This window comes from Erinaceus europaeus, chromosome 15 (assembly GCF_950295315.1).
Source record: "Erinaceus europaeus chromosome 15, mEriEur2.1, whole genome shotgun sequence".
Taxonomy (NCBI): Eukaryota; Metazoa; Chordata; class Mammalia; order Eulipotyphla; family Erinaceidae; genus Erinaceus; species Erinaceus europaeus.
This window is the reverse complement of record NC_080176.1, coordinates 72,687,739-72,831,584: the sequence shown is the minus strand read 5'-3', so window position 1 is coordinate 72,831,584 and position 143,846 is coordinate 72,687,739. Positions and strand designations below refer to the sequence as shown.

Below are 143,846 nucleotides of genomic sequence, written 5' to 3'. Positions count from 1 at the left end.
CTTGAACCTAGGTCCTTGCGCACTGTAACATGTGCACTCAACCAGGTGCACCACCACCCAGCCCCCAGACATACATTTCTAACTAAACAAAATAGTCCAAAGAACTAGGGATATTAAATTAGCTGATCAAACTAAGAAATACTCATATAGTGGAGTTCTGGAACTCAAAAGTAGACTACACATCATAAATATGAATGAAGAACAATAAGTAAATTTCTGGGGGTCAGGTGGTAGCACAGCAGAGTAAGAGCACATGGTGAGAAGCGCAAGGACCAGCGGAAGGATCCCAGTTCCAGCCCCCGGCTCCCCACCTGCAGGGGGTGTCGCTTCACAGGCGGTGAAGCAGGTCTGCAGGTGTCTGTCCTTCTCCCCCTCTGTCTTTCCCTCTTCTCTCCATTTCTCTCTGTCCTATCCAACAGCAACAAAAGCAAGGGCAACAGTAAAAATATTAACAAAAAAGGCAACAAAATGGGGAAAATGGCCTCCAGGAACAGTGGATTCATAATGCAGACACCGAGCCCCAGAAATAACCCTGGCAATAAATAAATATATATAAGTAAACTTCTAGAAAACAAATAATTTATAACTGCATAGTATAGGTGACATTTATAGGAATAAATTTAGGTTGATGTAAAATATCGTAAATATGAATTGGAATTTTTTAACTTTTGAGTTGAATAACTTAAGATTCACAATGCGAAAACAGTATAAACTTAATTTATCTGTAAACAGTTTGGTTGTTTATGACCAGTTGTTGGGTTGTAAAAGACAATTGCTGTAGTAATTTTTTTCTCCATAGGGTTGAGCTCATTTTTCTCTTTATGATTGTGTTTTGCTTTACTGGCCATTTTGAAATGTTAGTATCCTGTTACAACATTCCCATGGGAAATGTTTTTAAAATTCATGCACACATAGCAGTGTAAAAGAAAGAAAGAGCATTAAGGGTAGGGGTAGATAGCATAATGGTTATGAAGATGAAGGCTCTCGTGCTTGAGGCTCCTAAGTCCCAGGTTTAATTCCCCACCCCACCATAAGCCAGAGCTGAGCAGAGCTTCTTACAAAAAGGGGGGGGGGAGCATTAAAACATAAATGACAGCATTTTATATATTTACAGTGTAAGTACAGAAATCTTTCTGATAAGTTTGGTTCTAGAAATTTGTGTTTGTTTTTTGCTTTCGCAGAGCCCAGCTCTAGTATGGTGGTGTGGGGGCTTGAGGCTGCGACCTGGAAGCCTTAGGCATGAAAATGTATCTCATAAATCACTAACTACGTGGATCCCTGACCCTTGTCTGTTTGGGGTTTTTCTTAATGAGTCAGAACCACGTGTGTGCACAGTTTCACCACTTTCGGGTCACTTGGTTCTGAGAGAGGAGACTCGTCATTGCACCAGAGCTGGGAGGGTATACACTTACATGGTTTATACGTGTGTGTGCTTCTGTATACACACAACTACATTATGATTACCTGATTGCATTATAGAACGGAAGCACTACCTCCTTTGGCATGAAGAAACCAAATTGCAGTGGCACAAGCATGGCTCTGGTCAATGGTTATGGCTTTTAATTCAGGAGTTACCATATCTAATCTTGTCTCCTTGAGGCAAGTGTTGTTACTTCTCCAGAATCATGACTCCTCTCTCAGAATGTCTGTACAAAAGCCCATCACACAAGTGGCAGTACTATATGTGGTTGTTAATGCTTGAGTTTCAGAATAGACGTATCAGGCTGTCGGAAAAATCACGACTTTTTTTTTTTAGTGTTTTTCTATGTAAAAATGCATTGGGGGACACTCATTATAGTGCTCAAGGATGCATGTTCAAGCCCCTGGCCCTCACCTGTAGGGCGTAAGCGTACGAGTGGTGGAGCAGGACTGCAGGTATCTCTCTTTCTCTCTCACTCACTATCTCCCCTGCCCCTTTCAATTTTCTCTGTATCCAACAAATAAATAAAAATTTAATAAAATGATCATAAGTTTTCCAACACTCCAACATAAATTGAAACATACTTTTTTCCAGACAGTGGCAAACCCAGTTGAGCACATATGTTACCATGTGCTAAGACCCAGATTCAAGCCCCTGGTCTCTACCTGTGAGATGGGGCGGGGTAGGGTGAAACTTCACAAGCAATGAATCAGTGATCCAAGTGTCTTCATTTCTCTCCTTTTCTCTGTCTCCCTCTTCCACCTCAGTTTCTGTCTCTATCCAGTAAATAAATAAACATTTTTAAAGTACTTTTTTCAAATTCTTGGGTAATTCAAAAGTATAGATTGCTTAACTACATTTTAATCAATGCAATGTCAGTAAAGATGTCTTTGTTCTTTTTGTTTATTTATACATCTTTGTATCTCATTACTTTATTTATTTTAAAGCCTATTGTGTTAGATATAAGAATAACTGTTCCTGCCCTTTTTTTGTGGTCCATTAGATTGTACAACAGTCTTCCATCCTTTCACTTTGAGTCTGTGTTTTTCCTGTTGAGTTAGCTTGGATTCCTGCAGATAACATTATGGTTGGGTTGTGTTCTCTGGTCCATCTTCCTATTCTGTACCTTTTAATGATTCATGCCATTGATATTTACTGATATTATAGATTTAAGATATTTTAATGCCATTATTCTAAACCTTTATGAGTATTCTGATATATGGCATGTTTTTCATGTCGTTATTGTTTGTAGGAGACCTTTTAGAACTTCTTGCAGGGCAAACTATATACATTTATTACATTCCAATGAATTTATCTTCCAAATCCTGCTTCATTTAGTGTGGTTTAAAGGTCTTATCATTTGATCAATGATGAAAGATACTGATCTTATAAAAATTTGCTATGGATAACTAGGTTTTGGATTCGGCATGTTAACTCTGCCCTTGGGATGAACTGACCACTGTGATTCACTCTCTGTTTCCACAGGCACAGCTTCCAATGCTCTCAGACAGCCGTACATCTGGTTGACCATTATTTTGACAGTTGCCGTGTGCTTACTGCCCGTCGTTGCCATACGATTCCTTTCCATGACCATTTGGCCATCAGAAAGTGATAAGGTAGAGGAAAAGCCAGCCCACTCCAAACTGAGTGTCCCTTACAGAAATCAAAGCATTTCCCCAAAACAAATTTCAAAGTTCATAAGACTTTTGATATGAACTGTTTTCTTTAATTCATTGCAGATAAGTCCTTTGGGACTGGTAGCTTTACTGACTTCCTTGTACGGCTTTGCAAAAGTTCATCAAACTGGTGCTGGGTGGTAGGACACCTGGTTGAGCGTATGTTACAAGGCACAAGGACAGGACCCAGGATCTAGCCCTGGTCCCCACCTGCAGGGGGAAAGCTCTTCAAGTGGTGAAGCAGTGTTGCACATGTCTCTCTGTCTCTCTCCCTGTCACCCCCTTCCCTCTAACTTCTGGTTGTCTCTATCCAATAAATTAAGATAATTTATTTTTAAAAATTTAATGTTTGGGAGTCAGGCGGTAGTGCAGCAGGTTAAGCACATGTGGCACAAAGCCCAAGGACCAGAGTAAGGATCCTGGTTCGAGCCCCCAGCTCCCTACCTGCAGGAGGTTCGATTTAAAAGTGGTGAAACAGGTCTGCAAGTGTCTATCTTTCTCTCTGTCTTCCTCTCCTCTCTCTGTCCTATCTAACAATGAGGACATTAATAACAACAATAATAACTACAACAATAAAAACCAAGGGCAACAAAAAGGAAAATAAATAAATATAAAAAATTAAAAATATATTTTTAAAAAGTTTAATGTTCAGAAAAAGTTCATCAAACATAAAAAGGGATAATAGCATAACAAGCCTCTGTATGTCTATCCCCCCTCAGTTTAACAATGACAATATTAATAATTTAAAAATAATAATAATTTGCCATGCAGATAGGATTTTTTTTACTTTTTGTTTTAATGAGAGAGCTAGAAAAAGACCAGAACAACGCTCATCTCTGACTTATGGTGGTACTGTGGATTGAACCTGGGACCTCAGAGCCTCAGACAGGAAATCTTTTGCATAACCATTATGCTGTCTCCCCAGACCAGAAAGGATTTTTTTTTTCTCTCCACATAAAGAAAAAAGTCAGGGAGTCGGGCAGTACCGCAGCCGGTTAAGCTCAGGTGGCGCATAGCGCAAGGACCAGCATTAAGAATCCCGGTTCGTGCCCCCGGCTCCCCCATCTGCAGGGAGTCGCTTCACAAGTGGTGAGCTGGTCTGCAGATGTCTATCTTTCACTCCCCCTCTCTGTCTTCCCCTCCTCTCTTCATTTCTCTCTGTCCTATCTGACAACAGTAACTACAACAATAAAATCAAGGGCAACAAAAGGAAATAAATATTTAAAAAAGAGAGAAAGAAAAACATCACCTCATAGTAGGCACCTTTGAGCTACAAGTAACAAAAAGCTGTAACTCAAAATGGTTCAATAAGCCATCAGCTCCATTCAAATAAAAATTAGCAGGCTTTAGTTGATTATGCAACATAGTATTGTCCAAAAAGCACTGGGAGCCTTTCTAGCTTGCCCCTAGACTATCTTCATTATTAAGTTTTACCTTGAGGCCAGAAGATGGATGTAGCAGTTCCAGGTCTGGAATTAAACACATCAATACCCCAGGGAAGATGATTGGCTAGTCACTCTGTAGCTGCAGGTCTCAGTCCATCTCTCTCTCTCTCTCTCTCTCTCTTTCATCTCTCTCTCAGTGATTTAATAATAACTAACAAGATGGTAAGATTATGATGAAAGAACCCACCCTGCCCCCTAGATCTTATAATCAATAAATTAGGTCACTCCTAAAAAAATCAAGCAGCCCCACCCCTGGGAATGGCGTATTAGTGTTGCTGGGGACATAGGAGAAAGGAGGAGATGCTAGACAGACAACTTTCAGTGTCCCTTAGGCCTCCCTTTTTCATTGACAAAAATATGTTATGAAAGAGAGAGAAATGGAAGAAAGTTCTTTCTTAAAACCATGTCAGTCTAGCAGATGAATCGGAAATGCACTAGTTCAGAGAGTGGGCAAATCTGGCCTACAGTTGTGTAGCCCCCAGACCATCTTCTCATCTGGAACATGAGGACAGTGATGTCCTCCTCACAGTGATGCAGGTGTAGGATTCCCTTGCTGTGCCACCACCTAACCCTTCCCCATCCACCTCCTTTGGGCCCAGCTTCCCCTGTCTTCCCAGGCTTCCTCTCCATCAGCCTGTTGTTTTCAACCCTGTCTCTTTCCTGCAGATCCAGAAGCATCGCAAGCGGTTAAAAGCAGAGGAGCAGTGGAAACGGCGGCCAAGCATGTTCCGCAGAGGTGCCTCCTCGAGGCGCTCAGCCTACGCTTTCTCCCACCAGCGGGGCTACGCGGACCTCATCTCCTCTGGGCGCAGCATCCGCCGGAAGCGCTCCCCGCTGGACGCCATCATCGCCGACGGTACGGCAGAGTACCGGCGCACGGTGGAGAGTTGATGCGCTGCCGCCTGGCGGCCTGCAGGGGGCGCGCCCACAGAAGGACATGTATATTTTTTTACGAAAGACTCTCAGGACTTTTTTTATTTTAATTGAATTTGTCACAAGAATGATGGCAACAAGAACCTTTATAACGAATGACTTGGGTTGGGCTATTAAGCAATAATAGCACAGCTGAGGCTGCCTTTTTTTTTGTAAATCCTATTATTCAACTGTTTATGTTCATGATGATTCAAAGGGAACATTTTTTCACCTGATCTCATTCTAAAACAAAATTAGGAAACACCTTGTGTTCTGATTCAGATGGTGTTGCCTTATATGTTTTTTTTAAAAAATCACTATTAGATTTTCCTGTTGGGAAATTTCCCAGAATCTCCTTTCCTCTGTGCCACCTCATTCAATCTGAGTGATGGCAAATGATTCTGGATTGTTCCTCTCCTGCTAGCTAAGTGGTCCAGTGACTCTTCCAGAGTTGTTAGTGGGCTATATGACTTCATGATCTCCTCAGATTAGTTTAATAATTCAGTTTAATGAAGGATGCTTACTTGAGATTTCCTAAATACAAGATTTCAGTCTTTTCCAATTTACTACCTTGTTAAAATAGCATATTCTTAAAAAAAAAAAAAAAAAGCATATTCCATAAGTTTACTCTTAATTTTTTCAATTGTCTTTAGCCACTTCTTGTACCAACATCTTATTCCTTACTTTCATTTGAAAATGATACATTTAAATATTCATGGGCTTTTTTTTAAAAAAGTTTTTTAAAAACTGAAGTTATCAGTGATTAACTGCAGACTATTCTTCAAAGCTTTCTTTTGAAAAGCAAACTTTGTGCCTGCAACTATGTGCTTTATAAGGGATTTGAATGAGACCTCACTTTTTCACTTTTTGTCTGGAGAGAAAAGTCTGTTATTAATAACATTTTTAAGACATAGGGATAGTGTGTCTTTAAAAAAAAAATTCTAGGGAGTCGGGCGGTAGTGCAGCGGGTTAAGCGCATGTGTCACAAAGCATAAGGACCGTCCTAAGGATCCCGGTTCGAGCCCCTGGCTCCCCACCTGCATGGGAGTCCCTTCACAGGAGGTGAAGCAGGTCTACAGGTGTCTTTCTCTCCTCCTCCCTGTCTTCCCCTCCTCTCTCCATTTTCTCTCTGTCCTTTCCAACAACAACTACAAAAATAAAACAAGGGCAACAAAAGGGAATAAATAAATAAATAAATATTCTGGATAATTATGGAAACTACAGATCTTCCCCAACTTCTAATAAAATTACATCCTAATACATCTATCATAATTTGAAAATATCATACATTCAAAATGTATCTTACACCTAATATCATAACTCAGACCAGCTTATATGTGCTTATTTATTTGGGCAAAAATATTTAGCAAAAAGATTGTTTTATAATAAAATGTTAGCAAGTTCATGTAACCTATTGAATGTTATGACAGTGAAAAGCAGAATTCCAGATATAATATTCAATGAATGAGTCCAAAATTAAGAATAGTTTCTCTGGAGTGAAATAGCTTTTGTACCATCCTAATATTGAAAAATCATACATCAAACCATCATAAGTCCGGAACCACCTATCTGTATACTCAAAGAAGCAGTAGAAGTAATTGTTTCATGGGCCTCATTTTATGTCATTCCCCCCAACCCATTCTGTTTTCTAGAAATATTCAGAAGTATTCTAAATAACCCTGTTCTTTACCCTTAGGCTGTGAATGTCCAAAATGTCTCTCCCTTTGAATTCCTCTGAGGAAATCATAGCATGTATATGGCACGTTTTCTAGGTGTGAGAAAGGAATGTATGGCTCTTTAGTCTATGGAAGCAAATTTCTGAAAGTTTACAACTTTTCTGCATCCTGTAAATAAGAATTGTGTGTTGTTGTTTTTTTAAGTTAGTTTGTGTAATTGTCAGTTTCAAATTTCTCTCCCGTTTTGCGAATTGTGGGAAAGGTCGACAATGCAAATGTGTCAAAGACTTTACACTGTTGGGTGCAATATTAACAATTCAAAAATGCAAATTGCTTTGAATAAATTATTTATATTCTGTAAATCTGAGATTTAATGTATATTTTTGTTTAAAAAATAAATGCTTTAGTAAAATCTTTGGAAAGTATAATCTTTTTTTAGTATTATTTTTTAATATTTATTTTATTTTATTTATTCCCTTTTGTTGCCCTTGTTGTTTTATTGTTGTAGTTATTATTGTTGTTGTCGTTGTTGGATAGGACAGAGAGAAATGGACAGAGGAGGGGAAGACAGAGAGGAGGAGAGAAAGATAGACACCTGCAGACCTGCTTCACCGCCTGTGAAGCGACTCCCCTGCAGGTGGGAAGCCGGGGCTCGAACTGGGATCCTTATGCGGGTCCTTGTGCTTTGCGCCACCTGCGCTTAACCCGCTGAGCTACAGCCCGACTCCCGGAAAGTATAATCTTTTAAATTACATTATGCCACCTCCATGGAGTATGAATGAAACTTGTGAACACTGTAATAGGGTGGGGGGAGCTGGACAGATTATTATCCTCCACAGCAGAAGTGCTATGAAAGTGTTAAACAGGCCTAGGAGATAGCTCCTTTATTTAAAAAAAAAAAAAAAAGTCACATTAAAAAGGAATAAAATTTAAAAGCCACATTTATTTATTTTTATGTATTTATTGGGTGCAGAGAAGATGAGAGGGATGGGGGATATAAGGGAGGGAGGGAGAGAAAGATCTACAACACTGCTTCACTTCTTGTGAAGCTTTCCCCCTACAGGTGGGAACATGACCTTGAAGCTGGATTCTAGCACACTGTAATGTGTGCACTCAACTGGGTTCACCACTGCCCAGCCCGTTTATTTATGTTTAATTATTTTACCAGAACACTGTTCAATTCTGACATGTGGTAGTGCCAGGAGCTGAACTTTGGACTTCTGAACTTCAGGCATGAAAGTCTGTTGAATAAATTGCTATGTTATCTCCCCAGTAAAACCCCCCCCCCAAAAAAAGCCACTCTTTTGGGGTTTTTTTGTTTGTTTTTTGCCTCCAGAGTTATTGCTGGGACTCGGTGCCTGCAGCAAGAATCACTGCTCTGGAAGGCTATTTTTTTGCTCCTTTTGTTGCCCTTGTTTTATCATTGTTGTGGTTATGATTGTTCTTATTGGTGTCGTTGTTGTTGCATAGGACAGAGAGAAATGGAGAGAGGACAGGAAGTTAGAGAAGGGAAGAGAAAGACACCTGCAAACCTGTTTCACTGCTTGTGAAGCGACTCCCCTGCAGGTGGAGAGTCAGGGACTGGAACCCGGACCCTTACTCCAGTCCTTGTGCTTTGCGCCACGTGCACTTTACCCACTGCTCTACCACCAGACTCCAGCCACTTCTTTTTTTTAACTGGGACATATCACTATATTTAAAGTGTTTCAGTGGGAAAGGAAAATACCATAATGGTTATGCAAGGACATTCATGCCTGAGGCTCCAAGATCCCAGGATTCAAACCCTGCCACTATTCTAAGCCAGCGCTGAGCAGTGCTCTGGAAAAATAAATAAATTGCTTAAAGATGAAATGTGTTTAACCAAAAAGCACTAGCTATGGTTCTTATTGACGTTAGTAGCAGACACTTTCAGTAAATATCTGACGGGATTAAAATATTTCTTCAAAGATTTCACTGTGATAATAGAATGTACCTTAATGGGTTCTCAATCTCTCTGGGTAGGTGCTGTCTTCATGTGTTATAAATGAAGCTTAAAACTGCAAGGCACTTTCTGAAAGTTCTGTCAGAATCTGCTACAAGGTCAAGGCTGCAGTAAGAAGTCTGGTGCTTCTGGGGGCCGGGCAGTAGTACTGTGGGTTAAGCGCACATGGCACAAAGCATAAGGACAAGTGGAAGGATCCCGGTTCGAACCCCCAGCTCCCCATCTGCAGGGTGGTCGCTTCACAAACGGTGAAGCAAGTCTGCAGGTGTCTATCTTTCTCTCTCTCTGTCTTCCCCTCCTCTTTCAATTTCTCTCTGTCCTATCTAACAACAACAAGGCAACAAAAGGGAAAAAATGGCCACCAAGAGCATGGATTCCTAGTGCAGGCACGCTTACCTCAGCGATAACCCTGGAGGCAAAAAAGAAAAAAGAAAAATTTAAAAAAAAAAGTCTGTTGCTTCTCTAGAGACAGGTTGTTGTCACAGCACTGTAGGAAAACAAAACATTGCGGAGGAAGAAATGGAGTTTGGAATCTTTAAATCTAAACACTGTGAAAATGATTTTCTGTCAGTGAGACAGCTCGCCTGGATAGTGTGTCTGCTTTGCCATGTGCATGAGCCCAGCCCCCAATGCACTGGGGGAGTTTTCCTATCGTGGTCTATCGTGGTGTGTCTTCTCCCCTGTCTCATCTGTTTCTATCTGAAAAAATTGGCCTGGAAAGCCCAGCAAAGACAAAAAAAAAAAAAAAAAAAAAAAGATCATCTTCCCTTAAGTAGGCATGTAGGCATTTCCCATAGAAGATATAAAAGTGGCCAATAAGTGTATGAAAATGTACTCAATATGGACATTAAGGAAATGCACACACATCAAGAGCTCAGTAAGATACTACTTCACACCCACAAAGGTGACTGTTAATAACATTTTCAAAAGCAAAATAACAAGCATTGGCAAATATGTAGAGCAAATGGAACCCTCATACATTGCTAGCAGAAATGTTAAAATGTTTCAGTCACTGTGGAAAATAGCTCAAGAAGACAAGAGTAACAAAACTGTCTATGGGAGCCAGGCGGTACCGCACTTGGTTAAGTGCGCACATTACAGTGTGCAAGGATCCAGGTTCAAGCCCCTGGTCCCCACCTGCAGGGGGAAAGCTTCACAAGTGGTGAAGCAGGGATGCAGGTGTCTCTCTGTCTCTATACAATAATAAATAAATAAATAAATAAAACATTTTTAAAAGCTTAATTTTTTTAAAAACTGTCTATGAATATATATACTCAGAACTGAAAACATTTCAGACAAATACTTGTAAATGGATGTTTGAGAAGCACTAGTCACAATAGCCAAGCAGTAGAAACAACGAATGTGATGAAACATCATATAGTCATAACAAAGATAGGCTAGGTTAACTATGGCAGTATAGGAAAGTCTCCAACACCTCCTTCCATAGATACACAGAAAACACGCCTTCATGTGGAACCATTTCCATGGGTGGCGGAACTCTCTGAGTAACTCCTGTGCAGTGTGTAAGAAGATAAAACTCACATCCAAATATCCAAGTGGGGGTGTGAGGAGACTAAAGCATAAAACTGGGAAAAAACTCAAATCTCAAAAAGAGTTTTTCCCTGAGGAGAAGGTGCTTAACTTAATATATATATATATATATATGGAGTCGGGTGGTAGTGCAGCGGGTTAAGTGCATGTGGCGCGAAGCTCAAGGACCAACATAAGGATCCTGGTTCAAGCCCCCGGCTCCCCACCTGCAGAGGAGTCGCTTCACAGGCGGTGAAGCAGGTCTGCAGGTGTCTTTCTCTCCTCCTCTCTGTCTTCCATTCTTCTTTCCATTTCTCTCTGTCCTATCCAACAATAATGACATCAATAACAACAACAATAATGACAACAAGGGCAACAAAAGGGAATAAACAAATAAATAAAATAAAAAATATATATATAGAGAGAGAGACTATAATAGCAAAGTGAGAAAAAGGTCTTAGAGGGTCCCCCTCCCCAGTGCAGAAGCAGCCAACTAAGAGGCAGTCAGACTTGGAGATAGAAGTACTTCCTAGGACAGAGGCCAGCAGCAATCATCTTTGTGCTCTCTCTTTGCCAAGCTCCTGAAGGTCAGTACCTCCCGAGGGACTTGTGCACATGCATGGTGGCTTGGATTGATCACCTGGCTCAGGTTGCCAGCAGGACTTGCTTTCCTGGGTCTCATGATAGCAAAGACAGCCAACTCAAACACACCCTTAGTCTCTCTGTTAAAGAGCCCAGTTTGTGTATGTATGTGTTCTAAGTTCACACATATTTTTTTAATTTTATTTATCAATGAGAGGCATAGGAGGAGAGAAAAAAAGAACCAGACATCACTCTGGTACATGCGCTGCCGGGGATGGAACTCAGGACCTCATGCTTGAGGCTTAATTCATGCAGGTCATGTAACAACATAGCGATGACAAACTGCAAAAAAAAATTATATACCAAATGAGAAGTGTCACTGTATGCTAAAGTGCACACTAGGTATTTCTGAATACTTTATCTCAATCTCACAACCACCTTTCCAGGGAAGGGCTATTTTCATTTTACAGTTGACAAAGCTGTAGCTCAGCGAGGCTGAGGATCACTGAAGCAGAAACTAAGAAATTTGTGGCCTCCGACAAAGCAGCTTGTTCCAGGTCTCCCAACTGCCGTTACCTTTAATTACTTGCGTTAACGGGTCAGCACCCAACAGGACTTTAAAAGAACTTCTCTTATTTTTCTTAGTTTTAGGGAGAAACTACAAATAAGATGTTTACAAGCACGCATGAAGCATCCTGGAAATCTCTGCCATCAATTAACGAGCAAATACCTGCATGTAATTCGTCCATAAAAGAAGGAAATTAAGTCTTTGGTTTCTTAGCTGGTTTCACTGTAATGGCAATTCCTAATTCTCGTTTGCGGTTTCAAACCAGTTTTCAAAACTGGGAAGATGTGTTGATGGCTTCATTGATTTGCTAAGTAAACCAATACAGGGCCTCCCCAGTGCCCGGTCCAGGTCGTGGGAGTGTCCTAAAGACGCTCAACAGTAACCTTTGCATCTCTTTCTGAAGACTATTCTGAAGTGCAGTAACAGCGGTTGCTAAGTTCTTTAAAGATACCCGTGACTTCGCTCGGAGTGTACTGAAGGCAGCGTTTGATCTTTGAGTGGACCCCAGGTTCCCTCCACACTGGCAGATGTATGGAAGGCAGGCTCGAAGAAAGAAACCTGGAAGTGCCCGGAGACAACATGGCAGCTCCGGCTTCAAATGCCCTTAGTTCAGACTTCCTGCTGACTACGGCAACGCATGGAGGCCATTATAGTGTCGGGATAGAAGGACGCGCTTCTAGTTGTGGAGCTAAGGAGGCGCCAATCTAGAAATAGAGATAACCCCGAGTAGGAGTGAAGGCGGAACAAGTGGAGGATGGAGAGAGACCGGCTCCTCCTGCTGGCCAGCGGTGGGTAAGGAAACAAGAAAATAATTCTTGTCCATCCGTCCGTCCTTCTGTGGGTTGGTCCGTCCATCTCACTTATTTTCCGGTTCTTGGAATCTGTGCATTCAAGAAGGGGTGGCAGCCACCAAGTTCGACAAAGGGAAAGAAAGAATGATGCCTTGTGGTTTTACAGGGAACGTTTATTAGAAACAGAAAACCTGGGAGTCGGGCTGTAGCGCAGCGGGTTAAGCGCAGGTGGCGCAAAGCACAAGGACCGGCATAAGGCTGCCGGTTCGAACCCGGCTCCCCACCTGCAGGGGAGTCGCTTCACAGGCGGTGAAGCAGGTCTGCAGGTGTCTATCTTTCTCTCCTCCTCTCTGTCTTCCCCTCCTCTCTCCATTTCTCTCTGTCCTATCCAACAATGACAACAACAGTAATATCTACAACAATAAAACAACAAGGGCAACAAAAGGGAATAAATAAATTAAATAAAATAAAAACAAAATTAAAAAAAAAAAACAGAAAACCTGCGCAAAGCACAAGGACCGGCATAAGGATCCCGGTTCGAACACCGGCTCCCCACCTGCAGGGGTGTCACTTCACAGGCGGTGAAGCAGGTCTGCAGGTGTCTTTCTCTCCTCCTCTCTGTCTTCCCCTCCTCTCTCCATTTCTTTCTGTCCTATCCAACAACGACAACAACAATAATAACTACAACAATAAAACAACAAGGGCAACAAAAGGGAATAAATAAATAAATAAATATTTTAAAAATACACTTAAAAAAAAAGAAACAGAAAACCTCTCGAGAGGGAAGGGACAGGAGTGAAGCTGGAGCAATGCTCCCTCAAAGAAACAGGAGGGGGTCCTCGAGTAAGGAGCTCCATATTGGGCAAGGACCAGGGTCTTTATGGAAAGCTCCGTCATCTCCTCCGTCCAGATGGAAGCTTCACAGGCTGCACCCACATTCACTCAGTCAGCTGATCTGGTCCCTCTGGTGGCTGCGTGGAAATCTTGTCCTCTGCACAACTGGGTGTGTGGCAACTTCTGCAGCCTCGGGACAGAATGTCCCAGAAGACAGGAGGTGTAACTAAGACACTGTGTTTATTAGGGAGACAAAGACTGGGGAACTAGAGACTGAGGGCTGGGGTGGGGTGGGGGTAATCAGTACAGTAGCCTTGGTAAACTGTGCCCCTTTCTCCCATTGCCTATTCCTGTCGTCTTTACTGGAATTAGAAGTTCCACTGGCCCCAGTTTGGGGTCGCAAAGATTTCATGTATCTCATGGATGTCAAAGTACCCTGGGAATTCTTTGAATCAAGTAAAATATCCAAATCATCATCATATCCAATTCACCACTAGATGAATTAAGAGCTCTTTTTTTAGATTTGAATGAGAATTAATCCTTGCTCAAATCCAGGAACTGATATGTGTTTACCTAGAAATTTCTCTTTTATTTGATTTAAGAATTTAAAGTATAGGACCATATCAGGAGATCTAAGGGTATAGATAGGATTATCGTGTGGATTTATTCTTTCAGATATGAGTTCAGATTAGCATGTGAATTTAACTTTGATCAGACTGAGAAACTTGGATTAGATTAACATAGATATTTTTTATCTAAAACTAGATTAGAATAGGAATTTACATGGGCCAGTTCATGCCAGGTTAAGCGCACATGTTACCATGCACAAAGACCTAAGGTTCAAGTCCCCACTCCCCACCTGCAGGAGGGGGTGGAAGCTTCACAATTAGTGGAGCAGGTCTGCAGGTGTCTCTTTTTGTCCTTCCCTCTCTATCTTCTCCTCCCCTCTCAATTTCTATCTGTCCTCTCAAAAAAAAAAAAAAAAAAAAAAGGTAAGGGATGGGAAGAAAGAAAGAAAAAAAAAAAGGAAGGAAGGAAGGCAGGGAGGGAGGAAGTCTGACTGCCTCGAGCAATAGAGTCATAGTACCAGCACTGAGCACTGAGCACTGAGCCCTAGGGGATGACAACCCTGGTGGCAGATGAGGAGGAGGAGGAGAAGGAAGAGGAGAAAGAGAAGGATTTACCTTTGTTGTTACTTCACTCTAGGCTGATTTTTCTTTTTCTTTTTCTTCTTCTTCATATATATATGAAGAGAGAGAGAGAGATACAGAGAGAAAGAGCGAGAGAAAAGGAAAGATACCGCAGCAGCAGTTTCCTCTGATGTGATTGGGGTTGGGATCGAACCTGTTTTACTTGCATGGCAAAGTAGACCCTTTATCCAGGTGGTCAATTTTACTGTCTCAGGAATTTAACTTTCATTAGATCTCAATGAACTCAGATTAGATTACTATGGAATTATTTGATGAGATCAAGATTTTATTATATCAGCATGTGGATGTGTATTTGATAAAATAAAGAGATTGTGACCAGATTAGAAACAAATTTATTTTGGATTATACTAAAGTGTTCTCTTAGGTTAACATAAGAATTTGGATTTATGGGAGTCGGGCGCTAGCACGACACACATATGGTGCGAAGCGCAAGGACTGGCATAAGGATCCTGGTTCAAGCCTCTGGCTCCCCACCTGCAGGGGAGTCAATTCTCAGGTGGTGAAGCAGGTCTGCAGGTGTCTATCTTTCTCTCTTTCTCTCTGTATTCCCCTCCTCTCTCCATTTCTCTCTGTCCTATCTAACAATGACGGCATCAATAACAACAATAAAAAAACAAGGGCAACAAAAGGGAAAAATAAATAAATATTTAAAAAGAATTTGGATTTATTAATGATGCTAAAACAAATTTAGGAATATATCTTTGATAGATTATTAAAATCAAACTGAGGAACCAAGATTATATAAACATAATGGTTTATCTTTGATTACATTAGGAATTCAATTATATCAGTATATTACTTGCTTTTTATTGTGTGCAGGATCTTGAATTAGATTAGCCTTGAAATGTATACTTGATTGAATTTAGGACATTTATTAGGTTAGCATAAGAATTCAATTTATAAAAACATTCACACATACATATACTGGGTTAACTAAATCACAATCTAATTACCTACTGGGCCAAAAATTGCTAGGAAAAGCTATGTCCCAAATCTAATGAAATGTAAGACAGATGATCTTAGCAAAAGTCTCAAACCAATGAGAGATAAATTGATGGAATGCACAAACAAAGGCATCAAATATAATCAAATATAAATTGATAAGGATGGGCCAGGAAGATAGCATAGTGGTTATGCAACAGGCCTTCATGTCTGAGGATACAAAGTCTCAGGTTCAATCCCTGGTATCACCATAAACCAGAACTGAACAGTGCTCTGGTTAAAAAATAAACTAAGTACTATATGTACAGCCCAGGTTCAAGCCCAGGGCCCTACCACATTGAAGAAAGCTTCAGTATTGTCCTTGCTTTTTCTTCTTGCCTGCCTTCTTTTTTCTTTTTTTAATATTTATTTTATTTATTTATTCCCTTTTGTTGCCCTTGTTGTTCTATTGTTGTAGTTATTATTATTGTTGTTGTTGTTGTTGGATAGGACAGAGAGAAATGGAGAGAGGAGGGGAAGACAGAGAGGAGGAGAGAAAGATAGACACCTGCAGACCTGCTTCACCGCCTGTGAAGCGACTCCCCTGCAGGTGGGGAGCCGGGGTTCGAACCGGGATCCTTATGCCGGTCCTTGTGCTTTGACTCCCCTGCAGGTGGGGAGCCGGGGTTCGAACTGGGATCCTTATGCCGGCCCTTGTGCTTTGCGCCACCTGCACTTAATCTGCTGCACTACAGCCCGACTCCCTCTTTTTTTTTTAATTTGTATATACTTATTTATTTTCCCTTTTGTTGCCCTTGTTGTTTTTTATTGTTGTTGTTATTAATGTCGCTATTGTTAGATAGGACAGAGAGTAATAGAGAGAGGAGGGGAAGACTGAGGAGAGAGAAAGACAGACACCTGCAGACCTGCTTCATCACCTGTGAAGTGACTCCTCTGCAGGTGGGGAGCTGGGGGCTTGAACCGGGATGCTTACACAGGTCCTTGTGCTTTGCACCATGGTGCGCTTAACCCTCTGGGCTACCACCAGACTCTCCCTTCCTTCCTTTCTACTTATCTACTTTTCTTTTTAAATTTTATTAGTGACTATATTGATTTACAAAATTGTAAGATAACAGGGGTATAATGCCACACTGTTCCAAACACTGGAGTTTTCAGTGTCCCCTTTCCCTCCACTGGAAGCTCCAGCAGTTCTCCCAAGGTAGCAGATGTGGGCTGACTATTATTGCCATAACTGACTGTCTATATTTATATATATTTGCCTCTTTTTTCCCTATGGTCTTGCTTTCTTTTCCTTTCTTAGTCACACCTACAGTAGATTTGTAATGCGAGCACTGAGTACCAATGATAACATTGGTGATAATAAAAAAAATTAAAAATTAAATTTAAAAAAATGTATTATATATAATGAGAGGGAAAGATGGAGAAAATCAATAAAAAGCCCCAAATCCAACCAAGAATAAATTGATACTAAACTTAAGCTAGATATGCAAGTCTAATAAAAAAAAGAGGCTGGGGAAGTAGAATAATGGTTCTGCCAAAACCTGAGACTCTGAGGTTCCAGGTTCAATCCCCAGAACCATGATAAGCCAGAACTGAACAGTGTTCTGGTATCTCCCTCTCTTTCTCTCTGAATCATTTTTTCATTAAAAATTAATAAAATATTAAAAAATATTTTAAAAAATAGACTATTAGATAAATCCTGAAACTAATCATAGACAGTTAGCTGTGCTAATCCAGACTTCACAGATCTAACCCATGGTTTCCTAGGCTAATCCGAAGAAATATATCAAATGTAATGAAGGGGAAATTGAGATACTGGCCATCACATTACCAAATATGATCTAAGATAACTTTGATAGGCTGATATATAATGGAAGATAAATTGATGAATTACTCCAATCCAATGCCCCAAATATCATTAAGATAAATTGATATGCCCATTCAACAGTAGGTCCCCAAAATAATAAAAGAAATGCCAATAGATTATTACAAATAAATACCGATGTTAATAAAAGATTGGTTGGTATGCTAGAGAACAAAATCTGATTTCTAGTGTCTAACAAAAAATCCAAATTTTATTTTTAAAATTTGTCACACTAATCCAATTTAAATAATGAATTTTTTTAATATTTATTTATTTTCCCTTTTGTTGCCCTTGGGTTTTTTTGTTGTTATTGTAGTTATTATTGTTGTTGTTACTGATGTCATTATTAGATAGGACAGAGAGAAATGGAGAGGAGGGGAAGACAGAGAAGGGAAGAGAAAGACAGACACCTGCGGACCTGCTTCACCACCTGTGAAGCGACTCCCCTGCAGGTGGGGGACTAGGGGCTTGATCCTGGATTCTTACACGGGTCCTTGTGCAAGTAATGAAATTTAGTCAAAGATAATTCTATAAGAAAATTGATTTTAATAAAATCAAAGATGTACTGATGTGTTAATTCTATCATGAGTCCCAAATTCAATCAAAGATAAATTAGGATGTTGATCAAATCAGAGGCTCAAATATAATAAACTAGAAGTGGAAAAGCTTTTATCATTAAAGGGGACCAAATCTAAAAAAGGATAATATTGATAGCACAGAAGAAGAGACAGAGACCTGCAGCACTGCTTCACCACTAGCAAGGCTTTTTCCCCCTGCAGGTAGGAACTGGAGGCTCAAACCTGGTGCACCACCACCCAGCCTGGAACATTGTTCTGTTAGGGTGAGCAAAAGGAATTGTTGGAACATAAACATAATTAGCATATGGCTGACATCAAGAGCATAGGACAGACTTATGCAAATTCACAAGGGATTATGGGTATAAGAGACTAAGCAATCACCTGACAGAGTTCAGTCATATGGCTTTTCTCCTCTTCATTCCTTCCTACTCTTCCCTCACTGTTGCTGTTCCTGTCAGCCTTCTTCGGATTTGCCATCTGGTTTTCCCTGGGGACCTGCAAGTGAGGTAGCTGAAGGCTGGTAATTAAACTTAAGAACTCATGGCTCCACGTCACATGCCTAGCTAATCTTTTCCTCTTGGCCTATTTTGCTGCCACAGTTTTATGTGCCTAAATACACCTGTGTTGTAATGAACCTCCCATTTGTCAGACCCCCAACAAAACCCAACAAGTTTTTAGCTTTTACTATACAACTCTAATTAAGGATAACTCTAATTAAGGATAAGTAGGACCCAAAACTAATACAATAGAAACACTTCACATATTGCCAAGAAATGAAGGTGCCAGATTATAGTTACATATGCAAAAACAAAGACACTAAATTTAGTAAGTGGATGATCTAAGCAATCCACAGTCAAACATCTGATAAAACATTACAGGAGCGCAAAGAGCAAGGACAGGCCTAAGGATCCCGGTTTGAGCCCCCTGCTCCCCATCTACAGAGGAGTCACTTCACAGGCGGTGAAGCAGGTCTGCAGGTGTCTATCTTCTTCCCCTCCTCTCTCCATTTCTCTCTGATCTATTCAACAATGACATCAATAACAACAACAACAATAAAAAACAACAAGGGTAACAAAAGGGAAAATAAATAAGTAAATATAAAATAAAATAAAGTAAAATAAAAAGACATTCAAGCTTGAGGCTCTGAGGTTCCAGGTTTGGTCACTGGGAACACCATAAGCCCAAACTGAATAGTGCTCTTGGAAAGAAGGAAGTGAAAGGAAGAGAGAACAGAAAAGGGAAGGGAAGGGAAGGGATGGGAAGGGAAGGGGAGGGGAGGGGAGGGGAGGGGAGGGGAGGGAAAGGGAGGGGAGAGAAGGGAAAGGGAGGGGAGGGGAGGGGAGGGGAGAGGAAAGAAAAAGGAGGAGGAGGAGGAGGAGGAGGAAGTAAAAGAACTAATCCAATACATGTAACACTATCTCAGCAAAGGTAAATGGATGGGTCCTCCTGTCAGAGGCAGGCTAAGAGCGACAGGTGCAGGAGAAATGGATACCTTCTCCTTTCCTAAGGTTGACCTTGCAGATGTATCTGTAAGCAGGACTGGAGAAAGTGGGAGTGTGGAAGCTGAGAGGATCCTAAGAACAAGAGTACCAGTTCATCCTATGAATCTTCCCCAGAGACAAAACAATTCAGAATCAACACATACTTCCAGGCCTCCCACCCCAACAGAGTAATAGATAAACAATGTAAGACTACACCTCCTATGTAATAATTATAACCATTGTGTGCCTGCCCTATAGCCCCCAAAAAGGAGTATAAAAAGAGTAATGTTTAATGTCATAGGACCCCTTTCTGCCTTTTGTCCCTTCTGACTTTTCTCCCTCATAGCCTCTCAGTCCTTCTGCCTTTCCACTTTGTTGTCTTCCCAGTGGGCCTGCTCATATGTGAGTATGTGTATCTTTATCTAATATACTTTCTCTTATTTTCTCTTATTTGACTCTGAGGTCTCAGGTCTTATTGCTTCTATGGGCAGCTAGCAAGAAGTTCCTGGGAAACAGGGAGCCACACCCTGTGTTGATATCTCATCTGCCCATTATAATCCAATCAAAAGTGTCCATTTAAGAATCCACTGAAAGATCCCAAATCAAATCAAAGATCCGTGGATGGCACACCAGATCAAAGCTGACTAAACTAAGTCAAGGAGCAGAGACAAATTAATGATAATTTGATTTGCTATCACTACCAAAAAACTCAAAAACTAGAGAAATTTGGACAAACTAAAAAAATCTCAGGCATCAGTTCCAACAAATGTTGAACCTATACTCTTATCCCAAACCCAAATCCCAAAAATAATGAAGGGTATGCTGAAATGCTCAGCTAGTCATATACCCATGTCAAAGATACTTTACCTTAAAATGCACAAGGACCCAGGTTCGAGCCCCCAGCTCCCACCTACAGAAGGAAAACTTTATGCATGGTGAAGCAATGCTGCAGGTATCTCTCTGTTTCTCTTCTCTCTCTCCCCCTTCCTTCTAGATTTCTGGCTATCTCTATCAAATAGATAATTTAAAAATAATAACTTGGCTGGGGGTAGATAGCATAATGGCTTTGCAAAGAGATCCTTATGCCCGAGGATCCAAGATCTACTGTTCAATTTCCCACACCACCATAAGCCATAGCTGAACAGTGCTCTGGTAAAATAATAATAATCTATCACTTAATCTGATCATATATTTCAAATGAAATCAAAGGCAAATTAATGGCCTGACACATCAAAGAATCCAGATCTCCTTTGAGACATGCTGACAAACTAGTTCAATAAAATCATCAAAATCTAGTGCAATTAATTGATATGCTGATCCAAAGTTATAAATGATTTTAGGAAAAGTCAAATATTTGGACAGATCAACACAAGTACCCCAAATTGAGTCAAGGATATGTTGATGGGTCAGTTCAATCAATGACCCACTTCTGTTCAAGAAAAAAAAAAAAACATGGTATATTAATTTAAACCAAGACCTCAGACTAATCAAAGACAGTTGCTGATCTGTATGTTGCTGAGAAAGCCAAAGTCCCAGTTGCTGACTAAGTTCCACTTAGAACCTCCCTAAGGCTTTGTTGTGGCTGCCGTTACCATGGTGGCAGCTTGACTTCAATGGTGGATCAGTGTCACAAAGGGGCTCTCATCCTCTGTGGCTCCTCTTGGGTGGATCCTTGGGAAGCTAGGTGAGGTGGTGGTGGACCTGCTGCCCAATTGCCTGAGTCAAAATGCACTTTTTACAGCCTCCAGCAAGAGACAGCAGCGTGTTATCTCTCACTAACCAGTCACCTATTTTTTTTTTAAAAAACTATTAATGATTTAATATTGATTTATAAAATTATGAGATAACAGGGAAACAATTCCACACCATTCCCACCACCAGAGTTCTCTGTCCTCATTTCCTCCATTGGAAACTGCAACAGTTCTTCCAGTCACAAATATGGGTTAACGATTATTTCCGTAACTATATATAATGATAAATACGATTGTAAATGAAAGGGGAGAAATTACAACAGATACCAAAAAAAAAAAAAATTCAAAGGATCATGAGTAATTTCTAGAAACTATATGCCACAAAGTTGAAGAACCTAGAATAAGGATAAATTCTTAGTTATATGTCTTCCTAAAACTGAGTCAGAAAAAAAATAGGAAGATGAAAAGACCATTTACAATCAAGGAAACTAAAAAAAGTAATAACCTCCCAGCCTCCCAAAAATAAGTCCAAGATCAAATATGCGACCAATGAATTTTAACAAACCTTCAAGGAGCATCTACTTCTTATGATTTTCAAGTTCTTCCAAAAAAAAAAAAATCAAAGACACAAATATTCCCTAACACCTTCTATGAAATTAACACCACCCTGATACCAAAGTCAGCAAAGACATTACAATAAAAGAAAATTATAGGTCAATATCCTACATAAGCATATATACCTAGATATTGAGCAAAATCTTAGCAAGCAAATCTTAAAGGGATTGTAGGGGGCCAGGTGGTGGCACACCTGGTTAAGCACACGTTTAAGCGCACATATTACCAAGCTCAAGGAACCAGGTTCGAGCCCCTGCTTTCCACCTGTAGGGGGTCCACTTCATGAGCAGTGAAGCAGATTTGCAGCTGTCTTTCTCTTTCCCTCTCTATCTCCTCCTCCTCTCTTAATTTCTTTCTCTCCTATTCAATGAAATGGGGGGAAAAATATCCACCAAGACCAGTTGATTCACAATGCTGGCACTGAGCCCTAGTGATAATCCTGGAGGGGGAAAAAAAGTTACAGGATACATATTCCATGGAGTACTACTCTGCAATCAAAAAGATGATATTGTGTTCTCAGGACAAAAGGGATGGAACTGGAGGTGATTATGTTTAACAAAATAAGTAAAGAAATGAAAGACAATTACAGCATGGTTTCACTCATACGTGGAATGTAGAGATCTGATTCACAATAACTTGCCAAAAGAAGGAAGAGGAGGAGGAGGAGAAGGAAAAAAGAAAGAACAAACTACAACTTGTGAGAAATATGGTTGTTATCTTTGGGAGAGCGGGGATACAGAACTTTGGTGGTGGGTATGATGTGGAACTATGCATTTTAACCTTCCAATCCTGTAACATACTATTAATAACAAATAAAAAAAACTTAAAAAAGACACTATATGATATCTTCTTTGATCTTCCAAGACTGAGGTCCAACACCAAGGAAAACAAGGAGCATCTACTTCTTATGATTTTCATATTCATATTCACCATTTTCATATTAGATTATATGAAATTGGAAAACTTTTTTTAAAATGTCTTTATTGGGGAATTAAAGTTTTACATTCAACAGTAAATACAATAGTTTGTACATGCATAACATTTCCCAGTTTTCCACATAATAATACAACCCCCACTCTGTCATCCTTTCTGGACCTGTACTCTCCTTCCCCCACCCACCCCAGAGTCTTTTACTTCGGTGCAACATGCCAATTCCAGTTCAGTTCTACTTGTGTTTTCTCTTCTGATCTTGATTTTCAACTTCTGCCTGAGACTGAGATCATCCCATATTCATCCTTCTGTTTCTGATTTATTTCACTTAACATGATTTTTTCAAGCTCCATCCAAGATCAGCTGAAAACAGTGATGCCACCATTTTAAATAGCTGATTAGTATATATATCACAACTTGCTCAGCCACTCATCTGTTGTTGGACACCTGGGTTGCTTCCAGGTTTGGGCTATTACAAATTTTGTTGCTAAGAACATATGTGTACACAGATCTTTTTGGATGGGTGTGTTGGGTTCCTTAGGATATATCCCCAGGATTTGCAGGGTCAAAGGGTAGGTCCATTTCTAGCCTTCTGAGAGTTCTCCAGACTGTTCTCCACAGAGGTTGGACCAATTGATATTCCCACCAGCAGTGTAGGAGGGTTCCTTTGACCCCACACCCTCTCCAGCATTTGCTGCTGTTACCTTTTCTGATGTATGACATTCTCACAGGAGTGAAGTGGTATCTCATTGTTGTCATTATTTGCATTTCTCTGACAATCAGAGACTTGGAGCATTTTTTCATGTGTTTCTCGGCCTTTTGGATCTCTTCTGTGGTGAATATTCTGTCCATGTCCTCTCCCCATTTTTGGATGGGGTTATTTGTTGTCTTGTTGTTGAGATTTGCAGGTTCTTTATATATTCTGGTTATTAGCCTCTTGTCTGATGTATGGCATGTAAAGATCTTCTCCCATTCTGTGAGGGGTCTCTTGGTTTGGGTAGTAGTTTCTTTAGCTGTGCAGAAGCTTTTTTAATTGTATGTAGTCCCATAGGTTTATGCTTGTCTTAGTCTTCTTTGTAATTGGATTCATTTCATTGAAGATGTCTTTAAAATTTATGCAGAAAGGAGCTGTGCCAATATTTCCCTCTAAGTATCTGGTAGTTTCTGGTCTAACATTCCAAGTCCTTGATCCACTTGGAATTTACTTTTGTATTTGATGAAATATAGTGGTTCAGTTTAATTCTTCTGCATGTTTCAACCCATTTTTTCCAACACCATTTGTTGAAGAGACTCTGGTTTCCCCATTTAATAGTCTGGACACCTTTGTCAAAGATGAGATGTCCATAGGTGTGGGGGCTTACTTCTGGGCTCTCAATTCTATTCCACTGGTCAGTGTGTCTATTCATGTTCCAGTACCAAGCAGTTTTGATGACAATGGCCCTATAATACAATTTGAAATCGGGGAGTGTGATGCCTCTGATTCTGTTCTTTTTTCTCAAGATTGTTTTGGCAATTCTAGGTCTTTTCTGGTTCCAGGAAATTAAAAAACTTTTGCACAGTGAAAGAAGCCACCAGCAAAACAGAGACACAATCTACTGCAAAGGAGACAATATTTACATGCCATATATTAGACAAAGAATTAAAAATTAAATATCTAAAGAACTCAGAAAACTCAGCAACAACAGCAGAAATTGTTTTATTTTTTAAAAAATATTTTATTATTTATTTATTCCCTTTTGTTGCCCTTGTTGTTTTATTGTTGTAGTTATTGTTCTTATTGATGTCATCATTGTTGGATAGGACAGAGAGAAATGGAGAGAGGAGGGGAAGACAGAGAGGAAGAGAGAAAGATAGACACCTGCAGACCTGCTTCACCACCTGTGAAGCAACTCCCCTGCAGGTGGGGAGCCAGGGGCTGGAACCGGGATCCGTACACCGGTCCTTGTGTTTTGTGCTACCTGCGCTTAACCCGCTGCACTACCGCCCAACACCCACAGAAATTGTTTTAATGAGGGAAAGAACATCAAATATATTCACCAAAGAAGATATTAGAATGGCCAACAGGCATATGAAAAACTCAAAATTACTGATTAGAGAAATGAAAAAAAATAATCAAGACAATGAGATGCTACCTTACAATGATGAGAATAGTCTACCACAAAAAGGACAGAATCAGGCTGGGGAGATAACATAATGGTTATGCAAAAGACTTCTATACCTGAAGCGCTGAGATCTCAGGTTTAAACCGTAGCACCACAATAAACCAGAAAAGAGCAGTGCTCTGTCTGTCTTTTTGCATATATATATATATGCAAAAAGTATATATATGTATATATATATACTTTTTAAAAGACAGACCCAACAAATGCTGGTGAAGATGTGGGGAGAAAGGAATTATTTTACATTATTTGTGGAAATGTAAATTGCTCAATGGGAGAATCTTCAGAATATTAACAATGGACCCACTGTATAATCTGGTAATTACTCTCCTAGGCATCTACTTGAAGTATACAAAAACATGTATCTGAGGGCAGGCGTTGTTGCAGCTGGCTGAGCACACACATGACAGTGCACAGCGACCCAGATTCAAGCCCCTGGTCCCCACCTGTAAGGGGAAAGCTTCACAAGTGGTGAAGCACAGCTGCAGGTGTCTCTCTGTCTCTTTCCCTACCTCCCCCTCCCCTCTCAATTTCTTTCTGTCTTCTATCAAAAAAATATATTTAAAAAAAATCAAAAACATGTATGTGAAAATGTCTATATATGCCTATGTTTATAGCCTTGCTATTTCTGACAGCCAAAATTTGGGAACGACATCATATAAATGGTTAAGGAAGTTGTGCTATACACAATATACACAGCACAACTATAAGAAATAATAAACAATGGAATATTACTCGCCTATTAAGAATAATCAATTCCCCTTCTTCACCTCATCTTGGATGAACCTTGATGGGTTAATGTTAAGTGAGATAAGCCAAAAGAGAAGCGTGACTATGGGATGATCTCATTCATGGACAGAAGTTGATAAATAAGAACAGAAGGGGAACCACAAAGCAGAATTTGGACTGGGTGCAATGTATTGCACCAAAGTATAGGACTCGGGGGAGTAGGGGCGGTGACCTTTCAGTTCCTGTGGCGTGATGGTGAAGAAGGAACTAGGCTGGGGGCGAGAGTGTATTGCAGAGACTTGAGAAATCTTTACACATGTATCAGAATAGTATTTACTGTAAACCATTCATCTTCCCCCCTCAAGAAAAAAAAAGATAAAATCTTTCGCTTTGCTACATTGTGGATAAAACTGCAGGGAATCATATTAAACAAAATAAGCTGAAAGGAGACGAATGAATGCTGAATGATCTCACTCCTAGACGGGAATCTAAGAAATAAAGAAAAGGAAAGGAAAGGATGATCTCAGGGCCGGGTGGTGGTGCACCTGGTTGAGTGTACATGTTATAATGCACAAGGACCCTGGTTCAAGCCCCCTGGTCCCCACCTGCAGGGGAAAAGCTTCATAAGTGGTGAAGCAATGTTACAGGTGTTTCTCTGTCTCTCTCCCTCTCTGTCACCCCCTTCCCTCTCAGTTTCTGGCTGTTTCTATCCAAAAAATAAAACACTTTTTAAAAAAAATTTATTTATTCCCTTCTGTTGCCCTTGTTGTTTTATTGTTGTAGTTATTATTGTTGTTGTTGTTGGATAGGACAGAGAGAAATGGAGAGAGGAGGGGAAGACAGAGAGGAGGAGAGAAAGATAGACACCTGTAGATCTGCTTCACCGCCTGTGAAGCGACTCCCCTGCAGGTGGGGAGCCGGGGTTCGAACCGGGATCCTTATGCCGGTCCTTGTGCTTTGCGCCACCTGCACTTAACCCGCTGCGCTACAGCCCGACTCCCAAAACACTTTTTTTTTAAAAAAGATGAAACCTCAAAGGGCTATAGTCTATCGCAACAGATTCATGGATTCAGAAGGGGGAAGGGAAGAGCACTGAGGAGAGACTGAGGGCCTATAGCCCTACAGAGGAGCAGAATGTAGTATGGTGGAAGGCAACATGTACTGACTTCTGTCTTGGAGAAATGTGGAAATGTATGTACTCCCATGACAACATAGATCCTATAAGTCAATCTACCCCCTCCAAATGATTCTTTTCTATTCAAGGATTAGTTGATATTTTAATTCAAACAGAGACTCCAAAACTAATTTTAAAAGAGTTGATCATTACATATTAGAAAGTTGACATACCAACTGCTGGTTGGGTTCCAATTAGAATGTTCTCAGGGCTTTGCTATGCCTGGTGTAACCATGGTTACAGGTTGATACCTGTGGTGGAACATTGCCATAGGACTATTTGTCATCCTTTGTGACTCTGTCTATGGACCTGCTGAACAATTACTTAATTCTAGAATAAGTTCTTTAAAATTTCCAGAGACAGTGGTATGTTTTCTTCTCGTTGTCTTCCTGGTAGTTTACCTATTTGTATACAAACTCTGTCAGTCTCTTGGATGTGGCCTATATAGAAGATACAGGAAACAGCTGATAAATTCACTGAATTTGTGCACTGAGATGAAATACCAATTCACTGGCAAGGCTTGTGCTGCTCTAAATGAGTACACAGGAATTCAGACATGTGTAGGGAGACTCACTGAGTAGAGCCAGCATTACACAAAGTGGGTGAAGACTCAGTGGACTTCAATTGAGTAACCCAATGGCCTGGTTCAAAAACTGAAGGAAGAAAGATCCATACAGTAAAATAAGGAGAGAAGAAGATCAGATGATGAAATTGTTTAAATTCCAGTTAAGTTTATGAGTACCACCACATCACAAGCTCAAACCAACCTTTCAGGAGGCTAAGAATAAAGTCCAGATGGCCCCTTTATCAGATGGACTGAAGTCATAAAGCAGCTCTGTTCACCACCTCCCCTTACCCTACGTTAAGGCCTCCTCTTGACCATTAGGCTGCATCTACCCACCTCCCTCTTTACTTGATGGATGTGAGGCAGGTGGATACAGGGAAGCTCCTTCCGTGGGCAATGTTCCTCCAACTTCACTTGCTGGACACAGTGGTCAACTCTTTTCATCTTGAGTGTATTGAAATAAAGAGAACACACCAGGATATATGGGACTTTCTTTGGATCCAGACAATTTCTGGATTATCTCTTATTGGGAGTGGAAGATATATAATTAATATTTGATTCAGTTTGAATCTTCGTTAAACAGAGATAAGTTTGGTAAGTTGTCATTTCTGTGTTGATTTGATAAGCAAAGTAGGTAAAAAAAATTCTAGTGTCAATATGGCAGTATGCTTTTATAAATATGTTGTTCATTGATAAAGACTTTCTGATGAAGAGTTGATTGCCTATTCCAATCAAATAAACCTAATTCCAGTATAGATGAATTGATATGATAATACATTTAATTTAGCCAAATCTAACCAAAGAGAAGATCTGATTTTCCGGTCACGGGACAGAATTAATATAACTAGTTGGTCTAATCCAATTGAGGAACTCTAACACAGAGAATAGTGGATAAGGTAAGTCAAGCAGAGACCCTAAGGCTAGTAAAGTAATAGATATGCTGCTACCAATAAAAGATCCAAAACTAATTAAAGAAGATTTGATGGAATAATCCACTGAATGACCTCTAACCTGAACTGTGAAACTAAATTAAAGACACCAGAGATAAGTGGATGAACTAGTATGTTCCAAGTTACAAAGTCTAATTCAGGTAACTGAAAAGGGCTAATGGAACCAAAGATCAGAAATCATATTTAAGATAAATGGGTGAGCCAATCCAATCAAATATGTTCTCAAACAAAGATGAATTGGATGGTTAATCCTTTTAATAGCTTCAAATCTAGTGGGAAGCAGATTGATGGGTTAATGGTATTAGGTTATATTAATCCAAACTCATACACATATCTAAGCAAATATAAACAGCTATGATAGCTATGATAACCCAAAGTTCCCTAAAGATAATAGTGAATAAATAGGTTGGTTAATTTAATGAGATATCAGAATTCTAACCAATGAGAAATTGATGTCATTCCATCCAAACTTTAAACCTAATCAAAGGTGTTTTAGTGAATTAATCCCAGTGATGCCTTCAAATCACACCAGGCATGTTGATAAAGTTTGAGAACTAGTCAGAATATTTATCTGGTAATCCAAACTCCCTAAATCTAATAAAATGAATTCATTGGCTAATGAAATCATAGGCAAGAAAATAAAACCAAATATAAATTAATAGTGTGATCCCACTGGAGGCACCAAATCCAATCAAATATATATAAATATATATATATATACAATGAAAATCCCAAATTTAACCTATAATAAATTGGTGGGTTATTCCAAAAAGGGAAATATCAAAAAAGGAGAGGTAATATTCCAATCTAATCTAAGACTACTCTACTATCCAAGGATAAAATGCTTGGTTTATCCAAATTAAGAATCTGGATGATTGATGAGAATTCAATCAAAGCCCCCAAATCAATCAAACATAAGTTTATAGACACAGAGCTTTCTAATAAAATCAATAGCCCTTCTATTAATATAGGTGTGTAATCATTGTTTTCACATCTCCCTCCAAAATGTCTAGCATATCTAAGCAACCACCAAAGTGCCATCTCCCTCCACTGCAAGGCATTCTTTTTTTTTTTTTTTCCTCCAGGATTATTGCTGGGCCTTGGTTCCTGCACTACAAATCCACTGCTCCCGGAAGGCTATTTTTTCCTTCTTGTTGCCCTTGTTGTTTATCATTGTTGTTATTATTATTATTGCTATGCTTGTTACTGGATAGGACAGAAAAATCGACAGAGGAGGGGAAGACAGGTGGAGAGAAAGACACCTGCAGACCTTCTTCACCGCTTGTGAAGCAAACCCCCTGCAGGTGGGCAGCTGGGGGCTGGAACCAGTCCTTGCGCCCTGAGCCATGTGCGCTTAACCTGCTGAGCTCCGCCAGGCCCCCATGTAGGACATTCTTTGCCTTACAGATTTTCTAGCTCCATCCTCCTCTTCTCTTTAGCAACCTCAGATCTGTAAACACAAAGTAAAAGTTCATTTGGGGGGTTTCATCTTGCCTTCTCCCTTGCTTTATTTCTTAAATTCCATATATAAGTGAGATTATTTGGTGTTTGTCTTTCTTTCCCTGGATTATTTCACTCAGTTTGAAAATGATTTTTTTTTTTTGCTGTTTTGCTGTGCACAAGAACCTGGGTTCAAGCTTCAACAGTGGTGAAGCAGGGCTGCAAGTCTTTGTCTCCTTCCCTCTGTATCTCCTCCACCCCTTTAAATCCCTCTCTGTCTATCTAATAAGTAATAAATAAGATATTAAAATATGCAGGTGGCGCAAAGCCCAAGGACCGGCATAAGGATTCTGGTTCGAGCCCCCAGCTCCCCACCTGCAGGGGAGTTGCTTCACAGGCTGTGAGGCAAGTCTGCAGGTGTCTATCTTTCTCTCCCCCCTCTCTGTCTGCCCCTCCTCTTTTCATTTCTCTTTGTCCTATCAACAACAACTACAACATTAAAAACAAGGGCAACAAAAGGAATTAAATAAATATTTTTTAAAAAGATATTAAAATAAAGTAAAATTGGTTTCATAAAATGTATATGGCAGTATTTCTTTCATTTTTTTCTGCCTCCAGGGTTATAGCTGGGGCTAGGTGCTGGCACTATGAATCCACTGTCCCTGTGGCCATTTTTCCTTTGAAAATGAAATTTTATTTTTTGTTACAATATATACGGACGTGGAGTCTATTCTTATCTTTATGTTGTTCAGATAGATATTCCAGAGTGAAATTGTTGGATCATATAGGTAGGTATGGTAGACTTATTTTTAGTATTTTGAGGTATCTCCACAATGATTTTTGTAGATGCTGGACCAGTTTACACTTACATCCGGAGGAATTTTTTTTTAACTTTATTTTTTAAGTAGGTTACAAAATGGTAGGGATTACACACCACACCCAAAGTTCTGTGTCTGCGCCCTCCTACCTCCCAAAGATAACCACCATACTTCTTCCAAAGTCTCATAGTTTACTTGCTTCTCTTTTACTTTTTCTTTTTTTCTTCAGTTTATTTGTACCAATTCTCTAGATCCAACATATGGGTGAAACCACATTTATCCTTCATCTTATTGCTAAGCATATCCCCTTTCTGTTGAATCCATTCTGTCACAAAAGTCAGAGATTTTAAGGGTTCCTTTCCTCACATCCTCACCAGCATTGTTTTCAATCCTTGTTGATGTAGGCCATTCATTTCCCCCCCCCTTTTAAAAAAATATTTATATATTTATTCCCTTTTGTTGCCCTTGTCTTATTGTTGTAGTTATTATTGTTGTTGTTATTATGTCGTCATTGTTGGATTGGACAGAGAGAAATGGAGACAGGAGAGGAAGACAAAGAGGGGGAGAGAAAGATAGACAAGACACCTGCAGATCTGCTTCACCGCCTATGAAGCGACTTCCCTGAAGGTGGGGAGTCAGGGGCTAGAACCGGGACCATTATGCCGGTCCTTGCGCTTCGCGCCACGTGCGCTTAGCTTAGCCCGCTGCGCTACTGCCGGACTCCCGATGCAGACCATTCTTACAGGTGTGGGGAAATGACTCATTGTCTTAATTTGCATCTACACATTTTTCTCTAGAACACAAGGGATATCTCAAGGATTGCCCATATGTTTGGACACAAAACATTTATCAATAAATTATGGAAGACTGAAATCATATCAATTACCTTTCAAGATCACAATGGAATTAACCTAAAAATCATTTACCGGAAAGCTGGGAAAATTCAAACACATCAAAACCTTACCACATGTGACTGAATAATTATAGGATCAAAGATGAAATCAAAAAGCAATTTTTTTTAATTCCTTAAAAGAAACAAAAATAAGACATTTCAGACATATCTTTCCTACAAAGCAGTAGGAAGAGGCAAGCTCACTGCATTGCAAGTTCACATATGGGAAAAGAAAAAAAGTCTCAGTCTAAGTTTACACTAAAATCAATCATAAAGAGAAAACAAAAAGTTGCCTCCCATTGGGACGGCCTGCTCTGACCTCTTTGGAGAACTTTGCCGATCTGTACTTTCACTTTAATAAACATTTCTTACTCTAAAAAGAAACCTCAAGTTAGCACAAGTGGATAAATAATAATAAAGCAGAAGTCAATGAAATCGTTAACAAAAAATCATTACAAAAGATCAATGAAACCAGGGTATGGATTTTGGAAATGACACCAACAAACCCTTGGTCAGACTCCCTAAGACCTCACCGGAGGTCAGGAAGTGGAGCGGTGAATAAAGGGTTGGACAGTAAGCATTGCTGGCATCACGTGTACCATCACATGCTCTGGTTCTCTTTCTTCTTTCTTTCTCTAATAAATATTTTTAAAAATAAATAATCAAGAAAAGGTAGCTGTGGGGAGGGCTCACCATGGCCAAAGCACCAGACCTGTGAGCATGAGGCACTGTTTGAGCATTACTTGAGGCACAAATGCTAGAGTAACGCCTTTGTCCTCTCTTTCCTCCTCTCCCTCTCCACCCCACCCCACCCCCACCTCGCCTTAATGAAAAAAGAAAGAGATCAGGGCTGAGTGGTGGTGCACCTGGTTAAGCACACATATCTCCATGGGCAAGGATGGGGTTGCAGTCCCCCACCCCCACAGTTCCATCCGCAGGGGGTGTGTTTCACAAGTGGTAAAGCAGGTCTGCAGGTTCTGTCTGTCTTCCCTTCCTCTCAGTTTCTCTCTGTCCTGTCCAATAAAATAGAAGAGAAAGAGAGAAGGAAATGATAGAGAATAAAAGGAAAAGAAAAAGAATAGAAAAGAAGCCACCAGGAGCAGTGGATTTGTAGCACTGGCACCAGTGATAACCCTGGTAGTAATGAAAATAAAATAAGATAATCTAGTAAATAAGAACATGAATTAAAGCTGAAAGAAGTTAGAAAAAATTCATAGAAATACAAAAGATCACAAGAGAATTATGAACGTTATTCCACAAAATAATTGTAGAATCTAAAAGAAATGGACAAATCCTTGTTAGGATTGAATTTGAAAGAAATAGAAAACATGAGTGGCAGTGGTTGGGGAGGTGGCACAGTGGCTGCAGTGGCTAAGGCACTAGACTCTGGTAGTGTGGACCAAAACTTTTTTGAGGTGCAGGTGGAAGGTCTGGCTTCTGTAATTGCATCTCTGCTGGATATGGGCGTTGGCAGGTCAATCCTTACCCTCAGCTTATTTATATCTTTTCCTAGTGGGGCAGGGCTCTGGAGAAGTGAGATTCCAGGACACATTGGTGACCCTACTAATTTTATTGCTGGCGTTAGTAGATTTGATAGTGACCTTAGTTCCACAAGCATTTTGCCATCTAGGGTGAAGGGTGGGGATTTGGAAAGAAGCCCATGGTCTGCTTCCAAAGAGGATCTTGGAACAGAAATTACAAGAGCCAGCAGTCAAAGTCGGGGAAAAAAAAAAAAAAAAACGTTGGGCCAGCACTCTTACTCAAGTTAGAGGCCATAACTTCCAGCAGAGCTGAATGCAGGGAACACCACATTGGACCCGGAAATTTCCTTTGCCCATCTCAAATATGGTGACCTCAGCATCATTCGCCCACGCCTCTGTCAATTGCCTTAACCAATCACGACTCGACAATCGGATGACTCACTGGGGCGACCTAGACTGGACGTGATTATGATGCAACGTCCGTGTAGAGAAAGCCGCCAGTGCACATTGGAGAGACAAGGCGTGGTAGCCTGCGCACTATGTCCTTGGAAGTGACCAGGGCGACCGCGGAGATGGTGCTGGGTGAGTGAGGCTCGGTGATCGTGGGGCGAGAGGCGAGGGACTTGTTCGGCCTGGGGCAGGTCCTTTTTTTCCAGCCGAACCCCAGCATCAGGATTCGAGCACTCCCTCGGTGGGTAATGGGGGGGGGGGCGGCCCGGAGTCCGCTGGGCCGGGGCTGGACCCCCACCCCCCCCCCCCACCCCATGTCCCGCTTGGCGGGGACTCGCTCGGCCTGGCCAGCCGAGTGGCTGCTATGGCGGCGGCTCCCGGCCCTGCTCTTCTCCGGAAAAGCCCGGTGATTCAGCCAAGGCTACTCACCACGAGGCTTTGGCAGACATCGGGGTAGCCACCCCCCCGGATCTGTGACTCCCAGAACGATCTACGGGAGAGAACTTAACAATTCGAAGCCTTTTTTCACACACATTCATTCATAGTGAATTTTTCAGAGAGACCATATGGTGCAGAGAGAAAAAGGAGATTTAGGAGACCTGAATGGATGCCACCGTTCAGACTTAATAATTGGGAGACCTTCTGCAATTTATTTTGTCCCAGAACTTGTGGGTTATTTACCTAAGGCCAGAGGAGACTGGTGTATATAAATCTTGACGTCTGTACAATGGGGTGTCTTGATTTGTATGTATTTCCTCCTCCACATAATTGGGTTAAGTTAGCCAGTAGATAAGGTTCAGAAAGGGTAAGTAAATTCTTCAGGGTCACCCTGGCATGGCCAGTGCCTCATTCAAGCTTGCAGCCTGGCCTGGCCAACCTCAGAACCCTCACTTGAACTTAAGTAGATGAAATCAACATCGCAAATCAAAATGACTTCGGTTCATTTTGAAGAGCCAAATTTGTAAGCAGTGTGCATGTATGAAATGGAAGTCACGGGCAGAGGGCAGATAGCATAATGGCTATGCAAACAGACCCTCACACCTGAGGCTCCAAAGTCCCAGGTTCAATCCCCCCGCACCACCAGAAGCCAGAGCTGAGCAGTGCTCTGGTAAAAGAAAAAAAAAAAAAAAGTAATTGAAATAGGGCCGTGGGGGAATGAGTGGTTTCTTTTGAACTGTAGTCATGTTTATTAGCCAGATGCTTATTTACAAAAAGTGGAAAGAGGGCAAAGTATTTGCAGTACAAAAATGCAAAAATAACTGGTAATTACTGACCATACAAATAATCGATTCTCACTTTGTGAAACAGCAGAACTCTATGTATCGGATCGAGAGGGGGATGACGCCACTGGCGATGGAACCAAGGAGAAGCCTTTTAAAACAGGCCTAAAGGTAGTGTCTCTGCTCATTAGAAAAGTGCTTTGGCTTATAATGATGACTTATGTCAATTATCTGTGACTCATCAAGAATTTTATTTTAAGCACTAGGTTTTGAAGAGTTTTCAGGGAAAAGAAGTAAAGAATGTATATAACTGTATAGCTTTAATAGTATTAGGTTTAAACATTTTCTTAAAGGTGTCTTTTTGGTGCTTGCAAGATAGGTCACCTGGAAGGTGTCTGTTTTGTCATGTGTACAACTAGGCTCAGACTCACTCCATGTTAACCCCCCAGGATACTACAACATTGAAGGAAACTTTGGTGCTGTGGCGTCTCTCTCTCTCTCTCTCTTTCCCTATCTCTCCTCATATTGTCTGAAAAAACCAACCTTGTGATCTGGGAGTTGGCATAGTAGATAAAGCATTGGACTCTCAAGCATGAGGTCCTGAGTCCAATCCCCAGCAGCACACATACCAGAGTGATGTCTGATTCTTTCTGTCTCTCCTCCTATCTTTCTCATAAGTAAATATATAATATCCTTTTTTTATTGTTGTAGTTATTGTTGTTATTGTTATTGATGTCATCATTGTTGGATAGGGCAGAGAGAAATGGAGAGAGGAGGGAGAGAAAGACAGACATCTGCAGACCTGCTTCACCACCTGTGAAGTGACTCCCCTGCAGGTGTGGAGCCAGGGGCTCAAACTGGGATCCTTATGCCAGTCCTTGCGCTTTGTGCCATGTGCTCTTAACCCGCTGTGCTACCATCCGACTCCCAATAATATCCTTTTTTTTTTTTTTTTTTTAAATAAAAAGTCAGCCCACAAGTGTCTTCACCATGTGACACTGCTACTTAAAAATTGCTTTCCAGTGAAGTCAGGTGGCCAGTTTTTTGATTCTTAATAGAAATAAATCAGTTTTCCTCAACAGCACTTAACTTGATGCCCAAGAATTTTCTGGACTGACTACTCAGAAGTGAATTCCCCACAATCCAGATGTGACCCTGATTCCTGAGGTTTGAATTTCTGATTCATACTATCAGCACACTAAGAGTGTGCCCATATATCAGACGAGATCGGGTGTGTTCAGGGTGGTATGGCCGCAGGCTGAATGGGCCCATACATCAAAGCAAACTGTCCACAACTTTTTGAGTCTTGAGCTTGAAGCCAGAATGCTGATTTGCTACTGGACTATTACTCTTTAGGAGGTGGAGTCCTCAGATAAGTTGAGCATGTTTTCTCTAAGCAGAATTAGATAAAAAACCAAATACAGTTAGGAGGTTCTTTGAGAGCATGGAGTCCAGTAACTAATTGCATCCGGCTAAGGTGTGGACCATGACGTCACTCAAACATAGTCATTACTTGCTGAGCAAGAGTGCTCTCCGCAGCATAGGAATGAAGACTAGGACTGAGGAGGTGGCTCAGATTAGGGTATAGGATTTGCATGCCTGAGGCCCGTGGTTCTATCTCTGGCAAATAAAAGTTTTTATATAGGACCAGCAAGATAGCTCACCTAGGAAAATGTCTGTTATACATGGCCCAGGTTTGGCCCCCAGAACACTGGGGAAGTTTCAGTGCTATGATCTTGGTTGGTCTGTCTATGTATTTGTCTGTCCGTCTGTCTCTGTCGCCCCCTGCCCCCTTCTTAGAAGTCAGCTAGGGAACTGAGCAGTGGCACACCAGCTGAGTGCACGCATTATCATGAGCAAGGACCCAGGTTCGAGACTCCACTCCACACCTACAGAGGTGAAGCTTCACAAGTGGTGAAGCAAATCTGTAGATGCCTCTCTGTCTCTCCCTGTTCCCACCTCAGTTCTCAGTTTCTCTCTGTCCTATCTCATAAAGAGGAAATTTTTTAAGGAAAAATCACTGTCAGGAGCAGTGTATCTAGTACAGGCACTGAACCCCAGCCCTTGTGACAAAAAAACAAACAAAAAAAGTCAGTCCAATGTCACTGCCAATGAATAATAAAAATCAGTGTAATATCACACAAAAGGAAGACGGGGTTGGGGGGAGGTTAAAGCTTCATCTTTGGAAAGTACTAGAAAATGCTCTGCCTGGTCACTCCTCGTAAGTCTGTACCTGGCATACCCTCCTTTTTGTTAGCTGTGCTCCCATACTTAGGTCATTGTCCAGTGCCTCTGGCATGGACACGTTCTTTTATGCCATATGAGGGCCTCACATTTGAGTTCTTTGAGGAGAATCTTGCATTTCTGGGTTGTTGCAGGGACACTGGTAGCTCCCTGACGACAGTATTTAAGTGAATTTTTGAGGAATGGCTGAAGGGTGCTGTTCCAGTTTGGGAGATTACACTTTGGGTCTTTCAATTATAGTCAGCACACTGTCAGAGAATTCCTAGTGCTTTTAAAAACATCCTTATAGGGAGTCGGGTGGTTAAGTGCAGGTGGCGCAAAGCACAAGGACCGGCGTAAGGATCCCAGTTCAAGCCCCCGGCTCCCCACTTGCAGGGGAGTCGCTTAACAGGCGGTGAAATAGGTCTGCAAGTGTCTATCTTTTTCTCTCCCTGTCTGTCTCCCCCTCCTCTCTCCATTTCTCTCTGTCCTATCCAACAATGAAGGCATCAATAACAATAGCAATAATAACTACAACAATAAAACAAAGGGAAAATGAATGAATAAATATTTAAAAAAAAAAACAAAAACAAAAAACCGTCCTTATAATGCCCTTAAACATTTGTTTAAAAAGATAGAACACTGGGCTGGGGTGATTGCATAATACGCAAAAATACCTTAATGGCTGAGGCACCAAAAATTTCAGGTTGAATTCCCAGTGCCACCATAAGCCAGAGCTAAGTGGTGCTCTGGCAAAAAAAAAAAAGGGGGGGGGTAGGGTAAAGGAAGAAGCCCCCAGGTCTGCATATGTCAGAGGAGTCCTCTAGCTTTTCTCTGTTTTTTTCTCTCGTCTATCTCATATAAGTAAATCTTGGAGAGGAAAAAAAAAAACTTCAAAAAATTTAGATGTGATCTGTGATTTACTTTTGCTGTAAGGTGTCTCTTCTGTTGCTGCCAATGTACTGCTAGTCTCTGGCCACCTAAAATCTTCTAGTCTGCTTATACTGGGGAACTATAGTGTATAGCTACCTTAACAACTGCTTGTGAAAGAACCTCAGTGCTTCTGCTTTAAGCAAAAGATTCCAACCAGTATTTCAAAAAGTATTTCAACCAGTCATTTTGTTAACCCTCATTGGGCTGTTGAAGCCTTTATACTTTGATTCTTAATGTTGATGGTTGAAGTTGCCTCATTTTGAGTGTTATGCAATGTTAAAAACACTTCTTTTTTTTCCCTTTCCCCAAGGCTCTGATGACAGTAGGAAAAGAACCATTCCCCACCATTTATGTGGATTCGCAAAAAGAAAATGAGGTGGGCAAACCAAAGACATTACAGAATTATATCTTGTAAAAAGTCTTCATTAGAATGCAGAGCTGTTAGAGAAATTAAATATCTGTTTATCCCTATAGAGGTGGGATGTTATTTCCAAATCACAAATGAAGAACATTAAAAAACTATGGCACAAGGAACAGATGAAGAATGAATCCCGGGAGAAGAAAGAGGTGAGCAGTGACTTCACTGAACATTTTTAAGTTAAGACACTACAGAGACAATGTTAAAGACTTTATCTTTTAAACTAGGCAGAGGACAGTTTGCGGAGAGAAAAGAACCTGGAAGAAGCCAAGAAGATTACCATTAAAAATGATCCCAGTCTTCCAGAGCCAAAATGTGTAAGTGTGGCCTGTATAACTTGACTACTGACCTAGCCGCATTTCAACATAATTTCTGTACCTAAGTAGCATCAGCCGGTTAGTTGTCTGCTCCTTTGTATCTTCTGTTTCCGTTGGAAGGGAGAGGAATGCTTTAGAGTTAGGAGAGGCTTGCTCTTTGGTGGTTCATTTTGTTGTAAAGTTTAGTAATTGTTCAGTCCTGGGATCTAGCTCAGACTACTGTGTAATATTGGTCAAATGACATCACAGTACCTATATTGGGTTCATCATAAAATGAAGAGGTTGAGAGAGGTCAGTCACCCAGTAGAGTGCATGAGTTCCCATGCACAAGGAGCTGGGTTCAAACCCCTGTCCCCACCTGTGGGGGGATGCCTCACAAGTGGTGGAGTAGTGCTGTAGGTGACTCTTTATCTCTGGCTGTATAAGAAAAAGAAATAAAATAGGGGTGCTGGGAGCAATGGATTCTTCATATAGACACTGAGCCCCAGCAATAACCCTGGTGGCAAAAAAAAAAAAAAAAAAAAGAAGAAGAAGAAGCAGCTGAAATTCACAGTGGATTAAATTTTGTGATTTTACAAAATTGGAGTTTTAAACAGTTCTTTCTAGGTATAATTGTGGACTGTCTGTACATGGTTAGATTTCAAATTGTTGTCAATTTTTTGTTTTTTGGGCCTTTTAAAAAAAATTTTATAAGAGAAACCATTGTACCAATTAGGCCGATACGGTGTTGGGGATCAAACCTGGGTCCTCACAGAAGGAAAGTCCTGTGCTCTACTTGCTGAGTCAGATCCCAGCCCCCACCGCCACGCCAATAGCTCTTCTTGCTGAACAACTGTCATATTTTTCCTGCTTCCTCAATAATGCAGCTGTCTCCTTTACACTTGTTGTCCCCTTCCCTTCTCATCTCCCCTCTCCTTTATCCTCTCAACAAAACCTGCCTTGGTTAGTTCCCACCTCTGTCAGGAGGAGTAGGAAGTCGGGAAGGGTTCTCTGTTTCCTGCTGCTGTCAAAGCACTTATTCATTGGTTTCATGGAGGATCTGAATGTCTTAAGTGATTCACATTGCTGGCTTATTTATTTATTTTATTTTATCAGGGCACTGATCAGCTCTGGCTTACAAGTGGTGCAGGGGATTGAACCTAGGACTTTGGAGCCTCAGGCAGGAGAGTCTCTGTGTAACCATTATGCTATCTACCCCTGCCCACATTGCCAGTTTTGCAATGAGTGAATCCAAGAAGATTTGGTTTTCTTTTGCATTCACTCTGAATTTTATTTTTTCTGTTTTTCTTTTATTGGAGTTAATGGTTTGCAGTCAACAGTAAAATACAGTAGTTTGTACATGAGTAACATTTCTCAGTTTTCCACATAACACTCTAACCACCTCCCCAGAGTCCTTTACTTTGGTGCAATACACCTTTTTTCTTTAACCATCCCAGAATGATATATACATACATACATACATACATACATACATATATATGTGTGTGTGTGTGTGTGTGTGTGTGTGTTTGTGTGTGTGTTTTGGTTCTCAGCTTCAGTAGAGTAAACTTTTTACATTATTTGTAAACTTTTGGTACTTTATTGCCATTAAGCTTAAACTAGGGGGAAATCTGCCATGTGATAAACCACATAATTGCTCAGGCATTATTACCTATTTAACTTGCAGGTGAAGATTGATGCATTGGAAGGCTACAGAGGCCAAAGGGTGAAGGTATTTGGCTGGGTCCACAGGCTGCGCAGACAAGGTAAATGGTGTAGCTCTTTTCTTGTTTTCAATTATAAATATTCCTAGAGCTAATATGCCATGCAGTTGGAGTTATAAAGACTTAAATATATTGGGGCATTTGAACTAGTAACAGTCAACAGGATATTTGCGAGGGACACTTTTCCTCTGATAAAATCATCTGCCTAAGAATTTCACAAACACAAGAGTCAAAAAAAAAATCCTCAAAGAATTAGGAAGAAAAGCAAAGAGGAGGTCACAGCTGCAACAACAGATCCCTCAAGCAAGTTCTCAGAAGAAACTGGACTTCTGGTACTGGGAAAAGAAAATAACTATAGAAGCAAAAGAAAAAGCCCAGAGCAAAGTCTCTCTCTCAAAAAAAAAAATCTGGTTTTCATTCTTATAGGCAGAAAGTGACACTCTGTAGTCAGATGATTCTGCATCTAGCAGTTCTGAGGAAAGTGAGGAAACAGGAGTTAAGAAAAGAAAAAAAGGGGAAAAAGAAGTCCCTATCCTCGGAGTCAGCAGTGAAATACGAGAGAGAACAAATAAATGTGAAAGTTGGAAAGTGGCTCCAGATGGGAGGTCTGCCTGGAGTTCAGAGGATGCCGTAATAAAAAGGAAAACAATCTTCTGTTTCTGCTGGGCTCTGGAGACTTACAGCTTTTGCACCTCTAGTTTTTTGTTCTTTCATTTCTTTAATAAGTGAGAGAGAGAAAACCAGAGCATCACTCTGGCATGTGTGATTCTGGGGATCGAACTCAGGACCTCGCACTCACAGGTCAGAGGCTTTAACTACTTCGTCACTTCCTGGGTCACCCACCACGTTTAGGTTTTGCTTTGCTTAGCACAAAGAGCCTGAGGTCAGAGATGTCCTGTGCCATTTATATATTTTTTGGTAGGATTTTTTTTTTAAATCTTACTGATTACACATAAAAAAGTTTCACATGAGACAGAGAAAGCCAGAGCACATTCTGGTAGATGGAGTACTGGGGATTGAAGCAAGAACCTCAGCCACAAGAGCTTCAGTGTTCTGCCAGTTGAGCCACTGACAGAATTCTTCTTTGGTCTTTTATTATTTTTTATAACAAGTTTTTAAAATATTTATTCCCTTTTGTTGCCCTTGTTGTTTTATTATTGTAGTTATTATAGTTGTTAATGATGTCATCATTGTTGGGTAGGACAGAGGGGAAGACAGAGGGGGGAGAAACAGACACCTGTAGACCTGCTTCACCGCCTGTGAAGCGACTCCCCTGCAGGTGGGGAGCCGAGGGCTCGAACCGGGATCCTTACGCTGGTCCTTGCGCTTTGTACCATGTGTGCTTAACCCACTGCGCTACCGCTCGACTCCCTTCTTTGGTCTTTTAAAGTTGGTCTTCTACCGTTAAAAGAGAATCTAATATTTTTGTTATAAATGTTTATTGAAGAAAAAAATTTGGCAGTTTGTTACGGTTTATGGAGTGCACATGAAGTGAATGAGAAGGCTAAATTGAAAAGGGGGATTCCAGTAAATACTTAACTAATGGCTTTTAATGAAAAACGGAATGAGGAAGTGCAGAGTCAAATCTGAGAGCTTGTTGATGGCAGTGAAGTTGACTTGCAATTCATGTATTGTCATTCTTCCTCTTCAGTTTTGACATTTTGCTTTCTGTCTTTATTATGCTTTATTACAAGTAGTTTTCAGATCCTTCATAAAAAGAATGAGGCAGGGCAGAGGGTAGATACATAATGTTACGCCAAGAGACTTTCCTGCCTGAGGCTCAAAAGTCCCAGGTTCACTCCCCTGCACCACCATAAGCCACAGCTGAACAGTGCTCTGGTTTAAAAAAAAAAAAAAAAGACTGAGGGGAGTCAGGCAGAAGCGCAGCGGGTTAAGCACACGTGGCGCAAAGTACAAGCGATAAGACCTCAGCTCACCCTGCTCGCTGCCGTTCCTTCCCATCGCCTCCCGTCACCAGGGAGATGTTGTAGGATTGCTGAGAAGTAATATTGGTGGGAGGCTTGGATTGTTGAACATTTAACCTTGGAGTTTCCTCTGTAAGATTAAAAGCACTGCTAGAGATATCTGCCTTGAGAACAGTCTGGCTAAATCTCTCTTTTTCATTTTTTAGGCAAGAATTTAATGTTTCTGGTGTTACGGGATGGAACAGGCTATCTTCAGTGTGTCCTGTCAGATGATTTGGTAATTATTTTCTTTTATGACTGAAGATTTTCTCAGTAAGTTTATTGTCAATTTGGGGATATACATATATTTTTTTTACATAATTAAAAGCTTGATTCTCAGGAGTCGGGCTGTAGCTCAGCAGGTTAAGTGCAGGTGGCACAAAGCACAAGGACCGGCATAAGGATCCCAGTTCGAGCCCTGACTCCCCACCTGCAGGGGAGTCGCTTCACAGGCGGTGAAGCAGGTCTGCAGGTGTCTATCTTTCTCTCCCCCTCTCTGTCTTCCCCTCCTCTCTCCATTTCTCTCTGTCCTATCCAACAACGACGACATCAATAATTACAACAATAAAACAACAAGGGCAACAAAAGGGAATAAATAAATAAATAAATAAATATAAAATTAAATTAAAAATAAAAAAAATTTAAAAAACAACTTGATTCTGGTAATTCTCAGCACATAAAAGAACTGTATAAAGACTTCTCATTACAGACAAGGGGAGGTAGCCTAATGGTTATGCAAACAGACTCTCTTGCCTGAGGCTCCAAAGTACCAGGTTCAATCCCCCGCCCCACCATAAGCCAGAGCTGAGCAGTGGCGTTTCTTTCACTTTCTCTCTCAAAAAAATAAAATATTTTTTAAAAAGAAAAAGGAATTAGAATTCCTGTTTTAAAAAATCATTACCAGGCTTCATGAACTGTTCAGATGCTATTGTGTGGCTGAAGTCCTGTAGACTGGGTGACTTAGAAACAGAAACTTAGTTTCTCACTGTTGGGGGGATTGCGATGGATCAGAGTGTCAGCTGGTCTTAGAGTTGCTTTGGGGGCTGAACTCCAAGGGCTGGATTTTGGGAGATGCATTGTAGTCCCTAGCAAATAAATATTAACATATGGCCAATGGTGCTTTCAAGCTCCTGTTTTTTTGTTTTTTTTTTACCCTTCAGACATGGTGTCGTATATTTTTATATGCATCTCCAGGAAAGATGTTTTTCATAGTGTCGCAGCGATTATCACCCACCCCAAATATCATCACCAAAAAAATGGCAAAAATGTCTACACACACATTATTGGCCTGAAGAGACTCCAAATTAAGACAGCTCCCAGAAATCTGTGACAGGTCTCTTTGGCTGATTCATGCTGGTTTGAATGCAGACAGGTGACTTGCCGGGGTTGGAGGGAAGCTCTTCATGGCCAAGACCTTTTCTAGTCTTATGATATCAAGTAGCACGTGATGTACAGTGTTTTTTTTTTTTTTTTAAGTCATTAATGGTTGTAGATGTTAAGAACCTGATCCCTTTATGAAATTTCCTATTTTCTCCCTTTTAAAAAATTTTATGTGGTCCAGGAGGTGGCTCAGTGGGTAAAGCACTGGACTCTCAAGCAAGAGGTCCTGAGTTCAGTCCCCGCCAGCACATGTACCAGAGTGATGTCTGGTTCTTTCTCTCCTCTTTATTTTTCTCATTAATAAATAAAATCTTGGAAAAAATAAGAATATTTGTTTTGTTTTCATGAGAGAGAAACATAGAAAAAGATACACAGAGGGAGTGGGGTTCCACACCTTGTCCAAGTGGAATTTGTATTATGTTAACTATCTAGATGTTTATTAAGCACAGTGCACGGGTTTCATTTATACATGTGCAGTTATGTAAAGTTTCTGTTTATAGACAGTGCTGCAGGTTTCTCTCTGTCTCCCTCTCTCCTCTTCCTCTCAATTGCTGGCTGTCTCTATCCAATAAATAAATAAAGATAATAAAATGATAATAATAAAAAAAGGATATTGTGGTTAATATGAGTTGCCAAGCCTGAACTTTGGTCTCTTTATTTATAGTGCCAGTGTTACAATGGAGTGCTCTTGTCCACGGAGAGTAGTGTGGCAGTATATGGAATGCTGAATCTTACCCCAGAGGGCAAGCAGGTGAGTAGATTGGGTTCCTCACTTGACAGATAAGTGCTTGTTTTCCAGTGTCCTTACACAGATGCATAAATGTGATGAACTTGCTAAATGTAGTATGCCTTTCCTTTCCCAAATGAAACATACTCTCTGGAGAGCTCATATAATGAACTCAGAAGTTGCCAGCATTAGTGAGTAATCGTCATGGGCACACTACAACTGTATTGTTGGGATAATAATGCTGTGTGAGTAATATTTCAGCTAGATGGAAATAAAAACGTAGCAATTTATACAAGGAGACACTGGAACAAACTATAACCTGATTGATTGAATTGAATCATTGTTTGTTTGTTTTTTACCAGAACACTGCACAGCTCTGATTTATAGTGGTATTGGGGACTAAACCTGGAACCCAGGAGCCTCAGGCACAAAAATCTGAAACTTTTTTGGAGCCTCAGACACTAGAGTCTCCTTGCATAACCATTATTCTATCTACCCCCCACCTAGGAAATCTGAAACTTTTTTTATTAAAATTTGAAAACTTTTTTTTTTTTTTAATTATTTTAAGTTAAATATAGCTCTGATTTTTAGAATTGTTCTCTAGCCATCTGGCATGTAAACTATAAACCTCAGTTGCAGTTGCTTACTGGTAATTATTGTTTAAATAGCTAGGGTCATAATTGTTGGCAAGGGAACGAACAAATGTGTATTACAACCGCCAGAGGGAGACCTTGAGTCTGCATAGACTAGAGAGTGTCTCCCAGAGTTCATACAAAAGAACCTACATCAGAATGATTTTCTGTCTCATTCCACTGCATTTTCCTAGCAAATGATGCAGTTGCAAATTGGAGTGCAGGTCATGATGATACTTGCTGAGCTGCAGATGGCAGCAAGGTAATTATTATACAGCCCATGATGTGTGGCTTCCGAGTTGAGTTGCTTTCAGTAGAGAATTTGAATTTTCACTATAAATACATTACAGAGACACAGAGGTTTTTTGTTTGTTTGTTTGTTTTTTCCCCATAAACACCATTTCCACCACCAAAAGACTGTGGAATTCTCAATGTGGCTACTTTAATTTTTTTTTAATTTATTTACTAATGAGAACCAAAGCATCCTCTGCTTTGCCAGAGATCATGCTTGAGGGTCTAACAGTTTACCCACTGTGCCACTTCCCACACTTAGAGCCTTTATGATGTTTTTGTTGTAACTTGTTGCACGAAGAAAAATAGACCAAAAGGTTAATAGTGCACTGCAGCGGCTACTCCAGGTTGGAGTATTACAGGGTTTTGTTTTTTTTTCCTATTTCGTGCTTTTCTAGTTTTTTTGTTCTGTTTGTTTGTTTTTAAACCAAAGCCTCTGGCATATGCTGGTACAGGGCGATTGAACTGGGGATATTGGAGCCTTAGGCATGAGAGTCTTTTTGCATAACCATTGTGTTATCTACCCCTGCATTTATTTTTTTTAAATAATTATGTGTGTGACGGGGGTGGGTATCAAAGTACTGCTCAGCTCTGACAAGGTGACACCAAGGATTGAAGCTGGGCCTGTGGGGCCTCAGGGATGCAGGTCCTGTACTTGAATGCTGAGCTCCCTTCTTAGCCTGTTTTTCTTTTTCTTTTTTAAAATTAATTAATTTTTGGTATTATTGGATAGAGACAGCCAGAAGTCTAGAGGAAGGGGGTGAGAGGGAGAGACACCTGCAACATTGCTTCATCACTCACGAAGCTTTCCCTCTGAAGGTGGAGACAGGAGGCTGCAAGCAGCCTGTTTTTTGTTTCTTTTTTGAAACATGTTTGTGGAGGCCTGGGTGGTTGAGTGCACTTGTTTCAATGCTCAAAGACCCGGTCCCCACCTGTAGGGGGGAAGCAGGTGCTGCTGGTGTCTCTCTCCTGGTTTCCTCTCAATTTCTCTTTGTCTATCATATAAATAAATAGAATATATTTTTAAAACTTGTGTATTTACTGTAAGCATAACTTTATATATGAAAACATATAGTTGAATTATCAGGTCTTTGTTTTTAGAAGAGTAGATTCATTGTGCTTAGGTTTATAGGTGTATCTGCTTAAACACATTTTTTTGGCATAAGTGAAAGTCCTCGATAATGTTGGTTTCCTGTCTCTTCTCTTTCTCACTGTCCCAACCCCCTTCATAATGTAGGCTCCTGGAGGCCACGAGCTCAGCTGTGACTTCTGGGAACTGCTTGGGCTGGCTCCTGCTGGAGGAGCTGATAACCTCATCAACGAGGAGTCAGACGTTGACGTCCAGCTCAACAACAGACACATGATGATCCGAGGGGAAAACATGTCCAAAATCCTGAAAGCACGCTCCATGGTCACCAGGTGTTTTCGAGACCACTTCTTTGACAGGGGTTACTGTGAAGTGAGTGTGCTCTTGTCATCTCTGGCAAACCACACCTTTGCTGTTCTCACCAGGAACAGAGGTGCTGACGATAGGCCTTTCTGTTTGGATAGGTGACTCCTCCAACACTAGTGCAAACCCAAGTGGAAGGTGGGTCCACACTCTTCAAGCTCGACTATTTCGGGGAGGAAGCCTTTTTGACTCAGTCTTCTCAGTTATACCTGGAGACCTGCATTCCAGCTCTGGGAGATGTCTTCTGTATTGCTCAGTCATACAGGGCTGAACAATCCCGAACACGCAGACACCTGGCTGAGTATGACACTGTTCATTTATTCTCATTTAAAGAATTGTTGGGTTTTTTGGGGGGTGGGTGGGAGGGGTGTGGATAGGATGGTGGATGGCTCACCCGTAGAGTGCTGGCCTTAACGTGGTTCAAACCCCAGCATCAGGAATGGGAAGGTAGTGCAGCGGGTTAAGCACAGGTAGCACAAAGTGCAAGGACTGGTGTAAGGATCCCAGTTCGAGCCCCCAGCTCCCCACCTGCAGGGGTGTCGCTTCACAGGCGGTGAAGCAGGTCTGCAGGGGTATCTTTCTCTCCCCCCTCTGTCTTCCCCTCCTCTCTTTATTTCTCTCTGTCCTATCCAACAATAGCGACATCAATAACAACAATAATAACTACAATCATAAAACAAGGGCAACAAAAGGAAATAAATACTTTTTTAAAAATCCCAGCATCATGTATGAGCTCTGGGTGCTGAAGCAGTGCTGTGGTGCCTCTCCTCTCTGTCAGTCAGTCTGCCTGTCAGAACTGTCTATGAGTGAAAATAATGAAAAAATTGGAGCCTGCAGGCCCTTCACATACATGCTATGACCTGAGTTCATTCCCAGCTACATATTTAAAGGAAAAAGAAAAACTTGTTTTTAAACTAAGTAGACCTTGAGAAACTACAGCATCACCATCAGAGAGGCAGAGAGAATCAGAGCCCACAGCACTGCGCTTGCTCCACTGCAGTGAGGTCTCAAACCTAGCTCACACACTGTGCAAGGGAGCTGTTTGGCTTCTTTATTATTATTATTATTATTATTATGGTCCTAAGATTTCCGCAGTGAGAGGGTATTGTAATTGAGAAATAAAAGACTTCACAGGGGGTGCGCTGCTTGGCGCAGGTTTAAGATGATCACGGTTTATTATATGGCGGTACAGAAGTATGCAGTGCTAGATTTTAGATACAGCAAAATAGGTGATTATTGGCAAGGGTAAGAATAGGCCAGGCCTGAGGCCTGGTGGTAGCTTGGCACATGGTGCCAAGCGCAAGGACCGGTGAAAGGATCCCAGTTCGAGCCCCTGGCTCCCCACCTGCAGGGGAGTCGCTTTATAAACAGTGAAGCAGGTCTGCAAGATATATATATATATATGTTTTTTTTTTAAATACCAGAGTACTGATCAGCTCAGGTTCAGGGTGGTACAGGGGACTGAACCTAAGACTTAAAGCCTCAAGCATGACAGTCTGTTTGCATAATCATTATGCTATCTACCCCTGCCCAGGTGTCTATCTTTCTCTCCCCCTCTCTGTCTTCCCCATCTCTCTCCATTTCGTTCTGTCCTATCCAGCAATAATAACCACAACAACGATAAAACAAAGGCAACAAGAGGGAAAAAAATAGCCTCCAGGAGCAGTGGATTTGTGGCACAGGCAACGAGCCCCAGCCATAACCCTAGAGGCCAAAAAAAAAAAAGCCAGACCCATGAGTCCATAAGTTAGTTCCCTAAGTTCAGCTCCACCTGTTAAGTCTCTCCATTGAGAGGCAGCATGGCAGGTCCTGGGAAGCAGAGCCAGCATGGTACACACAGGAAAAGAGGGAACTAGGAAAGAGAGTGCCAGATTCTGGTAAGCTAGCCTCAGCCTCAGCCTCAGCCTCGGGCTGTGTCACAACAAGACGGAAAGCAGAAGAGACCGCATAACGCAGCCACATGCTAGGGAGTGAACCTGAGGCCTCAGGTTTGCAGGCTGCTCTCTGCCTGCTGTGCCACCTCCCAAGCAGTTTCTTCAGGCCAGTAACGTGTGTGTAGACATTTTTGCCATTTTCTTTTGGTGATGATATTTGGGGGGGGGGGTTTGAATAAATTAATGGAAACAGCATGAGAATCATTGCCTACCAGGATTTGATTGAGGTCCTGTTTTTTTAAACATTTCTTTATTGGGGGATTAATATCTTACAGTTGACAGAAAATACAGTGGTTTGTACATGCATAACATTCCTTAAGTTTTCCACACAGCAATACAACCCCCACTAGGTTGTATTGCTCCATCCTGTTCCAGGGAGGTCCTGTTCTTTCACTCTGCCTTGGCACTCTGTGTGTTTAGGCATAAACAGGAGATCACTGCTCAGGAGGGAGTGGTAGGGGAGGATAGTCTAAAACTATGATGACTTGGGGGCTTGGGCCTTTCCCTTTCTGGACCATTTTCCAGTCTTTAAAATCCTTGCTTGAGAGCAACTTCACGTTAGAGAAGAGCTGGTGTGAGCTCGGGTCTTGTCCTTCAGGTACACTCACGTGGAAGCAGAGTGCCCCTTCATGACCTTCGAGGATCTCCTGAACCGACTGGAGGATCTGGTTTGTGACGTGGTAGATAGAGTCTTGAAGTCACCTGTGGCAAGCATCGTGTATGACCTCAACCCGGTAGGTGTGGTATTTTCTGGAGGTATCACATTAAAAAAAAAAAAATTCATTCACATGGAAGGCAGTGAAAATGTTGACTTCATGAGAGAGAAAGTGAGAGAGCACTGCTCAGCTCTGACATACATATATATGGTGGTAGCCGGGACTGAACCTGTGACCTCTGAGCTTCGGGCATGAAAGTCTGTTTTGTTAACCATTCTGCTTCTCCCAACCCCTGATATACTACTTGATAGTGATGAAAGCCAGAGTGTTAATGGTTTCTTTAGATAGGCTGTGTTTCTCCTTTCCACTGTAGAACTTCAAGCCCCCCAAACGACCTTTCAGACGGATGAACTATTCAGATGCTATCGCGTGGCTAAAAGAGCACAACATTAAGAAGGAAGATGGAACTTTCTATGAATTTGGAGAGGTGTGTATTCCTTTCTTGTCGTGTTTCCTGGGGTGGAATTGTGCGTCACTGTGGTTTATTGTTTCTGGCTAGTTCCTTTTGTCACTGCCAGATAGTAGCATCGCCTTGTTGGGGTTCTCTAAGGACTCCCTGAGATAATGGATAGAGTAGCATTAGAGCAGTGCCTTTTTGGATAAATATCAGCATGTTTTTAACTTTCCTTTACACCCCTGCCTTTGCCTTTTTTCCTCTTCCATGATCCATCCATGGCCTTGACTTACAAATTCTATTTATAATTCTCTAGGTCATGAATGCTTCAGAAAGCTGTGAACTTAGATATTACATGCAGTTACCTATTTGTTCTGTTTTTTGAGCAAGTGGCTGTTTCAGAAAGAATCCCTCTTACTGAGGGACTACTTCAGATGGAGGAAATTCCTGGTTGAATGCACATGCTACAATGTGCAAGATCCTGGTTTCAAGCCCCATTCCCACCTGCAGGGGGGGGGAAGCTTCAGAAGCTTCAGCTGCAGGTGTTTCTTTTAAGAAAGTACACTTAAAAATAGTAGAAGAACCATTACTGCCTAAGACTTAGCAGGGTGAGTGGAGAGAAGACAGGTTTTGGCATCAGCAGGCCCCCTAGCGCATACTCCTGTCCTTCTTGCTAGTAACTGATGACCAATGATTCTTTCCAGTTCCTTACGCTACCTTGAAGGTGGCACCCACTCTGCAAGGTTCTGAAAGCTAAATGAGCTACATGGCCAGCAGGGCCCTAGCATAGGAAACCGTGATTCATGCCAGCATTTGCTCTGTGCCGGTGGCACCCCACACACCTGCCATGAAGACACAGAAGTAGATCAGTCCATGACTCGGACTGTTCAGAGAGTCCAGTAAGACCTCGTCTCCTTTAAACATACTTTGCGAAGATCTCCAGTGTGAAAGCAGGGAGAGCTGAGTGATAGCAGAGCTCTCCCTCTCACTCCCCTCTCCTCTCTGTGCCTCGGAGGACGCGTTGACTCCTGGAACCAGAGAACTGCTTGGCCACGTGACGGCTGAGCTCCATTTCACATCTTCCATTAAGCAGATCAATGAATCTTGTCCAGTTCTCTCCATCAGCTTTTCCAGGGGCAAGAGTTTTTGGTTTTAACTTGAATCTCTGTATGGTTTGCTGAGGGGTATTTGGAGAGAAAAATTGACTAACTTGGTTCATCTTCATCACTGTTTCTTGGCGAACTGTTTAGGTGTGGTTACACTTAGAGACTTGACATTGCCTGTTTCTTTCCTGACTGCCCTCCTACCTTTGAAGACATACTGATTTACTGTAAACAGGAAGAAGTGAAACAGCTAACAGGAGTTTAAAGATTAGTGTTATTAATAACATACTCCGTGTAGATCAATAATATTCAGGAGCATTCACTGATTATCTTATGTCTTATGAGACTAAGTGAACCATGCTCGCTTCCAAGCCAGATAAGAGTGGTCACTGAAAAGGTAGCTGCAGTTTTTAGTGGCGGTGATAATGGCTTGGAATTTTTTGTGGGTTTTGCTTTTGTTTTCTGTTTGTATGGTTTTGGTGTTTTTAAACTTAAAAAAAAAAAACCTATTTATTTTGATAGGATAGAAATTGAGAGAGAAGAGGGTTAGAGAGGGAAACAGACAGACACCTGCAACCCTGCTTCGCCACTTGGGAAGCTTTCTTCCTGCAGGTGGGAACCGGGTGTTTGTACCCAGGACCTTGCACATGGTAACGTGCATTTAACCAGGTGTGCCACTGCCTGGCCCCTGGTTTTGGTTTTTATTCCCCAAACAGCATAGTGCTCTATCATATCTTTTTATAGATGTGAGTTTCAAAATAAGGGGATTTTGTTGTTGTTGTTGTTGTTGTTGTTTTACTTTTGAGAACAATTGCTTCTTCCTTTGTTGGGTAGGTTGCGTTAGCAAGATAAAGGGCAAGTAGTGGGTCAAAGAATTGCTTCTATCTCATTGCGTTTGAAGCTGGAAATGTTAATGAAGTCCTGTTTAACCTCAGGATATTCCAGAAGCTCCTGAGAGACTGATGACAGACACCATTAATGAGCCCATCCTGCTGTGTCGATTTCCTGTGGAGATCAAGTCCTTCTACATGCAGCGATGTCCGGAGGATCCCCGCCTGACTGAATCTGTCAGTTTATGTGGTTTTGCTTTTCCACGGGTGGGGGATTGTCTCCTGAATCAGCTCCAACTCCTGCCAGATCATGTCGTCATAAATATAAAATGACAGCACTTCAGAGCAGTGGTTTTTCCTCTCGAGGTTGGGTTTGACATACGATGTCAAACAAGAATCTGAACACTTGGATTTTGTCTGATCACAGTGTCCCTTTGTTTATAGGAGCTTATTTTTATTTTCCTGTAATTGCTAGAGGAATACCGAATCCGATGGCCTGGTGATGACTGTGCCTTTTATTTGTACTTGCTCTTAAAGGTCGACGTATTGATGCCCAATGTCGGTGAGATTGTGGGAGGCTCCATGCGTATCTGGGACAGCGAGGAGATATTGGCAGGCTATAAGAGGGAAGGAATCGACCCTACTCCATACTACTGGTATACAGACCAGGTAAAAACAGCAATTTGCATGCGTTTTACAGTGTTTTCTTTGTAAGAGTTCTGTATAAAATTTGGATTTTTATTTCCGTGTGTGTGTGTGTGTGTGTGTGTGTGCACGTGCACATGTGTACACATTCGCTTGTGCTTGCACACCAAGATTTTGAACCCAGGCACCCTCGGACATGCCGTGTATAATCTTTGTAATCTCTACCACTGAGCTACACCCCTAGCCTAGAAACTAAAAGTCCCTTCAAAAGAGGATTCAGTTCTCACCTCCTGCACCCCATAAGGAATTTTGGTCCATATTCCCAGAGGGGAAGAAATGTTAGGGGAAAATGACTGAAGGGCTCTGAACTTTGATTCTGTCGGGACCCAGAGAGAGAATAGGGTTTTCAGCCACCAAGTTGCAGATGGCTATCGTGATTCCGTCATGACTTCCTGGGCAGATGACCTCACCAATGTGTCCTGGAACCTCACCTCTCTAGAGAGCCCTGTGCCCTTTAGGGAAAGACAGAAATAGGCTGCGGGGTATGGATTGACTGGCGAATGCCCATGTCTAGTGGAGAAGCAATTATAGAAGCCGGAACTCCTACCTTCTGCACCCCAAAAATAGTTTATGATCCGTACTCCCAGTGGGGGGGAAATGTTAGGGAGGAAATAACCAATGGGCTCTGAACTCCAACTCCATCAGGACCCTGAGAGAGAGGAGAAAAAAGAGAGGGACATTTGTCTGTAGTAATAGGTGTACATGTGACTTGGAAAGGAAGATGGGACCTTAAAAAACAGTTTATCCTTTGATAAACTATGGGTTCTGAAATCCTTCTTGGCAGGTGACACTTAACCCCTGGTTTATTTCTGATGCCAAATTCTTGAAAAGTTTACACCAGATCCTACAGATTCTTCACACATGATCCATGAAGTCGTTTAGATTAAGGATTGAAGTTTTATCCCAAGCTAGCTCACAGGACATTGCAACTGATTTAGATGCACTTCTAAACTAAGCGTTTACTCTTCTCTTGTTTTGAACAGAGAAAATATGGCACGTGTCCACATGGAGGCTATGGCTTGGGCTTGGAACGATTCTTAACCTGGATTCTGAATAGGTATCACATCCGAGATGTCTGCTTATACCCTCGGTTTGTCCAGCGCTGCAAGCCATAACCAGTTCCTCCTGAAGCATTAAGAAAAGAAGCTGCTTAAAGAGGGAATAGCAGGCCTCTGTAAAATAAAACCAAAAATCTTCCCATTTTTATTCCTCTGGGGTATTTCAGTTTCTGTTTTCTATCTTTCCACCACAATACGTAATCCAAAAGACTTGAATATCAAATGACATTGATGCTAATCATTTTTTTAAAAGTATCTACAACAAACTTTGGGGGACACTGCAACTATGAATACATTTCAGCATTTTATCCAGTTATTGGTTGTAATCTATCATGCATAACCACATATGATTATAGAATTGTTTATTATGATCTAAGACATTCCAGTTTTTATCTCTGCATAACTAGAATTCTTTTCAGTCTTTCTTGAACATCTTAGTGGAAAATTGACAAGATGATATGAAAATCTGCTTGTATTAGAACTGATTATGAATAGCTATTGGAATCAGATAAATAGTTCTTTGCATCAGTTACGTTCTCTAACTTCCTATAGCTACTTATCATTCTGAATAAGTAAGTTCCCAAAGAACTTGAACCTGGAATCTTAACGACAATTATAAGTGACTGAGTTACTTCCAGTGTCTCCTCAGATCTGTAATCTGTGCTACCCATTAACTCTCAGCTACCTGGTTTACTGAGTGATTTCATTTAAGATTTGGTTAGTTGCTGCCCCAAATGCATGTCATGTATTCCCTGCAGTCAATAAATGGATACATGTAAACCTCGTTGTTGGCTTAGTTTTCTTTTCTTTCTTTTTTTTTTTTTTTTAGCTTAACATCTCCGCCTCACACTAGCTCATGCCTTTTGCACTTTTGAACCTTTTTCAGGATGTATACATGTGAACGTCGATGTTCAATTTAGTAGGTGTTCCTGAAATGACATGGTAGTGAAAAGCAAACTAGATTCAGGTCCTAGTCACACATTTTTGTAACTTATTTATTTTTTTTACACATTAGGTTATGTCCTATTTTATAATTAAGAGAGTTGACAGATTATGGGTTTATTTATAGTGTTTTTGGCCAGTATTTTGAAATAAATGCTTGTAGGAGTGTTAAGAGTCATAATTGGACTTGAATAGAGACACTTCATCAGACTTTGGGTGAAGACTTTGGTTTCATTTAGCCTAAAGTTTGTGTTGATGTGTTGAGACTTTTGTGTACTGAGAAAGAGCCATTGCGATAAGGTGGGTTTAGGGAGCCAAGGTGACTCAGCCTGGTGCAGATCTTACGCACACAGACTTCATCCCCCATGGAAATGACTTACTGCCCATTGGGTGGACAGCCCTACCTGCTTCCCTTTCTAGCTAACAGACACTTTTGGTTGTGCATTCTGTTCTTGTGTGACTCTAATATGGCTCTTCACTCCATGGAACCAGTTCTCCCCCCCTGCCTTTTTTTTTTTTTCTTCTAAGATTCATTTAATTACTTATAGGAGAGGGCACACGTGCCAGAATGTCACCCTGGCATATGTGATGCCTAGGATCAAACTTGGAACCTCATGCTTGAGAGTTCACGCTTTCTCCACCGAGCCATTTTCCAGGCCACTGGACCAGTTTGCCATGTGACTTCAAAGTTAAATCACGCCAGGGGGCTGGATGTTAGTGTGATGGGTTAAGCACACACCAGGGGGCTGGATGTTAGTGCCGCGGGTTAACCAAGGACTGGCACAAGGATCCCAGTTCGAGTCCCCAACTCCCCACCTGCGGGGGGTCGCTTCATGGGTGGTGAAGCAGGTCTGCAGGCATCTACCTCTTCTCCTCTCTGTCTTCCCCTCCTCTCTGGATTTCTGTCCTATCCAACAACAGCAGCAAAACAACAAGCGCAACAAAATGGGGAAAAATGATCTCCAGGAGCAATGGCTTCGTAGTGTAGGCACTGAGTCATAACGATAATTCTGGAGGCAGAATAAGATAAAAAATAAATCTCACACCCATAGCCTCTACTACCTTTGACACCTGTGTAGCAGCAGAACTGATCCAAGTTTTGGAGACAAACAGTAGCACTCAAAACATCTGAAATAATGTTCCCTCATGGATTTCTTTATGTTCAGCCTTCCACCGTGTGCTCAGCTCTCCCATTCTTGCTTTTTCTGGCTTTTTTTTTTTACTATTTTCCCTTTTTGTTGCCCTTGTTTTATTGTTGTTGTAGTAGTTGTTGGATAGGACAGAGAGAAATGGAGAGAGGAGGGGGAAGAAAGGGGGGGAGAGAAAGACACCTGCTTCACCACTTATGAAGTGACCTCCCTACAGGTGGGGGGTTGGGGGTTCGAACTGGGATCCGTAAGCCGGTCCTTGTGCTTTGTGCCACGTGCGCTTAATCCGCTGCACTACCACCTGACTCCCTATGGTATTTCTTTTAAAACTCTCAGTATATTGAGAGCAATTCAACTCTTAGAAGCATCCTCCCTGCAGTTTGGGATCACTGGGAACCTGAGAACACTCTTGCCCAAGTCTTATTCCAGATCAGTTGAATCAGGATTTTTTGGATGGGCCCAGGATGGTTGTCCAAAGCTCCCAGGTCCCTCACTGTCCCTGTAGGTCCTCAAGTCAACCTCACTTATCTCTGTACTTCAAAGGGAAACAGGTAAGGCTGAGACAGCCCAATATTGACCAGTAAACTGCAAAAGCATTGCACGATCTTCCCATTATTTTCCCAGGCAAATTGAGAAATTCTCAAAATGAGGGCTGCTACTAATGGAGTGATGTTTTGTATCAGACCGAGTGGTGCACGTGCATGAGTCTTAGCTCAATCGCCCAGATCGATCAGGATCACGTGAGCTCCATTATATTTGAGACCCTGGCAGAGGTCGAAAGCTGCAGTAAGTAAGTAGCAGAGTGAAGCTTTAAATTCCAAGTCCTGAATTATTTTAAACTGCTTTAGAGCCAGTCCTTCTCATTTAGCCCTGAAGTGTCATGATACACAAATACTGTGATTCATAGTATTGAGTCATCAAACTATTGACCAGTAAATTAAATAATTCAGATTCTTAGAGGTTTCCTTCTATCATGAATTGTTACTAACATGACAATTAGGTGAAGAATAGTTTTGAAGAAACTAGTCTATTCTGAAAGATGCTGGCTTTGCTGTATTTAATACAGTCCAGTGCCCTGCCTCACAGAAATGGAGGTGTGCAGAAATCATGCCGTCTCCATGGTGCTAAATAACTTACTCACATTACTTTATTGACTCTTTCAATTTCAGACATTATCTCCAGCTCAGATAGGGAAGACGAGGGCTTTGCTCCTTCTCCACCTGCCCCTTCCATTCATAGGCACCTTGTCATCTCATCTTTCCAACTTGGTTAAATCTTAACTTTGGCTGATGTGGCCTGGGACGTGGTTCAGTGCATAAAATGTTGGACTCTGAAGCACGAGCTCTCAAGTACTATCCTTGGCATCATATGTACCAGGTGATACTCTCTCCTATTAATAAAGTATTTTTAAAAATAAAAAAGAACCTCAGCTGACCATGTAGCATATACTATGCTGTTCCTTCTCTGCCCAACACTTTATTTTCCTCATAAGTCTTTTTTTTTAATCAACTTAATCCCAAAGGGTGTTAGACATTTGATTTTACTTTTTGTTTATTTATTTTTAACCGGAGCACTGCTCAGCTCTGGCTTATGGTGGTGCTGGGATTGAAGTTGGGACCCCAGAGCCTCAGACATGAAAATCTTTTCACAGAACTATTCTGTTCTCTCTCCAGCCCTGTTCAGACACTCTGAATAGTCCTTAATGACATCTTTCCATTAAGGCTTCTCCCACCTTGAGAACACAGTTCTTATTTATTTATTTTTTACTTCTCCCTCTTCATATCTATACTTTGAGTACAATTATATTTACTGAGACCTATGAACATAACAGCAACAACAATACCATTATTGATTAATATTTTTTTCCTCTTTTTGTAACCAGAGCACTGCTCAGCTCTGGCACAGTTCTTATTTTTTTTCTGGGACTTGATTATTTTTGCCACTAGAATTATCTCTGGGGCTTGGTGCCTCTTGCATCTGTCCACTGCTCCTAGTGCCTTTTTTTTTTTTTTTCCTTAGAAAGTGAAAGCAGGGCAGAAGGTAGATAGCATAATGGTTATGCAAACAGACTCTCATGCCTGAAGCTCCAAAGTCCCAGGTTCAGTCCCCCGCACCACCATAATAAGCCAGAGCTGAACATTGCTCTGGTTAAAAAAAGGGGGGGGGGGAATGTGAAAGCAAGGGACAAAGAGATGAGAAACCGTGGCCTCACTCCACTCAGGTGACAGGTAAGCTACCTCCTGCCTGCTCCTACATTCTAACACACCCTCCTCACTCTGTCATCACTCACATTTGTCAGGGAAACACCTCAATTCTTCCCCCCTGATAAACAGGTAGATATGCTGGTAGCTCAACAGGTTAATAGCAAGGACTAGCTTAAGGATCCCGGTTCGAGCCCCCGGCTCCCCACCTGCAGGGGAGTCACTTCACAAGTGGTGAAGCAGGTCTGCAGGTGTCTCTCTTTATCTCCCCCTCTCTTTATGTCCCTCCTCTCTTGATTTCTCTCTGTCTTATGCAACAATGATGACATCAACAAAAACAATAATAACTACAACAATAAAACAAGGGCAACAATAAGGAAGGAAGAAGAAGTAGGATGAATCCAGATAAAGGCATTAAAGCCTTTCAAAATGTTTTGTTGGAAAGCTGGGCAGTGGCGCACCCACTTAGTGCACATTACTATGTGCAAGGACCCAGGTTCAAGCCCCCAGTTCTCACCTTCAGGAGCAGTGAAGCAAAAAGGTGAACTTTCTGAAATGTTAGCATGGCCACTCGATAGATGAAACTTGTTGGGAAACTGTGCACTTGATAAGACAGTTTTTTTTTTAAATGTTACTTGATAGGGCAGAGGGAAATTGAGGGGGGTTGGAAAGAGATACAGAGAGACACCTGCAGCACTGGTTCACTTTTTGTGAAGCTTTCCCCCAGCTGATGGGGACCAGAGGCTTGCACCTGGTTCCCTGTGCACTCAACGAAGCACACCACCACCCAGCCCCATGAGACAGTCTTATTTACCTAGTCCTTCATAGATCAGCCTCAGCTCTTCAACCCCCCTGCTCAAACATATGAGTTCCTTGTTGTTTTTCAAAGCACCGGTAGGGGGTTGAATTGTGTTCCTAACCTCTGGCAGTTGTTAATAATGAACTTATTTTAAGAATCAAGTTGGAGTCAGGCGGTAGCGCAGCAGATTAAGCGCACATGGTGCGCAGCATAAGGACCCATGTAAGGTTCTCGGTTCAAGTCCCTGGCTCCCCACCTGCAGGAGAGTCGCTTCACAGGCGGTGAAGCAGCTCTGCGGGTGTCTTATCTTTCTCTTCTCTTGTCTTTCCCTCCTCTTTCCATTTCTCTCTGTCCTATCCAACAACAGATGACAACAACAATAATAACTACAATAATAATTTAAAAAAAAACAAGGTCAACAGAAGTGAAAATAAATACAAAAAAATTTTTTTAAAAAAGAATCAAGTTGGGGGCAGGGCAGGGAGAGCTACAACAAACAAAAAAAGAATCAAGTCTTTGCAAATGGAGTCAGTTAAGATGGACCCTTAGCCCATTAAGACTGTTGTCTTCCTAAGTGGGGAGGATGGCCACGAAAAGACAGAGACAAGCAAAGAGGCCATAGGACAGAGACAGAGAATGTGGCAACAAGCCAAGGAATGCCAAGGACTGTTGTCCACTACGCAAAGCTAGTAAGTAAGAGGCTTCTTCCCTATAGATTCCAGAGGGAGTGTGGCCCTGCCGTTTGCTTGCTTTGGAACTACTAGCCTTCATAACTGAAAGATATTATATTTCTTTAAAAAAAAGATTTTAGGGGGCTGGGTGATGGCACATCAGGTCAAGTGCACATAGTACAAAACATAAGGACCTGTGCAAGGATCACAGTTTGAGTCCCCAGCTTGCTTCCCAAGTGGTGAAGCAGGTCTGCAGGTGTCTATCTCTCTCCCTCTCTATCTCCCCCTCCCCTCTCAATTTCTCTCTGCCCTATCCAAAAAATTGGAAAAAAAAAAAATGCCACAGGAGCAGTGGATTCATGGTGCAGACACCAAGCCCCAGTGATAACCCTGGAGGCAAAAAAAATTTTCAGTAGGTTAAGCGCACGTGGTGCAAAGCACAAAGACCAGCATAAGGATCCTGGTTTGAAGCCCTGGCTCCCCACCTGCAGGGAAGTTGCTTCACAGGTGGTGAAGCAGGTCTGCAGGTGACTATCTTTCTCTCCCCCTCTCTGTCTTTCCCTTCTCTCTCCATTTCTCTCTGTCCTATCCAACAGTGACGACATCATCAACAACAATAATAACTACAACAACAATAAAAAACAAGGGCAACAAAAGGGGAAATAAATATTTTTTTAGAAAAGATATATATGAGAAAGATAGGAGGAGAGAGAGAAAGGACCAGCTATCGCTCTGGTATATGTGCTGTGGGTATTGAACTCGGGACCTCATGGTTGAGAGTCCAGTGCTTTATCCACTGCACCACCTCCTGGACCACACAAGACAGTACATTTCTGATGTTTCACATGTTTGTGCTCTTTTGTTTCAGCAGCCCTAGAAGATTAGTAGATGCCTCCAGAAGGTTCCAGCACTCTGCTTCCCCTACTGCTCTCTGCTTCCCCTACTTGCCACAGCTCCCTGCTTAAGTGCTACCTGGATAGGGGCTGATACTGATAACTCCAAGAAATTAGCATTTTCCACCTGGCTCCATATTCCCAAGTGGTATCCTTATCATTTTGGTTACTTTCTGCCTTGCTTTCTAGAATGTTAGCTCCATAAAAGTAGAAGCAGTTCAAGCCACTGCTCAGGACCTACCACATGCCTGACACAGACCATGCCTCCAAATATATTTATGCCACAATTGAATGAGCTACTTGATAAAAAAAAAGTTTGCTTTTTTACTTTTTAATCCCTCACCTCACCTGGTAACAATGCCCTGATCAGTCAACATGTGCAAACGGATTGACAAGTTCATCACCATTTGGGTAAAACGAAGGAGTCAAAATGCATGTCCTGATGGCTGGGGTTTGGTGGCCTCTTTGCTGTAAAACAACTGTGGGGGACGATTGATCAGGTTTCTCCAGTAATCATCCTGATGCACCGTTTGTCTGCCTCTGTTTCTCTTGTGCGAAACACTACTCCCCGGCTTGCCCTGTTGTTTTTCTGATTAAGGAGACAGAATTGAGTAATCGAAATTTAGTTTGTGTAGAGGTGCCAATCGTGGCAAATAATGAACTAGGGGATCACCTCCCTTCCCGAAGCATTGAGCTGAAACCAACAAATTCATTTTATTTAGGACCACAGGCTGAACTCAGAGTGCTGTCGGTGACAGTGGAGTGTTTTCTTCACTAATGAAGTCAACCAGGCTCAGACAATCCTCCTCCCGTGTGGTGGGGTGTTGCTTATCTGAGCTGGCCCAGAGCTGTGCCTTTGGGCATCTGCTTGCTACAGGGAGTGGTATGTAATTCTATTGCAAACGTATAAGCTGTGGAAAAAATGTGCTTGTATACATACATATGGGCATATGGATGTATAGTTATCTATACAGACTAGATATATATATATATGTATATGTTGTTATATATACAGCTTTTCTATATGTATATATACACATCATATATATAATTTTGCAAATTTCTTTAGTCTTAAGGTTGTTTCTAGTTTGCTTAGTAAATCCATATTTAGGTTTCACAATTTGGGAATTAAAGACTTTTCATATATATATATATATATATATATATATATATATATATGAATATATATATATATACATACACACATATATTTTTTTCAAAAGGAAACTTAACCTCTTTCCTATCTGAAACAAAGAAAACATAGATGCTTTAGGAGTCCAGCATCAGCCTTTGTTAAATGAAATGTTAATGTTTTGCTAGTTTCTTACTCTAGTCTAGTTATATACAAATTTAACCCATCCTTACGGTTGACTGTGAGATTTGACACATTTCTGCCTGGTCCCCTAATCATCAGAGCTGCCCTGGGAGGGGTCAGAAGCCTCCTGTCATCTCTACCTTACATGTAGGGTACAACACCCAGAGTGGAGGGGTGTGTCTTATCCAGAGCCAGACATCTAATACCTATGTCCTTTTCTATTCTCTGACTTGGTCTGTCCTTTTTCCAGAACAGCATTTCACAATGTGGAAACTTTTTATGTCATTTATTTAAAAGAAATAGGTTTAGACTTTAAAACAATAAAGATTGTTTTCATATGGCATCTTAAAACCAATATAATTTTAGTTATGGAAGTAAAGAGTTAGCAAAATGTATAGGAAAACAATTTGATACTCAGATCAAGTTTAATGGTCCACTTCTCAGGGAACATCTGTTGGGAGTGAAAATCATGTAGATTACAGGAAAGGCAGTGCATTTAATCTGACATTTTACAATGGGTTTACAATGAGTCATCATGAAGAGATTTACATCAACAAAAATTAATTCAATCTGGAACACACATTTTAGCTACAGAAAACTGGGTTCCATTCAATCTACTATCTATTTTCCTAAAATATTACAGAGAAACCAGCACTACTTGGGGGCTGGGTGGTGGTGCATGTTGTACAAAGTGCAAGGACCCGAGCAAGGATCCAGGTTTGAGCCGCCCCCCCCAACTTCCCCACCTACAGGGGAGTTACTTCACAAGCAGTGAAGCAGGTTTGCAGGTGTCTTTCTTTCTCCCTCTGTATCTTCCCTTCTCCTCTCAATTTCTCTCAGTCCTAGCCATAAAAAAAAAGGGGGTTGGGGTGGGGAATTGCTGCTAGGAGCAGTGGATTCATAGTGCAGGCACCGAACTCCAGCCATAACCCTGGAGGCAAAAACAAAACACACACACACCACCACCACCACCACCACCACCACCACCACCACCGGCACCACCACCACTACTTTCTTCGTGTCTTTACCCAAATGTCAGGGAAAACTTCTCTAATTCATGTACTTCAAATTATCCTAGCCTCCCCAGCCCATCTCCCTTATGCCGCTTCATTCTTTTTACCAATACTCATTGTCACCCAAACATTGCATATTGTGATTATTTTTGTCTCTCCTCCTATCTGTTTTCCCAGAGTATACAGTAAGTGTTCAATATTTGTTCAGCGAATGAAAGTTGTCTGAGAACTTTTTGTTCCAAGGTTTAGTCTTGCAGACCTTTGTCAGTGCACTGGGCAGAGGCTCTTCAGGACTGGCTGGAGGGTGTGGGAAAATAAGCAATGACAAGTATGAGATCCACAAACCCCACTCCTCCAGAAAACGTAGTTGCGGAACTGGACTACATTTTTCTCATGCTAGCCGTATCATGTCAGCTTTTTGGTTCCACCTGCCAAATTGTGCTACATTGTGCTACATAGAGCTACAGCGAAAGTGAATGAGTTAATCATGCGTGTCTAATAAAAAATAAAAAACTTTTACCTATTCTGGAAAAAAAAGAAAAGAAAAACAGGGCTGGCACAGCTGTGAATAACTAGGCAAACAAAGTAGAGCTTGGAGGCCAAAGCAGCTTCCCAGCTAAACATTAGTAAGGGCCAAGTCTAGAAAGTTCTTTGCTGAGTTGTGGCTGAGGTTCCTGCTCTGCCCAGTTGACCTGTAATCAGGGCAGCTCTCCCGGGAGACCCGGGTGGACCCTGCCTCTGGTGCCTGTTTGCCTGGGTGGGTAAAGACAGTGAAGGTGGGGGGGAGCTGCTCCACAGTCCAGCGACCCCGAAAGATCCCCTTGCGGGGCGTGGCTTCTTATGACCCCGCCCCCTGGGTCCTCAGGCAGCGAATGAGCGGGCGCCGCGGGCGCACAGGGCGGGCCCATGAGGTGGGGGGTCCGCGCGGGCTTGCGAGGGGCGCAGGTGACACCGCTTCTGAGCTGCACCGAGGCAGGAACCCGTTTTCCGCGTCCCAGGCTGCCCTGGGAATGTTTTCAGTCGGCACAAACATGGCTGCGGCCCTGCGAGCGGCCGGCGTCCTCCTCCTCCGCGATCGGCGTAAGTGAGGCCCTGTGAGGGTGGCCGGCGGGGACAGCAGGCTAGGGGCTTCCGAGAAGCGGCGGCGGGCTGTGGGCGCCGGGGACGAGCGGCCGGCCGGAAGGGCCCTTCCCGGGGAGGGGCGCGAGGGGTCCGCGGTCACCCGGGCAGCGCTGCGAGTTCACGGGGAGGGGCCTGGAATCCGCTCGGCGGGCAGTGACAGGATGTCCCGAGCCTCGGCCGTGGTGGTGTGTGACATGAGAAGAGCAATCGTCACCGGCTAGACGTGTTCAGGGCCTGCCGGGGAGAGGACGGCGAGCGAGGCCGTCATCACTGTGGGCATGTGGTCCCTGCCTGGTGACGGGGGGGGGGGTGTCCCTGCCTGGTGACGGGGGGTGTCCCTGCCTGCTGACGGGGGGTGTCCCTGCCTGGTGACGGGGGGTGTCCCTGCCTGGTGACGAGTGGGGGTGTCCCTGCCTGGTGACGGGGGGGTGTCCCTGCCTGGTGACGAGTGGGGGTGTCCCTGCCTGGTGACGAGTGGGGGTGTCCCTGCAGGTGACGGGGGGGTGTCCCTGCCTGGTGACGGGGGGTGTCCCTGCCTGGTGACGGGGGGGGGGTGTCCCTGCAGGTGACGGGGGGGGTGTCCCTGCAGGTGACGGGGGGGGTGTCCCTGCCTGGTGACGGGGGGGGGTGTCCCTGCAGGTGACGGGGGGTGTCCCTGCCTGGTGACGGGGAGTGGGGGGGGTGTCCTGAAGGTGAGGGGGGTGTGTGTCCCTGCCTGGTGACGGGGGGGGGGGTGTCCCTGCCTGGTGACGGGGGGTGTTCCTGCAGGTGACGGGGGGGGGTGTTCCTGCAGGTGACGGGGGGGTGTCCCTGCCTGGTGACGGGGAGTGGGGGGGTGTCCCTGCCTGGTCCCAGAACAAGTCTAAGTGAGACCTTCATGAGCCGTCTTGAGCAGCCTTTTTCCAGAGCAGCTCTGCAGTCTGAGGGTTTCTTGGTATCTGTGTGCGGCACTGAGCTCGAGGCTGTCCCTGTGCCCTGCTGAGCCCCACCGCAAGCCTTTGAGGGGCTGCAGAGCCCCTGTCCTGTCAGCTCACCCTGTGAGCACCACCCACACCCGCGGGCTGTCAGTGGGCCTTGTCCCAACGAAAACACCGACTCTGGGCAGCGCGGTGGGTCACCAGGCAGGGGACCCTGTTACCAGGCAGGGGACCCCAGTCATCTATCAGGCAGGGAACCCTCATCACCTCTGGACCCCTCGTATCTTAGTCTAGATGCCTTTGTTAAGAAAACAATATGGAGAAGCCAGGTGGTGGCGCACCTGGTTAAGTCCCCACACTACAGTGTGCGAGGACCGGGGTTCAAGCCCCTGGTCCCAACCTGCAGGGGGGAAGCTTCAGGAGTGGTGAAGCAGGGCTGCAGGTGTCTGTCTCTCTGTCTCTCTCCCTCCTCCTTCCCTCTCAATTTCTCTGTCTCTAGCCATAATAATAATTTTAAAAAGACCAATATGGGCTCAGTGTACAATGATCAGGCCAGAAAAGACCCTTGAAGTTGTTCTCTTTCTGGAAGAGGCAGTGTTAGCCATGGGGCTGAAAGGGGTGGTGGGGGCTGGGTGGTGGTGCGCCTGATTGAGCTCACAGATTACAGTGCACGAGGATGGAGGTTCAAGCTCCCTCCCCACTTGCAGGAGGAACGCTTTACAAGCCATGAAGCAGCTCTACAGGTTTCTCTCTCTCTCTCTACCTCCCCTTCCCTCTTGATTTATCTGTCTCAAATAATACATTTATTTATTTTAATAGCTTTTTAAATTTATTTGTTGTTGGATAGAAACACAGAGAAGGGGGTGATAGTGAGAGGGAGAGAAAAACAGACACCTGCAGACCTGCTTCACCGCCTGTGAAGCGACTTCCCTGCAGGTGGGGAGCCCGGGGCTCGAACCGGGATCCTAACTGGTCCTTGCGCTTTGCATCACGTGCATTTAACCCGCTGCACTACTGCCCGACTCCCTCAAATAATACAGTTTTTAAATTTTTATTTATTTTCCCTTTTTATTGCCCTTGTTTTTCTATGGTTGTTGTAGTTATTGTTGTTGCTGTTATTGATGTCGTTGTTGTTGGATAGGACAGAGAGAAATGGAGAGAGGAGGGGAGACAGAAAGAGGGAGAGAAAGACAGACACCTGCAGACCTGCTTCACCGCCTGTGAAGCGACTCCCCTGCAGGTGGGGAGCCCGGGGCTGGAACTGGGATCCTTACGCGGGTCCTTGCGCTTCGCACCATGTGTGTTTAACCTGCTGCGCTACCGCTCGACTCCCTTTTTTTTTTCTTTTTAAAAATATGTTATTTGGGGAGTCGGGTGGTAACGCAATGGGTTAAGCACACATGGCGTGAAGCGCAAGGACTGCTGTAAGGATCCTGGTTCAAGCCCCTGGCTCCCCACCTGCAGGGGAGTAGCTTCACAGGCGGTGAAGCAGATCTGCAGGAGTCTTTCTCTCCCCCTCTCTGTCTTCTCCTCTCTGCATTTCTCTGTCCTATCCAACAATGACGACATCAGTAACAACAATAATAACTCTAACAACAACAACAACAAAAAAACCAACAAGGGCAACAAAAAGGAAAATAAATAAATATTAAAAAGTTATAAAAAAAAGAAAAAAAGAAGTGGCAAATTCTAAGAGGTCTGAAAGAAGTGTGGAATTTTTTTTTTTGGCTATTATTTTATTATTTATTTTACCAAAGCACTGTTCAGCTCTGGCTTATGGTGGTGCTGGAGATTAACTGAACCTGGGACTGTTGGTGCCTCTAGAATGAAAGTCTTTTTGCATAAACATTATGCTATCTCCTCAGGTCAGAAGTGTCAAATTAATCTTTTCTTTTATCCATTCTCCCTGTGGCAAGTAAAGTCTGCCAGGCTCTAGACTGACATCCTGGAACAGCATGAGAAACTTTGAATTATTTATTGTTCACATATATGTAGCCAAGTTGAGTTCAGAAATCATAGCTGTAGTAGATTTGGACTCCAGTTTGACTCTCATTTTAATAAATAATTAAAATTCTTTAATCAATCATCTTGTTTGACATGAAAGGATTAACATTTGGGTTAGAACAAATTGAGTATTACTGCTGAAAGTGAATTCTGAAAGAAAAAGTGGAATGCATAGTTTGCACTCTGCCTTTTTCTCATGTTACAGAATTAATGAGAAGCTTCCTGCATTGGGCCACATAACCCGTATGGGCAAGTCCATGATAGTGAGTGTTCATTCCTTCTTTCCTTTCCTTTTTTTTTAAAAAAATATTTTATTTATTAATGAGAAAGATAGGAGTAGAGAAAGAACCAGACATCACTCTGGTATGCTGCCAGGGATTGAACTCAGGACCTCATGCTTGAGAGTCTAATGCTTTATCTGCTGCATCACCTCCTGGACCACTGTTTGTTTATTCTTTCTTTCTTGTAATTTTTTTAAAAACTGTCAAATTTTTAAAAAAATATTTATTTATTCCCTTTTGTTGGCCTTGCTGTTTTATTGTTGTAGTTATTATTGTTGTTGTTATTGATGTTGTCCTTGTTGGATAGGACAGAGAGAAATGGAGAGAGAAGGGGAAGACAGAGGGGAAGAGAAAGGTAGACACCTGCAGATCTGCTTCACCACCTGTGAAGTGACACCCCTGCAGGTGGGGAGCCGGGAACTCAAACCAAGATCCTTAAGCTGGTTCTTGTGCTTTGCACCACCTGTGCTTAGCCCGCTGTGCTACCGCCTGACTCCATTGTAATTTTATTTTATTTTATTGTTTAAAAAGTATTTATTTATTTACTGGATAGTGACAGAGAGAAATTGAGAGAGAAGGGGGAGACAGAGGGAGAGAGAGACACCTGCAGCACTGCTTTGCCACTCGTGAAGGTTCCCTTCTGCAGGTGGTGGTCGGGGGGTGGAACCCAGGTGCTTGTGCATTGTAACGTGCCTATTTCACCAGAGCACTGCTCTGCTCTGCCATATGGGGCTGAGGATTGAACCTGGGACCTCAGAGCTTTAGGCATGCAAGACTTTTGCATAGCCACAATGCTATCTCCCCAGCCCTGGTGTGTGTCCTTATCTCTCTCTTATCCGCAGGTAGAGTCAGACACTATTCTGGGATTGGACATAGATTTAAAAAAAATATTTTCCTTTCTTGGGGCCAGGTGGTGGCGTACCCAGTTAAGTGCACACATTATAGTGTGCAAGGACCTGGGTTCAAGTCCCTGGTCCCCACCTACAGGGAGAAAGCTTCACGAGTGGTGAAGCAGGGCTACAGGTGTCTCTTTTCCTCTCTCTATCTCCTCCTTCCCTCTCAATTTCTGGCTTTCTCTTTCCAATAATAAGTAAATAAACATGTTTTAAAAATATTTTCCTGTCTTCACAGTAGCTTTGTGAGAATGACCTTATCTCCATTTCACACATGAGGAGAGTGAGGCTTGCCGTAACCTCATGAGCTGCTCAGCTGCAGCTCGTCGGCTTATCTGAGGTTTTTGCTCAGATATCTCTGACTCCAGAACTTACTCTGCTTATACCACATAGTGCTACATGTGCCTTTGGACTTCTTGCTCTTTTTAATATTCTACTTATTTATCTTGGATAGAGACAGAAAGAAATTGAGAGGGGGAGGGGAGGGCAGAGGGAGAGAAAACCGTAGCACTATTTCAGTGCTTGTGGAGCTTCCCCTGCTGCAGGCAGGGACCAGGGGCTTGAACCTGAGTCCTTGTGCACTGTAATGTTGGGGTGCGATCAGGTGCTCTAACCCCAACATTTGAATTTCTCAGCTGTCTGTGAGGGGAGTATGATTTAGGAGTTTCAGATGATTCCTTATTTGAATGACTTTTATTATTATTATTTTGTGTTGAATTTTTATTTAAGTTAATTTAAATTTGTATGAATACCCACAGTTGGTGTGTGTGTATTTCTCCAGAGTGCTTCTCAGCTCTGGCTTATGGTGGTGCGTAAAATTGAAGCTGGGACTTAGAAGCCTTAGGCATGAAAGTCTTTTGCATAATCATTATGCTTTTAAAAAATATATTTATTTACTTATTATAGGATAGAGACAAAAAATTGAGAGGGAGGAGGAAGTAGAGAGGGACAGAGAGACATCTGAAACCTACTTCATCACTTGTGAAGCTTTCCGCCAGCTGGTGGGGACCAGGGGCTTGAACCTGGGCCCTTGTACACTATAATGTGAGTATTTAACCAGGTGCACCACTGCCTGGCCCTTCCATTACACTGTCTTTACTGCCCTGGAATGATTATTTTAAGTACCTTCAGATGATGGATAATAGTCCTTTGGTAGGAGACAACTCTGAAAAACCTTCTGGAGGGGTTGGGCGGTAGCTCAGCGGCTTAAGCACACGTGGTATGAAATGCAAGGACTGGCATAAGGATCCCAGTCGAGCCACCAGCTCCCCACCTGCAGGGGAGTCACTTCACAGGTAGTGAAGCAAGTCTGCAGGTGTCTATCTTTCTTTTTCCCCTCTCTGTCCTCCCCTCCTCTCTCCATTTCTCTCTGTCCTATCCAACAACAATGACAACAATAACAATCACATCGATAAACAACCAGGGCAACAGAAGGGGGAGGATCTTCTGGTCATTAGAGGGGAGGGGTGTTTTAGAGAAGTCCACGAGGGGTATGTTAGGGAGAATCCATTCTTATCAGCATAAACCTCCTCGGAGACTTGGTTTAACTACAAAGAAAACTGTAGTAGAAGGAAGGCAGAAGGCTCCCAAACCACCAAGCCTCCAGTTGTACAAGCACATGCTAATGTGCTCAGTGGAGGCTCTAGTTATCATTCTGTCTTGCCCACTTTTGTTTCTTCTTTTTTCCCCACCAGTTTATTGCTAGAGCTCGGTACACGACTCCACTGTTGGTGGTGGTCTCATTTTTTTCTTCCTATTTTTGTTGTTATTATTACTTGAAAAATTTTTATTATCTTTATTTATTGATTGATAGAGACAGCCAGAAATCAAGAGGGAATGGGGTGATAGAGAGAGACAGAAGCACAGAAAGAGAGAGACAGAGAGGCACCTGCAACACTGCTTCACCACTCGCAAAGCTTTGCCCCTGCAGGCGGGGACCAGGGGCTCGAACCCGAGCCCTTGTGCACTGTAGTGTGTGCGCTCAATCAGGTGCGCCACCCCGTGGCTCCCTTTCTTTACATTTTTAATGACAGAGACAGAGGAATAGGGAAAGAGGAGGTAAGAGTGAAAGAGACAAAAAGAGAGACACCTGTAGCGCTGCTTCTTCCTGCTGCAGGTAGGCCCAGGGGCTTGAACCTGGGTCCTCACATATTTCTAGGAGGAAATTTTGTTGCCAGCACTCAAGTCATGGAATTCCAGTGTTCTGTTTTCTTTCCCACAGAACCTGATATAATCTCACCCCTACAAGGAATTGAAGACATCATTGTGTGATGGATGCCCTAGTTAATGCTTATACAGTTCAGAATTGAGCTTGTCTAGAGTAAGGAGATGTGAGTTGGTTTGAGACTTCATTTGAGCTTCATTGAACTTCCTGTCAATCTTTGCCCTTCCACTTTGAGTTAAAATAAGGATTATTCAGCACTAGCTCACATAATTGGCTCTGGTGGGAGTCTAAGCGGCCCAGAGACAGTGTTGTTCTGCATCTTACAGACATGCTAGGTGGTGAAAACAAAGGGAAGCAGGATAAAACAAACAGAGCAGGCATGGCCCCTGTGTATTAGACACTTTCAAATGGAATTCAGAGCCAGCACTAATACGTGACAGACAGACAGACAGACGGACAGACACCAGGCAGGGTGCTTTACCTCAGCTCCTCTGCAGTCCTCACACAGGTCCTGATTGCAAGGGCTGATCTTATTACAGTGGAGAAAACTGAGGCTCAGAAAGATTCTCGCCAGCCCAGCTCCACTACTAAGTGTCACTACTAAGTGGCAGAGCTGGCTCCGGAGTCAGATCTGCTGGCCACAGCTGAGTTGTGCTCCAGGACACCTCTGATTCTCTTTCTTTCTTCCTATCTTGCTTTTTCTTTTTTCTCTTTCTCCCCCACTCCCCACACCTCTGATTCTTTTTTCGCAGCCGAAGCATCAAAGGAGAGTAGTTTTGAACTTGCTGGGTGGAGAGTGGGGGAAAGGAGGGCATATGGACACCAACATCATCAAGACTGAGATGGCTTCAGTTTCATTTTCCTGTGTGTTGTTTAAGAGTGAAGACATTCTGGGAGTCGGGTGGTAGCACAGTGGGTTAAGCACAGGTGGTGCGAAGTGCAAGGACCGGTATAAGGATCTGGGTTCGAGCCCCAGCTCCCCACCTGCAGGAGAGTCGCTTCACAGGTGGTGAAGCAGGTCTGCAGGTGTCTACCTTTCTCTCCTCCTCTCTGTCTTCCTCTCCTCTCTCCATTTCTCTCTGTCCTATCCAACAACGACGACACAGTTATAACTACAGTAATAAAACAACAAGGGCAACAAATGGGAATAAATAAATAAATTAAATTTAAAAAAAAGAGTGAGGACATTTTAAACTGCCACCAAGGTTATCACTGGAGCTTGATGGCGGCACTACAGATTCACTGCTCTGGGTGGCCACTTTTCCCTTTTTTTTTTTATTTGACAGGTCAGAGAGAAATTGAGAGGGGAGGGGAGACAGAGAAGGAAAGAGAAAAGTAGACACCTGCAGCGCTGCTTCAGTGCTCGTGAAGTGTGCCCCTGCAGCTGGGAAGCTGGGGCTAGAACCCTCGTCCTTGTGCATGGGGATATGTGCACCTAACCAGGTGTGCCACCGCTTGGCCCCTGAGTGAAGACTTGAAAAAGAATATCTTATGGGGCCAGGTGGTGGCGCACCTGGTTAAGTGCACACATTACAACACATAAGTATCTGGGTTCAAGCCCCTGGTCCTCACCTGCAGGGGGAAACCTTCATGAGTGGTGAAGTAGGGTTGCAGGTCTCTCTCTCTCTCTCTCTCTCTCTCTCTTTCTCTTTTCCTTTCTCTCAATTTCTGGCTATCTCTATCTGGTAAATAAATAAAGATAATAAAAAGAAATGTTTAAAAATATTTTATTTGCTTGACAGAGACAGTGAAATCAAGAGGGGAGTGGGTGATAAAGAGGGAGAGAGACAGAGAGACACTAGCAGCCCTGCTTTACCACTTGTGAAGCTTCCCCTCACAGGTGGGGACCAAGGCCTTGAATTCAGGTGGGCTCACCCTGGTCCCCAAGAGTGAAGGTTTACACTGCACCTGCGGGTGGCCCAGGGACCCCTCCATTCACTTGGTTCTCCAGGCCCATCCCTCACTCATTAATTCGGTTTGCGATATATAACAACATGAATTTTGTACTAAGAACTCTTACTGGGGGCTGGGTGGTGGTGCACCTGGTTGAGCACACACGTCGCCATGCAAAAGGACCTGGCTTCAAGACCCACTCTCCACCTGCAGGGGGAAAGCTTCACAAGTGGGGAAGCAGAGCTGTCAGTGTCTCTAATTCTCTCTATCTCCTCTGACCCTTGCAATTTTTCTGTCTCTAGCCAAAATAAATAAAACACATAAGTAAATAAATAAAATGAAAAAAGGAGATCTGGGCATGAAAACAGTGACTCCTCACTTTTCCTGCAGGCCCCTCAGCTCTCATGTGAGCGACCTGCCGCGCACCACCTGTAACTCACATGATGCAGCGATTCTCATGAGGGAACCAACCATCTGAGAATCTGCTGCGCGGAGGTGTGACCTGGCTTCCTGCAGGTCTTGATACGCACCTTAGGGGGCGCACTGCTTCCTCTGGGAGAGGCTGGAAATGCTTTCACCAGAGGGCTGAGAAGTGCCCCGGGTATCAGCTCTTGACAACAGTTCTTTAAGTTTGAAATCAAGAAATCATGCTCGCTCTTTCATAAGCAACAACTTACCGTGAGATTTCATGCCAGCGCTTTATTTTTGTCACAGTGGCGCAGGACAGCTCGAGGGCCGCGCAGGCATGGAGGTGCCAGTCAGGTGTGAGCATGGCAGCCGCAGCTGCAGAAACTGCCCAGCGAGTCAGAAGCCCGAAACCTCAAGAACAGCCGGAAAAGAGGTATGAGTCGGACTCCGGGCCCTGGGAGGGGTGTCTCTGTCCTGATGCAAACTCTGGTGGGTCTAAGCTGCCTCAGAGAGAAGGCGCTGGGAAATCCACTGTTTCAGGATGGGATTTTCCTGACTTCCTTTGGGCCATTAAGCTACAGATTTCACTTGCTAGAACTTCAAAGATTTTTTTTTTTTTTTTGCATTTGTACAGATTGAAAATATACATTTGAATTACCAGGACCTTGTGTGTGCATGATTTCACCATTCTAGGCTGACCCTTTCAGTTAAATAGAAAGAGACAGAAGCAGAGAAAGAGGGAGGAGAGCCACTGTATATCCCATATGGTGCTGGGTGCCTGTGGATGGCAAGGCAGATGCCCTACCCAGTGAGCTATCACCCCCAACAATTGCTTTTGTGTGTGTGTCTTAATTTTTTCCCCCTGACTTTGCAGGGGATACAGGACAGTGGTTATGCAAAAGAATTTCTTTCTGGGGGAGTCGGGCGGTAGCGCAGCGGGTTAAGTGCACGTGGTGCAAAGCGCAAGGACTGGTGTGTGGATCTTGGTTTGAGCCCCCGGCTCCCCACCTGCAGGGGAGTCACTTCACAAGCGGTGAAGCAGGTCTGCAGGTGTCTATCTTTCTCTCCTTCTCTCTGTCTTCCCCTCCTCTTTCCATTTCTCTCTGTCCTATCCAACAACAACTACAGCAACAATAAAAAAAAATAATTTCTTTCTTTCTTTTTTAAATGAAGGCATTTCTTTCCCTTCCATTTTAAATTTGTGATCAATAGTTCAATAGTGGGTTACAGTATTTTAAGATTATAACATAGAGTTCCACTCCCACCACCAAAGTTCTGTGTCGCCATCCTCCTGTCTCTCAAAGATAACCACCATAGTTTTCACAAGTCTTTTTTTAAAAAATATTTATTTATTTTCTCTTTTGTTGCCCTTGTTTTTTGTTGTTGTTGTAGTTGTTGGATAGGACAGAGAGAAATGGAGAAAGGAGGGGAAGACTGAGAAGGGGAGAGAAATATAGATACCTTCAGACCTGCTTCATCACCTGTGAAGCGACTCTGCTGCAGGTGGGGAGCTGGGGGCTCGAACCAGGATTCTTACGTCAGTCCTTGCACTTTGCGTAACGTGTGCTTAACCCGCTGAGCTACCACCTGACTCCCAGTTTTCACAAGTCTTAGACACAGTTTGCTTGCTTCTGTTTTTTTTTAAATACAAAAGAATTGTCATCCCAAGTCCCAGGTTCAAGCTCTGACACTACCATAAGCCAGAGTTGAGCAGTACACTGTGTTTTTTTTTTTAATTAAAAACTAATAAATGTTTTGTAATTTTTTCCAGCTTTATTGAGTTGATTGACACAAATCTCACAGGGCTTTATGGATAGATGGTTGAGTCAAAACAGTTGGCAAATCACAGAGGAACTTAGTTCTGGAACATGTCACATCACAAAAATTATGTGAACACTGGAAATGTATTTCCAGACCTAACACAATTATGCCTTTGAAACATATGTCCTACACAGGATAAAGAGGAACTGACCTACCAAGAATTTAGACAGTCAGCTCTTCCATTGGTTTTCATCTGTTTATAGTGAATGTGATTATAAGTGACACACTGACTTATGAGAGAAATAAAGTATGTGTTTTGTACCTCACTTCTTTTTAAAAAATATTTATTTACTTCCTTTTTGCTGCCCTTTTTTATTGTTGTTATATTTATTACTGTTGATGTCATCATTGTTGGATAGGACAGAGAGAAATGGAGAGAGGAGGGGAAGACAGAGGGGGAGAGAAAGACAGATACCTGCAGACCTGCTTCACTGCCTGTGAAGTGACACCCCTGCAGGTGGGGAGTGGGTGCTCAAACCGGGATCCTTATGCCAGTCCTTGTGCTTTGCGCCACGTGTGCTTAACCTGATGTGCTACCGCTTGACTCCCACCTCACTTTTTCTGTTTGAAGGAGGGTGTCAGTAGGCCTGGTGTTGTTGCTGGGTGTCCTCTTTAGTAACTGAAGCTACATCTGTTGTCAGATCTTTTCTGGTACAAAAGCAACGGAAGATATTATGAAGGGCAGTTATTTAGATGAGTACATGAGTGACTTAGAAATAACAGACTTGGGCTGGGGTAGATACCATAATGGTTAGGCAAAGAGATTGTCAAGCTTGACGCTCCAAAGTTCCAGCTTCAATCCCTCACACCACCATAAGCCAGAGCTGAGTTTAAAAAAAAAAGAAAGAAAGACAAAGAAATAACAGACTTTAGGGGTTGGGGAGACAGGTCAGTGTGTTAGGTCATAGGATTGCATATTTGAGGCACCAGAAGTCCCAGGTTTAGTTCCTGGAACCACCAAAATCCAGAGATGATAGGTGCTTTGGTCTCTCTTAAAAATGAATGGGGGCCAGGTAGTGATGCACGCAGTTGAGCAGACATGTTACCCTGCACAAAGACCCAGGTTCAAGCCCCTGGTCCCCTGCAGGGGGGAGTCTTCATGAGCAGTGAAGCAGGGCTGCAGGTGTCTCTCTCCCTCCCCTTCTCTTGCTTCCTCTCTATACAATAATAAATAAAAATATTTTTAAAATTAATCAGTGGGGTGGGTGGGTGGGGGGAGAATACAGGTCTAAGAAGGATGACAGAGGACCTAGTGGGGGTTGTATTGTTATATGGAAAACTGGGAAATGTTATGCATGTACAAACTATTGTATTTACTGTCAAATGTAAAACATTAATTCCCCAATACAGAATTAAAAAAATTAATCAGTGAATCTTTAAATATAGCACATTTTATTTTATTTTATTTTATTTTATTTTATTTTTTTGTCTTCAGGGTTATTACTGGGGCTTGGTGCTGGCACTGTGAATCCACTGCTCCTGTGGCCATTTTTCAATTTATTTGGATAGGACAGGGAGAAATTGAGAGGGGAGAGGAAGGTAGAGAGGGAGAGAAAGATAGACATCTGCAGACCTGCGTCACCGATTGTGAAGCAACCCCCCTGTAGGTGGGGAGCCAGGGGTTGGACGAGGATGTCGCATGGGTCCTTGCGCTTCATACTATGAGTGCTAAACCCAGCCTGCCACCACCCTGCCCCCGCCCACACCTTAGGATTTTTTAGGCAGAGCGAAAGGAAGTGGCTGTGAACTACTTAACTCCTTGCCCTTTCTGCCTGACCAGATGTTCGATGAAAGCTGGATGGCTATGGGAACAGGCGGTGGCATACCTGGTAGACCATGCATGTTACAATGTTCAAGGACCCAGGTTCAAGCCCCTGGTGCCCACCTGTAGTGGGGAAGCTTCATGAGTGATGAAACAGTGTTGCAAGTATCTCTTTTTTTTCTCCCCCATCTCCTTCTTCCCTCTCCATTTCTCTCTGCCTCTGTCCTATAAAATAAATAAAATAAAACAAAATTAAAAAGAAAGATGGCTATGGAAATAATATTTTTATGGGCAGAAACCAGAGCACTGTTCTGCTCTTTATCATGTTGGATTTGTTTCTGGCTTTCTTGTTTCTGTGTGGTGCTGGGGATTGACACCCAGGGCCACAAGCATGTAAGGCATGCAATCCGCCACTGAGACATTTATCTTTGGGTTTCGTATCTTGTGTGGTCATAGGCACACTGACTGAGTTCTACATACTGAGTCTTGTGGAAAGAGGTCCCCACATCATCTCCTTTCAGCTCTGCCCTCAAGGCTGGATCTAGGGAGGAAGATGGAGGCACAGATATTGTGTCTCAACTGGTGGCTTGGGGCACCCTGGGTCCCTTCCACCCCCTCAGCCACAGTGGGAGGTGCTCCAGATCCGGAGGGTTTAGAGTAAATATTTAGTGTGAACTGCAGAACTAATTTTGATGTGAAGTCTTGGAAGAAAAATGATTTCATTACTCTATTATCCTACTGGCAAGTGTCAGTAATATAAATAAACCTTACTATTACATTACTAAAACTTAATAAAAATCTAGAAGAGTACATTAAATATCTTTATTGTAGGTATATGAAATGGGTTTATTCCTGAAAGTATAGACAAGCAAATAAAAAATCCGTGATAATCTTGTCATACAATGCTTCATCTCTATATTTATACAGTAACTCAGACAGCTCTAATATAATACTGTGTGTGTGTGTGTGTGTGTGTGTGTGTGTGTGCATGTGTGTGTGCATGTGTGTGTATATATAAACTACTTTTCTCCAGAGCACTGCTTCACCCTGGCTTATTCTTGGTGCGAGGGATTGAACTTGGGAAACATCAGAGCTTCAGGCACAGAATGTTTTTTTTTTAATTTTATTTTTTTATTTTTTATATATTCATTTATTTTCCCTTTTGTTGCCCTTGTTGTTTTTTTATTGTTGTAGTTATTATTATTTTCTTTTAATATTTATTTGTTTATTCCATTTTGTTGCCCTTGTTGTTTTTATTGTTGTAGTTATTGTTATTGGCTAGGACAGAGAGAAATGGAGAGAGGAGGAGAAGACAGAGAGGGGGAGAGAAAGACAGACACCTGCAGACCTGCTTCACCACCTATGAAGTGATTCCCCTGCAGGTGGGGAGCCAGGGGCTCAAACTGGGATCTTTATGCTGGTCCTTGTGCTTTGCACCACGTGCGCTTAACCCACTGCACTACCACCCGACTGTAGTTATTGTTATTATTGATGTCGTTGTTGGATAGGACAGAGAGAAATGGAGAGAGGAGGGGAAGACAGAGAGGGAGAGAAAAATAGACACCTGAAGACCTGCTTCATTGCCTGTGAAGCAACCCCCCTGCATGTGGGGAGCCAGGGGCTCAAACCGGTATCTTTATGCCGGTCCTTGTGCTTTGCGCCACGTGGCACAGAATGTTTTGTATAACCATTAAGCTGTCTTCTCAGCCCACTGCATGTTATTTTTACAAGGTTTCTTTTTAAAAAAATATTTTTATTTATTTATTATTGGGTGGAGACAGAATTTGAGAGGGGATGGGGTGATAGAGAGGGAGAGAGACAGAGAGACACCTGCAGCCTTGCTTCACCACTCGTGAGGCTTTTCTTTCTGCAGGTGGGGACCAGGGGCTTAAACCTGGGTCTCTGCACACTGTAATGCAAGCGCTTAACCAAGTGTGCCACTACCTGGCCCCTCAGGTTTTCTTTTATTTAATAATAGGTTACTATTTATTTATTTATTTATTTATTTTTTAACCAGAGCACTGCTCAGCTCTGGTTTATGGTGGTACAGGGATTGAACCTGGGACTTTGGAGCCTCAGGCATGAGAGTCTTTTTGTATAACAGTTATGCTATCTATCCCCACCCTAAATATTCTATATTACTATCTTAAATATTTTATTAGGTTATAATTTTCCAGTCTTAGATTAAGATGCACATAAGTTTTACTTATTTTTTAACATTTACTTATTTATTCCCTTTTGTTGCCTTGTTTTATTGTAGTTTATTGTTGTTATTGATGTCATTGTTTTTGGATAGGACAGAGAGAAATGGAGAGAAGAGGGGAAGACAGAGTGGGGGAGAGAGAGAAAGACATCTGCAGACCTGCTTCACTTGGGAAGCGACTCCCCTGCAGGTGGGAAGCTGGGGGCTTGAACTGGTATCCGCCCCTTGTACTTTGCACCACCTGCGCTTAATCTGCTGTGCTACCGCCTGATTCCCCAATTTTACTTTTTTTAACCATGATTGGTTCTGTGATTTATTTACTCTATTGTAGTTATTTATTTTTTTAAATGTTTCAGCTGATTTTTCATTTTCTTTCTTCTTTTTTTTTTTTTTTCAAGAGCACTGCTCAGCTGTGACTTATAGTGGTGCATGGGAGAACCACTTTGTTATGTCACCTCCCTATGCTTTGTTTACTTTGATTCATTTTATGAGCATAGGAGAGAGAGAGACTAAGCACTGCTCCTTTATATCCTTTATATGCTGTGCTAGGAGCTGAACTCGGAACTTTATACATACAAGTCCTGCATCCTGCCACTGGGCCTGTTTCTGGATTTTAGATGTTAGGACCGATGAAGTGATACATGTCTACATGAGTCGAGAATGCTAGACTAACAGTCTTCTGGATACGGGGAGCATTGTCTTTAATTATTATTATTATTTCTACTTTGTTGGCCATTTGGTCTTTTTTTTGGATGCTGGCCAGCACTGCTTTTGTAATCTGAGTGTGCCTATAGGTAGTATATAAACCAGTGAGCTGAACTGTGTCCTAATAAAACTTTATTTATAAAAACAAATGGTGGAGTAGTGTACAAATCTGCCACCTCCGATTCAGACCAAGCACACCTAGTTTTTTTTTTTTTATTTATTTTATTTATTTATTCTGTTTTGTTGCCCTTGTTGTTTTATTGTTGTAGTTATTATTGTTGTTGTCGTCGTTGTTGGATAGGACAGAGAGAAATGGAGAGAGGAGGGGAAGATAGAGAGGAGGAGAGAAAGATAGACACCTGCACACCTGCTTCACTGCCTATGAAGCGACTCCCCTGCAGGTGGGGAGCCGGGGTTCGAACCGGGATCCTTATGCCGGTCCTTGTGCTTTGGCACATCTAGTTTTAATGAAGAGCTGGGGTCTCTTGTTAAACTTGCTAAGCAGTACATGTACCTATATGCAGTTGACTAGAATTCAACTTATTAATTGTCAAGCTTAGTTTTCTGTCGTGTACAATGAGTAATTCAGAGGAGAAAACCTCACATTTTGAGTGCCAGTATGTAAAATGATGAAACGTTAAAACTTTTCCAGTGAGCATCTTTCAGTATAGTTTGCTGTCTACACCTTAAGCTTCAAACAAAGGGCACTGAACTTTCAGCCCCTGGTCTCAGATGTGCTGTGTCTGGAGGGGAGGGAGGACCCTTGACTAAAGCCTTGCTCTCTGCATTCTGGAGTAGAGGGCATCTGACTGGGGCTTACTAATGCACCATTCATCATGCACAACACAGTTTGGAATCGAGTGCATGCATTTTTAGGCGTTTCTGAGTTGTGTGCATCTCTTTCATGTCGTAAGATCCACGTGGTTTGCAGAATATGGGTCTTGCAGAGCAGAGCTTCATCCCATTAAAAGCCACTCGTGTTCCGAGCTCAGGTGTCATCAGTGAGAAACAGTTCTAAATCCCGCTTGCACATTCAGACCCTCTGTGACTTGGGTAAGTCTCTCAGCCTGGGCTTTCTTAACCCGTAATCTGGTAACTGGCAGCAGTCCATGGATAAATGCTCTTAATTTATTTTGAGTCACAGTTTTGAGAGTGAAAGACAGACTGCCAGAATGCTGTTGGGTGAAGGAGAAACATCAAGGGAATATTGTGATTTCACAAGGTAATGATTCTGGAATTTTAAGGTGTCAAGAAAAGAAAAGCAGCCATCAGTTTGCTAAGTCATGGATATGGCTTCGGGTCAGAGGAGGCAGAAAAGTTACATAGCAAAGACATCATCAAAGTAGGCGCTTGGTTTAGTAAGACTAAACCCTCTCCCTTTGACGTCCTGCTTCTCAGCAGGGGTAGGAGGCATTTGTGCTCCCAGGACATACTTGACAATGTCTCAAGTCATTTTTAAAAAATACTTATTTAATTTATTTATTCCCTTTTGTTGCCCTTGTTGTTTTATTGCTGTAGTTATTATTGTTGTTGTTGGATAGGACAGAGAGAAATGGAGAGAGGAGGGGAAGACAGAGGGGGAGAGAAAGATAGACACCTGCAGACCTGCTTCACCGCCTGTGAAGCGACTCACCTGCAGCTGGGGAGCCGGGGGCTCAAACCGGGATCCTTACGCCAGTCCTTGCGCTTTGTGCCATGTGCACTTAACCTGCTGCGCTACCACCCGACTCCCTCAAGTCATTTTTTTAAAAAGAATTTATTCTATTACATATGCGAGAAAGAGTTTCACTTCAGGTGGAGTGAAGGAGAGAGAGAAAAAAACAGAGCATCACTGCAGCACATGTGGCGCTGGGGATTAAACCGGGAACCTCAGGTATGAAAGTCTGATGTTTCGCCAGTCAAATGATTTTCCCAGCCACTAGAGATATTTAAAAAAAGGGGGGTAGGGGGCCGGGTGCCTGTGCACTTGGTTGAGCACGCATGTTGTACCTGGTTGAGCACGCATGTTGCACCTGGTTGAGCGCACATGTTACAGTGTGCAAGGACCCGGGTTTGAAACCCCAACCCCCACCTGCAGACAGAAACTTTTGCAAATGGTGAAGCAGGGCTGCAGGTGTCTTTTTGTCTCTTCCCCTCTCTATCTCTCTCTTCCCTCTTGATTTTTGGCTGTCTTTATCCAATAAATAATAAATAAAATTAAAACATTTAAAACAAAGATTTTGTCTATAAATTTAAGATGGGGTGGGGAGAGAGAGAGAAAGAGAGAGTGAGAGAAGGGGAAGAGCACACCAGCACCCCAGAGCATCACTTGGGTGTGTGGGATGCCAGTTATGCAGTGCCGGACCTCAAGCTTCCTAGTTTAGCATCCTACTCGCTGTGTCACCTCCTGGACCCTGGAGACATTTTTTTTAAAGTCTTATTTTGCTTGTTTCATGTAAAAGAGAGAATTTCACAAGGTAGAAACCAAGCAGCACTTCAGTACATGTGGTGCCTAGGATTGAACCAGAAGCCTCAGTGATGCAAGTCTTACTCTCTATCAGTTGAGCTATTTCTCTAGCATTGAAAACAAAAATTGTCAGTAAGAGAGGGAAAGAGAACTTAAATATTCCTCTGGCACTTGTGATGTTGGGTATTGACCTCAGGACTGTATGCTTCTAGTTCAGTGCTTTATCCACTACACCACCTTCTGGGCCTCAGGCATATATTATTATTACTTTTTTAAAATTTTCTTTATTGGGGAATTAATGTTTTACATTTAACAGTAAATACAATAGTTTGTACATGCATAACATTTCTCAGTTTTCCATCATATAACAATACAACCCCTACTAGGTCCTCTGTCATCCTTTCTGGGCCTGTACTTTACCCCACCCATCCCAGAGTCTTTTACTTTGGTTCAATACGCCAATTCCAGTTCAGGTTCTACTTGTGTTTTCTCTTCTGATCTTGTTTTTCAACTTCTGCCTGAGAGTGAGATCATCCCATATTCATCCTTCTGTCTCTGACTTATCTTACTTAACATGAATTTTTCAAGGTCCATCCAAGATCGGCTGAAAATGGTGAAGTCACCATAGCTGAGTAGTATTCCATTGTGTATATATACCACAACTTGCTCAGCCACTCATCTGTTGTTGGACACCTGTGTTACTTCCAGGTTTTGGATATTACAAATTGTGCTGCTAAGAACATATGTGTACACAGATCTTTTTGGATGGGTGTGTTGGTTTCCTTAGGATATATCCCCAGGAGGGGAATTGCAGGATCATAGGGTAGGTCCATTTCTAGCCTTCTGAGAGTTCTCCAGACTGCTCTCCACAGAGGTTGGACCAGTTTACATTCCTACCAGCAGTGCAGGAGGGTTCCTTTGACCCCACAACCTCTCCAGCATTTGCTGCTGTTACCTTTTCTGATGTGTGACATTCTCACCGGAGTGAAGTGGTATCTCGTTGTCTTTATTTGCATTTCTCTAACAAAGACTTGGAGCATTTTTTCATGTGTTTCTCGGCCTTTTGGATCTCTTCTGTGGTGAATATTCTGCCCATGTTCTCTCCCCATTTTTGGATGGGGTTATTTGTTCTTTTGTTGTTGAATTTGGTAAGCTCTTTATATATTTTGGCTATTAGCCTCTTGTCTGATGTATGGCATGTAAAGATCTTCTCCCATTCTGTGAGGAGCTCTTGGTTTGGGTCGTGGTTTCTTTTGCTGTGCAGAAGCTTTTTTTTTTTTAAATGTTTATTTATTTATTCCCTTTTGTTGCCCTAGTTGTCTTCTTGTTGTAGTTATTATTGTTGTCGTTGTTGTTGGATAGGACAGAGAGAAATGGAGAGAGGAGGGGAAGATAGGGAGGGGGAGAGAAAGATCGACACCTGCAGACCTGCTTCACCTCCTGTGAAGCAACTTCTCTGTAGGTGGGGAGCCGGGGGCTCGAACTGGGATCCTTATGCTGGTCCTTGTGCCACGTGCGCTTAACCCACTGTGCTACTGGCCGACTCCCTGTGCAGAAGCTTTTTGATTTGATGTAGTCCCATAGGTTTATGCTTGCCTTAGTCTTCTTTGTAATTGGAGTCATTTCATTGAAGATGTCTTTAAAATTTATGCGGAAAAGAGTCCTGCCAATATTTTCTTCTAAGTATCTGATAGTTTCTGGTCTAACATTCAAGTCCTTGATCCACTTGGAATTTACCTTTGTATTTGGTAAAATATAGTGGTTCAGTTTAATTCTTCTGCATGTTTCAACCCATTGTTTCCAACACCATTTGTTGAAGAGACTCTGCTTTCCCCATTTATTACTTTTTAATGCAGTATGGGGGAATATGAGTGGCCTTCTTGGTCCATTCCCACACCCCCAAATTTCAGTGCCAATTAATTGAGGGAATGCCAGTACACAGGGTTGTTGTTGCTACAAGAGCCCCACATTTCCCCAAGATAAAGTGCACCTCACCCTCCACCAAACCTCTCATCTTCCTCCACCACAGCTGCCTAATGTTTTTTTATTTTTATTAGTGAGTTTTTACATATTTATTATTATTATTTATTTAAAAAATATTTATTCCCTTTTGTTGCCCTTGTTGTTTTATTGTAGTTTATTGTTGTTGTTGATGATGTCATTGTTGTTGGATAGGACAGAGAGAAATGGAGAGAGGAGGGGAAGACAGAGAGGGGGAAAGAAAGACACCTGCAGACATGATTCACCACCTGTGAAACGACTCCCCTGCAGGTGGGAAGCCGGGGGCTCGAACCGGGATCCTTAAGCCGGTCCCTGCACTTAACCTGCTGCGCTACTGCCCGAGTCCCACATATTTATTATTTTTTATTAGTGACTTTATAAGGGTATAATTCCACACCACTTCTCCCACCAAAGTTCTGTGCCCCCACCCTCCTCCGACAGTAACTGCCATAATATTCACGAGGTCATATAATATGCCTGCTTTTATTCACTTTTATAGCCCTTTCCTTCACTTCCTTCATAAGCTAGAGCTACACCAACTACAGCTTCCAGGTGTCCTTCCTTCTTCCTCTTCCCTCTCGGATAAGAGAAAACATGTCTGACTTCTTCAGGTGTTTTCCATAATCTCCTCTCTCAGTGGTGATATAAAAACAAAAGTTCCCAGTGACAAATGTTCCTGGTCCCAGTGGAGTTGGGGCTTAGAGGCCTTGGGTTATCTTTCCCTCACATTTGCCCCCTCTGGGAATATGGACCAAAATTCTTTTTGGGGTATAAAAGGAAGGAGTTCTGACTTCTGTCATTGCTCTTGTGCTGGACTGGGCGATGGCTGGTTGATCCATACCCCAAGCTTATCTCTGTCTCTCCCTAATAGGGGAGGGCTCTGAGAGGTGAGCTTCCAGGACACGTTGGTGGCCACTGTTTTTGTTCCTTTTTCTTTTTTTTTTTTTTTAATGTTGTTAATTAGCAAGAGAGAAATAGGCCAGAGCATTACTCTAACATAAGTGATGCCAAAGACTGACCCCAGACCTCATACTTGAGAGTCCATTGTTTCCTCCACTATACCACCTCCCAGGCCACTATTTTCTTATTCTTTTCATTAAATAGAGAGAGGGAGAGAGGGAGAGACCATGTGTGGAATTCCCGTGGTGCCGGCCCTGATGCTTCCATGTAGTGCTGGGACCTCACACAGGGCCTCACTCATGGTAAGGCTTGTGCTTTATTCCCCAGGCTAGCTCCTGGATCTGGAGACACTGGTTTCCACAACTGTGGTGGAGCGTGTGCTATTACTGCCCTGTAGTAAGTGGAGGACTATCCAGCTCCAAGTGTCAGCACTGCCAAAGTTAGGAAGCCCTAACCTGTGGCAGCAGCCATCTTCCAGTCACTAGAGGTAGTCTCCACGTAGGAAATGCAGAAAGTGGACCCCGTAGTCTCCAACCGGGCTGGTTATTTCTCAGTTGTGTTACCAAGAGTGAATGTTCAAGGATAGGTGGTGGCACACCTGGCTGAGTGCACACATTATCATGCGGGAGGATCTGGGTTTAAGCCCCAGCTCCCATCTGCAGGAGAAGGCTTCAGGAGCGGTGAGGTAGATCTATAGATGTTTCTCTTTCTCTCCATCTCTGTCCCTTGCCTCTCAATTTCTATCTGTCCTGTCAAAAAAAAAAAATGGACACAGTCTGAAGTGAAGCATGTTGAGGTGGCAATCGTTGCGTTGGTTAGGTTGTGATCGGCAGATGCAATATTATTTGATATGGATTGGGAGAGGCATACGGGAAAGTGGGCCCTATACAATGGTTCTAGGACTGGGGGAAGTAGAGGCTCTATAGTGGAGATGTGAGGTTCCTGCTGTCTTAGGGTTCAAAAAGACAACCAATAGTTAATGTTATCATCACATTATTTGGTAATTGGGTTAACTTTGAAAAGTCCTTTTGTTAGGGTTGGCTGTACAGTACCCAGTATCTTGTATATAGCTGTGCTATTGGATGCTTCTGATCTACTTGGTCTAGGCTTTTGAGAGAGTCTGCATATCAATTACACAGCCTATATATTGAAAAGATTCAGTTTGTGTTTTGAAAAACTTCTAGACATACAATTAATTTTCCCCCTCTCGTATTAATTAACTACTGATTTATATGACTACATTTTACTAGGAGTGTACATAAACACCATTCCCACCACCAAAAGTCTGTGACCCATCCCTCCCACCCACTCCCACCCCCCACTGGCCCAGGAAGCTGCATGTCCACCCCTCACCACAGGGTTTTTACTTTGGTGCCCTACTTACATTTTGGTCAGGTCCTGCTTTTAGTTTCCCTTTCAGATATTCTTACTCAACTTCTGTTGATGAGTGGGATCATCCCATACTCATCTTTATCTTTCTGACTTAGCTCACTTAACATAATTCCTTCTAGCTCTGTCCAAGATGGGTCAGAGAAGGTGGGTTCATTGTTCTTGATAGCTGCATAGTATTCCATTGTGTTTTCACGTGTGGAATGACAACCCTTCAGCTTCATTACTCGGGTGAGACCTTTCCTTTCATAGTATACTCTAATTCCATCTCAGGTGGTTCACTTTCTAACAAAGTCCCAAAACCTAGATATACACCAGTTTCTGTGAGAGAGAGCATATGTTCACACGTATCCGTAAACTACTGCAAAATATATACCTGAAAGCAGAAGTACACTAGAGTTTGCAGTGAGTACCTCCCTAACACTTCCTTTCCACTATTCCAAGCTTTGGGTACATGATTGCTCAACAATTTGTTTTGCTTCGTATGTTAACTTTCTTTTCAGTCACCAGGTTCCAGATGTCATCAGGATGCCAGCCAGGCTTCCCTGGACTGAAGACCCCACCAATGTGTCCTGGAGCTCTGCTTCCCCAGAGGCCCACCCTGCTAGGGAAAGAGAGAGGCAGACTGGGAGTATGGACTGACCAGTCAACGTCCATGTTCAGCCAGCGGGGAAGCAATTAGAGAAGCCAGACCTTCTACCTTCTGCAACCCACAATGACCCTGGGTCCATGCTCCCAGAGGGATGGAGAATGGGAAAGCTATCAGGGGAGGGGGTGGGATATGGAGATTGGGTGGTGGGAATTGTGTGGAATTGTACCCCTCCTACCCTATGGTTTTGTTAATTAATCCTTTCTTAAATAAAAAAGAAAAAAAAATGGCCACTAAGAGCCATTTGTCGTGCAGGCACCAACCCTAGTGATAACCCTGGTGGCAAGAGAAGAAAAGAGAAAAGAAAACAGAGAGAGAGAGAGAGAGAGAGAGAGAGAGAGAGAGGAGAGATAAATGTTCTGGAATTAGAGTTGTGATGGTCATGTAACCTTGTGACTGTGCTGAAAACCCTTTAGACATATAATTTATTATTTTTGTACAGTTTATTTGCTTTTATTAAATTTGATAGGGAGGGAGAGTTAGAAAGGGAAGGAGAGAAGGAGAGACGCTGTTTTACCACGAATGAAGTGTCCCCTACAGGTGGGGACCAGGAACTTTAAGGTGTGTGCTCCACTGAGTGTGCCTCCTCCTGGCCCCAAGATGTACAATTAAAAAATGCAAATTTGTGGTCTGGGAGGTGGCATAGTGGATAAAGCATCAGACTCTGAGGCATGAGGTCCTGAGTTCCATCCCCAGCAGTACATGTACCAGAGTGATATCTGGTTCTTTCTTTCTCCTCCTATCTTTCTTATTAATAAGTAAATAAATTCTTTAAATAAGTGGCAAGTTTTAGCTTAGGGTATGACTCAGACTTAAGAGCACATGCTTTGCACCTTTGATGCCTTGGGTTTGGCCATTGTGTCCCCCTCCCCTAATAATAAAATCACAGCTTCTCTGGTATGTGAACAGCATCTTTTTTTTTTTTTTTTTTTTTTTTTTAATTTACGGGAATTCCTCACCCTCAGACTCACTCCGTCATCACACTGTTAGCTGCCCATGGCTCATGAGGACACACAACCTCTAGTTCTCCATGGCCATCCCAAGCTCTGCCCTCAGTTCCAAGTCTGGTCCTGACCCCACCTGGCTGCTAGAAGCCTGAGTAGCCACTCTGTCCCTCTCTGGCTCCACCTGTCCCTCCAGGGGCAGAGAACTGGTCTGGAGCTGCTCTGGGTTTTGGTTATAGTTTTGCATCCCTGTCCTCTTTCTTGGCTTGACTTTTAAAGTTGTTAGGTGATTTTGGTTTCTTCTGGCTTCTGCTTGCTCATTCAGCGCTTGTTTCCTTAGCCTGAGCCTAATTTGAATAATTCAGAGCAGTTTCTTGCTGGAATCACTTGAACAGCTGATTTAGATGAGGGGTGAGTGTGGAGTGAGGACTGGAGTTTATCATAGCAGGAGACACTGAAAAAGGAGTAAAGGAGGAAGCTGAGTAGCAAGGAATAACTTAATAATTGACTGACGAGAAGGGAGCAGGGCAGTGTGAGGGAAGGGCTGATAGCATATCTTGTAGGTTTGAAATTATAGGCACAAGCCTGTCAGCGGTTAACTAACAATTTCAGAGAAGGTACTCTGGCACAGTATGTGAAGACATACTTCCCAACATGTTCTGTTCTTACATTATCCTGTCTTGTATCCACGATACTCTGTATTTTCCAGTACATCCTGCTTTCATGGGGTATGTGTATCTAAGCAGAACACCACGGACAAACATCATCATCTTTCTTTTTTAATATTGATTTATTTTCCCTTTTGTTGCCCTTGTTGTTTAACATTGTTGTGGTTATTGATGTTGTTGTTGGATAGGACAGAGAGAAATGGAGAGAGGAGGGGAAGACAGAGAGGGGGAGAGAGACAGACACCTGCGGACCTACTTCACCGCCTGTGAAGCGACTCCCCTGCAGGTGGGGAGCCGGGGGCTGGAACCGGGATTCTTCCGCTGGTCCTTGCGCTTTGCACCACGTGCGCTTACCCTGCTGCACCACTGCCCGACCCCCAAATATCATCATCTTTAACCCCAGTTATGAGACAGACGATCTACAAAATAAATCAGAAGCAAACACAGGGGAAATAACGCGAAAAATCCCATTGCTGACCAGCAAGAAGATTTTCTGTATAACCAACCCCCTAGCTTCTCCATCTCTTTGTAGTTGGCTTCTCTCTACCTCTGTCTACTGTTATTTCCCTGGTTAGTGTATTTGTTTTTCTCCTCCCTCCCTCCCTCCCTCCCTTTCTTCCTCCCTTCCTTTCTTTCTTTTTTTTAAATTTTTTTTTATTAATTTTTTTTATTTTTGAGAGAGATGCAGAGAGAGAGACACACAGATAAACACCAGAGCACTGCTCAGCTCTGGCTTATGGTGGTGTGAGGGATTGAACCTGTGATTTAGGAGCCTCAGGCATGAGAGTCTGTTTGCATAACCATTATGCTGTCACCCCCACCCATCCTTCCTTCCTTTCTTAACTTTGTTTGGGGTGGCTATGGATTAGTGTACAGTTTTTAACAAGTGGGTACAGTTTCTCATCCCCCATGATAGGTGTCTGCAGCACACTCTTACTCGAATGTACTTAACGTCAGGCTTTTTCCGCCATCATGCGCCAGGCTCCCCACACCTCACATCCTTGGCTTTGGTGCAATACAGCACACACAACCCAAGGTTTACTTCGTATTTTCTCTTTCTGTTGTGTTCCTTAAGTTCCACCACTTGGTGTACATCTAGTAAATTTTTAAAATATTTATTTATTCCCTTTTGTTGCCTTTGTTTTTTATTGTTGTAGTTATTGTTGTTGTTGTTATTGATGTTGTCATTGTTGGATAGGACAGAGAGAATTGGAGAGAAGAGGGGAAGACAGAGAGGGGGAGAGAAAGATAGACACCTGTAGACCTGCTTCACCACTTGTGAAGTGACTCCCCTGCAGGTGGGGAGCCGGGCTCGAACCAGGATCCTTATGCTGGTGCTTGTGCTTTGCACCACCTGTGCTCAACCTGCTGCACTACCGCCCGACTACCACGTCTAGTAAATTAACCACCTTTGTCCTTTTCCACGGTTTGCTTGCTGTGAATTCTTTCAGAGGCCTGTGCCACTGAACATATCGTCACTTCCTGGCGACATGCCTTAAATTTCAAGTGTTCTCTGTGTAGATGGAACTCACTGGGTGCCGGATTATGTTAATTACAAAACAACTTTTTTTTTTTTTGAGGCAGGTGGTGGATTTCCTCTTGTGCAGAGGAAGAAATGTGAGAGATGAAGGGCCCTGTCGATTTGTAAGGCATTCCCATGAGCAGATGTTGCAAACTTAGGGTAGTTTCATATTTCCACCTTTGACTCTCAGTCCTCAGAGGATGGGATCTTTGTGCAGGGTCAACAGTTTATCATCATTTTATTTATATTTAATTGACTTTTATTGAGCGAGTACTGTTTTATAAGCCTGCTTTTGTCTCAAGAGTACAGTTTTGCATCTCCTCAAAATATGTTCTAGCCCACCTGGCTTAGTGACCCAGGGTCTGCAGTCTTGAGCCCAGGGCTTACACAGGTCTCACCCTGCCCATCCCCTTGCTTTTAATTTCATAGATCCCACATCATGTGCATGAAATTATTTGATAATTGTTTTCCCCTTCTGACTTGTTTCATGTAACATCACCCCTTCCCGTAGGGCCAACTGTGTGTTGGGGGAAATCTTGAGGGGTGTCGAGGATGTAGGAGATGAAAGGCAGAGTCAGAGATGGGCACGCGACAACCAGCAACCTTGTGCACTCCCAACAGGGACGGGAAACTAGACTCCTTTCCAAGCAGGAAGCCACCGGAAGGACCTGGAGGTTCCCTCCTTTGCAAGGAACAGTTGCTAGCTGAGCCAAGATTCTACCCAGTGCAAAATAAAAAGTGTTCCAAATTCATTATTGTGTTTTCTGTTTAGTAGAAACCCCAGAACTGGAATATTAATGCTAAACATGGGCGGCCCTGAAACCCTTGAAGACGTTCACGACTTCCTTCTGAGGCTCTTCCTGGACCGGGACCTCATGACGCTTCCTTTTCAGAAGTAAGATGCCTAGAGACACTGTCCTTTTCGATAAGCTCGACGTTGCATATTTTGCCTTATGTATGTCTAAATTCTGTAAGGATTTTAGTGTCTGCTAAAGAGCAGTGTTATTCCTTTCTTTCTTAAAGGTGATTTTTTAAAAAAGAATTTATTTATTTATTTTTAATCTTTTTATTTTATTTATTGTTGGATAGAGACAGAGAGAAATTAAGAGAGAAGGAGGAGATAGGGAGAAAGAGAGAGAGATACCTGTAGCCCTGCTTCACTACTCAGGGAGCTTCCCCCCTGTAGGTTGGGAGCACGGGCTTGAACCTGGGTCCTTGAACATTGTAATGTGTGCAGCATTATCCATTTCTGCTAGCTATCAGAAGGATTTGATCTTGCAAGAATTGCAGGTTGGAGAAAGCAAGTTAGTGAGGATTCTCTTTGAGCCCTTTTCTCCCCCAGAACCTGGAAATTGAACTGGTTTTTGATGCCACTGAAGTCCCTTTGAAGACTTTCATTTTATTATTCATTTTAAAAATATTTTGTTTATGGGAGTCGGGCAATAGCGCAGCAGGTAAAGCACATGTGGCCCAAAGCACAAGGACTGATGTGAGGATCCCGGTTTGAGCCCCTGACTCCCCACCTGCAGGGGAGTTGCTTCACAGGCAGTGAAGCAGGTCTGCAGGTGTCTATCTTTCTCTCCCCCTCTGTCTTTCCCTCCTCTCTCCGTTTCTCTCTGTCCTATCCAACAACATCAATAACAACAATAAAAAACAAGGGCAACAAAAGGGAAAATAAATAAATATAAAAAAATTAAAAAAATATTTTATTCATTAATTATTGGATAGAGACAGAGAGAAATTGAAAGGAGGAGATAGAGAGGGACAGAGACAGAGAGACGCCTGATCCCCTCTTTTCCATTTTTGAAATATGTGATTAATAGTAGGTTACAAGATTATAAGATTAGAATATATAGTTTCACACCACACCCATCACCAAAGTCCCATATCCCCACCCTCTACCTCCCCAAAATAACCATCACAGTTCTCACAAGTCTTACGGTTTCTTTCTTTCTTTCTTTTCTTTCTTTCTTTCTTTCTTTCTTTCTTTCTTTCTTTCTTTCTTTCTGTCTGTCTGTCTGTCTTTCTTTCTTTCTTTCTTTCTTTCTTTTTTAATTTTCTCAAGTTCTTGTGTATCATGTCTCTAGATTCCACATATAAGTGAAACCATCTGGTCTTACGTCTCTTACTTCTCTAAGCATCGTCACCTCCAGTTCTATCCATTTTGTCCCATAGGACACAGTGCCATCTTTTTGCTTGCAGTGTAGCATTCCATGCAATGTATATCCCATAACTTCTTTAGCTAGTCATTTGTTGATGGGTATTTAGGTTGCTTCCATTCTTTTTTAAAAAAATTATCTTTATTTATTTCTTTAAAAAAATTTTTTATATTTGCTTTCCCTTTGTTGCCCTTGTTTTTCATTGTTATTGTAGCTATTATTATTGTTGTTATTGATGTCATCGTTATTAGATAGGACAGAGAGAAATGGAGAGAGGAGGGGAAGACAGAGAGGGGGAGGGAAAAATAGACACCAGCAGACCTGCTGCACTATCTGTGAAGGGACTCCCCTGCAGGTGGGGAGCTGGGGGCTTGAACCGGGATCCTTATGCTGGTTCTTACACTTTGTGCCATGTGCTTAACCCGCTGCACTACCTCCCAACTCCCTATCTTTATTATTGGATAGAGATAGCCAGAAATTGAGACAGAAGGAGGAGATAGAGAGGGAGAGAGACAGAGAGACACCTGCAGCACTGCTTCACCACTTGTGAAGCTTTCCTCCTACATGTGGGGGCCGGGGGCTTGAACTCACGTCCTTATGCACTGTAATGTGTGCGCTCAAGCAGGTGTACCAGCACACTGCCCACTGCTTCTGTTCTTAGGCTAGTGTGAGTAATGCAGCTATGAACATATGGTGTATATGTTCCTTCAAATTAGGCTTTGAGTGTCCTTTGGATAAATGGTATTGCTGGATCATAAGGGAATTCCATTTTATTATTTATTTATTTATAAAGAATTTATTTATTTATTCATGAGAAAGATAGGAGGAGAGAAAGAACCAGACATCACTCTGGTACATGTGCTGCCAGGGATCGAACTTGGGACCTCATGGTTGAGAATCCAATGCTTTATCCACTGTGCCACCTCCCTGGCCACCATTTTCATTTGTTTAGGACTGCCCAGGCAGTCTTCCAAAGTGGCTGCACCAGTTTATATTCCCACCATCAGTATAGCAGAGCCCCATTTTCTCCACCTTCCAATCACCTGTCATTTCCTGAAATGTTGATGGAAATCATTCTCTCAGATGTGAAAAGGCACTTTAGTGTAGTTTTACTTTGCATTTCTCTAATGATAACTGAACTGGAGCAATGCATTGTCTTTTAAAAATAGTTCTTAGAGGGAGTTGGGTGGTAGTGCAGCAGGTTAAGCGCACTTGGCACAAAGCGGAAGGACCAGCGTAAGGATCCCAGTTTGAGCCCCCCGGCTCCCCACCTGCAGGGGAGTCGATTCACAGGTGATGAAGCAGGTTTGCAGGTGTCTATCTTTTCTCCCCCTCTCTGTCTTCCCCTTCTCTCTCCATTTCTCTCTGTCCTATCTAACAATGACGACATCAATAACAACAACAACTACAACTACAACAATAATAAAAAAACCAACAAGGGCAACAAAAGGGAAAATAAATTTCAAAAATTTTAAAATTGTTTTTAGAGAATAGGACTTGCATGTCTGAAATCCCAGAGGCTTTAGGTTCAATACCTGGTACCCTCTTATACCAGAACTGGGCAGCACTCTGAACTTCTTCTCACCTCTCTCCTTCATAACAAATAAATCTTGAAATTATTATTATTATTTTTTTGCACAGGTAGGGAATAAACTTATGTGTGATACTGACCAATTTTTATTCTGTACTTTTAGAGAGCGAGGCAGAGCAAGAGAGAAACCACAGCACTCTGACACGACTCAGGGAATTCACCTGTTTTTTTTTTCCCCTTATTGTCTTAAATAAAGAGGGATGTGCATCTCTTTGATCTTAGCTCTCCTATCGATAGTCCTGCTGGGTACAGCCTGAGGAAGGGTGAAGATGGTGAATAACAGGCATCCAGTCTGCTTCCAGCCCTTTGGGCGTCTCCCCCTCATCTCAGATGAAAGGCTGGCTGCTGGTGGCTTCCAGCTTCTAGATTATTTGTATTTATTTCAAACATCCTCTGATCCATTAATTTTTTTCCTCCACAACTGAAGATTTGGTTTTATTGTGAAACTCACCATTTTACTGTAATTCACTAACATTTAGTAGGTGTGCCAGTTTGTGCTGTTGTCATTGTTTTCTGGTTTCACAATCACTGTCTCTAATTTCTTTCTTTTTTTTTTAATCTCTCTATTGGGGGATTAATGGTTTACAGTCACCAGTAAACTACAGTGGTTTGTACATGTGTAACATTTCTCGGTTTTCCACATTTCCATTCAGCCCTCACTAGCTCCTCCTGTGCCATCATGTTCCAGGACCTGACTTCTCCTCTTTGCTCTGGATTCTTTTACTTTTGTGCAATACACAAACTCCAGTACAATTTCTAATTTCTTTCTATTAATTTTTTTATTAACTTAAGAGACTTCAATGCTGGGGGTCAAACTCAGGCATCCAGGCTCTGTCCTTTGCCCACCGAGTCACTTTCCAGGCTATAAGCTTCTATTTTTAAAGAAATTTTATTTATTTATTTATATTCCCTTTTGTTGCCCTTATTGTTTTTCATTGTTGTTGTAGTTATTATTGTTGTTGCTATTGATGCCATTGTTGTTAGATAGGACAGAGAGAAATGGAAAGAGGAGGGGAAGACAGAAAGGGAGAAAGACAGACACCTGCAGACCTGCTTCCCCGCCAGTGAAGTGACGCCCCTGCAGGTGGGGATAAGCTTCTATTTTTAATATATTCTATTTTTTTAACTTTTAAAAAATCTCTTTTAATATTTATTCCCTTTTGTTGCCCTTGTTGTTTTATTGTTGTAGTTATTGATGCTGTCATTGTTGGATAGGACAGAGAGAAATGGAGAGAGGAGGGGAAGACAGAGAGGGGGAGAAAGAAAGATCGACACCTGCAGACCTGCTTCGCCGCCTGTGAAATGACCCCCCTGCAGGTGGGGAGCAGGGGGGCTCGAACCAGGATCTTTATGCTGGTCCTTGCACTTTGTGCTACGTGTACTTAACCCGCTGCGCTACCACCCGACTCCCAATAGATTGTATTTTATTGATCTTGTTAGGGTTTTCTGTATCTTCTTTCTCTTTGTTGAGTTAGAAAATATTTCTCAAGTTGCTAAGGTGGAATAAAATCCACTTATCTACATGTTAAATGCTTTAGTAAGCTGGCACCCATCATCGCCAAACGCCGGACCCCCAAAATTCAAGAGTTATACAACAAGATTGGAGGCGGCTCACCCATCAAGAAGTGGACCTCCATGCAAGGAGAAGGCATGGTGAAGCTGCTGGATGACTTGTCCCCTGACACAGGTATGGCATCTTCTGACTAGCACCTCGTGCAGTTGCTTCTCTGAAACCAGCGAGAAAATTCAAAGCACTGTTGGGTGCTAAGCGCAGCTTCTGATTTATGCCATTTCCTAGCTGATGAGCTTCCACTGAACCCCATTCTCCAGGCATTACCCCTTTTGCTGGGCCATATTGCCCTTCCTACTACTGTCTTATATTGCAGATGTAAAAAGGTAAACATTTGGAACATGAGTTTCAAAAGACAATTTAAAGCATGTGTCAGAGAAGGCGCTATATGCATCATGAATAAAAGTGCATTTATCACTGCCCTGGAAAGAGATCCCTGGGAAACGGGTGAAGACTGCTGCTCTGGCCTCCTCTTTCTGTGTGCGTAGCTAATTAGATCCACATTTGGAGCAGAATTCGATAGCTGTCAACCTCAGTCTTGAGGCCCTAAGGAACTTTCAGCAACTGCTTTCAGCTTGGGGTGAAACCACCACCTTAAGGCATTTAAGAGCCTCCTTGCATGTGGCTGCGGGAAGAGACTGTGCACATCTGGTAACTGTCCTCTGAGACCCTCAATCACAGATTGATAATGTGCAGAATGAAACACTAACTATGCAGATGGACCGGAAGTGCCATATTTAATGATATCCAAGACACACCAGTATTTTTTATTTTTTATTGCCACCAGGGTTATTGCTGTGACTGGGTGCTGGCACTATGATCCTACAGCTCAGCCACAGAGGCCACAGTGTGTCTTTGGAAGCACAGTAAAAGGTTTGGCATGACTCAGATCTGTAGTTTTTGTTTGGTCTTCCATTAGAAAAGATGCCTTTTTTTTTTTTAAGTTTCTTTATATTTATTTATTTTCCATTTTGTTGCCCTTGTTTTTCATTGTTGTTGTAGTTATTATTGTTGTTATTGTACAGGACAGAGAGAAATGTAGAGAGGAGGGGAAGACAGAGGGGGAGAGAAAGATAGACACCTGCAAACCTGCTTCACCGCCTATGAAGTGACTACCTTACAGGTGGGGAGCTGGGGGGGCTCGAACCAGGATCCTTATGCCAGTGCCTTTTTTTTTTTTTTGATGTTACTGAATCTAAACTTAACTAACTCTAACAAATATACATTACCATAAACAGGCCTGGTAGGGTGGTCAGATTTACAAAGGGAGTGTGGATGGAGGGTATGATTCCCACCCCCCAGCCCACGCCCCCTCTGGGGGTTGTCTAGACCACAACGTTTGGCCATGGTCTCCACCTCCCAGGTTACCTGAGAAGAGTCCCATGCAGTGACATGGATTCAACACAGTGCTGCACATGCTGCTAAATGTCTGGCTATTTTTAGATTTATTTTATATTATGAGAAACAGAGAAACCAGAGTCCTGCTCTGGTGTATGAGGTATTGGGGATCAAAGAATGCATTCTCCCACCTCCTAAGCTGCTCTTATGGTTATTTTAATCAATCTCTCTCTCTCTCTCTCTCTCTCTCTCTCATATGGCACCAGGTTCTTGTGCAGACCAGATTTCTTTTTTTCCATTTTATTTCCTAGAGGGAGAGAGAACTAGACACAGAGGGAGACATCACAACACTGCCCCACCATCTGCGCTGCTTCCTCTGTGTCACGGTACTCCCTGTGTTGTATGGACTCAAACCCAGGGCGTCCGTGGCAAGACTGACCCTCCCCTCCCCAGCACCCCTCCTGCCTCTCGCCTCTCTGCAGTATAGTTCACTGGGCAGCTGCTTTTAGGGGCAGACCACTCTGGCCAGGCCGGTGCAGGCTGTCATCTGGGGCCTCCTGCCAGGAAGCCAGCTGCCATGTGAAACTCAGCCCAGCCTGCAAGGAGCCTTTGTGCACATTTCTTTCTCAGAACAGGCACTGGTGCTGAGTCCTCTGTTACTTTTACTAAAAGTGTGTTTTTGCAGACCACCCTTTTAAAATTATTTCTTAGTGATTTAATAATGATTTACAAAATTACAAGATAACAGGGGGATGATTCCATGCCTTTCCCACCTTCAGAGTTCTGTGTCCCCATCCCCTCCCTTGGGAACTGTAGTTTTCCCAATGTCACAGATACGGTTGACTATTGTATCTGTAACTGTCTGCACTTACATATACTTGCCCATTTCTTCTATGTCCCCAGCTTCTCTTCCTTTCTAAGTCACACCTACACCTATTACTACTTTCAAATGTCCTTCTTTTTCTACCTCTTCTTTCTCTGGGTCCTGATGGAATTGGACCCTCTAATCATCTTCTCCTAACATTTCTCCTGCTCTGGGAGTATGGACCAAAATTCTTTTTAGAATGCAGAAGGTGGAAATTCTGGCTTCTGTAATTGCCTCTCCACTGGACATGGCGTTGGCAGGTTGATCCATGCCCCCAGCAGACTGCCTTAATCAGAGTTCAGCAAGCCTTACGTGTCCTTGCCAGAAGACTTGACTTCCTTGATGCAGATGCAGAGTGCCCCCGCCCCACCCTGCCCCATCCTCTCCACCTCTCTCTGTCCTGCAGTATCTTAGCAGCTCCCACAACCCAGGCACATAGGCTGCAGCTTAAAAGATGGGACAGGAGAAAAGGAGATACGAGGAGCTGGCTGGCCAACTTCAACTCTGGGGTGGGTGAGGGCCCTGTGACATCCGATTGTTCTCTTTCCTGCAAATAGATTAGAAAGTGAGTTCCACCTCCACCTTAGCTCTGACCACCAGAACAGACTGGATGAGCCACCAGTCTGGAGTTTGTTTAAAGAAAGGTGTGCTTGCCGGCAGCTTTTACCCCCATTCGCTGCAGCTTATGCAAGTGGTCATAAATGTGGCGGCCTAGAAGGGGCAGACAACTGAAAAGACTTCAGTCCTTAGCCCTCCCTTCCCCTTTTTTGCAGTCTAGCCAGAGAAAATACGATCAGTTTGTTCTTCTCAGGCATACATGCTGCTCCCTCCTTTTTAATTTAGTTTTCTTTTTCTCTTAAACTTTTTTATTTACTTTTGTTGGGTTTTTAGATGTATTATTTCAGAGAGAGAGAGAGACAGATAGACAAATACACTACTTATCTGTGGCTTATGGTGGTGCCAGGGATTGAACCTGGGACCTCAGAGCTTCAGGTTTGAAAGTCTGGTATGCAGTGGCTGTGCTGTCTTACCTGCTCTGCTATCTCCTTTTTCTATCCTGCTCTTACCATTAAGATTGTGCTCTGCTGATTCACAGTCCCCTGGCTTGAGCTCAAGAGGACTGTTATATATATCCGTAAATGAATCCACCCACACACCCAACCAATACCGTATTTTCCCTTCACTTTAGCCTAAATGTTGGCTGTTTCTCATTCTTTGTTGTAGCTCCTTTCTAGTTAGTCTGTGGACAGTGACATCTGGGTTTCACTATTGCTCAATATTTATGTTGTGTGTTGTCAATATCATCTCTAAACATGAACTAGTGTGATCCTTTGAAAAAGCAGGGAAACAAGGCGGGGTTTTCTGTTTTATGATTTTATAAATGCTTCAGAAATTGTGTGAGGCCGGGTGGTGGTGAACCTGGTTGAGAGCATGTATTACAATGCACAAGGACCTGGGTTCGAGCCCCTGGTCCCCACCTGCAGGGGGAAAGCTTTACGAGTGGTGAAGCAGGGCTGCAGGTGTATCTCTGTCTCTCTCCTTCTCTATCATCCCCCTTCCTCTTGATTTCTGGCTGTCTCTATCCAATAAATAAAGGTAATAATAATAAAGAAAATGTGTGGTAGGAGGCGCTTATATTTTATTTCTCTCTCTTGCGGTTTTACTGGCAGACTCTTTTTTTCTTTTAAAGATTTGTTGATGAGAATTAACAAGAGAGAAAGTTGGAGCATCACTTTAGCAAATGAAATGCCAGGAGTTGAACTCTGGACCCGATGCTTGACAGTCTGACACTTGATCCACTGTGCCACTTGCCAGACACCAAATTCCTTTTCTTTTTATCTATCTTCCTTCTTTCCTTCCTCCCTCTCTTACGTTCTACCTTTCCTGGTATCCTTTGAATTCCAGACAGAGATAGAGAGAAGCCAAGAGGGGAGACACCACGTCACTGCTCTACCGTCTGTGAAAGTGTTTCTGCGCATGGTACTTATGCATGGTCCTATTGACTCAAACCCAGGTCGGCACGTCTGGCTCTGTCGTTGGCTGAGATAAGAGAAACTCAAGACAAGAGAAGGACAGAAAGATAATTTATTCTTCAAGCATAAATGCCTTTTACATATCTCATACTATGGTAGATACTTTTGCTTTTTTTTTTTCTTTTAGAAACATGAACTTTAAAAAACCATTGTGCTGAACCAGGGAAATAGCATAATGGCTAAGCAAAAGATTTTTTTTTTTATATTTATTTATTCCCTTTTTGTTGCTCTTGTTGTTTTATTGTTGTAGTTATTATTATTGTTGTTATTGATGTACTTGTTGGATAGGACAGAGAGAAATGGAGAGAGGAGGGGAAGACAGGGGGAGAGAAAGATAGACACCTGCAGACCTGCTTCACCACCTGTGAAGTGACTCCCCTGCAGGTGGGGAGCTGGGGCTCGAACCGAAATCCTTATGCCAGTCCTTGCACTTTGCGCCACCTGCACTTAACCTGCTATGCTACCGTCCGACTCCCAAGCAAAAGATTTTTATGCCTGAGGCCTCAGAATCCCAGGTTCAGTCCTCAGCACTACCAGAAACCAGAGCTGAACAATAATCTGGCAACAAAAGAACAAAAGAACAAAAAAGAACATTGCAAACCATTGTGCTCAGTTAAAGTGTGTGTGAGAGAGTAAGTAGGGGTGGGGGAACAGGAGGGGAGGTTGAGCCCAGAAAGCAGTGATTAACAGTCCTCGTCTTTGCTGAAGCCTAGATAAGCTCCAAGGAATATTCTGCACTAGCCTACACTCTGGGCATCTGAAGAAATGAGGCCAACGCTCCTTTGTTCTGGCCATTGCCTTTATGTTTGTCGACTCCCAGGAATCTATATAAAGATTAATCCTTTCTCCTTTCCACACATGCTTCCTAATAGCCCCTCACAAATACTATATTGGATTCCGGTATGTCCATCCGCTCACAGAAGAAGCAATTGAAGAGATGGAGAGAGATGGGCTTGAAAGGGCGATCGCGTTCACTCAGTACCCCCAGTATAGCTGCTCCACCACAGGTAAGGGAGGCCTTTGACCACCAGAGGGGGGCCTGGGCAGGGAGGAAAGAGTAAATCATTTGCCATTTGAATGGCAAATCCAGCCTGTCTGCTTTAAACACAAGAGTTCAGGTCAGCCCATCGAAATCGCATGGTTCATCTGCCCCTTGAGTTATTGGACATTGGACGGAGAATTACAAATGGCGGGTGGGTGGTTGTGGCTGCTTGCGCTGTGTGCTGTCTGCCTCGTCCAGTGGACTGGCAACAAACTGTACGCCACTTACTACACTTACAAGGTGTGTTTTTATAAAGCTCTTAAAATTCTCATGAGTGAATCAAAGGTGGTAGGTAGCTGTTTACTGTTTTGAAAGTTCTGTTTGCCCACATCACATTCACAATATTGGCATGTATTTATTTATTTATTTATTTATTTATTTTATTCTAGGCACCAGGGTCATCACTGGGACGTGGTGTCTACACAAATCTACTACTACCAGTGCCCATTAATTTTATTTACTTATTCTTTTTAAAATTTATTTATTTATTTTTAAAAGATTATTTATTTATTAGAAAGACAGGAGGAGAGAGAGAGAGAAAGAACCAGACATCAGTCTGGTACATGCGCTGTTGGGGATTGAACTCAGGACCTCATGCTTGAGAGTCTAGCGCTTTAACCACTGCGCCACCTCCTGGGCCACTAAAATTTATTTATTATTGGACAGAGACGGAGAAAAATTGGTGGGGGGGGGAAGAGAGGGAAAGAGACAGAGAGACACCTGCAGCCCTACTTCACCACTTGTGAAGCTTTCTCCCTGCAGATTCGGGGACCAGGGGCTTAAAACTGCGTCTGTGCTGTAATGTCTGCATTTAGCCAGGTGTGCCACTGCCTGGCCCCCACCAGTGTCCATTTTTAAAACCAATGTATTAGAAGAGGAGAGACAGAGAGAAAAGGGAGAAATTGTAGCACTGCTCCACTGCTCGTGAAGCTCCCGGTTGGGCCCTGGTTCTTGCACACTGTAACATGTAGGAGCTGCTGGGAGAGCCGACTCCCAGTCTGAGGTTTTTTTTAATGCTCTAGTTATGGGTTGGTTATGGATAAACCAAAGTCCAGTTTGCAGTCCCTGTTGCAAACTTCTCAGGATCCTGGATTTTGGGAAATATCACTGTGTGTTGTTTCCTTATGTATTTACCTGGAACTGCAGAGTAACCTGCTTTCCGGTCTCTTGTCTCCTGAATTGCAGGATAACTTCTACTGTTCCTCACAAGTGCATTTGTTTGCATTCTGTTTCAAGGGCTGAAATCAGCACATTCCTGCTTCTGAATTGTGTTGGGGTGTTTGTGCATCTTGTTTCTGTGACTGCAAGGGGAAACACAGTTCAGAACCCATCGCACACCTCAAATATTGGTTCGGAGCAAAGATGAAAATACCCGAGTTCTCAGGCACTTTCTAGAGTTTGACTTGTCACCTTGAGGCTTGTACCTGCAGTTTAAGAATATCCTGTCCTATGTTATTGGAGAACATGAGTCAGATTTTACACATTTCTAAGCTCAAATTTGCCTACCTTTAAACACTACGCAAAGGCATGCAGCGTAAATGTCTGCTCTCACACCTGGACAAATTGTGAAGACAGCTGGCTGTGGGGTCTCCTCACAGCTGGCTGACCAGTGTCTTCAGAGTCTTCATGTCCAGGTAGACTTTCTCAAGTGTGCCTCCCTCACAAACAGGGGCAGCTGCTTCTCCACCCCAGAGTTTTCAAATCTTTGGGAAGCACATTCATTCTTCGAAGCCACTGTTGTGCTGTTTCATTTTTCACGGAGTTATTCCTGACAGCTCCCCCACCGTTTCTGACTGACCAGAATGGATGTGACTTAGAGAAGTCTTTTGTATGAGTGACAGTGATATTCACCTGCAAAACGTGATTTTCAATGTGAACATGGCGGTGATACTTGGTGATTTCTGGAGAGCTTGTTTTTGAACCTGAAATGGCTTCAGTTTGGATTTTTCTGACTCAGTTGTCTTCTGCTAGACAACATGGAACTCATTTTGAATAGGAGAGTGGGGATGAAGGGAAGAAATTGAGACAGCCTAAGGATACATTTGAAATGCTCTTTTAAATTAAATTACAAACTAATAAGTTTTAATAGTTGTCAGAGCTAGAGAAAGCAGTGGATTGGTGTTCGGAGGCATGAAATATTTTGGGACCCTTCCCTATGTTAAGACTAAAAAAGAGATCTAAAATGGGAGTAATTTCTTCTTTTGAAATTTTTTAAATTATCTTTATTCATTTATTGAATAGAGATAGCCAGAAATCAGGAGGGAAGGAAATTAAATGAAGGGAGGGAGACAGAGTGACATCTGAAGCACTGCTTTACCACTTGCAAAGCTTTCCCCCTGCAGGTGGGGACTGGGGGCTCGAACCCAGGTCCTTGCACATTGTAACATGTGCACTCAACCACATGCACTACCACCCGGCCCCAGTGGGATTTCTTTCTTTTTTTCTTTTTTTTTTTTTTTCCTCTCCAGGGTTATTGCTGGGCTTGGTGCCTGCACCATGAATCCACCGCTCCTGGAGGCCATTTTTTCCCCCTTTTGTTGCCCTTGTTGTAGCTTCGTTGTGGTTATTATTATTGCCCTTGTTGACGCAATTCGTTGTTGGATAGGACAGAGAGAAATGGAAAGAGGAGGGGAAGACAGAAAGGGAGAAAGATAGACACCTGAAGACCTGCTTCACCGCCTGTGAAGCGACTCCCCTGCAGGTGGGGAGCCAGGGGCTCGAACGGGGATCCTTAAGCTGGTTCCTGCGCTTTGCGCCACATGCGCTTAACCAACTGCGCCACCGCCCGACCCCCAATTTATTTCTATAATTAAGGCTGTACCCTAGAATCAGCTGTAGTCTAGGAAAAAGTTATTCTGAGTTGGCACCATTCACCTTCCTCTCGGCTCTGGATTTTCCTGATTTCCGTATTTTGCACAGAAGTATGGGTTTTGCTAGATCAAGGACTTGATATCCATTAAACTTATTTAAAGGGATGATGATGATTCTGTCGAAGCAGATAAAAATAGAATCTATTCATAGAAACGTCATTGTAGGCTGTTCTCACCCAGCCACAAACAAGGATGGTTATAAAGCTTTTCATGTAATGCTGGGAAAATAGCTCTTAACATTAAGTCAAAGATGTTCATGTGCCCATCATACAACATTTCATATTTGCTGAACTAAAAGAAAAACAAAACTTTGTAAAAATGAAGCAGCTACAAAGAAAAATAATCGGAAAGAACTAAGCCGGAAGGAAACAGTAATGGGCTGTGCAAGCTAGGGTCAGGGCCAGCTGCCGCTTTCCTGCTTTCCTCAAGCCCTGTGATTTCTGTGATTTCTGTAATGGGGCCCATTCCCTTCACAAGGGGAAAAAAAACTGTTGTAAACTCACCCTTTGAATGTTAAGACTTGACTTCTGCAAGTCACAAGCGCCTGTCTTTCCTAAATCCACTGCCATCGCGTTTCTCACTAGGCCTGGCCTCAGCCCCTTGAAAGGCCCTTCAGACTGATTGCTTTTCAGTGACCTTCATTTGCAGGATCATTCAGTCTGTTTGTATTTTAGAGCATTGAGATGATGTGGGAAGGCTGCTTCAGTGTAAGAGCAGCTACTTTGTTGGAACTTGGAGCTTCTGCTTTGACCTGCTTCTTGTTTTGACGTTTTCCCATGAGCCACAGGCACCTACTAAGTCACCCCTGGTGTATTTCAGGCAGCAGCTTGAATGCCATTTACAGATACTATCGCCACGTGGGAAAGAAGCCCGCCATGAAGTGGAGCATCATTGACAGGTGGCCCACACACCCCCTCCTCATTCAGGTAGGCCCGGCCTTCTAGCTCAGGTGGCATTCTTGTCCCTGCCTGGTCTCCGAGGGTCCTTCTCAGCTCACTGTTAATCTTGCTTCAATTGTCTGCTGGGAGAAGAAAAACAATAACAGCAGCAACACAAGCAAAACCCCCAAACAAACCAAGAATAGAGTCTTAATTTATTACAGCCGGGGGAAATAAATAAAATTGAAGATTAGAGATAAGGTTAGATTCTGGCTTTTCATGATGGCTGTCAGTCACATCGCTGCACGTGACAGTCTGCAACCACAGCCGTCTGTTTCTCAGGGACCAGAAGAACGTTGAGAACTTGCGCAAAGGGTTTCAGCTCCTTTACACTCGTAGATTGAATGGCTGGCATGTCCTCTTTTTCTGGATCCCCTGAAGGGGCCAAAGGTTTAAGATATTCGAAGGTGACTGTCTACATTTTATGCATCCACCACAAGAGGGGTTTCCGTTTTCTTCTCCCCTTAATTGCGTCTTCTGGCCCACAGCTCATTGAATGTTCCTGAGTGACCCAGGAGAAATGTGGTTTCTGGAAAGCTTTTGTAAGTTTGCAAATGATATTTACCTGTAAAATGTGGTTTTCACTGGGCATGTGATCTTCTCAACTACTTCCTGCAACATGAAAAAAAAAATTTAACATTTCAATTGAGAAGAGTTTCATGTATTAAAAGGATTTAAATGTATCCTTCTCAGTCTATATCTGCGGTAACAGATGCTTGAATTTAGAAGACTCAGTTAAGGCTACAGTTCTAGAGCCCATGGGCTTTGAATTGGTGTCCTTATATGCTTTTTTGTCCTTTGGATACAAGACCACAATTGGTAATTGCGTTCAGTCATGTAAATCTAATTCTGTGCTGCCAGTGGGTGTTTCTGCCCTTTAATTAGCTTAGACTGGAGCAGTGTTAAGTGACTTCAATTTCACCCTGTTTGTGTTTCACTCCTTGTACATTCAGAAAAAAAAAAAAAAAAAGAAAATCAGTTTAACTTTCTTAAAATCCTGGAGTTACTTATTACCTGCTGCCACTAGATGGTGCTATAAGCTTCAGTAAAAGCACGCCAGTTCTCCAGGATGCAAAATCTTAGGACAGAGAAATGTCAGGGGTTAACACGGAGATGGAAATGCAGTTTTAAGTAGAGATGAAAAGATGGCAGCTTCCCTCAGAGATGGATGTAGCGATGGCCTCAGTGCCCAGGAGCCAGTGCAGCCCACAGCACCCACTCTGCCTCTGCTCTCGAAGGCCCGTGGTGGGAGATGTGTTAGGGTGTTTGAGGTCAGCTCTGCCATGTGGCAGCAGAGCACAGAGCGATCTGCGCAGCATCTGCCTGCCCTGATCCAGTGAGTAAGTAGGTTTGCATTAAAATTCAGCCCTTTGAAAGAGGGGAGGCAAAAAAGATGGGAAGGTCTCTTGACTGAGGAAGTCTCCCGTCATGAAATGAAAGGGAATTTTCGAGGCATTTATCTCCCCTCTGAGCTGGTGTGATTGAAGGCTCTGAGAGCCGCCTGCCTCTTTCATTCTGCAGAGGGATTGTGCCTTGAAAACACTGCAGATGGATTTTAGATGATTTAAGCAGCACTCTGACTTGCCCACAGCGCCTAGATTTTGACAAAGGCTTCGAGTCTGCTGTAACCGTAAGCCGTGCGTAGTGTGCTTCTACCCACAGTCTTGAGAGAGGAGGAAAGGGAAAACCAAGAAAAGATTAAATGAAAATGGAAACGAAAGTTCATGCTCACTCTTCATGCTCAGTAGATTTCAGGAGGAGGTTTGATAGGTAGATGAAATAAAAAAAAATCCCAAATACATAGTTTACAACAAAGCATTTTTTCGCATTTACATTTCTACATGTTATATAGGTAAACTGACTATGTAAAGTGACTCGTCACCTTACTTTTATCTGTTAATACTGCTTTTTTGCCTGCTGTTGGAGTAATTGCAGTGAATGTAGGTTCCTCCTCTCCTAGGTTGCTGTCTAAAAATAACCCTTTCTGAGAATCCTTAGTTTTCAAATACTGTAATGACCACCAGGAAAAAAATATATATATTTATCAACATCTCCCAGCAGTACCTGTTAGTTCCCTTTGTGCTGAGAGGAATCATAATTATATTATTATTATTATTTGCATATATTATTTGTAGCCAGGGTCTTATGGCTACATGTCCCCACTGCTTCTGTGGATTATTTTATTTTTTTCTTTTGATTTTTAGCCAGAAAAAAAAAACAGAGAGAGTGGTCCAGGAAGTGGTGCAGTGGATTAAGCATTGGATTCTCAAGCATGAGGTCCTGAGTTCAATCCTTGGCAGCACATAAAACCAGAGTGATATCTGATTCTTTCTCTCCTCCTGTCTTTCTCATTAATAAATAAATAAAATATTTTAGAAAAAAGTCAGAGAGACTCACAGTCTTGTTCCATTGTTTATAGAGCTTCTCTCTGATACTGCATAATGCTTCCACATGGTTCTGGGGCCTCGAATCTGGCTCCTGGAACATGGCAGGACATTCCCTGTGCTGGATGAGCTATCTCCTGCCAGAGGAGTGGCATTTTTGAACATTTTAAAAATTATTATTCCATTTTCTCTTTGCTTGACTTGCATTGATTTCATTCCCCTGCTGAAGTAATCATTGCCTTTGATTATAGTAAATTCTATTACTTTACTTCATAGGTAAATTATATAAATTTTGAAAAAGAAATGGACTATCTCGGCACCAATTTGTGCCTTAGAGAATGTATTGACCAAATTTCATAGGCCAGGAAAGATGAATAATTTCTCAGTAATTATTAGGAAATAATTTGTTCTCTCTTTAGAATTAGTCACTCATATACTCGCACACCCAACAATCGAAGGTGTGTGTTTACCATTTTCCTAAATTGTTTTTTCCCTGCCCCCCCCCTTTTGTTTGTTTCTGGTCTCTGAGCTGATTTTTTTTAAATTTCTTCTTAAAAAAATTTATTATCTTTATTTTGTTTGATAGAAATAGCCAGAAATCAAGAGGGAAGGGGGGTGATAGGGAGAGAGGCAGAGAGACACCTGCAATACTACTTCACCATTTGCTAAGCTTTCCTCCTGCAGGTGGGGACCAGGATTTTAAAAAATTTCTTTATTGGGGGATTAATGGCTTACAGTCAACAGTAAACTACAATAGTTTGTACATGGGTAACATTTCTCAGTTTGTTTATGTTCAGAGAGAAATAGGAAGATAGAAGGAGAGAGGGAAAGATAGCACAACTCTGAAGCTTCCTTGGGTGTAGCGGGAATCAGGCTTGAAGCCGGGTTGTGTCCTTGACAAAGCAGGAACTCTGTCCAGTGGGCTATCTTGCTGACTCTCCTTTATAATTAGCAATATCAACGACAACATTTATTTCAAAATATGCCAAACATGCAGAAAAATTGCACAGCTATGAATAATATAAAGAGCTTCCTTCTCCTCTTTACCTAGACTCCCCTGTATTAAGTTGCTCTTGCTTTGTCATTTGTATGCTCTGTGTGTATATAATTCTTTGAGCCATTTGTGAGTATGTATATACCTACATTTATAAGCACACATATACGATCCCTCCCAAGGAGAAGTAGGGTAGTCTCTTACGTAACCATGGCACTATATTCGGCTTCAATGAATTTAACACTGATATTTAAATGCGTCGAATCTGTGTTCATATTCCAGGTTGTCATTTGACCCATGAGTGTCCTCTGCAGCATTTGCTGTATAAGCTAAATGACAGAGAATGATTAAGGTGTAAGATGAAAGAAAGGCTCTTCAGATCTGGCATTTCAGCACCTATTGATGTGAATCACCAAGTGGCAATGAGAGGAAGGGAAGGAACTGGTCTGGCAGACAGAGCTGTGGGGGAGGAGCCCACCCCCCCATTCTAGCCCAGGTTCCACAGATGTGATTAAACAGGTCCCCAGGTCGGCCGCATCTGCCCCTCCTCTGTGAATTTAATAATGAGATTGTACAACCTCTCATCTGTTGTCAGGAAGGTGGTTGGTTATAGAGGCCGACTCAGTGCGGAGACTGGGCTCAGAAGGGGAAGGTTATAACCCCAGAATCAGATCACCTCATTCCTCTGCTATTTCTGTCTCCTGTATTACCATGTGATATGCCCAAAAGCCAAACGAAGGAAGGTTTAGAAAGACCCCGTAAGCTGTTTTCCTGCTAACGGAGCAAATGAGAGGTCTTAAAACAACTTCTCCTTCCCATCTGGGTTTCCTTTCCATCTGGAAGTGTGCCCTGTTCCTCCCCGGGGAAGGCAGATCCAGTGCGTTCATTTTCAGGGAGCCATTAGCGAGCTTTAGAAGTTTCCCATCAAATTCCCTAGGCCCCTGAAACCGTTATGAGCCGTTCTGATGATGAACCAAGGCGAGTGAAGACTGTACTGTTGGCAGTTTTTCAAGAAAAGAGAGTTCTGGATTTTGAGGGTTGCTCTGAGATTTTGATTGTAAAAATGCTTTCTTTCTTTTCTTTCCATTTCTTTCCTCTCTCCTCACTGGACTTTTTCAACCTTCCCACAGTGCTTTGCAAACAACATTCGGAAAGAACTGGACTACTTCCCACCTGAGAAGAGAGGCGACGTGGTCATTCTCTTTTCTGCTCACTCACTGCCAATGACTGTAAGTAAAAACATTTTCTGGAATGATCTACTGGTAGGGAGTCTGCCCTAATAGCCCTACTGCAAGGATGGATTCTCAAATCTCAGGCTGAACTTGGTGTTCATTTAGCTAGACGCACTTCTTGAAACCCAATAACCATTCAAATTACACTCATCTGAAAATTGTTATAATAAATTGCTTTAAAAATGTTAACAGGGGCCAGGCAGTGGTGCACCTGGTTAAGCACCCACGTTACAGTTCACGAGGACCTGGGTTCAAGCCCCCTTGGTCCCCACCTACAGGGGGAAAGCTTCACGAGTGGTAATGCAGAGATGCAGGTCTCTCTCTCTCTCTGTCTCTGTCTCTCTCTTTCTCTTTTTCTATCTCCCCTCTCGATTTCTGTTTTTATCCAATAATAAATAAAAGATTTTATTTAAAAAAAAAATGTTAACACAGAGGCTGGGTGGTGGCATACCTGATCGAGCGCACATAAGACCCGGGTTCAAGCTGCTGGTCTCCACATGCAGGAAAGAAGCTTCATGAGTGATGAAGCAAGGCTGCTAGTCTTTCTCCCTCTCTACCTTTCCCTTACCTCTCTATTTGTTTCCATCCAAAAAAAAATTAATGTGATAAGAGCTCCATTTATTAGAATTTTAAATTAAGTTGAAAGCATGTGTTGCCATGTGCAAGGACCTGGGTTCAAAGCCCTGGTTCTCAACTGCAGGGAGGAAGCTTCATGAGCAGTGAAGCAATGCTCCAGGTGTCTCTCTCTCTCTCTCCCTCGCTATCTTCCCTTTCCCTCTTAATTTCTCACTGTCCTATCAGATAAGTAAAAATAAATATTTTTTAAATTAAAACAAAATTTTAATTAAGTGGGGTAGTTAAAGCAAGACTTTTCCCTCGGGGCTCAGAGGGATGGTCCAGTGTGCTGACTTATAGCTCCTCCATTTAGACAATGCTCTCAGTTTTGTTCTGTTATCCAGGCTGAGAAGGGGCGGCTTGGATCTCAGGAAGGGATTACTAGTTTTTTTATTTGATATTTAAAAAAAATTAAATTATCTTTATTTATTTATTTGTATAGAGACAGCCAGAAGTCAAGAGGGAAGGGGGTGATAGAGAGGGAGAGAGACAGAGAGACACCTGCAGCCCTGCATCACCACTTGTGAAGCTTTCCCCCTGCAGATAGGGGCCGGGAGCTTGAACCCAGGTCCTAGCGCACTGTAATATGTGCACCCAACCAGGTGCGCCACCACCCGGCCCCTAGTTTTTTAATTTGGTAAGACATGGGAGCATATTTTGGTAAGTGGATATAAAGGAAACCAGGTTGTGATCTACTTGCCCCTTACTTCATTGTGTTGGACAGAATCCTCATTAAAATGACACATCTGTGCATAGCATTTGCAGTGAATGTGCGCGCACGCATGCGTGTGTGTGTGTGTGTGTGTGTGTGTGTGTGTGTGTGCTTGTGTGTGTGCGTGTGTGTGTGTGTCTGCCTGCAAATCCTGTGAACCACTGCTGTGCTCTCTCTCAGCCCATGGCTGCATTTTGGAAACAAAACTGACCGAACTCCTGCTCTCTGTATGTGAAGTGCGCATTGCTAGCATTGTGTCCCAGAGACTAGCTTTCAAAGCCAGGGGTAGAGGCTATTTATTTGTTTTACTGTTGCATTGTTCCTGCACGCTGACTTTTTTCAGACAAATACAAGGAGCAAGAAAGACACATAGCGCAAGAAAGACACACAGCACCAGAGTTTCCCCCAGTGAGGTGGGGGCTGGGCTTGGACCTGCGATGGGCATGTGAATAGGTACATTTTTGAAGGGTGTCTTGCAGGGTTTTTTTTTTAAATTTTTATTTATAAAATGGAAACATTGATAAGACCATAGGATAAGAGGGGTACATTTCCACACAATTCCCTCCCCCAGAACTCTATCCAATCCCCTCCCTAGATAGCTTGCCTGTTTTTTATCCCTCTGGGAGTATGGAGCCAGGACCATTGTGGGGTGCAGAAGGAGGGAGGTCTGGCTTCTGTAATTGCTTCTCGGCTGAACTTGGGTGTTGGCAGGTTGATCCATACTCCCAGCCTGCCTCTCTTTCTCTGGTGGGGTGGTTAATGGAGTGTCTGGGGGTTGCTCTTCTAGTTGGCCTTTACTGCCACCTGGTGGTCAGCAAGGTCAAGTCCTTTGCAGCATTTTCCCTTCTTAGCATCTCAACTAAGCAGTAGGCAACTCTAAGAGATGAATTGCTCTGTTCTGGAATGGTCCCCCCGACACACACACACACACACACCACTTTTTCATTGGAACAATCCCACGGTCTCCTTTCAGGTGTCATACAGTGTGGATCATTTTTTAAAAATTATCTTTATTTATTTATTGGATAGAGACAGCCAGAAATAGAGATGGGTGTGTGTGTGTGTGTGTGGGGGGGGAGACAGAGAGGAAGAGAATCAGACACCTGCAGCACTGCTTCACCACTCACAAAGCTTCCCTCTTGCAGGTGGGGGCCGGGGGGTTCGAACCCAGGTTCTTGTGCACTGCAGCATGTGCACTTAACCAGGTGCGCCACCACCCGGCCCCCCATTGCAGACCTTCTTCAGGCAGCCACCCTCACTCTGCCTTCATCCTCCCGGATCGTCCATGTGTGAAGGGCTAGGAGAGATGCCCTCACACTGGGAGGGAGGAGCCATGTTTTCATCCATGAATGATTCCAGGTGCTGCCTGCACCTCCTTTGCCATCGGCTTCACTGACTTTTTTCCTCCCGGATTCAGAAAACTGCTTTCAGGGGTTTGGGGGTGCCCAAGGTCCCCTCGTGGGACTGAGAAGTGCCATGAAGTCATGGGATTCAGGAGCAAAGCCTAGGGAACACAGTAGGATTGGAGAGGAAAAAAGCTTCCAGCAGCTTCTACTATCCTATATTTGCGCTGATGACTTTTTCTCCCCTTTAATGATTTCTCTCTTTCTTCTATTTCTTCTCTTATTTCTCCTCTCCCTCCTCCCAACCCTCCCCTCCCTCCTGCTGGGGTCTTACATGTGCTCGATTCCATTCCTTCCAGGTTGTCCATTTTCATTTTTTATTTGAGATGGGGCGGGGCAGGCCAGGCAGTGGTGCACCTGGTTGAGAGCACTTGTTACCATGTGCAAGGACCTGGGTTCAAGACCCCTGTCCCCACCTGAGGAGGGGAAGCTTCACGAGCAGTGCAGCAAGGCCTCAGATATCTCTCTTTTTCTCCCTATTTAGTCCTCCCCCAATTTCTCTCTGTCCTATCAAGAAAAAAGGGGGGTGGAGCATGACCACTGGGAGCAGTGGATTCAGGGTGCAGGCACTGAGCCTCATCTCTAGCCCCGGGGGCAAAAACATAGAGACCATAACACAACTCCACCCTCAGTGGAGCTTCCCAGGCTGCCACAGATGTGGTTCCATGTGGTACCCAGGGGCTTGAACCCAGGTCTTTGCACATGGTCAAGTATGCACTCCACTGGGTGTGCTAGTTCCTCGCCCCAGTTTATCCTTATAAATGAAAATATCCTGGGAGAGACTATGCAGGTGTCTTGTTCCTGGATTCTTGCCTACTCGCTTTCAGTCTTTCCTGTAGGAGGCATTTCTGTGCTGTTCTAATGATGCCTTTCCAGTTCCTCATTTCTTCCACGTGTATGTTTCTTGTAAATACCATACACAAGAAGCTAGCCCAGCACACTAGGAAGGAACAAGTGTTATGAGGAGAATGAGAGCTAGGTTAGGGAGTTAGGAAGCTACTGTACACCGTATTAAAGCTGTAAAGAGCAGGGAAGCAATTACAGAAGGCTCCACCTTCTGCACCCCATAATGACCCTGGGTCCATGCTCCCAGAGGGATAAGGAATAGGGAAGCTGTCAGGGGAGGGGATTGGATATGGAGCTCTGGGGGTGGGCATTGTGTGGAAATATACCCCTCTTGTCCTATGGTCTTGTCAATGTTTCTATTTTATAAATAATATATTTTTTAAAAGCTGTAAAGATAAAGCTTTCATTCAACATTTTTATTTTGTTAAACTTTTTTTTTTGGGGGGGGGCAAACAGAACAAGCCTGCTGGGGATTGAACTCGGGGTCTCATGTATACAAGGTCTGTGCCCTTCCTCCGAGCCACCTCCCTGGCCCCACAGGTGAACAGTTTTAGAGATACTGATATGTTGTTCTGTCAGCTTTTATCAGACAGAATTGTGCATCAAGCATTTGTCTGCTTGGTTGAGGAAAGATGACAGAGAGAGAGAGGGGGAGAGAGAGAGAAGGAGAGATATTGGTGCTGAGGAGTATGGAGTCAGCTTTTGTGCTGTCTCTCCTCTCTCTTGTCCTACTGCCTATATCTCTTCTGTTTGCCTGGCGCCTGCTGACTCAGTAGTTCTGTTCATTATCCACCTCTCTCACTTGCTGTCTGAAAACCAGCCCCTCGAAGTGCCCAGCCAGGCAGGAATCTCAGCTCCTGCGGAGTCCCCTGTCCACTCTTCACTGGCTCTCCCCATTCCAGATGGAGCGCAGAGAGACCTGTTGTCTCCAGGGAATGAAGGTAGCCTTAGAGTTCTCCTGTACAGATGAAGAAATGATTGAAGGGGGTGTTGGTAATTGAACTCAGATCGTATCATGTTAGCAGTGAAGACAGAAAGGAGGAACTTGGGCCCAGGCTAGTGTCATTCCCCTGCCCAAGGCTCTAGAGAGAGACCCTTCACAGCGTCGGTGACCGACCACCATTTGTCTCTGCTGCAGGTGGTCAACAGAGGGGACCCCTATCCTCAAGAGGTGGGCGCCACCGTGCAGAGAGTCATGGATGTGCTGGGCTTCTCCAACCCCTACCGCCTGGTGTGGCAGTCCAAGGTAGGTGACTGCTTGCTGCAGGTTTGCCGGCTGCTGGCTCCTCCACCACTTACTTCTACTTCAGGTCTTGATTCTAGAGCGAGCTGACTTGTTTGCTCGCACAGACAAGCAGTTCTGCAGTCAGATTGCTCAGTGTGGGAAGCAAGTAGCCAGTGGTGCTCTGTGAATTTACTTTCGATTTTTAAAAAATATTTATTTATTCCCTTTTGTTGCCCTGTTGTTTTATTGTTGTAGTTATTATTGTTGTCATCGTTGTTGGATAGGACAGAGAGAAATGGAGAGAGGAGGGGAAGACAGAGAGGGGGAGAGAAAGATAGACACCTGCAGACCTGCTTCACCGCCTGTGGAGCGACTCCCCTGCACGTGGGGAGCCGGGGGCTCGAACTGGGAACCTTACATCGGTCTTTATGTTTTACGCCACCTGCACTTAACCCGGTACGCTACCGCCCGACTCCCTACTCTCAGTTTTTTTTCTTTTTTTTAAAATTTGATTTTCCTCCTTTTGTTGCCCTTTTTTTGTTGTTGTTGTTGTAGTAGTTATTATTGTTGTTCTTATTGATGTCTTGTTGTTGGATAGGACAGAGAGAAATGGAGAGAGGAGGGGAAGACACAGAGGGGAGAGAAAGACAGACACCTGCAGACCTGCTTTACCGCTTGTGAAGTGACTCCCCTGCAGGTGGGGAGCCGGGGGCTCAAACCGGGATCCTTACGCTGGTCCTTGTGCTTTGCGCCACCTGCGCTTAACCCACTGCACTACTACCAATTCCCTCAATTTTTTTTTCAATTGTGATGGCAGTTATTTCAATTCCAGTTTCTGGAAGGGTTTGAGCTTCACTGTAGATGTACCCAGACCCATTCATGTAGAAGTGAAGGGTGGCTTCCCTATCGTCTGCAGGTTCCGAGTCACCTCTCCACACTCCTGACAGGAGCCTGCGTGTGTTTCTTCATCCTTTCTCATAGGTTGGGCCGATGCCCTGGCTGGGTCCTCAGACTGAAGAGACCGTCAGAGGGCTGTGTAAGAGGGGCAGGAAGAACATTCTCCTGGTTCCGATAGCGTTTACCAGTGACCACATCGAAACGCTCTACGAACTGGACATTGAGTGCTCTCAGACCCTGGCCAGCGAGGTAAACGTGCCCACATGATGGCTTAACCCCACTGTGACTTGCTTTAAAACAGGGGTGGGGGCCTCTTTTTTTTTTTCTGTCAAGGGCCATGTGGATATTTACAACATCATCTTGGAGCATACGAAATTATCAACTTGAAAATTAACACTGTCCTGAACAGGGTCTTGGTAGTGTGGCACAGAGGCTAGAAAGCTGAATTCTCACCCATGAGGTCCTGAGTTCAGTCCCCAGCATCACATGTACCAGAATGATGCTGTGGTGCTCTGGGACTTTTCTTTTCCTTCTCTCTCACTAATATATGAATAAATCTAAAAATAAATTAAAAATTAAATTAAAAAATAAAGGAAATGAGTACTTAACATTGCCTTAGTTTTGGAATGAGTGAAATTGGCTTATGCACACAGACAGGCAGCTCTGTAACCAGACTGATTGTAGATTCAAAGGTTTGTTTTTTTTTTGCCTCCAGGATTATCACTGGGGCCTGGTGTCTGCGCTACTACTCCATTGCTCCTGCAGGCCATTTTTTCCATTTTGTTGCCCTTGTTATTGTTGTTGCCGTTGGATAGGACAGAGAGAAATCAAGAGAGGAGAGGAAGACAGAAAGATAGACACCTACAGACCTCCTTCACTGCTTGCAAAGCAACCCCCCTGCAGGTGGGGAGCCGGAGGCTCAAACCGGGATCCTTACAATGGTCCTTGCGCTTTGTACCAGGTGTGCTTAACCCACTGCGCTACCACCTGGACCCCATTTTTTTTGAGGCCAGGGTTATCACTGGGGTTTAGTGCCTGCAGGATGAATCTGCCGCTTCTGGAGGCCATTTCCCCGCCCCCTTTTATTTATTTGATAGGACAGAGAGAAATTGAGAGAGGAAGGGAAGTAGAGAGGGAGAGAGAAGCCCATGAAGCTCCCCCCCTGTAAGTAGGAAGCAGAGACTCAAACCCGGGTCTTCGCACATGGTAATGTGTGTGCTTAGCCATATGGGGCACCATCCAACCTCTAGAGTCACTGAATTTTAAGGCCCATCTATAGGTTTTTGTATCTATCTGCCAGTCATCAATCAAACATCGATGGAGTTCACCACCGTGAAGTGACCCACCTGCAGGTGGGGAGCTGGGACTTTTAATGTGGTCCTTGCGTTTCACATCATGCTCTTAATCTGCTGTGCTACCACCCTGCAGGGGTGCATGCCAGCTGCAAGTCTCCTGCGACCCTCTCCAGCCTGCTATGCACAGCTCAGCCCGTTATTTTCTTAGGGCCAAACCCTAGCAGTGGAGCTCAGTATCGGCACGTACTTTACTGCGCTTCCTACAGAAACACACCCCACTCCCGTCACGGGCTGAGGGCTCCATTGCCAACAGTGACTCCTACAGAAACACACCCCACTCCCGTCACAGGCTGAGGGCTCCATTGCCAACAGTGACTTCTATGAGACATGTTTAGCTTGGTTCTCTGGCACTGGGCACAAGTCCACAGCGCTCAGGACTTGCACACTTGTTAAAAGCACACACGTTACCATGCCAAAGGACCTGGATTCAAGCCTTTTGTCCTTAACCTGCAGGAACAGTGAACAGTGCTGCAAGTCGTCTCTTTCTCTCTCCCTCTCTGTCTTCCCCCTGCCTCTCAATTTCTGTCTCTATAAAAAAAATAAAAAAAAAGGAAGGAAGAAGGAAGGAGGTTGGATATATAAAAAAGAAAAATGTGGATTGGGCTGAGAGAGATACTACAATGGTTTATGTATCAGACTTTCATACCTGTGGCTCAGAGGGCCCAGGTTTTATCCCCAGCATCACTATAAGCTGGTGCTAAGCAGAATTCTGATCAAAATAATAATAGTAACTGGATAAAGACACCACAAAGTTTATTTTAGCTTATGACTAAACAAAATCAGAATAATTAGTCTTTTAAAAGCCTCATTTATTAATGAGAGAATTAGCGCTCCACTCAGACACATGTGATGCTGGGGATCAAGCTGTGAACTTCTATTTTCAAGTCCAGTGCTTTGTCTGTTATGCCACCTTTACAAAACAAATGAGAAATATTCCTCTGTGTGTGTGTGTGTGTGTGTGTGTGTGTGTGTGTGTGTGTGTATGCACACGCGTGCGCAGTCAAGGCCTCAAACATGCAGTTTACCATTCCCAGGCTACACAGTATAGTCTCCCATCAAAGTAATGAAAGAAATCATAACCACTTGACTTTCTCTGTTCTCTGTAAAAAAAAAAATTACTTGTAACTAAAATGTTAATCCATTTAATTACTAAGGAATGACCTTGATTTAACAATATGAATGGCTGTGAATACCATTCAGTGAAAACAAAAGCTTGCTTTTTTCAAGCAGGCATGTGGGATGAACTATAAATGCACTTGAGTCTTTTTTTTTTCTTTTTTACAAATTCACAATTAGACAAGGTCAGGGTGAGATATAACAGGCATCGTTAAAGTGAAATCCACAGACAACCTGCAGCTTCATTTAGCCAATTACGGTTTTCCCATAAATTCTTTATCAGAACCACTGACAAGTCATTTAGGCTCTACCGAACTCCATCGGTGCTTGATTGATGGCTGGCAGGTAGATACAAAACCCTGCAGAGGCAGTGCCAGCTGTGAATCTCTTGCAACCCATTCTCCACCCTACTATGCACCTGCCACCCAGCCCCAGAGTGGGGGAAAGCAGCCTTGGAGGCCTGGCCTCCATCAATCACACAGAGATGACCGGGGCTGGACACTCTGATAACATAAGGGCTTCTTGGGTCCCTGTGCCCAGAAAGTTGAGGGTCTCCATAGAGACAGAGCTGTGGCTTAGACTCTGTGACTTGGGTTTCAGGCCAGGAAATGGAGCAGCAGTCATTTTTCTCCACCCTGTCTCGTGCTGTAAGACATGCAGGATGGTATTTGCTACTGTGGTAATCAGACTGATCACAAGAGGGTAGCAAATAGCTAATTAAGGGAGTGCATGAAAGAGGTCGAGGCTGCTTCTGTGCCCGTGCTCCTAACGGATAATGACTCCGGCAGGCCTCTGGACACCAGCAGAAGCGGTACAAGAGCCCCAAGTAAAGGGAGCTGTCAGGTGGATCTAGAACAGACAAGTGTCCTTCCTCCAGATCAGACAAGTGTCCTTCCTCCAGACCGATGACAGGTACACTGTTTTCTTTTCCTTTTTTCTAAACTAAGTTTTTTTTTAAGTATTTTATTTATTTATTCATTTTCTATTTTTGAGAGAGTTGCAGACAGAGAGAGACACAGAGAGAAACACCAGAGCACTGCGCAGCTCTGGCTTCTGGTGGTGCGGGAGATTGAACCTGGTGCGGGACTTTGGAGCCTCAGGCATGAGAGTCTGTTTGCAGAACCACTATGCTATCTCCCCTCTGCCCGTTCAGTTTAGTTTTGTGGTTCTGGGGTCTTGTTCATGCATGATTCATTTTACTGCTCCCCGGCCAGTTTTTGTTTGTTTTGCTTTTTTTTTTTTTTTTCTCCTGGTGCCGTGGTGCTCTCTGATAATCTCTGGTGATATCAGGGTTTAAACCTGGAGTCTTGCACATGGTGAGGTACACTCACTCTCTTCCCCGGTGAGCCGTCTCCAGCCCGACATGAAGTTTTATGATACAGTTGCTTTTTACTCATTGTGCCACCTCCCTGACTAGTACAGTTGCTTTTCAAAACTGAGAATCATGCCTTTGCTGAATCAGGGCTTCCCCCACGCCAGTCTCCTGATGTTAATAGGAACTTAACCATGCACCATGCACAGCACCAGGGGGTAGTCGAGGGGCATTGTGGTCTCGCTCCTCTTTTGCATTCCCTTTATTTATCTCAACTTTATTATTATTATTTTTTAGTATTTATTTTCCCTTTTGTTGCCCTATTATCTCAATTTTAAAAAGGAAAAAATCTGATCGGAGCAGTGAAATCTCATGCACGCAAGAGCCCCCAGCAGAGGAAAACAAGACAAAACAGTGGTTAAGCAGATTTAAGTTAATCGGGAATTCTATCAAATACAATCTCCATACAAATGAGAAGCCACGGGATGGGCTAGGGGGTGGTGTAGAAAGGAACAGAAAGTGAAGAGCAGTTTCTTTTCTTTTAAATTTTTTTTTATTATCTTTATTTATTGATTGGATAGAGACAGTCAGAAATCGAGAGGGAAGGGAGGGATAAATAGGGTGAGAGACGGAGAGACACCTGCAGCCCTGCTTCACCACTTGTGAAGCTTCCCCCCTGCAGGTGGGAACTGGGCGCTGAAACCCAGGTCACTGCACATTGTAACATGTGCACTCAACCAGGTGCGCCACCACCCGGTTCCCGGAAGAGCAGTTTCTAACAGGTGAAAAAATTCAACAGATGTGCCCGGCCCGATGGCTTTTTCACTTCTGAGTGATCTGGGAAGACTTGGAGAGGTGTGTGTGTGTGTGTGTGTGTGTGTGTGTGTGTGTGTGTGTGTGTGTGAACAGCATCAGATTCTTAAAAAAAAAAGGAAAATTAAACATCTGTGGTTTCCCTCCCTGTTCTTGTTTGATTCAGTGCGGAGCTGAAAACATCAGAAGAGCAGAGTCTCTTAATGGAAATCCATTGTTCTCTAAGGTATCTGTCTACTGTCTCCAACCGGGTTGGCAGAACAGACGGGCTAGTGAGTAATCCTCTGAGAAGCTGCTACAGAATATTGGTTTTTCTCACATATTAGAGTGTTCTGAGTTCCAATTAATTACAAAAAGTAAAATTGAATTCCTGATCTGCTCACTCTCCTTCCCTTCAGATGCCCCTATTTCCTGCTCCTGCCCACCCTCCAGCCGCCCCGTCTTCTTGTCTCGCAGAGACTGGGTTGGGGCAGGAAGATCTCATTTGCTCAGATCTCTATTTTGACTTTTCCTCTAAGCCGAGGATTCTTAGGATTGGGCTATAGAATCGGGCTCAAAGGATCCATAATTCAGATGAGAAGCAGTCCCCAGAACTCAGTGATTATGTGGGCTGATGGGTGGGGACGAGCAGTGGGGAGAAGGGCAGACTCTTGGCTCCCGGTGACTCTCGGCTTCCTGTTGCCCGCCCTCTAGGCCCTGGCCGACTTGGTGCACTCCCATATCCAGTCAGACGAGCTGTGCTCCAAGCAGTTGACTCTGAGTTGTCCGCTCTGTGTAAATCCTGTCTGCAGGGAGACTAAATCCTTCTTCACCAACCAGCAGCTGTGACCCCTCCGCTGGGACCCCACGGGATTAGGCAGATGCCCAGTCTCCAGAAGTCTCTGATGTCGAAGACAACATGCTTAGAGGTCCAGGAAGCAAGTGCCATTAGTCTGTGGACAGCCTTTGGGTACAAATCCTGTAATTTTTTTTTTTTTTTGGAGGCACAAACTTTCAAGACCTTATGGAGTGTTTTCTATTTTTATATGTGGATACAGTAAGCATTTATGCCCTTTCCCTGCGTAAAGCCTAGCTACTTTGGAAGATCCATGAAGCTATTAAAAAAAAAAAAGCTTTGAAAATGTATCCTAGGAGATGCACATAAAGTATTTTTTTTAAATAGCTTTTGTTTTACTGCCTAAAATACCTCCTGCAAGGCATGGAGAGAGTGCCCCCTACAGGTCGTGAGTATGAGATCTGTTTGCCTTCTGGTCTTCGCTGTTTTTTGTTTTTTAAGTGATCATACTTAAATCAGGGAGATAGCATTTGAAACAGAAATGCCACCAAATCCCTCCTGAAACCCACAAGTTATGGGGGAGGTGATGTGACTGTGACAGTGGCCTCACTGGCCAACAATGTCACCTTGAATTGGTGATTTTGGTGCTTGTGTCTGAACCCCACTTCTCACCACAGAACCTAATCACGGGCAGATTCCAAAAGCACTTTGTGACTCCCCAGGCACATAAGGCTGACAAACAGGCAGAAATCCAGCCTTTGTGAGGCATGCCTTGGTGGGAGGGGAGGGGAGAGGAGGGAGTGCCAAATCTAAAGGTGGCTTGCAGGGGGGGCGAATGGGGGGGGGTTGGGGGTGTCCCACTTCAGGAAACACCAAGGATGGCTCCATCTCTCAGTCTCCAGGATCCCAGCCTTTCCTTGGAGCGCCTTGTCACCTGGGTTGAATGTCTCCTTTCTGTACATCTGAGTAAGCATCTCACGAAATCAGCTGTGCTTTATTAACCTCGGATCCTTTCTTAATTGTTCATTTTTTATTACCAAAAACTATGTCATGGGAGATTTGGAAAATAAAGAGAAGTGATCACTGAAATGCTACCTATTAATCTGATGATTTTGTTTCCTGTCACTCTTTTCCTGTGGGTATTTGAAATGCCATTGTAACCTTGAGTTGGTGAGAGGAAATTGGTTCTAAAAAAGGTAGGAATAATGTGGGATCAGAAACTGATCTCCTATACTTGGATTTAAATGGATTAAAAAAAAAATCTCTGATGGATCCATAAGGAATATGTAATGATTATTTTCTCTTTTCTCCCGCTCCTAAAACTTTGTGCTTCAGAGAGCCTTTCTTTGATTTTTTTTTTTTTTGTAAAGCCAATTCATTAAGTAGAAGTACTGGAGGAGTGATAGACCTTCTCTGCTCAGGATTTACTATGTTAGTAAATATTATGACATCATTAAGGTTTGAGCCAGTTTGATTCATGCTCACTGTTAAATCAGAACTAATCCAAATGAGTTAATAGTCAAACTTGTTAAATAGAAGAAATTTGCCTTGCAGTACTGATATTTCCCCTACACTGATAACTGTTCTGAAAATTTTATTTATTTATTTATTCATTTGCGTGTTTATGTAAGAGAGATATAAACAGAAAGATAAAGAGAAAGGCATAGAGACCAGAGCATTGCACAGCTCTGGCTGATAGTGGTGCTGGGGATTGACTCTGAACCCTCAGAGCCTCAGGCATGAAAGACTTTTTGCATAACCATTATGCCATCTCCCCAGCCCTGTTCTGAAATCTGAGTAATATCTATATTTATTTTTCAGCTGTTTTTTTCCTACTGGTATACTGTGCATGCAGAGGAAGGTTCCACAGGATAGGTAGTTGCTTAGGATTTTTCTCTGTTTCTCTCTGCTGTTGGGGGTCTGCGGCTCAAGGTAGACTGAGTGGCTGTCCCTGAGTGATGGGACTGCAGGGTTAGCGGTGCAGCCCCCAGACAGCTCCTGGCCTCCTGGCCTCTTTTCCTCCTTCAGGAAATTTGGCTTCAGTGGCTTTGTGACTGAATATAAACTTGGCTTCAGCGGCTTTGTGACCTCCATGCATATATATTTAGAAGTTCAATTAGGGCATTGGTGGGGGGGGGTATACTGGCTTTCTGAACCCCCCACCCCCACCCATTTGCAAAGTATGCCTGTTTTATCCCAGACAGTGACTGGGCCTTCTGGGATAATAGCCTTGTCTTTGATTTGGGGTCAGCCTGGCCCTTGCAATGAAAGGCAGAGGAGGCTTTATTGGAATCATCACCTGAGGTTTGTTGCTTTAAGAAGTGTTGCCTTGGGCCAGGGTGGTGACTCACCTGGCTAAGCACCAGTGTTACAAAGTGCAGGCACCCAGGTTCAGGCCCTGGTCTCTGCCTGCAGGCGGGAACTTCCAGAGTGGTGAAGCTGCGCTGCAGCTCTCTCTCTCTCTCTCTCTCTCTCTCTCTCTCTCTCTCTCTCTTCACTGTTGATCTCTCCGGCTCTATCAAATAAATAAAATATTTGTTAAAACCTTTCTTAAAATTTTTTTTGCCTTTTTTCTTTTTGCTCCTCCAAAATGATTTATTTTATGAGAGAGACAGACAGACAGACTAGAGCAGCACTCTCCTTTGACATATAAAGTGCTGGGGATCTAACCTGGTCTCCAGCCTGGGGTGGTGGCCTAGCAAATAGAGCACAGGATTTGCATGTGCGAGGGTCCCAGGTTCAATCCCTGGCACTACATGTGCCAGACCACTGCTCTCCGTCTCCATCTCTCTCTTCTCTCTCTCTCTCTCTCTCTCTCTGTGTGTGTTTCAGATCTCTCAAGAGTAAATAATTAAAAAAATAAATAAATGGCAGTGGTGGAAGTAGCTGGTAGAGTGCAGGACTAGCAGGCCTGCTGCTCTCAGTTTGATAGTTGGTGCCACATGTACCTGAGTGGTGTCTTGCCCCCCCTTCTCATACCTCACAGCAAATGAGCAAAATAAATACTTAAAACATGAATGAAATGAACTGAACTGGGGGCCTCATGCATGCAAGTCCTGCACTCCATTCACTGCCATTGTTGTCACTGATCAGAGACTGAGGGTCAGACAAGCAAGGTAGCACTTGCAAGAGCAAAATCAGCAACAGCCCTTCCAGAGCCGAAAGTGCCCAGGGATTGCTGGCCTATCTGTCAGCTTGGAAATGCAGACGTTTGCCTTGGTCACTAGCCACGAACTGCTGGCAGTCTCTTCAAGCTGCACTTAAGTCCAGTCCTGGCTGTTTGCTTATGAATCTATGGGTTCAGAGAGCCTTGCGGGAGCTGTGATGACTGGGCAGGTTAGTTCTCCAGGGCTGTTACAGAGCCCAAGGCCCTGGCCCCTGGTCAGATGAAAGGAATTCTTTTAGTGGCTGTATATTCTGCATCTGTTTGACCTTTATAGTGTTGGGAAGAAGTTTCTAGCACTTAGAGAAGCTCATTGTTAGGAGCTCTTGAGATGTACTTATGACTTTTCCTGACCATACCTCTACCAGTACACATCCTTGCTCAAGTAGTCGGAGAAAACTAACTGGGGCTAGGTGGTGGTGGCACTCCTGGGAAGGCACACATGTTACAGTGTTCAAGGACCCAGGTTCACGCTCCTGGCCCCCATCTGCAGGGGGAAAGCTTCGTGGGTGTTAAAGCAGTGCTGCAGGTGTCACTTTCTCTCTTCCTCTCTCTTTCCCTCTCCCTCCAGAGCGTCTCTCTGCTTATATCCAAAATAAATAAATGTTTTTAAAAAAGAGAGAAGTTTAATATAGGACCTTCTTGGTTTCTCTGCTCCAGGCTACTTGATTTTGCCTTCAGATAGATCTAGAGAGACACAGAGATAAAGGCGGGGAGACGCCGCAGCACTGAAGCGTCATCCATTGTGACCGTGCCTCCCATATGGTGCTGGGACTTGAATCTGGGTCGCACACATGACAGTGCCAGTCCCCTGCCTAATGAACTCTGTCTCTAGTCCACCATTACATTCACCCCCCCCTTTTTTGCCTCCAGGGTTATCACTGGGCACTACAAATCCACTGTTCCTATTGGCCTTTCCCCCCATTTTATTGGATATGGCAGAGAGAAATTAAGAGAGGAGGGGAAGACAGAGAGAGGGAAAGAAAGATAAGACACCTGTGAAGTGACCCTCCTACAGGGGTAGAGCCGGGGGCTGGAACTGGATCCTTGTTCGGGTCCTTAAGCTTCGTACCATGAAGACTTTTGAGTGTTTAACTTGGTGCACCACTGCCTGACCCCCCATTACAATTCCCTTTGTGACTAAAATTATTTAGATGTTATTGGTTATGTAGGCATGAAGACGGTGGAATTTTCTGCCTTGAGTCACTCATATACAACCAGCCACAAGGTCTATTAAAGAGTCTGTTCTACTCTATTTTTATTTGTAATGGATATTGGGTTACTGACTGTACCAAGTACTGTGTCCCCACTACCCCACCTCCCAAAAATAACCACCATAGTTCTCACAATGTTTTAGAAACTGTTCTCTTCTGTGTGTGTGTGTGTGTGTGTGTGTGTGTGTGTGTGTGTGTGTGTATAAGTTCATGTGCATCACTTCTCTAGATCACACTTCTGAGTGAAACCATTTGGTAGTTGTCTTTACTTATTTCGCTAAGCATAATCACAGTTCCAACCATTACTTGTCCTAAAGGACACAAAAACATCTTCTTTGGATGGCAGAGTAGTCTTCCATGGAGTATAATATCCCATAACTTCTTCAGCTAGTCGTCTCTCAATGGACACTCAGGCTATTGTGAATAATGCAGCTGTGAACAAAGGGGTGCATATGTCCCTTCAAATTAGTTTGAGGGAGTCTGGCAGTAGCGCAGCGGGTTAAGCACACATGGCTCAAAGCGCAAGGACTGGCATAAGGGTCCCGGTTCGAGCCCCCGGCTCCCCGTCTGCAGGGGAGTCACTTCATGGGCAGTGAAGCAGGTCTGCAGGTCTGTCTTTCTATCCCCTTCTCTGTCTTGCCCTCCTCTCTCCATTTCTCTCTGTCCTATCTAACAATGATGACAACAATAATAACTACAACAACAATAAAAACAAGGGCAACAAAAGGGAAAATAAATAAATAAAAAAAAGACTAATGTTTGAGTGTCCTTTGGATAAATGTCTAAGAGTGATATTGCTGGTTTGTAAGGTATTTTATTTTTTTTTGGTAAGGTATGTTTAATATGCAGCCTTCCACAGGCGCTGTACCAGTCTGCATTCCCATCCGCAACGTAGCAGAATCCCTTTTTCTCCACAGTCTCGCCAACACTTGTCATTTCCTGTTTTGTTGACGTCGACCATTGGCACAGGTATGAGATGGAATCTCAGTGGAGTTTTAATGTGCATTTCCCTAATAATAAGTGCTGTGGAATGTTCCTCTATGTGCTTGTGGGCCATGTGTCTCTTCTTTAGAAAACTGTTTAGTTGGGGCAGGCATAGATAACATCATGGTTATGCAAAGGGACTCTCATACCTGAGGCTCTGAAGTTCAGGTTCAATCCCCCGCACCACCATAAGCTAGAACTGAGCAGTGCTCTGGTAAAAACAAAACAAAACGGGAGTTGGGCTGTAGTGCAGTGGGTTAAGCGCAGGTGGCGCAAAGCACAAGGACCGGCGTAAGGATCCTGGTTTGAGCCCCTGGCTCCCCACCTGCAGGGGAGTTGCTTCACGGGCGGTGAAGCAGGTCTGCAGGTGTCTATCTTTCTCTTCTCCTCTCTGTCTTGCCCTCCTCTCTCCATTTCTCTCTGTCCTATCCAACAACGACAACAACAATAATAACTATAACAATAAAAAAACAACAAGGGCAACAAAAGGGAATAAATAAATAAAATAAATTAAAAAAAAAGAAAAACAAAACAAAACAAAAGCAAAGCAAAACACACACACACATACACACACACAGAGAACAACAAAAACAAAACAAAGAAAACTGTTTAGTTCTTTGCCCCAGCTTCAAATTCTCAAGTACAAGGGGCCGGGTGGTGGATGAAGCCCCTGGTTGAGCATGCATGTTACAGTGCGCAAAGACCCAGGTTCCCACCTTCATGAGAGGTGAAGCAGAGCTGCTGGTGTCTCTCTGTCTCTCTCCTTCTCTATCTCCCTTTTCCCTCTCAATTTCTGGCCGTCTGTACAATAAATAAAGATAATTAAAACATTTTTAAAAATTCTAAAGTACTATCAGGCTACTGATGTTTCCAACTGGTCTTAAAAACAGTTTAAAAAACAAACATGGGTTTTATTCAGCTTTATTTGTTTAGGGGAAACACTGACTTGGTAGGATTAATCTCTTAGAACAGGGCCTATATTTCTTACCCCCTATGCTAATCTTTTCTGCTAAATTGGGTATTTAACTCAAGAAAGATTAAGCTGAGACAGGTAAGAGAGATCCTTGCTCAACCTGGTGTTAGTATGTTGATCCTAAAATGCACCAGGAGGAGGTGGTCAGACCACTGTTGCCCCCACAGGCGGGGCATTACCCACCCCAGAGTCACAGCACCAGATGGTCTGCAGTCCTGGGAGCCCTGCTGTGCTCACTGCCCCATTCTGGGATGGGCAGAGTTGGGGTTCAGAGCTGACTTTGTGTAATCATGGCTGGAGGGCAACTGTGAAAGCTGGCGGCCATCTGTGTGCTCAGGTCACTGCAGCAGCACGAGTCTGGATGGGGCCTCAGGCCACATCCTTAAGCTTTTATCCTGGCTGACCCCTTCTCCCCTACCCCCATCAGAGTCCTGAAGATGGCCCAGGAACATCCTTCCCAGCATTTTCTAGATGTGGGAAATGCACTGAGATGTTACAAGCTATAAAAGAACATTGGATTGGTAATAAATCTATGTCCTCTGTTAAAATAACTCTCTCCCCCCCCCCCCTCTCTCTTTCTCTCTCTCTCTCTCTCTCTCTCTCTCTCTCTCTTCCTCTCCTTAATAATTGACAAAATTGTGGGACAAGAGGGATATAAGTGCATACAATTCCCACCACCAGAGTTCTGTATCCCATCCCCTCCACTGTTCTTTATTCTTTATCGCACTGGGAGCATGGCCAAAGATCTCTCTGGGGTGCAGAAGGTGGGAGGTCTGGCTTCTGTAACTGTTTCTCTATTGGATATAGGTATTGGCAGGTGGATCCTTAACCACAGGCTGCCTCTGTCTTTCCCTTGTGGGGTAGGGCTCTGGGGAAGTGGGGTTCCAGGACACAATGGTGAGGTCGCCTGCCTAGGGAAGTCAGGTTGGCGTCATGGTAACATCTGCCACTTGCTGGCTGAAAAGCATTAAGATGTAAAGCAGAACAAGCTGTTTAATAATCAGGATCCTAAAGGCAAGAATATAGAAGATGAGATTTGGGGTCTCCATTTTGGAAAAAGCTATTAGATCTATTTTAGGTATATTCCAAGGGACTTATGACTTTACTAATTTTTGCATGAGCCTTGACAGCTAACATGCAGGTAGACCAAAGGTATTGTCTGGGGAGATGGTGTCAAATTTGGAAATAGGACTAGAAAGCTGGATCAGGGTAGAGGGTAGCTCCCAAATATGGGAAAAGTATATAAATACCATTATCTGTAAACACTATTGATCTGACCTAGGACCCATGTCTATTCCTATTTAGCACTAGAGCCTGTGTAACCTCTGCACCCCTCTCAGTCTGAGCTCACAGTCCATGGTCACAGCTAGGAACATTCTAGGCTGCACTCATTTCAGGACCAGTCTTCCTCCAGTGGCAGAGTATGTGAACCCAGCCTCCCTTTGGAGAGTGGTGCAATTCCTGTCACTGCTATTATACATTGAGGGCAAGGTCCTATAGAGGCCCACAAAAGGACTTACGATGTTGTTCCTGATGGAGATGACCAGTGATGGTGGTGTGCAGGATCTGTTAGAGGTCTAGGCCCATCATATCTGTGCAGGAACCCCAGGATTCCTTGACTAGGGCCCTAGATGATGGGGTGGCCTGGTAGTGACCAAAAGGGCCATCATCAAAGTGAAAATCACTTAGTTTCTAAGGCTCCCCCTCCCCCCAAACTTTTTCTCTCCCTCTCTCTCATTTTATGCAGTGTTGGGGATGAAGTCAGGGTCTTGCACATCTGTAATCCTGCCAAGTAGTCTTTGAGCCCAGTTTTTAATTCTATATTTAGAGGTATAGGAGAAATCAGAGATTCCACCATCCCTGGCATCCACTTGGTGCTGTCCATGGTACTTTCATTCAATACTGGATAGCCATCCCAGAGCCCTACTCATGATAAGGCAAATGCTTTACCTATTGAGCTTGTTGCCAGCACCCCCTTTCATATTAATTGCAATATGGGAATTCCCAGAGGTAGCTGAAAGCTAAAAATTTCCTTCGTTACTTCTAGAAGTTTCACAGCTAACATCTCATCAGGTTATACTCCAGAAAACTTTATAAATATTACTCCTAGGCAGTTTCAAAAAAATATTTATTTTATTTATTTATTTCCCCTTTTTTGCCCTTGTTGTTTTATTGTTGTAGTTATTGTTGTTATTGCTGTCATTGTTGTTAGATAGGACAGAGAGAAATGGAGAGAGGAAGACAAGACAGAGAGAGGGAGAGAAAGACAGACACCTGCAGACCTGCTTCACTGCCTGTGAAGTGACTCCCCTGCAGGTGGGGAGCCAGGGGCTCAAACTGTGATCCTGATGCTGGTCCTTGTGCTTTGTGCACGTGCACTTAACCTGCTGCGCTACCATCCGACCCCCTCAAATCGTTTTTCTATTCTTAGTCCTGAAACATTTCTTTATCCAGATGTCTTTCTGTGACTCCAACATTTCCTTTTATAGAAATAAACATCTAAGGTATTTCCGGGTATATGTGTCAAAAGGGTAAAATCTGAATTTCATGAAGCTCGAGAAACCCGAATTCTGCCTGCTTTCTCTTGCCGCCAGTTGGCATATCTAATCCTGTCATGGTTCTGTGGATGTTTCAAGAGCTTACCTTTCAGCATATCTGGTTATTTCAAACAGTGGCACCTGAAAGCTTTTGATTTCTCTCACAGGATTTCTTCCGGTCAGACAGTTGTGTGCTAGGGTCATTATCCAATCTTTGCTTTAGGAATCCTGCTTCTCTTCAAATAGACTTATTTTTATTGACTATTTATATTTTTAATTATTATATTTTTGTTATTTCTATTGCCACCAAGGTTATCACGGGGGCTTGTTGCCTGCTCAACAAATCGACTGTTCGCAGCAGCCATTTTTTCTTCCTTTCCCCCACTTTCTTCTTTGTAATAGAGACAGAAATTGAAAGGGAAGGGGGAGGTAGACAGGGAGAGCTTCATCGCTGGTGAAGCTTCCTTCCTGCAGGTGAGGGCCAGGGGCTTGAACCCAGATCCTTGAGTATGGTAAAGTGTGCACTCTAGCAGGAACGACACCACCCAGCCATTCAATGTTGGATAGTATGCCAGCTCCCCCTGGCTTCTGCTTAACCGTATGCCTATATAGGGATAGATTTAATCCCATTCAAAGCTTTGGTCTATTTACATAAATCACTTTTACATTTACATAAAGCACCACACTCGCTCCAGGGCATTGGTGGTTTAGTGGTAGAATTCTCACCCGCTCCACCCCCTCTCCTTGTCACACCCTGATCCTCTCCTTGTCACACCCTGATCTTCCACCAGTCACTTTTCGCTCCACCCTCTCTATATCACATCCTCTTTCCACCCTACTTGGAGAGTATAAAAACAGCTGCTCTTCTGATTAAAGACACTTGGAAATTGCTTTCCGGCTCCGAGAGTTCCAGAGTGTATCTCCTGCGAAGTTAGTGTGGCACGAGTTCCTGATCCCTCTCCCACGCAGCAGCCTAGATTGGCTCCAGTTGAGTTCTCTCCAACCCAGAGAGCACTAGCTCGGGAAGAAGTACCCTCAGGCTATCCCGGCAATTCAACAATGACCTTATTCGTGAACATATTGCATGCTAGGCTTGATGGCACTGAGTGTGGTGGTGGGTCTCAAGAGGAATGTTGGAGCTGTTAATACTCGCTGAGTGACACTAATGTGCTAGGCTGTCACCAGGGGGCTGGGGGACCTTTTGGCGAGACGGCCTCTGCGAGTCTGAGAAGTAGCTGCCCTTCAGCAAGCACATTCAGAACATCCGAGCATCCCAGGAGAGAGACAAATGCTTTTGTTTTTTGCTGTGGGAATCACATTCAGCCTTTTACAAAGGAGAGGAAGTGGAAAGCAACAACTCCCTGTGATAATCAGCTTCTTAGAATATACTTTGATAGCACTGGCTTAGTATTTTTTTTCTTTTGCAGAAATCATTAGCTTCCATTTTTAGTATAACTATTGGCTAAATTAGTCTACAGTAAGCCATTAAGATGGAAATATTGGAATTAAAAACATTTTTGGAGAACAGCCTGTTTTCAGCTCCTGTGGGAAACCGTAGACAAGAATTGGGTCCTGTTTTGGGTCACTTGACAGCTGTCACTGTGATGTTCCTGGAGCACACCCTGATCAACCTTTTCCTGAGTGAGGCTCCCTAGCTGACTTCTCTCCTTCTGGTCTCTCCAATGGGTGGAAGCTCTTACTTCCCTGACTTTTTATGGAAATAATCAAATTTTAGCATAATTGTTATGCAAAAAGACTTTAATATCTGTGGCTACAAAGACCCAGGTTCAGTCTGCCTCACCACTACCACCATAAACAAGGACTGAACAGGGGCCTGGGGAGGAAAAAAGAGAGAAGAGAGGGAAGAAAGGAAGGAAGGAATAGGGAAGGGAGGGAGGAAGGAGTTGGGGTCTTGGGAAGGACCACAGGCAAGCACAACCACAAAGGCTGGGCAAGGTCAGTTCATGGCAGGCCAGGTACATGGTCTAAGATGGCACTGCTCCAAGGGTGACCCACAGGTCAGAAAACAACACAGCCAAGCAAAAAGGAGTAATCAGTTTTACCCTGAGAATTTCTACCTTTCTTAAACATGAAAGGGTATCTACAAGACTAAAGACACTGCTCAACAAGCATATAGCAGAAGTGGGCTGGCCGCTTGCTAAAAGTTGAGCTTGTTAAACACAGCAATCACTAAACATTCTGTACTTCATAGTGAAGCCACGTTAAACACCATGGTAGCACCTATTCCAAATTCATCACTTAGGGGTCCGGGCAATGACACACTGGTTAAGTGTACATATTACCAAATTCATCACTTCCCTACAGTCTTGCCATATTCATACTCGGTGGTGAAGGCCTTCCCTGCCTCTGCCTAAGTTGGTTTGGTGATAGTGTCCTGTGCTCTTGACATTGACAGTAGCAGTGGGCAAACACTACAAAGGTGAATGGAATGGTTTTATTGATTGCCCAGGCTTAAAAAAAAAAAGTGGCTATCACGCCAAAGCAAAGGACTCTGGGAAAGAAGGGCAGAGAAGCAGGGTGTTTTAGGGTCCTGGTCCTGGTACATGATGGTAGAAAGGGACCTAGATTGGGAGGAGTGTGTGTTACAGACACCTGCCATGGAGAGAGGAGAGATTGTACCTGTGTGTCAACAACTGTGCTGTAAGCCATTTACCCTCAGTAGAGTGATAAAAAGGAAAAAAAGTGGGAAAGACATAATGTAACAGTTTACATTTGTGTCTGTAGCTGCTGCATCATAAAACACAGTAGCCTGAGGAAATAGTCTGCCAATCTTTGAAAACTCAGGTGAAGTTTTAATAAGCAAAGGAGTGGTCTCACATTGGTCCTACTCATTAATGTAAAAAAAAAATCAAAATTGATGTTAGACCTAAACTTGATCATTGGCAATCTTAACTTGGATACAGATACACAGACTTGATAAAAAATCAGCAAAAGTATTCTTCTACAAACAGTTCATTTTAGGGCAACGAAATAGCTAATGTGGATAGTGTATTGCTTTGCCATGTGTGCAACCTACGTTTGAGCCTGGCCCCCACTGCACTGAGGGAAGCTTTTGTGCTGTAGTCTCTTCTGCAAGCTTTCTCTGCCTCTCCATCTATAACTTAAAATAATGCAGCCAAATTTAATTTTTCTTTTGTGAGAGAAGGGCCAAAGTGCCGTGCCGCTACATCACTTATGATGCCATAGATGGAACCCAGAGCCTTAAACATGCAAGACACAAGCTCTTCCAATGAGGCACTTCCTCTACTGCCAACAAAAGCATGGCAGTATGGAATCTACAGTGAAGGGTGCTGTGTGGCATGCCTGAAGCCCTGGGTTTAATCTATGACACCACGTGGGACCGTCATGGATGGTGGAGCATTGCTGTGGTGCTCTTCTCTCTGCTCTCTGTCTCTCCCTTCTCTCTCTACCCTTTTTTTTTTTTTTTTTTTTTTACTAAAGGGATGAAAAAAGATGGCCCAAGGGCTGGCCAGATAGCTCACCTGGGAGGATGTCTGCTTTGTCATGCATAGGACTCAGTTCATCCAGCTTGACCAGGCTTCCACTGTCCTGGGGGAAGCTGCTAAGGTGTCTTTCCCTCTATCCAACTGTCTATCTGTTCATTTGTCTGAAAAAGTAACCTCAAGTGGGGAAGCCTCAGAGACAAAAAGAAATACATATATATATATGAAAAATGAAGTAATGTTGAACCTGGGGCATCGTTACTCAGCACAGCAAAAGAAAAAAACAGAAGGAGCACTGCATTCTATTATTACATGTAAATTGTGTACAGACATCTTTTATATCAGCAAAGTTTATAATCATCACACACTCACACAGGTGTGCAGAGCACTGGCTAGAGTGGGGACTCTTCTGGGTGATGGGGATGACATGTGTGTACCTCTGAATTCTCAGAATGACAGAAGTTGAAAAATAACAGAAGGGGGAAACACAAAGCAGAACTTGGACTGGATTTAGTGTATTGCACCAAACTAAAGGACTCTGGGGTGTGTGTGTGGGGGAGGAGAGTGTTCAGTTTCCCTGGAACATGATGGTGGAGGACCATCATGAGGACCATCATTAGGTTGGGGGGGTGGTTGGAGTGTTATATGGAAAACTGAGCAATGTTATATATGGGCCCAAAACTATATTTTACTGTTTACTGTAAATCATTAATCTTCCCCATAAAGAAGAAAAGAAAGAAAAAAAGAAAGAAGAAAAGCCTGTGCCAACTTCAGCCCTTTCCTACAACTTAAGACCAGAACGGAGGTGACTCTTCTCTGTGACCACATCACGATCTGTCTCTCAGCCCTGCCTGTGTCTCCTCTCAGGCTCCTTTGGTGCTGAACTTTGGGCGCCATTTTGTTTCCTGTCCTGTGTTATCCTGTGCTGAATCTGGGAGCTGGGCCTGCCTTCAGGGATCTATGCCTGATTCCTTCCACACCCTCCAAAGGCTGGGGACTGAGCTGAGCCATAGCTGCACCTGATAGAAAGAGGTGGCCTGTCCTTGCCTCCTGGAGAGCCGATTGTCCCTTCCAGAGATGCTGAGAAGTTTGACTGCAGATGGGTGACAGGAGGTAGCATTTTGAGGGTATGTGGCAACTTGGTCACATTTGCTTCCCAAAAGGACTTAGGGGCTACGCAGTAGTGTACCTGGTAGAACAATACACATTGCCATGCACAAGGACCTGGGTTCTGACCCCTGGTCACCACCTACACGGGAGAAGCTCCACAAGTAATAAGTGATTCAGGTGTCTCCCTTCCTCTCTGTCTCACCATTTCCCTCTCAATCTGTTTCTATTAAAAAAAGAGAGGTAGAAAGAAAAAGAGGGGTGAGGCAACTATCAGGTTACCTCCTCACTCGGGGTCCTAGACAGAAAATTCTTGGATTCCTCCACAGATAATATAGACCTAGACCTCTAGTAGATCCCTCTCTCTGCCATCACTAGTCACAACCATTGGGAAAATCATCATCAGCCCTCTTGTGGTATCTTCAGGACCATACCCTCATTATGAACTAGGAATGGTATGGAATGTCCCACTGTCTGAGGAGAGGCTGGGTCATCCTACTCTGCTACTCCAGGGAGACTGATCCTGAAATGAGTGCAGACTAAAATTTTCCCAGCTCTGGGGCCAGCTGGTGGTGCACCTGGTTGGGCGCACATGTTACAGTGCACAAGAACCCAGGTTCTAGCCCCCAGCCCCCACCTGCAGGGGGAAAGCTTCACAAGTGGTGAAGCAGGGCTGCAGGTGTCTCTCTGTCTCTCTCCCTATCTTCCCCTTTCCTCTCAATTTCTGGCTGTCTCTATCCAATAAACAAATAAAGATAATTAAAAAAATTTAAAAAAATTTTTTCCCAGCTGTGACCGTGGACTGCAAACTCAGATTGAAAGGAACTCAGAGGTTGTACAGGCTCCTGTGCTAAATATGAATAGATATGCGCCCTGAGTTAGATATATGTGGAAAACAATTAAATGCATTTATTTATTTTCTTCAAGTTTGTGAATAACTCTCTGCCCTAGTCCTACTTCCTAGTTCTAGTTTCAACTCTGACACCATCTTCCCAGACTATTTCTAGTTCACTCCCATGTTAGCTATCTAGCTCAAACAAAAATTACTAGGACATAGGCTCCTAGAAATATTCTAAAACAGACTTCTCAGCTTCCTTCCTCCCTAAGGTCCCTACTTTCATCTGCTCTGTTCCTACTTTCTGGTTCCTGTTTGTTAAACATTTTATCCTGATTTGCATTTTACTGCCTTTGAGCCATCAAGTTTCAGATGCTACTATGATTCCATCCTGACTTCCCTGGGCAGACAGCCTCACCAATGCTTCCTGGAACTTCACCTCTCTAGAGACCTACCCCACTAGGAGAAGCAGGGTGGGAGTATGGCTTGACTTGCTGACATCCATGTCCAGTGGAAGAGCAATTACAGAAGCCAGAACTTCCACCTGCTTCACCCCATAAAGAATTTTGGTCCATACTCCCAGAGGGCTAAGTGATAGGGGAAGTAAACCAGAGGGCTCTACACTCCCATTCCACCTGGACTTGAAGCATTTGTTCACCAAGAATCTTGCTTTTATACCATCAATGAAAGGGAAGTAGATCTGGGAAACACCGGAGGAAATCAGGCATGATTTCTCTTATCTGAGAAAGAAGAGGAGAAAAGAAAGACACCTGGAAGTAGTAATAGGTGTAGGGATGACTTAGAAAGGAAGTGAAAGCACGACTGTTGAAAAAATGGGAATATATGTACATAGATATAGATAAATGGTTATAAAATCAGCCTGTATCAGTGACCTTGGGAGAACTACTGCAGTTTCCAGTGGAGGGGTTGGGGGTGGACACAGAACTCTGGTGGTGGGGACAGTATGGAGTTATACTGCTATTATTTTATGAATTTGCAAATCGATATTAAATCACTAATAAAAAGTAAAATTCAAAGTGAGCAAGTGGTGATCCCAGCTGAGTGCAGATGTTACAGTGTGCAAAGACCTAGGTTCACGCTCTGGGTTCCCACCTACAGGGGGAAAACTTCCTGAGTGGTGAAGTAGTGCTGCAGGTGTCTCTGTCTCGTTCCTTCTGTTTCTCCCTTGCCCTCTTGATTTCCCTCTGTCTCCATCCAGTAAGTTAATAAAATATTTTTTAAAAGAAATGAATAAAATAGCCTCCAGGAAGTGAAGATTGTTCATTTAGGCACCTAGCCCCAGCAATAACCCTCATTTCGATGAGCATAACACAGAAGCAGTGGCCCGGGGGTGACACAGTGTGAGATTTGGACTTAGAGACATGAGGTCCTGAGTTCATCCTCAATGTTGTTGGTGCCAAGAATGATGCTTTGGTTCTCTCTTGTGTTACTAAACACACACACACACACATACACACACACACACACACACACACACACACACACAAACACACACACACACAGAGAGAGAGAGCAAAATGGTTTCCAAAAAGCCAGAAAGCAGGCAAACCAGCTGGGTTTGTCTGCATGGGTACGGCATCACATTAGGACAGCATCCATCCATACCTGGCTTTAGTCTCCCCACGCTCTGTCAGATCCTGTTGGAAGCAGAGGTCTGGAAGAGCCAACCAGCTTCACTTCAGTACACACATCTCTGGGACCGCCCAGTAGCGGTTTACCAGCTGGCTCTCTGGAGGCTGGGCAGGAAGGACCCTGGTCTGTAGTGCTCACTTGACTGGTTTCCAAGGAGGCACCTGACCCATTTCATTCACAAGCGCTTGTGACATCACTGATGGCAGTGTGGGCGGAGATGCCAACAATCTGAGCCACGCCATTGCACTGCTGACTGCTCCTTGCCATAGACTCAGTTTGCCATGTTCTGTAAGGTTCCTCCACCCTACTCCCTTTCTGTTCAGAGCAGAACAGAATCCTAGAGAAGTGAAGGACTCATGAGGGGAAAATCAAAGGAGGAACAAGAAGGTTCGCAGAGGCTTGACTGTGGGGGTTTGAACTCCTTTGCTACAAACCTGGAGCAGCCTTGACTGCTACCTGGAGGCTCAGAGCTCTTTACACCCCTCTCTGCAATCTTTTTTTTTTTTTAAAGATTGTATTTATTTATTTATGAGAAAGATAGGTAGAGAGAGAAAAAAACAGACATCACTCTGGCACATGTGCTGCCAGGGATCGAACTTGGGACCTCATGCTTGAGAGTCCAAAGCTTTACCACTGCGCCACCTCCTGGACCACATCTGGAATCTGTTTTGTGCATTTGGAACTCTCTAGAATTCTAAGACACCTGCCCACTTAGGTTGCACTGCAGGTCATCATATTAGTCTAGACAAGGTGTCTCCATGTGTGACAAGGTATTCACAGTTTCATATCCATGAATATTTGGACCTCGGTCTTAATTTTAAAAATTGTCTTCCTGGGGGCTGATGCATCTGGTTGTATGCATACATTACCATTCTCAGAGACCCAGGTTCAAGTCTCTGGTCTACACCTGCAGGGGGGAAGCTTCATTAGTGGTGTCTCTGTCTCTCTCCATCTCTATCTTCTCCTCCCTTCTCAGTTTCTCTATGTCCTATCAAAGCAGAAAAAAAAAAGGAATAAATGGCTATTGAGAGTGGTGGATTTGTAGTGCTGGCACTGAGACCCATCGATAACCCTGGTGACAAAAAAAAAAAAATTCTTGGGTTGGCAAAATAGCTTACTTGGACACTGCGCCTGCTTTGTCATGAACAAGACTCGTTTCTAGCCTGGCCTCCCCCACACTGGAGGAACCTTCACTGCTGTGGTAGTTTTCCTTCTGTCTCTCTGTCTTGGTCTCTTTTTATGTAAAAAAAAAGTCAGCCCCCAGTGACAACAAAAATTATATATTATTTTTACTATAAATCTTTAAAAAATGAGAAAGATAAATAAAGCAAAATAACATCCATAATCTTTGACAAATATATATATATATATATTTTGCCTCCAGGGTTATTGCTGGGGCCCAGTGCCTGCACCATGAATTCACTGCTCCTGCAGGCTTTTTCCCCCTTTTGTTGTCCTTGTTGTTTTATCGTTGTTGTGGTTATTATTGTTGTTGTTACTGATGTCATTGTTGTTGGATAGGACAGAGAGAAATGGAGAGAGGAGGGGAAAACAGAGAGGGGGAGAGAAAGACAGACACCTGCAGACCTGCTTCACTGCCTGTGAACTGACTCCCCTGCAGGTGGGGAGCTGGGGGCTTGAACCAGGATTCTCATGCCAGTCCTTGTGCTTGGCGCCACGTGTGCTTAACCCACTGTGCCTGACGCCCTGCAACCATATTTTATATGTATATGCATTTATGTAAATGTATATTTAATACACATCTATATAAGCACTCTGAATTTGTACAAAATGTTCATATTATTTCTACTTTTCAATTTACAGTACAACTTAATGACTTATACCTCACTGGACACACATTATTTGTGGTTACAAATTATTTTAATTTTTTATTATTTATATTTATTTATTTTCCCTTTTGTTGCCCTTGTTTTTTATTATTATAGTTATTATTGTCGTTGTTATTGATGTTGATGTTGTTGGATAGAACAGAGAGAAATTGAGAGAGGAGGGGAAGACAGAGAGGGGGAGAGAAATATAGACACCTGCAGACCTGCTTCACTGCCTGTGAATTGACTCCCCTGTGGGTGGGGAGCCAGGGGCTTGAACTGGGATCCTTATGCCAGGTGCCTGTGCTTCGTGCCACATGTGCTTATCCCGCTGTGCTACCGCCCAAGTCCCCAAATTATTTTACAATGATTTAAAATGGTTAGTCTATGTTGGACAGATAGATTGCAACTTGTTTAGCCATATTTCAATTCTTTGGTTTTTGGATTCCTTTTGGCTTTTTGCTACTAGCAGACAGCTTTATTGGCAGAAATCTCTGGTCCTATCTTCAGTTATTTCCATAGGAAGGTTTTCTAGAAGTAGATTTTCAGGATCAAAGGATATATATATATATATATATATATATATATATATATATATATATATTTGCAGATAAAAATGGCTTAATTGAGATCACATGCAGAATGCATATAGTAAGAGCAGTACTTGGTGTGTGTGTAAGAGCCCAGTGAATTGTGGCTCTCATTAGCTTGTGCTCTGCACTTGACCATGGGAGCATTTCTGTGCCCTTCTCCATGGGGGCTACTCAGCTAAGGGGAGGGATTTGCAGGGCTGCTTTTTGGGGGGTGTGCTGAAGAGTGAATGAGTTCAGAACACTCAGCGCCTCCAGGAATCAGGATCAATGCTCTCGCCCTGCCTTTGATGTTCCTGGTTGCTGTTTTTTTTTTTTTTTTGGTCACTTGCCCTAACGGGTTGGGGCAGAGGGAGAAGAGACCAGCTAGAAAGTTGTCGATCCTGCTTCATCAATAACTTTGCAAAGACTCTGGATGCCAGGAAGGAAGTGGAACTGCAGGTTGAAACCATGTGGGAGGTTATACTTGGACTGCACATGCCCTTTTTGGGGCTGTTGTGTGTGTGTGTGTGTGGGGGGGTCCCTGAGTCTGGCCTGCACATGCCTCACATACCCCTGGCTGACTCCCAGAAGGCAGTGCCGGCCATCAGAGCTGGGTAGGCCTCCGGTCCAGGTAACCACCTGCTTACACAATTGTCCTTTTCAGAAAGGTCAGTGGGGAAAGTGTTCCTTCCTGCTTCTCAACTCTTGAAGGCTTTTACATCCTCCCTGGCCCACTGCGGCCCTGGGCTAAAGCCAAGTCACCCATCAATATTTTAAAGTAGCAGTGTTATAAAATTTATGGAAGACACACAAAGGACAATTCCCTGAAGTGAGGGACCCGCTGGGCGGGGATATTGGCTGAAAGGAGATTTCCCACTTTGAAACAGTGTGACAGCAAATGCCAAGCTGAGGGAAGGGACCGTTTGTGTGTGTGAGGTCTGAGCTGAGGGACAGGGAAACCTCACCTGTGTTTCAAATCCCACCTACAACTGTGAATTTATTTGGTTATCTATTAACGGTCTCCTGGCAGCTTACTTTTTATGTTTAAAATTAAGTGCTTGATTGATTATTTTCTAGAACAGTGATGGGCTGTTGTTCTATACTTAAGCCAATCCATTAGTGGGCTCTCATTACTGATGTTTTTCCCTTCCTTTCTCAGTTCATTGTGTGTGTGTGTGTGTGTGTGTGTGTGTGTGTGTGTGTGTGTATACATGCCTGATGGTTGGGAGAGTGGGAAGATGGAGGAAGGAAATCTGCATCTTGAAAGCAGACAGGTCAGGCTTTTTAGAGGTTCCCCACACAACCTCCCAACCAGGATTCCCAGAGTCCAAGGAGAGCAGGTGAGTTCTTGGCACGATTCACCAGTAGAAGCAGAGGCCCAGGGAGTGTTTATTAATGGTGATTTTATTTGATCAGAAGTCCGAGCCACCTCCATTCTCCTTTCATCTGCTTTGCAGTAGTACTATTCCATATTTCCCAGATTTGCTTGGGAGGACTGGAACTCCATTCTTTTCCTTCTTCTTTTTTAAATAGTTGTTATTAAATATTAAGTAGGTGTTATATATCTATCTCAGAGAAGGCAGATCCTTCTGAGTCTTGTGCTCAGACAGGTGTCTCAGTTCTCAGCTGCTGACTTACCCTTGGGGTGTCCACGGACTCCCAGACAGGCCCCACCCCCTCTCCCACAGCAGGCTAACCTCTTTCTAGGCTCCTCTGAGCACACAAACAAAGCAGGAGCTGACCTGTTTTCACTGGGAAAAGGGTGAGGAAGGTTGGAATTCAGTGTCTAGGACTATATATATATATATATATATATATATATATATATATATATATATTGTCACCAGAGTTATCACTGGGCTTGGTGCTTGCACAATGGACCCATTGCTCCTGATAACTTTTTTCTTTTCTATTCTTTTTTCTTAATTTGATTGGACAGAGAAATTAAGATGGGAGGGGGAGATAGAGGCAAAGAGAGACAGAGAGACACCTGTAATACTTGCTTCACCACATGTGAAGTTTCCCTCCTGCAGGTGGGGACCAGGGTCTTGAATCTGGGTCCTTACTCATAGTAATGTGTGTGCTCAACCAGGTGCACCACTTCCCAGCCCCACACCACACTTTAAAAAATATATTTATTATTTAAATTTTATTTATCATTGATAGAGATTAATTGACAGGGGAGGATGTGGTGGGGGGGAAAGAGACAGAGAGTCACCTGCAGCCCTGCTTCAGTGCTTGGAATCACACAGCAGGAGGACAGAGCAGGCCCCCAGAAGGCAGGAGTGAAATGAATTCCTGGGTGAAGGAAAGGCTGCTCGCTGAGTGCCCAAGGCAACCTAGCCAAGGTCAAACAGGGTTTGTTACAGTTCTCTTCCTGCATTTGAATTTGCTTTTGAGTCCCACACTTAAAAAAATTTATGTTTTGTATTTTAAAATTTTTAAATTGTCTTTATTTATTTATTGGGTAGAGATAGCCAGAAATTGAGAGGAAGGGAAAGACAGAGAGGGAGAGAAGCAGAGCCACCTGCAGTCCTGCTTCTCCACTTGTGAAGTTCTCCCCCTATAGGCTTAACCCTGCGTCCTTGCACGTTGTGATATGGGTGCTCAACCAGATGCGACAGCAGCCCCTATTTTCTGTTTTTTAATGTGTCTATTTTGGATAGAGACAGAGATAAATTGAGGCGGGGAAGTGGTGGGGAACCCCAGCATAGTTTTTCACTGCTCACGGAGCTTCCCCCTTGCAGGTAGGGACTGGGGGACTTGAACCCAAGTCCTTGTGCACTGTAATGTGTGCATTCTACCAACTGTACCACTCCTTGACCCCTTGGGTCCCATATTTCAGCACTTTTTTTTGTAATTTCTTTATTGGGGGATTCAAGTTTTGAAGTCAACAATAAATACAATAGTTTGTACATGCAAAACATTTCTCAGTTTTCCATATAACAGTACAACCCCACTAGGTCCTCTGCCATCATTTCCAGGACCTGTACTCACCCCCCTCCCCCCAGTCTTTTACTTTGGTAATACACCAACTCCAGTTCGGGTTCTACTTGTGTTTTCTCTTCTGATCTTGTTTTCCAACTTCTCAGCCCTTTTTATTTATTTTTGAGAGAGAGGGGAGGGAGAGAGGGCAAGGGAGAGAGGGAGAGGAAGAGGAAGAGAGGGAGGGAGAGGGAAAGAGGGAAAGGGAAAGAGAGTGAGAGGGAGAGGAGTACTGCTCATTTCTGGCATATGTAGCCTGAGGGAATGAACAGCATCCAGTATGCAAGCCCCATGCTCTACCACTGCACTAGGCCTCTGGTTCTTTTTCTTTCTTTTCTTTTGTTAATTTTTAAAATTATCTTTACTTATTTGATAGAGACATCTGGAAATCAAGAGGGAAGGAGGGGTTAGAGAGGGAGAGAGAGACAGACACCTGCAGCCCTCCTTCACCACTTGTAAAGCTTTCCCCCTGCAGGTGGGGACCGGGGACTCGAACCCTGGTTCTTGTGCACTGTAACATGTGCAGTCAGCCAGGTGCGCCACTGCCTGCCCCCTTTTCTTCTTCTTCCTTCTTTTCTCCCTCTTTATTTTTTCTTTCTTTTCTTTTGTTGCCCTTTTTTATTGTTGTAGTTATTATTGTTGTTATTGATGTCGTCGTTGTTGGATAGGACAGAGAGAAACGGAGAGAGGAGGGGAAGACAGAGAGGGGGAGAGAAAGACAGACACCTGCAGACCTGCTTCACCGCCTGGGAAGCGACTCCCCTGCAGGTGGGGAGCTGGGGGCTCGAACCGGGATCCTTACGCCGGTCCCTGCGCTTTGCACCACCTGCACTTAACCCGCTGCGCCTACCGCCTGACTCCCCCTTTCTTTCTTTTTTATTAGGGGGATTAATGGTTTACAGTAAATATAGCTATTGACATGTGTAGAATTTCTCAGTTTTCTGAACAGCATAATCACCTCCAGGCCTTGTCCTCCTCCATCACCATGCACCAGCACCCGAAACCCCTCAACCTCCCAGAGTCCTTCACTTTGACTCAAGACATGAAATCCAGTTGGACACACTTTCAGACACACCTTTTTCACTATTCCTATATGGCTGGGAAGGCCTGCTCCTCCAGTGAAATCATTACAACACGACTCCAAGTTAACAGGGAAGAAGCAGGACTGTAGAGATGGCTCACCAAGTAGGCCGGGTCCCTCACAGTGCCTGTGGCCCCAGGTGGAGATGCGACAGCGCCAGAGGAAGCTTCGGCATTACAGTGTCTCTCCCTCTGTGGCTCTTTCTCAGTGGAAAAGTAGCCCAAAGAGAAGAAATGATAAACTTTTATATTCCTCTTAATTTTTATTTTCAAATTTTACTTCCCCATGAAACTCAAAAACTCTAATCCAAAAACAAAACTCATATTAGTATCTTAGTCTCATCTGTCTACTCCGTTAGTATCGTTGAGGAAATCAGAGAGAGAATCGAGCCTGCATTTAGCCAGTTTCTATCCCAAATCCACCAGGTCCTGAAAGTTAGGGACAGTTATAACTTCATTTATTTATTTTGAGAAACAATAAACTTATGAGGCTTTGCCTCCTCCCCTCGTCCCCCACAAAAACAAATAAATGAATAAATAAATAAATAAATGGGAAGGAGCAGTCTGGCTAAGATAGAAGGAAAGATGAGGATTCTGACGTTCCTTCTAGGAACTAGAGAAGTGGCTCTGCTGGGAGAGGATTGGGCTTGTAAGTCTGAGGTCCTGGGTTCAATCCCTGCCTGGCACCACATGTGTCACAGTGGGCTCTGGGGCCTTCCTCTCCTTTCTCTGTCTCATGTGAAACTCTCATATGTAATCACTACAACAATCATTAAAAAAAAAAAAAAAAAAAGACTCCAGAAGTTTCTTTTACAAGGGGCCGGGTGGTGGTGCAGCTTGCTGAGTGCTCGTTATAATGGACAAGGACCCAGGTTCGAGTCTCCGGTCCCTGCTTGCAGAGGAAAAGCTTCACGAGTGGTAAAGCAGGGCTGCAGGTATGTCTCTGTCTCTCTCCCTCTCTATCACCCGTTTACCCCTAGATTTCTCTATCGAATAAATAAATACATATAAAAAATTTTTAAAAAGTTTCTTCTACAGAATCTTCCAGCTTCCCTGTCAAGGAAGACACATGCTTTATTTGCAAGCCGGGTCTTTGTTTAAAAGGGTAAGTCAAGTGCATCTTTATTTCTCCCCATGGTCTGGTCTCTGAACAGAACTGTCTCTCATTGGGCGAAGTGCTGAAGGCCTTTTCCCAGCATCTGCGTCTTATCTAGATCAGCGAGATGCACACATTGAGACACTTATTTTGAGACTTGTTTCTAAAGCAATAAAAACTCAGCGGCCATGATGCAGAGGGGAGAGGGTGATGGGGGGGGTCACCTTCCTCCCTCCCCCTCGTGACCTCCCCCTCCCTCTCCCTGTCTCCATTGGAATAGGGTTGCTCATGGATTCCGAAAGGAGTCAGACCCTTGGCTGGGGGTCTGTATGCCAGGTAGTAAGGGCCACGGAGGGATGATCTGGGTCGGAGGGACAGTGACATCTGTTCTTCCGCATGTGACCTGCTTGGTGGGACAGCCTTTTGCCTGTGTGGAGGAGCCCTGACGCCATTCGTCCTGTCTGCGAGGAAGATTCTGGTGGCCAGGGAGATGGTGCTTGGCCTTTGCTGGACCTCACTATCTGTCCACAGCCAGCTCAGCCAGCAGGCGCAGCTCGGGACTGGAAAACGCTGGTTTCTCCAATGCTTCTGCCAAGTGCACACGCGTCAGTGTGTGCGGTTGGGGGCGGAAACCCATTTATAAATCACGTCTTGCAAACCCTTCCATGCAGAGCTGGTTGTAGACTCATTTCTTCGCTTTTCACCAGCTTTGATTTATGTAATGGGCCCGTGGGGGCTGGGGCAAGGGTGGTCCCTTCTTCAGAATCCACGTTTGGGTTTCTTGGGGGGGTTGTGTTGGGGAGGCGCGCAGCAAAATTGCGGGCCATCCGCATGTGTGGGGCTGATTGAGCTGCATTCTCCGTGCGACCCACTCTAGATGGATTGTCACTGTGGGCCTCTAGCCTTTTGTTTGCCGGGGGTTCAAAGGTGACATCATAAGCCTCGCAGCCTGCTGCTTGATGTGACCTCTGAACTCCAAAGGGCATGAGAGCATGGGGCCATAAAATCAGGCACACACACTCAAGGTGTCATTCTGATTGTCCTTTGAGGATGGGAGTTCAGGGCTCTGTCACATGACCCCATGGGGGCCTCCACACTTGTGTGTCTCAGTCCCCAGACAAAGGTCTCCAGGAGGGGAGAGCATGCATGTAACTAAAAAGGGCTTCAACTCACTCTCTCTATATATTGAAAGATATTTTATTTATTTATTTA

General features: G+C 43.4%; 3 protein-coding genes across 9 annotated transcripts in view; all 3 read left to right on the top strand.

The window, feature by feature from the left end:
• The window catches only part of ATP8B1 (ATPase phospholipid transporting 8B1), a 155,005-nt gene extending 147,460 nt beyond the window's left edge, over window positions 1-7,545 (top strand). Inside the window, exons 27-28 of the mRNA XM_007532238.3 lie at window positions 2,906-3,036; window positions 5,208-7,545. Coding sequence (XP_007532300.1) covers window positions 2,906-3,036; window positions 5,208-5,432 — 356 coding nt within the window. The 3' untranslated portion in view covers window positions 5,433-7,545. The remainder of the gene's footprint in view (window positions 1-2,905; window positions 3,037-5,207) is intronic.
• Window positions 7,546-33,364: 25,819 nt separating this feature from the next.
• On the top strand, window positions 33,365-54,167 carry NARS1 (asparaginyl-tRNA synthetase 1). 3 transcript variants are annotated; one of them, XM_060173941.1, is made up of 16 exons: window positions 33,487-33,517; window positions 34,694-34,776; window positions 35,688-35,772; window positions 38,072-38,137; window positions 38,236-38,328; window positions 38,407-38,496; window positions 40,163-40,241; window positions 42,331-42,401; window positions 44,208-44,294; window positions 46,431-46,652; window positions 46,745-46,944; window positions 49,176-49,311; window positions 49,607-49,720; window positions 51,726-51,857; window positions 52,158-52,289; window positions 53,309-54,167. In XM_060173941.1, the coding sequence occupies exons 4-16, from the start codon at window positions 38,078-38,080 to the stop codon at window positions 53,438-53,440; spliced, it is 1,548 nt and encodes a 515-aa protein (XP_060029924.1). In that variant the 5' UTR covers window positions 33,487-33,517; window positions 34,694-34,776; window positions 35,688-35,772; window positions 38,072-38,077; the 3' UTR covers window positions 53,441-54,167. The 3 variants fall into 3 exon arrangements, with proteins under 3 accessions (XP_007532299.1, XP_016047663.1, XP_060029924.1); XM_007532237.3 differs by lacking the exon at window positions 35,688-35,772 and having other exon boundaries at window positions 33,365-33,517; XM_016192177.2 differs by lacking the exon at window positions 35,688-35,772 and having other exon boundaries at window positions 33,407-33,517; window positions 34,697-34,776.
• A 9,093-nt stretch (window positions 54,168-63,260) lies between these two features.
• FECH (ferrochelatase) lies at window positions 63,261-120,234 on the top strand. Of its 5 annotated transcripts, none has more exons than XM_060173939.1 (12): window positions 63,323-63,449; window positions 68,494-68,626; window positions 72,354-72,480; window positions 89,833-89,952; window positions 94,346-94,494; window positions 99,486-99,620; window positions 103,345-103,451; window positions 107,972-108,070; window positions 112,788-112,895; window positions 113,856-114,020; window positions 118,534-118,593; window positions 119,061-120,234. In XM_060173939.1, exons 3-12 carry the CDS (start codon window positions 72,410-72,412, stop codon window positions 119,193-119,195), a joined length of 1,149 nt encoding a protein of 382 aa, XP_060029922.1. In that variant the 5' UTR covers window positions 63,323-63,449; window positions 68,494-68,626; window positions 72,354-72,409; the 3' UTR covers window positions 119,196-120,234. The 5 variants fall into 5 exon arrangements, with proteins under 5 accessions (XP_060029920.1, XP_060029918.1, XP_060029923.1 ...); XM_060173938.1 differs by having other exon boundaries at window positions 89,830-89,952; XM_060173937.1 differs by lacking the exon at window positions 68,494-68,626 and having other exon boundaries at window positions 63,261-63,445.
• Window positions 120,235-143,846: the final 23,612 nt, after the last annotated feature.

Bases quoted from the DNA above. Each gene is read 5' to 3' on its own strand.
- NARS1 (XM_007532237.3), top strand. From the start codon at position 33,475: ATGTCCTTGGAAGTGACCAGGGCGACCGCGGAGATGGTGCTGG. The intron at 38,138-38,235 runs GTGGGCAAACCA...TTATCCCTATAG, and splicing joins ATTCGCAAAAAGAAAATGAG to AGGTGGGATGTTATTTCCAA. The intron at 51,858-52,157 runs GTCAGTTTATGT...TTGCTCTTAAAG, and splicing joins ATCCCCGCCTGACTGAATCT to GTCGACGTATTGATGCCCAA.
- FECH (XM_060173935.1), top strand. From the start codon at position 63,376: ATGTTTTCAGTCGGCACAAACATGGCTGCGGCCCTGCGAGCGGCCGGC. The intron at 89,953-94,345 runs GTAAGATGCCTA...TAAATGCTTTAG, and splicing joins ATGACGCTTCCTTTTCAGAA to TAAGCTGGCACCCATCATCG. The intron at 99,621-103,344 runs GTAAGGGAGGCC...GGTGTATTTCAG, and splicing joins GTATAGCTGCTCCACCACAG to GCAGCAGCTTGAATGCCATT.